The 113161-nt window shown below is 44.3% G+C and overlaps 6 protein-coding genes and 1 long non-coding RNA gene across 12 annotated transcripts in view; 2 read left to right on the top strand and 5 right to left on the bottom strand.

Annotated features, from left to right (window-relative positions):
* Window positions 1-31406: 31406 nt before the first annotated feature.
* MAG (myelin associated glycoprotein) lies at window positions 31407-44510 on the bottom strand. 3 transcript variants are annotated; one of them, XM_045846801.1, is made up of 12 exons: window positions 44453-44488; window positions 42624-42683; window positions 42067-42135; window positions 41525-41893; window positions 40022-40318; window positions 39650-39907; window positions 38009-38269; window positions 34127-34414; window positions 33692-33788; window positions 32878-32977; window positions 32590-32628; window positions 31809-31912 (listed from the first exon to the last, which is right to left on the bottom strand). In XM_045846801.1, the coding sequence occupies exons 3-11, from the start codon at window positions 42110-42112 to the stop codon at window positions 32602-32604; spliced, it is 1743 nt and encodes a 580-aa protein (XP_045702757.1). In that variant the 5' UTR covers window positions 42113-42135; window positions 42624-42683; window positions 44453-44488; the 3' UTR covers window positions 31809-31912; window positions 32590-32601. The 3 variants fall into 3 exon arrangements, with proteins under 3 accessions (XP_045702755.1, XP_045702756.1, XP_045702757.1); XM_045846799.1 differs by lacking the exon at window positions 32590-32628 and having other exon boundaries at window positions 31407-31912; window positions 44453-44510; XM_045846800.1 differs by lacking the exon at window positions 32590-32628 and having other exon boundaries at window positions 31407-31912; window positions 42067-42163; window positions 44453-44498.
* A 4386-nt stretch (window positions 44511-48896) lies between these two features.
* On the bottom strand, window positions 48897-50397 carry LOC123823723 (hepcidin antimicrobial peptide). Its single transcript, XM_045846677.1, has 3 exons — window positions 50243-50397; window positions 49189-49248; window positions 48897-49106 (listed from the first exon to the last, which is right to left on the bottom strand). The coding sequence occupies exons 1-3, from the start codon at window positions 50324-50326 to the stop codon at window positions 49002-49004; spliced, it is 249 nt and encodes an 82-aa protein (XP_045702633.1). The 5' UTR covers window positions 50327-50397; the 3' UTR covers window positions 48897-49001.
* A 2199-nt stretch (window positions 50398-52596) lies between these two features.
* Window positions 52597-63004, bottom strand: USF2 (upstream transcription factor 2, c-fos interacting). The gene is made up of 10 exons (XM_045846676.1): window positions 62936-63004; window positions 62624-62670; window positions 62396-62514; window positions 62048-62248; window positions 61476-61626; window positions 61266-61353; window positions 60922-60980; window positions 53603-53697; window positions 53340-53468; window positions 52597-53246 (listed from the first exon to the last, which is right to left on the bottom strand). The coding sequence occupies exons 1-10, from the start codon at window positions 62995-62997 to the stop codon at window positions 53157-53159; spliced, it is 1041 nt and encodes a 346-aa protein (XP_045702632.1). The 5' UTR covers window positions 62998-63004; the 3' UTR covers window positions 52597-53156.
* Window positions 63005-64153: 1149 nt separating this feature from the next.
* LSR (lipolysis stimulated lipoprotein receptor) lies at window positions 64154-78212 on the bottom strand. Of its 4 annotated transcripts, none has more exons than XM_045846911.1 (10): window positions 77820-78208; window positions 76310-76654; window positions 71039-71158; window positions 69126-69182; window positions 68433-68579; window positions 65735-65896; window positions 65517-65573; window positions 65293-65424; window positions 64380-65005; window positions 64154-64287 (listed from the first exon to the last, which is right to left on the bottom strand). In XM_045846911.1, the coding sequence occupies exons 1-10, from the start codon at window positions 77926-77928 to the stop codon at window positions 64252-64254; spliced, it is 1791 nt and encodes a 596-aa protein (XP_045702867.1). In that variant the 5' UTR covers window positions 77929-78208; the 3' UTR covers window positions 64154-64251. The 4 variants fall into 4 exon arrangements, with proteins under 4 accessions (XP_045702867.1, XP_045702866.1, XP_045702868.1 ...); XM_045846910.1 differs by having other exon boundaries at window positions 65517-65576; window positions 77820-78207; XM_045846912.1 differs by lacking the exon at window positions 69126-69182 and having other exon boundaries at window positions 65517-65576; window positions 77820-78196.
* A 194-nt stretch (window positions 78213-78406) lies between these two features.
* Window positions 78407-86348, top strand: LOC123823868. The gene is made up of 3 exons (XR_006786606.1): window positions 78407-78977; window positions 79612-79806; window positions 85965-86348. It is a non-coding gene; the product is annotated as an uncharacterized LOC123823868 (long non-coding RNA).
* Window positions 86349-101015: 14667 nt separating this feature from the next.
* On the bottom strand, window positions 101016-109698 carry LOC123823703 (ubiquitin-40S ribosomal protein S27a-like). Its single transcript, XM_045846651.1, has 4 exons — window positions 109631-109698; window positions 108361-108538; window positions 107269-107591; window positions 101016-101040 (listed from the first exon to the last, which is right to left on the bottom strand). The coding sequence occupies exons 1-4, from the start codon at window positions 109696-109698 to the stop codon at window positions 101016-101018; spliced, it is 594 nt and encodes a 197-aa protein (XP_045702607.1).
* A 1825-nt stretch (window positions 109699-111523) lies between these two features.
* Window positions 111524-113161, top strand: part of FAM187B (family with sequence similarity 187 member B) — a 4173-nt gene continuing 2535 nt past the window's right edge. The window contains exon 1 of the mRNA XM_045846915.1: window positions 111524-112233. Coding sequence (XP_045702871.1) covers window positions 111524-112233 — 710 coding nt within the window. The remainder of the gene's footprint in view (window positions 112234-113161) is intronic.

Raw genomic sequence — 113161 nt, 5'->3', positions numbered from 1 at the left:
TCTAACACAGATTTAAGGAAGATCCAGTCCTATCACATGAGGCCCCAATTTCTAGGTTTCCATTGAAAAATCCCTTGTCATACTAAGAACTGGAAAGTTCTCAAACTGAATAAAAAAAAGATAACAAACAGACACAAATGCTAAAATGACACAGATATCAAAATTATCTGCCAAAGATTTTTAAGCAGCCATCATAAAGTGATTTCATGAGCAATTACAAACATACTTGAAACAAATGAAAAAATAGAAAGTCTCAGCAAAGAAATAGAAAATATAAAGAGAACCAAAACCATTTTAGAATTAAAAAAAATGCTAACTGAAATAAATAAAAGCCTTAATGACTGAACTCAACAGCAGAATGGAGATTACAGAAGAAAGAATCAGTGAAGTGGAATATAGAACAATAAAAATTGTTCTATATACCCAAACTGAACAAAAAAGAAAAAAGAGATTGAAAAAAAATGATTATTTGTGACTATGAGATCTAACATTTATGTCACTTGAGTCCCATAAGGAGAGGAGAAACAGAGCAGAGCTGAGAAAGTATTCAAAGAAATAATGGCTAAAATTATTCATAACTTGACAAAACAAAAAACATGTATCTAAAAATTCAAGAAGCTAAGCAAAGCTGGAATAATATAATCCCCCAAAAATCCATGCCAAGACACATAATAGACAAAGAAACTTGAAAACAAACATGAAGAAATGACACATCACCTATGGAGAGAGAATAAATGAAAATGACAGTAGTTTTCACATCAAAAGCCATGGAGGCCACAAGGAAAGGAAACAGCATTTTTTTTGGATACTGAAAGAAATTAACTATAAACCCAGAAACCTATATTTAGTGAAAATATTTTTCAGGAAGGAGAGAAAATCAAGACATTCTCAGATAAAGGATAACTAACAGAATTGTTAACCAACAGAGACCTGTCCTTTAAAAATGACTAAGAGGAATCCTTTTTTAAAAAGAATCTTGAAACATTAGGAAGGAAGCAATAACATGGAAAGAAAAAATCTATGGGTAAATACAAAAGAATTTTCTCCTTGAGTTTTCTTCTTTTTATTTTATTTTAATCATTGTTCAAGTACAGTTTTCTCCCTTTTACTCCCAATCCAGCCCCCCTCCCAAACCTCCCCACTTCCCTCCCATTACCACCCTCCCCCTAGTTTTTGTCCATGTGTCCTTTAAATTTGTCCCGGTGAACCCTTCCCATTGTCCCCTGAAATTCCCTCTTCTCTCCCCTGTGGTCACTGTCAGCCTGCCCTCTATTTCAGTGTCTTTGGTTATATTTTGCTTTTTTCTTTGTTTTGTTGTTTAGGTTCCTGTTAAAGGTGAGATCATATGGTATTTGTCTTTCACTGCCTGACTTGTTTCGCTTAGCATAATGTTTTCTAGCTCCATCCAAGCTGTTGCTAAGGGTAGGAGCTCCTTCTTTCTTTCTGCTGCATAGAATTCCATTGTATAAATGTACCATAGTTTTTTGATCCATTCATTTACTGATGGGCATCTTGGTTGCTTCCAGCATCTAGCTATTGTAAATTGTGCTGCTATGAACATTGGGGTGCATAGGTTCTTTTGGATTGGTGTTTTAGTATTCTTAGGATAGAGTCCCAGCAGTGAAATTGCTGGGTCAAAAGGCAGATCCATTTTTAGTTTTATGAGGAGGTTCCATACTGCTTTCCATAGTGGTTGTACCGGTCTGCAGTCTCACCAACAGTGCACTAGGGACTCCTTTTCTCCACAACCTCTCCAACACTTGTTGTTTGTTGCTTTGTTTATGATGACCATTCTCACTGGTGTGAAGTGATATCTCATTGTGGTTTTAATTTGCATCTCTCTGATAGCTAGCGATATTGAACATCGTTTCATGTGTCTTTGGATCTTCTGTATGTCCTCCTTGGAGAAGTGTCTGTTCAAGTCCTTTGCCCATTTCTTAATTGGGTTGCTTGTCTTCTTAGAGTGGAGTCATGTAAGTTCTTTATATATTTTGGAGATTAAACCCTTGTCTGAGGTATCATTGGCAAATATGTTTTCCCATACACTTGGTTCTCTTTTTATTTTGATACTGTTTTCTTTAGCTGTGCAGAAGCTTTTTATTTTGATGAGGTCCCATTTGTTTATTCTTTGCTTTATGTCCCTTGCTCTAGGGGACATGTCAGTAAAAAAGTTTCTGTGTGAAATATCTGAGACTTTCCTACCTATGTTCTCCTCTAGGACTTTAATGGTGTCACGTTTTATATTTAAGTCTTTTATCCACCTTGAATTTATTTTTGTATAAGGTGTAAGTTGGTGCTCAAGTTTCATTTTTTAGCACATAGCTGTCCAGTTCTCCCAACATCATTTGTTGAAGAGGCTATTTTTACTCCATTTTATGTTGCTGCCTCCTTTGTCAAATATTAATTGACCAGAGAGACTTGGGTTTATTTCTGGGCTCTCTGTTCTGTTCCATTGGTCCATGTGCCTGTTTTTATGCCAGTACCAGGCTGTTTTGATTACAGTGGCCTTGTAGTATAGGTTAGTGTCGGGTATTGTGATCCTTCCTACTTTACTCTTCTTTCTCAAAATTGCAGCAGCTATTCGGGGTCGTTTATGATTCCATATAAATTTTTGAAGTGTTTGTTCTATGTCTGTGAAATAAGCCATTGGTACTTTAATAGGTATTGCATTGAATGTGTAAATTGCTTTGGGTAGTACGGACATTTTGATGATATTAATTCTCCCAATCCATGAACACGGTATATGTTTCCATTTGTTTGTGTCTTCCTTGATTTCTTTCCTCAGTGTTATGTAGTTTTCTGAATACAGGTCTTTTACCTCTTCGGTTAGGTTTATTCCTAGATATTTTATTTTTCTTTTTGCTATTTCAAATAAGATTTTTTCCTTGATCTCTGCTTCTGCTGTTTCATTGTTGGTGTATAGAAATGCCTTTGATTTCTGGATATTGACTTTGTATCCTGCTGTTTTGACAAATTTATTTATTAGGTCAAGCAGTTTTTTGGTGGAGTCTAGGATTTTCTATGTACACTATCATGTCATCTGCAAACAGTGACAGTTTTGTTTCCTCCTTTCCAATTTGGATGCCTTTTATTTCTTTTTCCTGTCTAATCGCTGTGGCTAAAATTTCCAATACTATATTGAATAGAAGTGGTGAAAGTGGACAGCCTTGTCTTGTTCCTGATCTTAGTGGAAAAGATTTTAATTTTTGCCCACTGAGTATGATGTTGGCTGTAGGTCTCTCATATATGGCCTTTATTATGTTGAGGAATGCTCCCTCTATTCCCACTTTGCTGAGTGTTTTTATCATAAATGGGTGCTGTACCTTATCAAATGCTTTTTCTGCATCTATTGATATGATCATGTGGTTTTTGTCTTTGCTTTTGTTTATGTGACGTATTACATTTACTGATTTGTGAATATTGTACCATCCTTGCATCCCTGGAATGAATCCCACTTGGTTATGGTGTATGATCTTTGTAATGTATTGTTGGATGCGGTTTGCCAGTATTTTGTTGAGGATTTTAGCGTCAATGTTCATTAGTGATATTGGCCTGACGTTTTCTTTCTTTGTTGTGTCTTTATCTGGTTTTGGAATTAGGATGATGTTGGCCTCATGTAAAGAGTTTGGGAGTCTCCCATCTTTTTGGATTTTTTGAAATAGTCTGTGAAGGATAGGGGTTAGCTCTTCCTTAAGTGCTTTGTAGAATTCTCCTGTGAAACCATCTGGCCCAGGGCTTTTGTGTGTTGGGAGTTTTTTGATTACTGCTTCAATTTCTTTTGTTGTTATTGGTCTGTTCAGGCTTTCTGCTTCTTTTTCATTGAGTTTTGGAAGATTATATTTTTCTAGAAATTTTTCCATTTCACCTAGGTTTTCAAATTTCTTGGCATACAGTTCTTTGTAATTTCTTACAATCCTTTGTATTTCTGTGGTATCTGTTGTAATCTCTCCTCTTTCATTTCTGATTGTGTTTATTTGGGTCTTCTCTCTTTTTTTCTTGATGAGTCTGCTTAAAGGCTTGTCGATTTTGTTTATCTTTTCAAAGAACCAGCTCTTTGGATTCATTGATCCTTCGAATTGTGCTTTTAGTCTCTATGTCATTTAATTCTGCTCTGATCTTGGTTATTTCCTTCCTTCTGCTTGCTCTGGGCTGTCTTTGTTGTTGTTCCTCGAGTTCTTGTAGACATAGTGTTAGGTTGTTTGTTTGGAATGTTTCTAACTTTTTTAGATGGGCCTGTATTGCTATGAACTTCCCTCTCAGGACTGCCTTGGTTGTGTCCCATAAGTTTTGGGTTGTTGTGAGTTCATTTTCATTTGTTTCCAGACACCTTTTGATTTCTTCCCTAATATCATTTTTGACCCATTCATTGTTTAATAGCATGCTATTTAATCTCCATGATTTTGAGTGTTTTGGTTTTTTTTTTTCCTTCAGGTTGGTTTCTAGCTTCAGTCCCTTGTGGTCCGAGAAAATGCTTGGTATGATTTCAATTTTCTTGGAATTGTTGAGGCTTGTTTTGTGTCCTATCATGTGGTCTATCTTTGAAAATGTTCCGTGTACATTTGAAAAGAATGTGTATTTAGCTTCTTTTGGATGGAGGCTTCTGTATATATCAGTAAAGTCCATTTCATCAAGGGTATTGTTCAATGCCACAGTATCTTTGTTGATATTTTGTTTGGAAGATCTGTCCATTTTTGATAGTCGGGTGTTAAAATCCCCCACTATAATTGTATTGCTGTCCATATCTTTCTTGAAGTCCTCTAAGATTTTCTTTATGTATTTGGGTGCTCCTATGTTGGGTGCATATATATTTACAATATTTATGTCTTCTTGGTGGATTCTTCTCTTGAGTATTATGAAGTGACCTTCTAGGTCTCTCTTTATGGACCTTTTTTGGAAGTCTGTTTTGTCTGATATGAGTATTGCTAACCCGGCTTTTTTTTTCTTGTCCATTTGTTTGGAAGATTTGTTTCCAGCCCTTCACTTTCAGCCTGTGCAGGTCTTTTATCCTAAGGTGGGTCTCTTGTAGGCAGCATATGTGTGGGTCATTTTTTCTTATCCATTCAGCTATTCTATGTCTTTTGATTGGAACATTTAATCCATTTATGTTTAAGGTTATTATTGATAGGTACTTATTCATTGTCTTTTATGTACAAGTGTTCCTCTCTCTGTCTCTCTCTCTCTCTTTTCCTTCCCTTCCTTAAAGCAGTCCCTTTAGAATCTCTTGCAGAGCTGGGTTGGTGGAGGTGTATTCTTTTAGACTTTTTTTCTGGGAAGCTTCTTATTTGGCCTTCTATCTTGATTGAGAGCCTTGCTGGATAAAGTAGCCTTGGTTGCAGACCTCTGGTTCTCATTATTTGGAGTATTTCTTGCCATTCTCTTCTGGCTTGAAGTGCTTCCATTGAGAAGTCAGCTGTTAGCCTTATTGGGGCTCCCTTGTATGTTACTTCCTGTTCCTCCCTTGCTGCCTTTAAGATTCTCCCTTTGCCTTGAAATTTTGCCATTTTAATGATGATGTGTCTTGAGGTGGGCCTCTCTGGGTTCCTCTTGATTGGGACTCTGTGTTTCCTAGATTTGTGTGACTTTTTCTCTCATCACATTAGGGAAGTTTTCCATCATCACTTTTTCAAATAGGTTTTCTATCCCTTGCTCTTCTTCTTCTCCTTCTGGTATCCCTATTATACAGATATTATGTTTCATATTGTCTTGCATTTCTCTTAATTCCTCTTCATTCTTTCTGAGCCTCTTTTCCTTTTCTTGCTCTTTCTGGGTGTTGTTTTCTACTTTGTCCTCTAGCTCGCTAATCTGATCTTCTGCTCCATTGATCCTGCTTTTCATTCCTTCTACTGTGTTCCTCAGTTCATAAATGGCATTCTTCACTTCCTCTTGGCCTTTGTTGAGAGTTTCTATTTCCCTTTTCATGTTTATATAGTTTGCAGTGAGATTGTTGTAGCTCCCCTCTAGTTTCTGATAGGTCATTGTGAGTTCATTGAACTTCCTGATAATCATTGTTTTGAACTCACTATCTGATAGTTGAGTTGCCTCTATTTCATTTAGCATTTTTTCCTGAGGCTTCCTCCTTTCCCTTCAATTGGGGATTGTTTCTTTGTTTTCTCATTGTTTGTGGGTTTCTTCTTGTTAGCCTCTGTTTCTTAAATTGATCTGTTCTGGTTCCCTGTAATTATGGTGTGAACTTCTGTGGTAGAATACTTGTGAGATTCAGTGGTGCAGTCTCCTTCATGTATCCTGGTGTTCACAACTTCCCCCTATTCTTTTTTGTGATCAGTTGGAAGAGTAAGGCAAAATGGTTTAAGACAGCAAGACAGTATACTATGATATTTACATTAGCATCCAGTAGAGAAGAGATGGGTTATCCTTTGGCTCCTTATAGTGTTAACCGTGATCTTCCACCCCACTATCCACGTTTTAGAAAGGATGGAAAGAAGGTAAGACTCTTATTGGGAATGAAAGGATTGTTAGTTGGAACTAGCAAGCTGTGAGGCTGTGGGAGATCAGATTCTAAGGTAGGGTTGGAATAAAGATTAGTAAACAGGAGTAGTGTGATAAAGAATAGAGATATCCCCCACAATAGTATAGTTCAGGAAATTGCAAAGTGGGCTGAGATCAGGTAGGGGTGTTGAGTAGTATTTATAATTGTATGAATTAGGTCTTATTAACAGTAATACTAAAGCAACAGTCTTCTGGCAAAATCAATGAGATCTAGATAACAAGAACAAGGAGTATAGAACCTTGAGAGGTGTATTAATGGAGCACAGATGAAGGATAGTAAATTATCAACACACTGTGACTGAGATACCAGAGGGAACCTATCAAATGACAGTATAACCAGCCAAGCAAAGAAGATTATACAGAAAGAAAAAGAATACCAAAATACTATTAAAATAAAATATGTTGGAAAAGTGAGAAAAAGATAATACAAATTTACAGTAACTTGCAAGATCAAAAAAAAAAAGGAAAAAAAAAGCAGAAGATGGAGTGCAGGAGAGAGAAATTTGGAGTGGAAGGAATAATACTAGGATGAATGAAAGAGAAACATAAGGGACTGAGAGATATAAAAATAATAAGAATTGAAAAATAAAATGTCACTTAAAACACAAGATAAAATCAATCAACCAACAACAGCCACAAAAACAAAACAAAACAAAACAAAACAAAACAAAACAAAACAAAACAAAACACAACAAAAAAACCTCTCATTGGTTTCTACCTGGCCAGACCAGTTTTTCTGATCTTGCTGGCTTCAGCTGGCTGAGGGACATTTGAAATGCTTATCACTCTTCCCAGCCAAATCTCAGTAAGTGTCTCAGGTACTGTCTCCAGAGCCAATCTGACTTTCCCCTACAGGACCCTGGGTGCTCCCGAGTACGCTCGCTCTCCGGAGCTCACTGCCGCAGTCTCCCAGGCTCCGGGACCCTGCAGGGCTCCTGTGACTTTTCGGTTTCAGGATGCTCGCTCCCAGGATTGCAAGGAGACTTGCCTGTCCCCCAAATTACACCACGGCGAGCTCTATAATCTCAGGAAGTACCCGCGACGTTTTGCGATTCATGGTGCCATCTCTGGGGATCATAAAAGGGCACACCCATCCACCAAATTTTTGAGTTTTGGGCTCTAGGAATGCACTAAGCGCCGCGTCCCTTCCGGGTTGACAGTGCAAGAGTCAGGATTCCCCATGGGGCGTGCGCACTTCCACAGTTCAGCACCAAAGACTCCAAAAACCTGAGAATGTCCACACTCTTTCCTGGATCGGGGCTGCGAGGTCTGGGTTTTCTACCAATCCACACTCCCACCAGGCTAGGGGTGCGGGCGCACTTCCAGGCCACCCCTGGTTGTGCTGGCTGGAGGCACTTCCTTCTCCCTGGGCTCTGGGTGGGTGTTCACAGTCCCTGGGTGATTTTTTCCTCAGTCCAACTGGCCTGTCTGTGCCTTCAAGCAACAAGGTCTCCCCTAGTGTTGCTCAACCCCCGTATTCCAGGGAGGGAGCAGTGACTCTGCTCTCCCGGTGCCCTGAGGCAGACCCGGGAGCACCAGGCCTAGGGACTGCAACCCCCCTGGTCCCCGCGCTGATCCCTGGGTCCCTTTTGTCCTGAAGCAGTCTCCTTACCATCTGGTTTTTCAATGATGGCAATAATTTTTGATGCCCTGCTTTCAAAAATGTTTCGGTAACCCAGGCCACTTGCTCTATTTCTCCACCGATCCGAGAATTTCCCTCTTCTTCACAGAAGCATAGAAACACGTTGCCTAGAGTAAAGCCGCCATCTTTCCCCCCGAGTTTTCTAAATGATCTTTGACAGTCAAAGCAAAACCTATGTAAACTGTGTAATGCTGTTCTCAGTGTACATAGAGCAAATATTTGAGACAATTATATTAGAAATAATAAAGGATAAAAGAATGCAAAAGGAGGAAAGGTTTCTAACACTTCATTTGAAATAGTAAATGTTGAAACTAGTAGACTGATAAGTTATATATAATGTAATAGAGCAACCTCTAAAAAACTATACAATGTGACATACTAAAAACACGAAAGATGAATAAAAAACTGGAAGTTTAAAAATTGTTCAAGGAACCCACAGGAAAGTAGGAAAAAGGAAAACAGAGAAATTAAAAACAGAGAGAACAAAGAGAAAATAAAAAGCAAAATGGCAGATTTAAGCCTTAGCATTAAGTAATCACATTAAATGTAAATGATCCAAATACATAAATGAAAAGATAGAAGTTGACAGAATGAATTAAAAACATGACCCAACTATATGCTGTCTATAAGAAAATAACTATAAATAAAATTATATAGGTAAGTGTGTGTGGGGGGGCGCTCTGCCTGCAGGCCCCCCACCCTCACCCCACCCCTGGCTTCCATGGATGAGAATAAGTCTACCAAGACATGATCTGCTTGGGGAGGAAAGGTGGCTGATTTCTCAAAGGAGAAGGGCCAGGAACCTGGTCCTCAATGGGCTTTTATTGGGTTTATTTTGCACAGGAATACACGTAAAGCTCATTAATCATGATCAGGCAGTAAGGATCAAACAATAGATAGCATACAAAGAACTCTGAGGGCCTATTCTGAGTCAGGGTCTGTTAGCTAAAGGGCTACAAAACTTTGGGAGACAAACTTATTTCCTGCTTGGATCTTTATCATTTAATTGAGAGCACTCTTAGGAAAGTGGGTTTCACAGGAGTTTATGTATTCTTTCTTAGGCCTGATCACTCAGGGGACCCACCCTTTCTAGCACAAGGCTGCACCACCCTCTGTCATTGTTTCAGGATTCAGTCAGTCAGGGGAAGTAAGACAGCCACGAGATTAAGAGACCTCTAGCAGACAGAATGACCACTCAGGTTTTGTCAAAGTCGAGGGGTGAGGGTCCATCACCCCCTTTCTCCATAGCCTCCCAAGTCCTTCCCTGAGGGCCTCCATGTGATTATGCCTGTCTTAGGTCATTCCCCCCATGGGGAATCTTACCATCATTGGCTAATCAATCAAGCATTGGGGGCCAGGCAGGGTGAAGAAAAAGGAGCAGAAGTGGTGCCCCTGCCAGGGAGATAAGCTTTGTCTCCTTAGAGGCTTATGCTCTGAAGGTTGCTCACTCAGCCTTAGCCATGGGGGGTTTACAGCTTCTGAAACCAGGCAGGGTGATTTCCAACAGGTAAGATGAAAATGGGATAATGTACAAGGGTATACAATGCAAATATTAACCAAAAGAAAGTAGGAGTGGTTATATTAATAACAGATAAAGCAAACTGCAGAACAAGAAAAATTACCAAAGCCAGAGTGGGTTATTATATAATAAGGAAAGAGTCAATCCACCAAGAAGACATAGCAATTCTAAACGTGTATGCACCAAACAACAGGATTGTAAAATATGTGAATAAATACCAATAAGAATGAATGGAGAAATAAACAAGTTCGCAATTATAGTTGGAAATTTTAACACTCCTCCCTCAACAATTATTAGACCACTAGACAGAAAATCAACAAGGATACATAAGAACTCAACAACACCATCAACCAACAGGATCAATTGACATTTGATACATAACCATGGAACATATACCAAGATAAACCACATTTAGGTCTATAAAACCAGCCCCAAAAAGTTTGAAATAACTTAAGTCATACTGAGTATATTTTTTGACCACAATGAAATTGAATGAAAAATCAAAAACAGGAAATCTCCAAATACTTGGAAACTAAACAATACACTTCTTAGTAATTTATGGGTCAAAGAGGGATTCTCAAGGGAAATAAAAACATATTGAACTAAAAGAAACTGAAAATGGAACTTTGTGGGACAGGCCAAAGCACTTGAGGGAAATAGATAGTGGTAAATGCTTACAGTCAAAGAAGAAAAGTCTCTAATCTATAATATAAGATTCCGTCTCCAGAAACTAGAAAAATAAGAGAAAAAACCAAAGCAGGCATAAGAAAGGGAATCATAAATATAAAAGCAGAAATCAATGAAATTGAAAACAAAAATAGAGAAAATAAAATATCTGGTTCACTGAAAAGATCAATAAAATTGACCTACCTCTAGTAAGACTGACAAATAAAAAAGAGAGAAGACAAATTGCTAATTTCAAGAATGAAATGGAATATCACTATAGACACTGTAAACATCAAAAAGATAATAAGGGAATACTATGAACAATTCTACCCACATAAATTTGACAATTTAGATTACATAAATCAATTTCTCAAAAAGTACAAACTACCACAATTCACCTAAAATGAATTAGATAACTTGAATAACCCTATAACTACTAAGGTAATTTAAAACTTGAAAAAGAAAACTCCAAGCCCATATGCTTTTCCTGGAGAATTCTATTCAACATTTAAAAAAAGAATTAGCACCAATTCTATGTAATCTCTTCCAGAGAATAGTAGACAGAATGTTTTCCAGCTCATTTATGAAGCCAGTATTACCATGAAGCCAAATTTAAAACAAACAACAAAAAAGAAAACAAAGAGTACAAAAAAGAACATGACAGTTATATACTCTTCATAAATGTAGATGCAAAATTCTTTTTCTAAGGTTTTATATTTTTATTTTAGAGAGAGGGGGAGGTAGGGAGAAAGAGAGGGAGAGAAACATCAATGTGTGAGAGAAACATTAATCAGTTGCCTCTTGCATGCACCCCAAGCAGGGACCAGGCCTGCAACCCAGGCATGTGCCCTGACTGGGAACTCAACAAGCATCCTTTCACTTTGTGGGATGACACTCAATCAACTAAGCCATGCCAGTCAGGGGTACATGTAAAAATTCTTAATAAAATATTAGCAAATACCCCTAGATGGGTGACTCAGTGATTGGAGTATCATCCTGTACACCCAGATTGCAGGTTTGATCCCTGGTCAGAGCACATACCTAGGCTGTAGGTTTGATTTCCAGTGGGGGCACATGCAGGAAGCAATGAATGAATGTTTCTCTCTCACATCAGTCTCTCTCTCTCTCTCTCTCTCCCCCTACTCCCCACCTTCTCTCCCTCCTCAGAAGAGGAGAGATAGAGACAGAGATGGAGATAGATAGATAGATAGATAGATAGATATGGATATAGATAGATATAGATATGGATATGGATATAGATAGGTAGATAGATAGATAGATAGATCTAGCTATACATATTATACACGATGACCAAGTGTATTATTCCAGGGATGCAGAACTGGCTCAATATTTAAATATCACTAATGTAATGTCATATTAATAAGATAAAGAAGAAAATTCACATGATTAGATACATTTTGTTACAGAAAATTAATTTGGCAATATTCAACACCCATTCATTAAAAAACTCAATGAAAACTAGAAATAGAAAGGACATTCCTTATTCTAATAGCCTATGACTAACCTACAAAAACTGTAGCATTAAAAGACTGAATACTTTCTCCCCTAAGATTGAGAACAAGGCAAGGATGTTCACTCTTACTGCTCCTATTCAAGATAGTACTGGAACTTCTAGACAGCACTATTAGGTAAAGAAAGGCAATAAAAAGCATAAAGATCTGAAAGGAAGAAATAAAACCATCCCTATCTGCAGATAACACAATGGTCTATGTAGAAAATCCCAAGGAATTTACAAAAAAATTCTCAAACTAATGTGTGTTCAGCAAGGTTGCAGAATGCAAAGTCAACACAAAAGTTAGTCACATCGTACTAACAATGAATATATGGAAACTGAAATTTAAAATACAAGTCCATTTACAATGACTTAACAAAAGAAATACTTAGGTATAGTAAATCTAACAAAACATATATAAGATTCATATACTGAAACCTACAGAGCACTGCTGAAAAAATCAAAGAACTAAATAAATACCATGTTAATGAATTAGAAGACTAACCATAGTAAAGATATAATTGTCCCCCAAATTTATATACATATTTAATCCAATTACTATCAGAATCCCAACAAGATTTTTTGAGTTGTGGACAATGTTATTCTAAAGTTATACAGAAAGATGAAAGAACTAGAATAGAAAATATTTCTGAAAAAGAAAACTAAGGGGGAAGAAATCACTTTGTCTGGTTTCTTGGGTTATTATAAACTAATATACAGTAATCAAAACTGTGTGGTATTGGTGAGGATATAAACATAGATCAGTTGAACATACTAGAGAATATAGAAATAACCTCACACAAGTATGATCAACAGATTTTTGATAAAGAATCAAAAGCAACTCAATGGATGAAAGATAGTCTTTTCAACAAATGGTGGCAGAGTAATTAGATATCCATAGGTAAAAGATGAACCTCAACCTAAACCTCACACTTTATATCAATATTAACCCAAAGTGGATCATAGATTTACATGTGAAACATTAAATTATAAACTTTAGAGGGTAACATGAGGGAAAATTTGGGGGATGTCTTTCTTAGACATGAAACCAAAGCATGACCTCTAAAATTCAATAAATTGGACTTCATCAAAGTTGATCTTTTTTTTTAATCTGTGAAAAATCTGGTCTAAAGAATGAAAAGAAAAACTATAGACTGGGAGAAAAATTTGTGTACCATATATCTGCTAAAGGATTCAAGATGACCTACTATATAAAGACCTCTCAAAACTCAACACTAAAGTAAAAAAAAAAAAATCAAACAATCCAATTAGAAGATTGGCAAAGAGATGAAGAAGCATTTCATGGGAGAGGGTATACAGATGGCAAATAAGCACACATAAAGGTGTTTAACATCACTAGTTATTAGTGAAATACAAATCAAGACCATGATAATATATCACTACATACCTATTAGAACAGCTGAAATAAAAAATGACGATATCATCCAGTCAAGAAGGCAGTGTAGGCAGACATGGCTCATCCGATCACACAACCACATCAAAATTACAACTAACACGTAGAACAACCATCAATCAGAACCATTAGAAATCAGGTTGAATGAAAATCTGCCAACTACAAAACTGAGTTGAAAGGAAGTCTCTTTGGAATGAAAGAAACCACATCCATCCAGACCGGTAGGAGAGGCACAGATACAGAACAGGCTGGTCCCAAACTCACATGTGGTAGATGAAAATTCAGGAGGGATATCTTGGGAGTGAGAAGTCCCAACACAACACCATGCCCCCCAGCCCAGGGTTCCAGTGCTAGGAAGATAAGTCCCCACAATTTCTAGCTGCAAAAATCAGCAGGGACTGAGCTGGTGGAAGAAACTTCCGGATCCCAAGCAGTTCCTCTTAAAGAACTTACACACAGACTCACCTATTCAGACTCATGCCCTCAGAGCTCCATCACTGGGGTGCCAACTCTAAAAGCACCCCTAGTATACAAGGAGAAATTGAAGTGTCTGGCATTAAGGTGAGCAGAGGTCATTGTCTCTTTGCTGAACTCTCCCCCCACAGAGCCATTCATATGAAAAAGCAGCTTAGGTGGGCCCATAAGTTGGGTGGGGCAGAGTTTCTGGGGATCTCCAAGGTAGGTCAGATAGTGTTAGCCAGGTTGATGGAGTCTCAGATATGGGGCTCCATATCTGAGTCCCTTTGCTAAACATCTGCTAAACATAAGCACTGTCCCTTTGCTAAATCCTCTGCCCACAGAGCCAGCAAGCTAGTGCCATATCTGAGACTCCATCAACCTGGCTAACACTGTTTGACCTACCTTGGAGATCCCCAGAGACTCTGCCTCACCCAACTTACGGCCCACACAAGCTACTTTTCCATATGAATGGCTGATCTTGGCACATGCTGCACAATTTTCTAAATCCTATCAAATAAGCAACAGCTGGCTTCAGTGAGCCCCAGGCCTGGCAGTAGCAGTAGCCAGCTTGGACACACAGCTTTGGTTCACCAAGGAATCTCCACACCCAGCACAAGTAGCAGCCATCTCAGATTGCTTTATAGCTCAGGCAGGGTACCCTGGGCAAAATACAGGTGAGGGCTGACCTTGGTCTGCACCATCCAGGAAACCCCAGGGTCAGTGTACCCAGTATTGCTGCAAAGTTTCATATTTAAAATGTCAATAGTTAAAGATAAAGAATCTTAAAAGCATCAAGAAAAAAGCAGTTACTAACCTACAAGGGAGTTCCCATAAGACTGTCAGCTGATTTCTCAAAAGAAACTTTGCAGTTTAAAAGGGATTGGCAAGAAATCTTCAAAATATCTGACAGACCATGTCGGAGCACCACCACCCTGCCCCTGCATAGCTGATCCTTCACAGAGGGAGAAGCTTGGTAATCAGTGGTCAAAGCCAGTCCTTGCAGCTACTGGGCTGGGTATATCCCTCCAGTTGATCTGCCAACAGCAAGCAAGCCTCAAATATAAGAGGAGAGTGTACTTAGCCCACATGAATGGCACACCTCAAATACCCAGCTTGGGTGATAGGGATGCTGTGCCAGTAGATCCTATAGGACACCTACTACATTAGGCCATACTACCCAGATATGGAATCAAAGCAGCTCTTACCTACCTAATACATAGAAACAAACACAGGGAGGTTGCCAAAATGGGACAAAGAAACATGGCCCAAATGAAAGAACAGATCAAAACTTCAGAAAAAGAGCTAAAAGAAATGGAAATAAGCAATCTATCAGATGCAGAGTTCAAAACACTGGTTATAAGGATGCTCAAGGAACTTAAGATCTCAATAGCATAAAAAAGACCCAGTTTGAAACGAAGGATATAGTAACTGAAAAAACAACAATTTGCAGGGAAACAACAGTAGAGTGGATGGAGCCGAGAATCAAAACAATGATTTGGAACATAAGGAAGCAAAAAACAACCAATGGGAACAATAAGAAGGAAAACAGAAACCAAAAAAAATGAGGATAGTATAAGCAGTCTCTGGAACAACTTCAAGAGGTCCAACATTTGCCTCATAGGGGTGCTAGAAGGCGAAGAGAAAGAGCAAGAAATTGGAAATCTATTTGAAATACTAATGAAAGAAAACTTCCCTAATTTTCTGAAAGAAACAGACATGCAAGTCCAGGAAGCACAGAGAGTCCCAAACAAGATGGATGCAAAGAGGCCTACTTCAAGATACTCCAATAATTTAAAAAAATGCCAAAGGTTAACGTTAAAGAGAGAATCTTAAAAGCAGCAGGAGAAAAGCAGTTAGCTACCTACAGGGGAGTTCCCATAAGACTGTCAGCTGATTTCTCAAAAGAAACTTTGAAGACTAGATGGGATTGACAAGGAATATTCAAAGTCATGAAAAGCAGAGGCCTACAGCCAAGACTGCTCTACTCAGCAAAGATATAACTTAGAATTGAAGGGCAGATAAAGAGCTTCCCAAACAAGAAAAACTAAAGAAGTTCATCATCACCAAACCATTGTTATACAAAATGTTAAACAGACTTATTTAAGAAAAAGAAGATCAAAACTATGAACAATAAAATGGCAAAAAATACATATGTATCAACAACTGAATCTAAAAAAACAAACTAAGCAAACAAGAAGAACAGAGACAGAATCATGGATACGAGAACATTTTGATGGTTGCAATATGGGAGGAGAGTGAGGGAGAATAGGTGAAGAGGTGAGGGGATTGAAGTACAAATAGGTAGTTACAGAATAACCATGGAGATGTAAAAAATACAATATAGGAAATGGAGTAGCCCAATAACTGATACACATAACCCATGGACACGAACAATGATGTGGGGACTGCCTGAGGGAGTGGGAGGTTCTGGGTGAAGGGAGTAAAGGGGGAAAAATCAGGACAACTGTAATAGCATAATCAATAAAATATAATTTTAAAAATAATGACAATATGAAGTGCTGGTAAGGAGGCAGTAAAACTGAATCATTTATACATTACTGGTAGAAATGTAAATACAGTATAGCCACTCTGGAAAACAATTTGTGAGTTTCTTAAAAAACTAACAAAATACACCTACCATATGATATAACTATTGCACTCCTAGGCATTTATCCCCTCCCAAATGAAAACTTATGTTCACCCAAAACCTGTACTTGATTGTTCATAGCAGCTTTATGTGTTATTGCCCCAAACTAGAAACAACCAACATGTCCCTCACTAGGCTAAACCAATAGTGATACATCTATTTATGGAGTGCTACAGAACCACAACAAGGAACAGAGTGCTGATACATGCAACAACATGGACAATTCTGAAGGGCATTATACTGAGTTAAAAAAAAAAAAGCCAGTCTCAAAGGGTCACATTCTGAATGATTCATTTTATGTAACATTCTTGAAATGAAAAAATGATAGAAATGGAGGACAGATTACTAGTTGCCAGGGGTCAGGGATAGTGGGAAAGGGAAATGGGATGGGACTACAGGGAGATCTTTTGTAGTAACAAAAGAGTTCTTTATCTTGATTGTGGCAGTGGTTAAAAGGACCTCGAACTATACACACACATTTGAACCAACCTCAAATTCTTGGTTTTGATTTTTCACTACAATTATGTGAGAAGTAACCATGGGGGAAACTGAGTAAAGGACACACGAGATCTGTTTTCTTTCCAATTTCTTGTGACTCTATAAGTATTTCAAAATAGAAGTTAAAAAATAAGATAGTGATCTGACTGGTGGCTTCCAGTCAGGGGACAGGGTCCCAGAGTCTTCAGCAGAGGACCCACTGAGGAATTAAATTTCTACTCATGACCTAGAAGGAGTGTCTGGAGACCTCAGCTGGCACAGCTCCAGGCACTGCTCACGGTCCTGTAACAGGAGAAAATTGGGCCATAGGCTCATGGATGTGCCTTGATTTCTGGAGGCCAAGGGCTGCGAGATGAAGGTAAGGGTCAGGGAGCAGAACTCCTGAGAATGGTAGCTTTGATGCCTTCACTCTTCCTTCCAAAGAGGGAGATGGTCTCCATTTTGGGTGACCTGTCACCACTCCACTCCTACCAGAGAAGAAATGGAGCCAGGCAACCTGGTGCCCCTGAAAGGCCTGGACTGTCACTCCTCTCCTGGCTGTGTGGCCCCCTGAATCCCCTGTCCAAGACTGTAGGATGGAGATAATGGTAATGCCTTCCTCAAAGGGTTAGTGAGGTCGCACACGTGACACACACAGTCACATGCACAGCCTATGACAAGCATGTGGTAAACAGACCTGGGTTCAAATTCCAGTTGTGCCATTTGTCAAGTGTGAGCTCCCTCAGATTCCTTCCTCAGAGTGATGCTAATATTGGCAGTACTGATTTTTTGGTGCACTGCAAGAAATTACAAGCCCCCACAGCACTTTTATGGGGACTGTCACAGCATGAGCATTCTGTAAAAGTGAGCTGTCACTTATTGTCAACTATGCACATTGTCACTTACTCTGCTTGACCAACACTCCATGGTGACTTTGAGTCACACACCTGTGGCTACTCAGCCCTAGCCTGAGCTTGACAGAAACCAAAATGTTGTTCCCCTCCCACTCCCCAGGGAAGTTGGAATTTCAGGCAGACCAAGCTCTGGGGGTGGGAGGGGGTGTTCTGCTTGGATGTTGCCCAGCCTGTGAGCTGTCTAGAGTTGAGAGTAAGGTGTGTAGGGAAGAAGGAGCCTTGGAATTTTGCTACAGCAGGGCTGTAGGAACCTTACCCTGGCCCAGGGGAGGAGACAGGAGCAGCCAGCGCAGACCTGGAGCCCTTTCATCACTGAGATTGAATGATGGAGATGCTGCCTCAGGCTAGATGCTGCCTCAGGCATAGGACAGGGTTACCTCCACCAGCTTCAACCTGGGAGGCTGGTGTGAGGGAAGGGACAAAGAGGTCTGTGTTGTCCTGATCCTGGCCTGGTGCCTAAATGTCCTTCCTCCTGCACCCAGTGGCTTATCCCTCTCAACAGATGGAACATGAGACCTGCTCACCTCTACTCAGCCCAGCTAGACCTCATCTGTGCATCTGTTACGGAATTAACCCATTTGGGGGCCAAGATACTGTTACCAAAATAAGCCTCCTCCCCTGGGGTCTTTCTGTTTTAGGTTCATCTTGCCTGCTGCCAAGTAGGAATTGTGGCTCTCAATGCCAGAGTTGGTAAAAAGGAAAGGAACTATTTATTCAAAAGTTATACAGGTTTAGAGTAATGGCAGAATGTGACCATTGAACTTCAAAGTCCCTATAAAACACCCAAAAACACACACAGTCCTTCCTCCCCTTGCCAAACCAGGCCAGTCAGGGGTACTGTATCTCAGGAAAAGCAAACAGAAGTCTATAGCTTGGCTATAGATTTATTCCAAAACCACATCCTCATGGCGGGCCCATAGGAGTCCTCCTGCAATCTTTCAAACCACTAAGAGAGAGCTCCACTTCATTGCTATATCTTGCTTTCCTGCTTCTTAAGCTGCGTGGTCAAAGGAACACCGTCTCTGCTCCCAAAACTGCATTGTTAAGTTCCAGAATGGCTGCTGCACCTGGGTTTAAATCCTGGCTCAGATCTTTCTCTGTAACCCCATTTCCAATTCCTCCCACAATCAGCTACATCTGTTAGCACTCCGTATTCTCTGCCTTTCTTGGCTGGCCTAGTTAGTGGGCAAGTGTGATCCTGTGGCGTGGAGTGAACCATCTCCAAGCTCTTTCACAGGTGCTGTAACCAGGGGAGCTGCCTCCCAGTTATATCATGGGTCAAAGTCATGTCCATCTCCCTAGCTAGCCTGCTGTTGCTATGCAAAATAACTTCCAATGGCCCTGCTCCCTGTCTCCTATCCCCCAGCCAGGCTTGTTGAGGCTGGGCTCTCATCCTACACCCTGTTACACATCTGTCCTCATCACTCTGAGTTACTGTGTCATGGGTTCTGACTCTTTTTCAGCTAGACATTCCCAAGATAGGGGTGCCATCAGCATTTTCTGACCTTGAATTTGGCCAAAGTAGAACACACCTATGTTCACTGAACATGTTCCTTCTGCTTTTTTTTTTTGACGTCAAGGAGGTGGCCAGTCATCTTGGACTCCTCTCTTTCCCTCCCTTCCAGCATTAGCAAGCCCCATCAGTTCCTCTTCCAAAATAGGTCCTGGCCCCGTTGCCTCTCACCATCCCTACTTCCTTTCTCTTAGACAACTGCCATGATCTCCTAAGGCCCCTCTCTGCCCATTGCCCACACAGCTCTCCTCCATAACACCCCTCTGTATATAATTCTCCAGCAGCTCCCCAGTTCTCATGGAGTAAAAGCCTGGTTCCAGATGGTGGCCTACAATGCCCTCTGTTATCAGGTTCCCTTGGATAACCACCCTGGCTCCATCACTGCACTCCAGGCATGGTTCTTTCCTTCTTCATTCATGAACATTATAAGTACATTCCCACCACAGGCCTTTGCGCCTGATCTCGCCTTTCCCTGGACTCATTCCCCATAAATGGGTGGAACTCACTCCCTCACTTCCTTGCCGTCTCTGCTCAAATGACCTCTTTCTAAAATGGCTGCCTTGCACAGAACACTCTGTCCTATCTGACCAGCATTTGTTTATCTGATCATCCCTTCCACAGAATGTCCCTTCCTGAGGTTAGAGAGTGTTCCTTCTTGGGCACTGCAGTGTCTCTAGAGACCAGCATAGGCCTGGCACACAGTAGGTGCTCAGTAAACAGGTTGATAGAAACAGGTGGAGAAACTCTGGGGAAGGGGGGCGGTGGAGGGTCCAGGAGCTTGGTGCTGTGTGACGCCTGAGTTTTGGTCCTGCTTGTGTGTTATCAGTGACTATTAGTCTTTGTGTCAGAGCACTTCATTGTTTCCCAAAGTTTTGATTCATTTTTTTTAAAGTTAGCCTCTTCCTAAGCTTTTATAGAAAAAAATCACCAGTTTGGTATGCTAGGGGTTTTCTTTTTGGTTCTGACACACACTAAATAAATATGAATATTAATAGAAAAATTATTGCCAACCCCTTCTCAGATCTAGGTGTGGGGGTGGGACTTTGGGCAGCCAGGGTTACCTAGAGTCCCTCATTATTGACACTGCTCTGCTCCTCAGGGCAAAGTCCTTAGGGACATTCCTATCAGGCCAGACCTGCTGGAGCCAGGATCTGTTGTCAGGGGACAGGTGTGTCAGGGTAGGGCCCCTGCCTGTGCAAGAGATCTGGTCAAAATTTCCACTGTTGCTGTCATGAAACCCTTACTATTCTTTGTCTCATTTTACACCACCTGGCCTGGTTCAGCTCCTGGAGGTTTATTTTTATTTTTATTTTTTAAAGATATTTTATTTTATTTTATTTTATTTTATTTTATTTTATTTTATTTTATTTTATTTTATTTTATTTTATTTTTTATTTTATTTTATTTTATTTTATTTTACTTTATTTTATTTTATTTTATTTTATTTTATTTTATTTTATTTTATTTTATTTTATTTTATTTTATTTTATTTTATTTATTGTTGTTCAAGTACAGTTTTCTGCTCCTGGAGTTTTTTGAAATGTTTCCACTTGAGACCTTCACTCAGGGTATTTCCAAGTGACTTTGCTTCCACAGGGACCCCTGACAGCTGAGGCCCTAAGGCACACTTCCATTTTGTGTTCTAAAAGTCCATTTTGCAGCCCTGGCTGGTGTAGCTCAGTGAATTGAGCACGGGCTGCGAACCAAAGTGTCGCAGGTTCGATTCCCAGTAAGGGCACATGCCTGGGTTGCAGGCCACGGCCCCCAGCAACCGCACATTGATGTTTCTCTCTCTCTCTCCCTCTCTCCCTTCCCTCTCTAAAAATAAATAAAATCTTTTTTTTAAAAAAAGTCCATTTTGCACTGGCCTTGGGAGCAGATGTCACAATAGGAAGTTAGGCATTATGGGTGAGGTTACCTGTCTGTGTCCTCCTGCCTGCAAGACTGCCAGTTCTGTGAGAAGAGGACCTGGGCAGGACTCAGGGCAGGGACCCCACCCCTCTGCTCACAGCCTGCTACCATAGGGACACGGCAGCCTCTGTCTATCACCTTCCCTCCCAACTTGCTTTGGTTATTCTTACTGCTAGAACTTGACTTTGGCTTCTGTTGTATCCTCTGCCTTCTTGCAAAACCAGGGAGAGCTGCCTTCCTCAGGAACCACACAAATTGCCCGCAGCCCTGCAGATCTGTTTTTACTTCTCCCTTAGCACTTTTGGCCCCTGGGACTCCTGTGGCTTCTCACCAAAATGGCAGTAGAGCAAAGTGCTAAGGGCATGGACTGCAGAGCCAGGGCTCTGGGTCCAAATCAGAACTGCACAGTTACCAGCTGGGAGGCCCCAAAGACGTTAAATACCTTCTCTGTGCCTCCGCTCCTCCGGGTTCTCAAACAGTGCAATTGGAAGCACCTGGAAGCCTCATAAAAACAGAGTGCTGAGCCCTACCCCAGAGTTTTTCATTCCTGCAGAATTTGCCTTCCTAACAAGTGCCCAGGTGATGCTATTGCTGCTGCTGCAGGGACCTCATTTTGAGATCCATTGTGATAGTTGTTAGGAAAGGTAAATGGAGACGAATTAATATGTACTAGGTAGAATCATAAGGCATGAAGCAAGTGCTCAACAACTGTTAGCTGTTAATACCACTTATACCAGAGGGTCTGTCTTTGTTTACTCTTTTTGTTTATTTTTTTATTTTTTTTAAAGATTTTATTTATTTATTTTTAGAGAGGGAAGGGAAGGAGAGAGAGAGAGAGAGACATCAATGTGTGGTTGCTGGGGGTTCTGGCCTGCAACCCAGGAATGTACCCTGGCTGAGAATCGAACCTGGGACACTTTGGTTCCCAGCCCACGCTCAATCCACTGAGCTATGCCAGCCAGGGCTCTTTTTGTTTATTTTTTTTAAAGAACTTTATATTTTTCGATCAAAGTTTACATTCAATATTATTTTGTATTAGTTTCAGGTGTACAGCACAGTGATTAAACAACCATGTAAGTTACAAAGTGTTCCCATAGTTATTACAATATTTTTTACCCTATTCCCTGTGATGTACTTTATATCCCATGGCTATTTTATAACTATCAATTTATATTTCTTAATTCCTTCACCATTTTCACCCAGCTCCCCCTGACTCCTCCCCTCTGGCAACCATCAGTTTTTTTTCTATATTTGTGAGTCTGTTTCTGTTTTGTTTGTTCATTTATATTGTTATTTAGATTCCACATATAAGTGAAATCATATGGTATTTGTGTTTCTCTGACTGATTTATTTCATTTAGCATAATACCACCTAGGTCTCTCCATGCTCTTGTTGCAAATGATAAGATTTTGTTCTTTCCATGATGTAAGATAAACAGAGGCAGTCTAGCTTCCTCACCTAGATGTCTGGGCTATGAAGGGAAGCAGTTTCCCACAACCTTGAGAGTGGCCCTGATAAGAAGTGTTCTCATAGCCTTGAGTCTGGGTCCAATAAACTGTTCCCAAAACCTTGAGTGGGCTGGCACGCACAGTATGAAGCTCTGTTGCATAATACCTGTTGGCATCCTGCCAGCATTGTTTGTATCCAGTATTTAAGGGGGCAGGAGCTCCCTGCTAGGTGCCACACTGGGGGATGGGTGAGATTCAGTGACATACATAGGGACATGCAGCTTGCAGCATGTGTGGATAGCCCATCCCTGAAGAAAGGCATGTCAAACATCCCAATGGCTCTGTGAATATTCTTCCATCTGCCTGAATCCCATGAACTTATTTGGCCTTGAACGGCCTTGTTTGTGTTGAGTGGTATACAACACACATGGTATGTATGTACCACGACTTTTTTATCCACTCCTCTATTGATGAGCACTTGGCTTGCTTCCAAAAAAAATGCTACAGTGAATTTAGGGGTACATATATCATTTTATATTAGTGTTTTGGGTTTCTTTGAATATATACCCAGGAGTAGAATCGCTGGGTTATACATAAGGCAGTTCCATTTATAATTTTTTGAAGATACTCCATACTGTTTTCCACAGTGGCTGCACTAATTTGCATTCCCACCAACAGTGCATGAGGGTTCCCTTTTCTCTGCATCTTCACCAGCACTTGTTTGTGGATTTGCTGATGACAGCCATTCTGACAGGTGTAAGGTGATTATCCCACTGTGGTTTTAATTTGTATTTTTCTGACAATTGGTGACATTGAGCATCTTTTCATATATTTATTGGCTGCTTGTATGTCCTGTTTGGACAAGTGCCTTTTTGGTCCTCTGCCCCTTTTTAAAATGGATTGTTTGTTTTTTTGTGTGTTGAGTTGTGCGAGTTCTTTATAACCTTTGGGTATTTACCCCTTATCCAATGTATCACTGCTGAATAAGTTCTCACATTCAATAGGTTGTCTATTCATTTTATTGATGGTTTCTTTGCTATGCAAAAACTTTTTAGTTTGATGTAGTTCCATTTGTTTATTTTTCTATTTTCTTTTCCTTGCCAGAGGAGATACATTAGAAAAAATACTGCTAAGAAAAATGTCAGAGATTTTACTGCCTATATTTTGTTCTGGGAATTTTATGGTTTCAAGTCTTACATTTAGGTCTTTAATACATTTGAGTTTACTCTTGTATACGGTGTAAGAAGGTGACCCAGTTTAATTTTTTTGCATGTATGTGTCCAATTTTCCCAACATTTATTGAATAGACTGTCTTTACTCGATTTTATGTTCTTGCTTCCTTTGTCAAATATTAATTGACCATATAGGTATAGGTGTTGGGGACTGCCCTGCCTGGTCTCAGGAAGCTGTAACCCCCTGTGACTTAGGCTGAGTGAGAGACCTCCGGACCAGGAGGCGCTAAGGAGACAAAACTTATTTCCCTGGCATGAACGCTGCCTGTTCTGTGCCTGACCTCCTAAGCTTGATCAGTTAGCCAATGACAGGTAAGATTTCCCATGGAGGGAATAGCCTAAGATAGGCATGATCATGAGGAGGCCTCTGGGAAGAGACTCAGGGCTGTGGAAATGAAGGGGTGATGGACATCAACCCCTGCACCCTTGGCTTTGTCAAAGCCTGAGTCCTTGTTCTTAGAAGTGAGAAATCCAAGTCTCCTGGCTGCCTTTTCTCCTCTGTTGACTCAGGCCTGCGGAAATAGTAGCAGCAGTGTAGCCCAGACCAGAAACAGTGGAACCCCGGGGTAATCAGGCCTGGGACATAGAATATGCAAGATCCTGTGAGATCTGTTTGCTGGAGGATGTTATTAAATTAGAATATGAAGGCACAAGCAGGAAACGAAACTAGCCCTTTGAGCCATATGTTAAAAATCCAAGCTCTGCTCAGAATCACAGCGGGGATTCTGTCTACACCTTTGTAAGTCACCCACTTCTTCTGATCTTTTTTGCCAGACTGTGAATCCACAAACTAAGTCTGCATTCTCAATAAAAATCTGCTTGGGAATGGAAATGGGACGCTCCCCACTAGAGAGAGTGGCCGTTCTATTCCTACTTCCCCACAGGACCTGGTTGTCTCTGTGTATGTTTTTCTCGTGTGTCAACGAGCATCCACAGCATTCTGTGCTTACTGCAAGCTGGTCAGCTCGTGTCATGTAGGTTTATTTCTGAGTCTCTATTTTGTTCCAATGATCTATACATCTGTTTTTATGCAAATGCCATGTTGTTTTTATTACTATACCCTTTTACTATAGTTTGATATCAGGTGGTGTGATACCTCCAACTTTGTTTTCCTGTCTCAAGATTGTTATGGCTATTTGGGGTCTTTTGTGGCTTCATATAAATTTTTGGATTATTTGTCCCAGTTCTGTGAAATATACCATTGGTATTTTGATAAAAATTACATTGAATCTGTATATAGATTGCTTTCAGTAGTACCATGAACAGGGTACTATTTCTGGGAGCACATAACTACTATAGGGAAGCATATAACTATATGCTTCCATTTAGTTATATCTTCTTAAATTTTTTCTTCAGTGTCTTATACTTTTCTGAGTACAGGTCTTACCTTCATGGCTAAATGTATTTCTAAGTATTCTCTGATACAGTTGTATATAGGATTATTTTCTTAGTTTTCCTTTCTGATAATTCATTATTGATATATAAAAATGCAATTGATTTCTGGATATTTATTTTGTATCCTGCTACTTTACTGAATTCCTTTATCAGTTCTAGTAGCTTTGGGTAGAATCTTTAGGGTTCTCTATGTACATTATCATGCCATCTACAAATATAATGACAGTTTTACTTCCTTTCTAATTTGGATGCCTTTTATTTCTACTTCTTGTCTGGTTGCTGTGGTTAGGAGTTCCAATACTATGTTGACATAGTACTATGTGGACATCCCTGTCTTGTTCCGGATCTTAAGAGAAACGCTTTTAATTTTTCCCCTTTGAGTATGATGTTAGCTGTGGGTTTGTCATATATGGCCTTTATTATGTTGATGTACGACGCCTCTATTTCCACTATTGCTGAGAGTTTTTATCATAAATGCGTGCTGGATTTTGTCAAATGCTTTTTCTGTGTCTATTGATATGATCTTGTGGTTTTTATCCTTCATTGTGTTTATGTGGTATGTCACATAATTGATTTGTGAATATTACACCAGCCTTGCATCCCAGCAATAAATCCCACTTGATCATGGTCTATGATCTTTTTAATGTATTGCTGAATTCATTTTTCTAATGTTTTGTTCAGGATTTTTGCATCTGTGTTTACCAGAAATGCCTATAATTTACTTTCTTCATAGTGTCTTTATATGATTTTGGAATTAGGATAAGATTGACCTTGTAAAATGAGCTTGGAAGCCTTTCCTCCTCTTGATTTTTTGGAATAGTTTAAGAAGGATAGGTGTTATCCTTCTCTGAATGCTTAGTAAAATTTAGCTGTGAAGCCATCCACTCCAGGATTTTTGCTTGTTGGGAGTTTTTTGACTACTGCTTTGATATCGTTAGTTGTGTTTGGTTTGTTCAGATTTTCTGTTTCTTCTTGATTCAGTTTTGGAAAATTGTGTTTCCAAGAATTTACCCATTTCCTCCATATTCTTCAATTTGTTGTCATATAGTTGTTCATAATATTTTTACACTACTTTTAATATTTTAATATTCATAATATTTTCTTAAAATACTTTGTGGTATTAGTTGTTATTTTTCCTTTTTATCTGATTTTATTTATTTGGCTCCTCTTCTTTTTTTCTTGTTGAGTCTGCTTAAAGGTTTATCAATCTTATTTACGTTTTCAAAGGACCAGCTCTTGGTTTCATTGATCTTTTGTATTGTTTTTGCTAGACAATTTTATTTATTTCCACTCTGGTTTTTATTATTATTTTATTATTATTTTACTTATTTCCACTCTAATCTTTATTATTTTCTTCCTTCTGCTCACTTTGATCTTTGCTTGTTATTTTTTTCTACTTCCTTTAGGTATAAATTTAGATTTTATTTTAGTTTTGCTTATTTCTTGAGTTAAGCCTATGATGTTATGAATTTAGACTGCTCTTAAGACTGCTTTTGCTCTATCCCATAGATTTGGGTTTATTGTGTTTTCATATTCATTTGTCTCAAGGTGTCTTTTGACTGATTCCTTGATCTTATTGTTAGTCCATTCATTGTTTAGTGACATGTTATTTAGCCTTCATGTGTTCATGTTTTTTAGTCTCTTTTTCTTGTAATTGATTTCGTTTCATACTTTTGTGGTTGAAGAAGATGCTTGATATGATTTTAATCTTCAATTTACTGAGACTTGTTTTGTGCCTGCACATGTGGTCTACTCTAGAAAATATTTTCATGCACACCTAAAAATAATGTATATTCTGTTGCTTTAGGAAGAAATGCTCTGAAAATATCAATTAAATTTATCTAGTCTGATGTGTCACTTAAGACTGTTGTTTCCTAGTTGATTTTTCTGTCCAGATTTATCCATTGATGTCAAGGAAGTGTTAAAATCCCTTACTATGATTGCATCATTGTCAGTCTCTCCCTTTATGTCTATCAAGATTGATCCACCTTGAGTTTATTTTTATGTATGGTGTAAGCTGGTGCTCAAGTTTCATTTTTTCACATGTAGCTGTCCAAATCTCTCAACACCATTTGTTGAAGAGGCTAGTTTCACTCCATTTTATGCTTCTTCACCCTTTGTCAAATATTAATTGACCATAGAGACTTGACTTTATTTCTGGGTTCTCTATTCTGTTCCATTGCTCTACGTGTCTATTCTTATGCCAGCACCAGAATGTTTTGATTACAGTGGCCTTGTAATACAGTTTGATATCAAGTATTGTGATCTCTCCTACTTTGTTCTTCTTTGTGTTCTCCTACTTTGTTTTGAGCAATTTCTCAAAATTGCTGCAGCCATGGAATGGATCAAAAAACTATAGTATGTTTACATGATGGAATACTATGCAGCAGAAAGAAAGAAGGAGCTTCTACACTTTGCAACAGCTTGGATGGATATGGACAGCATTATGCTAAGTGAAATAAGCCAGGTGGTAAAAGACAAATACCATATGATCTCACCTATAAGTGGAACCTAATCAACAAAACAAACAAGCAAGCAAAATATAACCAAAGGCACTAAAATTAAAAACAAGCTGATAGTAACCAGAGGGGAGGTGGGATGGGATAATGGGGGTAGGGGGGAGAGTTGTCAGGAACACATATAAAGGACACATGGACAAAGCCAAAGCAGGGTAGGATCAAGAATGGAAAGTGGGGATGGCTAGGGTGGGAGTGGTGGGGGGGAAATGGAGACAACTGTACTTGAACAACAATTAAAAAAGTGAAAATAATAAATAAAATAAAAATATATTTTATTGGCAAAATGATTTACTTTATATATTTAAGTGTTCTCATGTTGGGTGCATAAATGTTTGTAAGGGTTCTGTCCTCTTGCTGGATTGATCCCTTAATTGTTATGTAATGTCCTTCTTTACCTCTTACTTTAGCCTTTGTTTTAAAGTCTATTTTGTCTGATAAAAGTATAAATACCCTGGCTTATTTTTTGCTCTCATTTGTGTGAGATATCTTTTTCCATCCCTTTACTTTCAGTCTGTGTGTATTTTTTGTTTTGAAGTGGGTTTCTTGTAGACAGCATATGTTAAAGGTCTTAGTTCCTTATCCATCCAGTTACCCTATGTCTTTTGGTTGGAGCATATAATACATTTACATTTAAGGTGATTATTGATAGTTATGTATTTATTGCCATTTTATTCTTTATTACTGTGTTCTTCTTTTTTTCTTCTTCTTCGTAAAGAAGTGACTTTAACATTTCTTGTAATACTGGTTTGGTGGTAATGAACTCTTTTATGTTCTTTTTGTTTTGGAAGCTGTTTATTTCATCTTTAATTTTAAATGATATCCTTGCTTGGTAGAGTAGTCTTGGCTATAGGACCTTGCTTTTCATCACTTTGAATATTTTTGTGCCAATCCTTTCTTGCCTGGAATGTTTCTGTTGAGAAATCAGCTGATAGTCTTATGGGAGCTCCCTTGTAGGTAACTGTCTTTCTCATGCAGCTTTTAAGATTTTCTCTTTGTCTTTAACCTTTGCCATTTTAATTATGATATGTCTTTGTGTGGGCCTCTTTAGGTTCATCTTTTTTCTGACTCTGCATTTCCTAGACTTGTGTGATTTTTCCCTTTACCAGGTTAAGAAAGTATTTAGTCATTATTTCTTCAGATAGGTTTTCAGTCCTTTGCTGTCTCTCTTCTTCTCCTTCTGGACACCTATGATATGAATGTTGTTACACTTGATATTCTCCCATAGACCCCCTAAAATATTCTCATTTAAAGTTTTTCTGCTTTGAGTGGGTGTTTTATGTTATCTTGTCTTCTAAATCACTGATTTGATTTTATGGTTCATCTTACCTGCCATTGATTCCTTCTAGCATATTCTTCATTTCAGATATTATGTTCTTCATTTCTGACTGTTTTTTTATGGTTTCTATGTCCTCTTTTATGCTTACTATCTCTTTAAGTTCTCACTGAGTTTATCCATTCTTCCCTTAAGTTACTTGAGCACTCTTATAACGATTGTTTTGAAACATGTACCTGGTATATTGTTTGCTTCCATTTCATTTAGTTCTTTCCTGGGGAATCCCCTGTTCTTTCATTTGGGGCATATTTCTTTGTCTCTCCATCTTGTCTGCCTTTCTTTAATTGTTTCTGTGTATCAGGTAGGTCTGCTATAGATTCTAGTCTTGGCATGGTGGTTTTATGTAGTAGGTGTCTTCTGGGCTTGGTGGTGGAGTCTCCCTGGTCACCTGCTCTAGGTGCTCTAGGAATGTTCTCCTGTTGTGGTTGAGCCTTGATTTCTGTTGACCCATCATGGGTGAAGTTGACCATCAGCCTGGCTATGAGGATGGACCCCAACCATACTGTGTAAGCTGCTGTGGAGGGACTGACCCCATGCAGCATAAAGGTACCTTTATGTGCACAGGCACCTTCACCCCTGTGGGGTGTGGTGCCTGTCAAGATCTATCTCCCTTTGCATGTGCTGATTGTGAAGCTAATTGGGTTATGTTCTGATGTGATCGGAAGCCCACTAGGTGTGTTGTTTCTGAGGCTCCTTGGGAGGGATTCTGGTGCAGGTGAATGTCAGTTGCTTCCTGTGACTGACCCTGGGCTATCTGTTTAGAGCTACAAACAATCCACAGTTTGTGGCTGCTTCTGCTTGACCTGGGTGCACATGGAGGGTGTGTGCAAGCTGCATGCTAAGACCAGCTCCCATTAGCATCAAGCTTGTCAGCAAAGGACCCAAGATATCAGAGGTCCAAGATCTGCCTCTGCCTGCTGGCTGCTTGTTAAGCTCAGTCATTGAAAGAGCCTCTGGCAACACATGAGTTGCATAAAGTAGGTTCTCAGTGAGTCACCAGGTAGGGGCTAGTGGTGTTCACAAGGGAGCTCACCAGGTTCATACAGATTCAAACTCAGCACCAAATCAGGGTCTGAGGCCACTCAGCAAAAGTCTCAGGATACACCAAGGCCAACCACCACCTGCCAGGGGCCTGTGGACCTTTGTGGTTAGGTAGGGTCTAGGGAGTCATCAAAATGAGATCAGCAGAGTTCATCAAGCCCCCAAAACCCAAGATTTAGCCATGTGAAAGAAAGTCTCTGCACAGGGAAGTGGTACCATTTAGGTGTATGAGGGGAAAATGGACCCCATCCTAGAGCCACACAATTCAGTCTTCTCCATGGATCCATTCATACCTTCTTGAGAGCCTTCCAAGACTGTCTTAACCATGGGCCCAGGCAGGCCAGAATCAGCTGACAATTTTGCAAAGTGCAAATTGGACAAGGAAGGGCCACCTTTAAGTTGGGAGAGAAGGCATCTTTATAACCATGAGGCTAGTAAAACTCCTGTGAGGGCATGGCACTATTCTGGTGCACAGGGTCTGGCCCTCCTTAAATTCCTGACAGGTATTACAGAAAAAGAAGAACTGGGTCCAGAGCCTGGCCACACCATTTCCTAACTCTGAGACCCTGGAAAAATCACCTAGCTTCTCTTAGCCCCAGTGTTATCATCTTCAAAGGGTTGCCCTGGTGGGTCTCTTCCCAGGATAGCCTGAGTCTCCTGAAGGGGTTCAACATACAGCTAGTACCTAAGTAATGCTGTTTGAACCAAAATGGAGTAAAGTTTGAAGACAAAAGTTGCAAAGTACAGCATGAATGTGAGGGATAGTAGGCAAACGAACACAGGCTCATGAAACATTGAGACCTGGGATCTCACTGACCTACAGGGCATAGGAAGACATGTCAGTGCATGAGTGAAGCCAGCCAGATGTGGGACAACAAGGAATGGTGGGGACTGTGGCACTTAGGGACAAATAGGGAGCCCGTGCCACTTCGGAAGCGGCAGCTATCTTCTCTTTCAGTGAGTCACAGCTGTGGCCAAGTGTGAGCTCCATACTGTCAGTCACTCTGTGATGAAGGCAGGAATGACTGTTGTTATGTGAAATCAACCACAAGTCAAATAAGACATTCTGTGGGCCAGATCCTGCCCACAGCTCAGAGTAGGAACAACTTATTGGCAGTTGGCCTGGGCTCAGGGCTGGAATCCCTGGGCCTTGCCTCTGAACAGGTCCCAACAGAGGGCAAGGAGGGAGATGAAAGGCTTCCCCAAGGAAAGGTCAGAAATCATCAGGATCTAGACAGGTATTTGGCTTTGGGGCATTTATTTCATGTCCCTTCAGTACAGACCCTGGGGCCAGGTGTGGTGGAGAAGACCAGGTGGGAGATAGCAATAAATAACACAAACAGACGAAACTCCCCTCCAGACAGATGAGGTTAAAGGAGGTTAGAGGGGAGCCACACAGTGAAGGTGAGGTGCTGGCAGGGTGTGGGGTAGCTGGGAAGGAGGGGGAGGCCAGGCCCCCAGCACCTCACTGTCACCTGCCCCATCCTTTTCCTGCCCCAGCGCTCACTACTTTTGGAAGGAAGGGAGCCTGCAGCCAGTGGGGGCCAGCGAGGGTCCTGAAGGGGTGGTTGCCAACAGGCTGCCCCCAGCTCCCTCACTTGACACGGATTTCAGCATACTCGGCCAACTCCTCTGTCAGGGTATAGCTGTCCTTCGTTGGTCGTTTTCCCATGTCTGAGTGAGGAAAGCTCAGATCCAGCTCTGGGCGCTCCCCACGAAGGCCCAGAAGCCTCCTCTCCGATCCCAGGCGCTTCTCACTCTTCTAATGAAGGGAAACAATCCATTAGAAGAGTCCTGTTCTGCCTTTTCCAGATATAAGGCTGGAGTTGCTTTCACCATCACAACCCTGGAGTTATGTCTCAAAGCCCTGTGTGAACATTTTTTCTCAAGGACCCCCAGCCCAGCCAGCCCCACAGTCCCTACCCAGGACCCACTCTGGGGCCTTTGCCCACACTGACCCTCCTTCGCAACAGCCTCCTCATTGCTGACCCTGATAATGGCCTACGAATTCAGCAAGTTCAGGAAGACTTCTTCAACATGGGAATTTGGGGGGCACACAATTTAATCCATTAATACCTTCCCAGAGTAAAACCACCTGGTTGGATCCCACCTTTCCAAATGTTTGTACACGCTTGGCTCCATAAGTCCTTACCCTACGTTTGGGTCTGGTGTGGTCCCCGCTTAATCTTGACAATCCTGAAGGTGTGACTTTGGTTTCCCTTTCATGCTTTCCACCCCCCATACACAAACACATGTGAGCCTTTGGACAGACACATAGAACAGTGGCCACAGGCAGACAGAAGGGAGCAGCAATGGGACAGGAGTACTGGGCAGGGCAGACTTAACAGGAGACCATCCTGGACTCCTGGCAGTGACGTACACACATGGATGACAGCCTCAAGGCCTAGAGGCAGGCACACTGAGGTCCCCCAAACCTACCTCCTGGGCTGCTCATTCCAGGGTAGAGACCTCTCTGGACTATTGGAGAAGGAAATGCGGTCATAGACCCAGATGAGGGCTTCCCTTGGGCCTGAGCCCCATAGCCCCCTTCACAGTCTCAGCCTAAGCATCCCTCCTAGCCCCTGTCCAAGCCAGCCCTCCGCCCTTCCTCCTTTTCCTCCCTAAGGAGCCTGGCCTCCCCTCTGGCACTTGGCCTCCCAGGCCCCCAGTGTCTTCTGACATCCAGGTTCTCCAACTAGCGTGGAGTCACAGGCCTCTGGCCCTTACCTCATACTTCTCCGGTGCCCCAGAGATGCGGAAGTCACTGCTGAACAGGACTGGGGGGTTGTTCCCTGCTGAGAAGCTGGGGCTCTCTGTCACGTTCTTTCTGCAGGGCAGGACATGGCAGCCCAAGTGGGACTCCAAAGCTTCCCATTCCCCTCTATTTCTGTACCCCCATCTACCTTAGGAGTTTGGTCCAAGGGACCCCAGAGTTGTTCCCACCCATCTCTCTAGGACAAGGCAGATGGCTCTTCAAATGACCTCCTCCTGTCCACCACTGCCCATCCCTCCCCTGCTTTGTGGCTGAGGATGAGCCACCTAGCTCCTGGTCTCTGATGCTTTTCAAGACCCCAGCCTAGCTTCTCTGGGTTCTCTTCAGATGCTCTGGGTCTGTCTGTCCCTCTTGCTGCCAAGATGTGGAGCAGGGAGATTAATTTATTTTCCGGAGAGCCACAAGGAAGAATAATAACAGCACAATTGTGGCAGATGGGTGTGATTTGGGGCTAGGGATGGTTTTTGTTGCCACATGTGTGTAGTCATTGGTACTTGCTGTAGCTGCAAGCCAGGGGAAGTTGGCTTTCCCCATCATACCTCTTGGAGGGCAGGAGATCATAGCAGAGAAGGTGGGGAAACAGGAAATGGTTGGTGGAAAGTGCTTGGCTCAGACACTGGCACATGCATAGGGCCCCTTTCTCCTCCATACAGCTGAACATTCATTCTCAGCAGAATACACCCTCCCCCACCGACACAGGGCTGCCCTCCCTTGCCCATCCCTTGGCCCCTCTCCCCACTCCCAGGTCAGCCCTGATGGGGCACTCACTTTCTGCGTGTCTGGGTAATGTAGCAGACGATGGCAATTAGGATGGCAAAGGCAACAACAGCTCCCACAGGCCCAATCTTGGCCCACATCAGGCGGTCTGAGAATACAGAAAACCCAGGTGCCCTCAGGGCTGCTGATGGGAGTGAAGACACCTAGGTTCCTAGGAGATGGGCAGGGACATTAGTGATAGTGAAAAATAGCTGGCACATCCTTGCACTGACTGACTAGTCTGGAGGGTCTGGGGAGGGTCTAGTGTAGGTAAACTTGCGGCAGCCTCTCCTTACCAACCAGAAGGGCCTCTTTATCACTTGATCAACCTGCATAACCTGACCCATGCTCAGTGGCCAATGATCAGCCAGCTTTGGGGAGAGGAGTCTGGATCCAAAAGGAGCCCCTCTGTTCCTGTGGCTCCCAGCCCCAGGCCACACCACTCACGGGCTCCCTGGAAGGGCAGCTCCAGGCTCTTGGTGCCATAAAGGTTGCGGGAGGTACAGATGACCCGTGGTGGGGCCTGGGCCTGTCCCCGAAGTGTGAGAATGCTGGTGAGCAGGAGGCCACTGCGCTCAGAGTACACGAATTCCCGCTCTGTCTCGTTCACCGTCACGTTGCGTGAGGGCAGCTCAAAGGCCACAGAAGGTTCCGGGTTGGATTTCACCACACACAGGCATTGCACTGTGTCTCGGGCTGCTGCACAGTGAGACTCCAGAAGGATCACAGGGGCAACTGTGGGACAAAATCAAGATTTGAGTGGGCTGTGGACAACTAGAAGCCAGGACTCCTTGGCTGAGGGCCAAGAGCAGGGTGGTAAGCTGTCAGAGAAATGATCTGCATTTTCTCTTTTGCACTATCCCTGTGTACCCTTTCTAACCTAGTTCACCTTGTAAAACGCAAATCACATCATGACACTCTCTGCTCAAACCTGTCCTCTAATTGCTCTGTGTCACAGAATAAAATCCAGTTTCATTTTTTTAAAGATTTTATTTATTTATTTTTAGAGAGAAGGGAAGGGAGAGGGAAAGAGAGAGAAACATCTATGTACAAGAGATACATCAATTGGTTGCCCCTTGCACTCCCCCAACTGGGGAACTGGTCTGCAAGCCAGGCATGTGCCCTGACTGGAAATCGAACAAGCAGCCTTTGGGTTGCTTGTTCGACTCAGTCCACTGAACCACACTAGCCAAGGCTAAAATCCAACTTCATTGTCTTTATCCACAAGGCCCTGTGGGAACAAGCCACTCTCTGATCTCCTTTTCTTACCCTGAAAGGGTATTCCTTTCCAATCACACTGGCCTCCCTGCTGTTTCTCACGTTTATGGAGTTTTTTTTCCCACCCAGTTATTTGTATTTCTCTCTCAGCCTGGAGGACTCCCTGAAGGTACCTTCCCTTCTCACTCCCTCACTCCATGAATATTCTACCCAGATACTCCAACACTCTTTTGCTTCACTAACTTGACTCCCTGTTCCACTAGGTTTTCTCTCCAGCACTCATTTCTACCTGTGTTATATATTGGTATGGCTTGTCTCTCTTTTACATGAAGACAGGCTCTCTTTCTGTCTCCACTCTGTTGCCCACGCTTAAAATATGCCTTTCAAGTAGCAGAGCTCTACAAAGACTTGTGGGGTGGGCTATTGAATTCTGCTGGCGCCCCCTTCAGGCCATCCTGCAGATGGCCCTGCTGACTCCCTAGAGACCGTCACGCACTCTGACCCTCACGCCCTCACAGTATTGCCCAGTGCCACTAGCACTAAGCACCACCCTCCACCCAAGACCATTCGGTTTGGCTTTGCTTTGCTGCCATTTATATTTTTTAAATGGTACAGGTATGATCATTTTCTTTAATTTTCCAAAATATGAAATTACAATAGAACTTTGAATGTTGTTTTCAAAACTATATTCTTGCCCTGGCCAGTGTGACTCAGTGAATTGAGTACCAGCCTGCGAAACAAAAAGTCACTGGTTTGATTCCCAGTCAGGGCACATGCTCGGGTTGTGGGCCAGGTCCCCAGTAGGGGGCATGTAAGAGGTAGCCAATCAATGTTTCTCTCCCTCTTTCTCTGTCCCTTCCCCTCTCTCTAAAACTAAATAAATAAAATCTTAAAAAAAAAAAAAAACCTCTATATTCTCTTTCTTTCCTGGAGAGGCCAGCACTTCCCTCTGCTCACTCTAGCCTGAATTCTGGTTCTCAGTTCTAACCAAAACCCACTTATACACAGGCAAAAGTTGGTGACCCTTGGCTCACCAACCCCACTTATTCTCAATTTCAAACAAAAAAGAATATGCAAGTGAGAGTGAGGGGCCAAGAGTCACATGATCAGATGTATTCGCAAGAGAGATGATTCTAATTGGAACCTCAATGCATACATGTATCTAAGTCTAATAAATTAAAAAATATATACCCCAATTCTGTTTAGGCACACATGCACCATGCTTGCTGTAGTGTTACTGAATTAACGCAATGCAGAGCAAATCAATAACAACAAATCTGAACTCACAGCAATGAAAATTTTAAAAAACCCTTTTATTCAAGATTGCACTGCTGATGCTCCTGTGACAGTGTCTGCCCTAGATACTGCTGGAACACTGGCATTCTGCCTGCACATGCTTAGCCTCTTCGAAGCTTCAAAAGCAACCTGTGAGACCTATGAAGCCCTAATTGACACTAGATGTGTCACCCCAAGTGACCTTCATTTCTCCTTAGTTAAGGATTAATGATAATACATACCTGACTCACAGGGCCATCAGAACGGCTTAGCAAAATAACATCTGTAGAGGATGTAATCATGAGGACCTTAATCATTAAGGACCAGAGGAGGTCCTTAATGCCCATTTGCTGCCACCACTTTTATTATGTGGGGGAGAGGGGGTTGGGTCTGTGGCGACAATGTACATGAGATGGTTTATGCGTATGTTCAGTGGCTGCCATCAGGTTCTCAGAGGGTTCTGAGTCTTAAACTTAAGGACCACTGGCTTGAGGTATGATAGGGAAAAGGGTAGAGCAGAAGAGGGAAGCAGGGCCCAGAAGGGTGCATATGGAGAAGACAGAGTATGGCACAACCCACATGAAGTGATCACACTGGATGCTGTGAGTGACCAAAGACCGGAAGGAATGTGGCCAAAGATTGAAAGGTTACCAAAGGAGTAGACAACCATGGCATTGCCCTGGAAGATAGCACTCCAGGAATAATCTATAGCTACCATGTACTGGTTATCGCCATATATGCAGAATATTGAATACGGACTGTGCTCAGTATCTTCCGGCAAACTTGTGTGGTAGGGACCATTGTAAGTGGAGTAATTGAGACTGGGAGTAGTGAAGTTTGGAGACCAGTGCCAGAGGTCAGGTCAGAGCTGAAGAGGAAATAGGAGCAATGGAAATATGGAAGTGACATTCCAGAGGGAGTTGCTGGAGGAGGGGGAATCAAAACTGTGACTTGGGAGCTACAACCCAGAATGGTGGCCAGGGGCGGGGGCGGGGTGGTGTTGTCCATAGAGAGGAGGTCAGGAGAGGCACCAGCCGGCAATAGAATAATGAGTTTTATTTCCATAATAGTTAGCTTTTCATATTGCATCATCTCATCTCTCTGGCTATACTCTTAATAAGCTTGGTATCCCCTTGGTCCTGTCCTCCACCTCTCACTGAGCACACAGCCCTTTGGGCATATAACTGCTTGACCTCTGACTATATTTTGATGTAATAATGCAGGAAGAAGTCAATTTGGGGCAGTACAGAAGAGTGGGACCAGACTGCCTGGATGTTAATCTTCTGCTGTTTTCTAGCTGTGTGACCTTAGTCAAGTAGCATAACCTCTCAGGACCTCAACTTCCTTCTCTGGAAACTAAGGACAATGATAGAACCTCCCACGTATCAATGGTCATGAGGATGAAATAAGTGGGTCCCTATACAGAGTTTCCAACAGTGCCTGGTACAGGCAATGCTCCACAGGGGTTAGATGTCATGGTTATTATTTTAGTTAATGTAAAGGGACAGTCTCCATATCACACCAGCTCAAGATGGCTCAGGTAACCCCAGGCCTGGCTGTCCTGTTTACAAGGATCCAGAATCTCCCTGGTTAAAAGCACACTCTGGGATGTGGAGACATTGTTCTCAGATAGAACTTGTATTTTCTTGCTGTGGATTCTGCTTTCCGGCCTTCCCCATCCTTGTCTGCTGGTGCAAAGCTAACCCTTGGTTGGGATATGTGGGTACATCCAGTTATCCAAATGTCCCCCATTGAAACATCTACCTCAGGCTGGAGGGGAGACACAAGTGCTGCCAGCTCTCAGCAGGAGAAGGGGAAAGAAAGGGGAGTACTTACACTCTACAGATAGGTTGAAGGCAGTGGCTTTCTGGCCATACTGGTTCTCAGCTACACACCAGTACTCTCCATCATCCTCAGGTGTGACAGCAGGCAGCTCCAACTGCAGGTCACTCTCGTAGATGACTGTGGCCAGGATCTGCTTCTCTTTGAAGATGGTGAGAATAGGATCTGGGTTGCTTTGTGTGGAGCACAAGATGGAGACTGTCTCTCCCTCCACAGCCACCACTGTCCCATTCACTGTTGGCTTCCAGGGTGCATCTGGGGGCAGAACAAGGGACGGATAATCAGAAGCCCACAAGTACCTCTTCTGCCAGCCAACTCCCATCCCCTAAATGTGACCCCAGACACCCCAACCCAAGCACACCAGCTCAGGATGACTCAGGTAACCCCAGTCCTGGCTGTCCTGTTTACAAGAACAGGGACTCTGCAGCCAGAATGCTTGTGTTTGAAACTGGGCCCTGCCCTTTCCAGCTGTGTGTGGGCCCAGGTCTTAACTTCTCCGGGCCTCATTTTTTATGTAGGAAATGGGCTTACCAATGGTCCCAACTTGCTCTGGCCAGGTGGCTCAGTGGGTTGGAGCATCATCCCATACAACAAAATGTTGCGACTTTGATCCCTCATTGGGGCACATATGGGAGGCAACCAATCGATGTTTCTCTCACATTGAAGTTTCCCTTTTTCTCTCCCCCCCTTCCTCTCTCTCTAAAATCAATAAACGTTTCCTTGGGTGAGGATTTAAAAATGATAATAATAGTCCCGACTTCATAGGGGTCACTGTCACTAAGTGACAGCCACTGTTATAGCCTGAATGAGGTAAACAAAGATCCCTGCCAATGTGAGTGGATGTTGTGTAAGTAAATAAAATATATCATTGGCAAATTGGGCATAAGTGCTTTGGAGTAAAATGAAGGGAGGGATGGGAAATCAGGGTAGTTACAGTTTTAGCTAGGATAGTGAGGAAAGGTTTCAGTGAGAGTAGCAAGAGGTGGGAGGTGCCAACCTCTGGGATGCCTAGGGGAAGAACATTTGTGTAAAGCAGTCAGAAAGTGCTGAGCAAATGTTGGCTGTAGCTGTCATTATTATTATCCCCAGTCCTGGCATTTTGCCCCAATAAGCATTTGTGAATGAATAAATGAATGAATGACCTCTTCTGGGCTCCTAGCTAAGAATCCTGTCTGACTAGCCCTCTCCTCCAGGGCCCCATAACATACTGGTGTGCACAAGGGACTGGGTGAGGCCTGGGGTTCCTCCAAACCTCCCATTAAAACTGTATTTGGGCTCATTTTAAAATGCAGATTCCAGGGCCAGGGCCAGATCTACTACTAGGTCAGGCAGGGCTGCCCCAGGAAACTGAATATAACCATTTTTCTCAGGTGACAGACTTCATCTGTCTTCTACTCCTGTTCTGGGGATGAAAGTGGTGCAGAGTAGGTGTTCACTAGATATTTGTGCAAAGAATGAAGAAATGCCTTGACCCACAGCCCTCTTCTCCATCTTCACCTCCACCACCGTTCTGTTCCTGACCCCGCCCTGGGCCAGCCCCGCCCCACCCCGACCTGCCCAGCCCTGGGTGAGGCCCCTTCCCGCCTTAATGCAGCACCAGTGCCAGGCGAGTGTGAGCCCAGGGCAGCCACTCACACATGACGCTGAGCCCCACGGTGCGGTTGTCCTGGCCGTAGGCGTTCTCTGCTAGGCAGGCGTAGATGCCATCCTCCCCGGGGGTCACCTCTTCTAGCTCCAGGAACAGGCTCTCGGCCACTGCCTCCTGGAGCACCGTGCCATCCCGCATCCAGGTCAGCAGCGGCAGCGGATTGCTGTCAGCCCCACAGAGCAGGCTGACGTGGGAGCCCTCGATGGCCTCCACTGAGGAGTTCATCTCCACAATCACGGGCGGGTCTGAGGCCCACGACACAGCGGGGTGAGCCAGCATGTGCCAAACGCCCTGCCGATCCCCGCACCTCCCTCTCCCCCCCACCCCTCCCCCGCCACCAGGCCCGCACCCAAGCTCACACTTGACGTCCAGACTGGCGTAGCCCTCGAACTGCAAGGTGGTGTTGGGGAAGGAGGCTTGGCAGCCCAGCCGGTGGCCATTGGCCTCTCTAGTGGGCACGAAGTGCAGCAGGGACACCTGCACCCAGGTGCCCTCATCCTCGCGCAGCCGACCCAGAACTGTGGGCTCCCCCAGCCCATCGTGGCCCAGCCAGCTCAGCTCTGGGCGCAGCTCCGGGCAGTTGTCAGGCACCATGCAGCTGACCTCCACTTCCATGCCTGCCACCACCTCTGGGGGGACCACGATGTTGGGGGTGTCTACGTGAGGTGGGGAGAAGGAGGATTGAGGAAGCAGACACCCCCACTTTGCCCAAGTCCAATCCTGGTACCTGGTCCCCTCCCCTTGGAAACAGAAATCCCTAAAACCTTCACCCAGAAGCCCTGCACAGATCCAACCACAGATAATGAACAGTAATGAACATGTATGGGTCTGAGCACTTTACAAGTGCTGAGCTTGCCAGGCCTTCCAGCCATGCTGGCAGGACACTAAGGCCACAGATGGTAAAGCTGAGCTTCAGACCCTGTCGTCACTGTGTCTTCATTGTCTGTGTGTCTCACACTACAGCATAGTCCTTGTGAGCCCTGCCTCCTCCCCATTTTTGTTTTGGTTTACTTCCAACAGTGTCAGGAACATGCACGTGTGCGCATGTGTGTGGGGGGAGGAGTCTCTTTCTGCACCAGGATCAGGGTTGTAGCCTGGTTCCTTGTAGACTGGATGCTGATGGGCAGCCTAAATCTAAGACCTCCAGGTAGTAAGCTTCTCAGAAGCTAGGCAGTAGAAATGCCCGAAATCGAGCAGTTAGCCCTACTCTGATTATCAAATTTGGCCCAGACCTGCATTTTATTTGGCCTAAATTTAGGAATTAAAAAATATATATATCTGAATCAGCAGCTAATGTTTAGGAATTAGGAGATCACAGGGAAAGTCTAGTTTCTTTTGAAAATTCGGAAGAAATTGCCTAGTAGCAATGGCTCTGCATTCTCGCCGAGCACCAGTTGGCAGAGCTGGGTGCCATGTGCCAGGCTCTGCTCTGAGCACTTGATAACCATTCATTCACTGAGCTTTAAATGTTGCTCTTATCCCCATTTTACAGAAAAGGGAACCGAGGCTCAGAAAATTTAAGTAACTTGTGCACAGCTGCCCAGCAAACACAGGGATCAAGAAGTCTTACCCATAACCCCCTGGGCCCCACTGCCTTTTCCCCAGGTGTTTCTAGAAGAGTAAGAGCACTCCTCTCTCTCCGAGGGCAGCAAGACTGTTTGGGGCCCCACTTTGCTAGTTTTTGCCATCTGCCTGGTTCCTGTGGGCACTGGGCTTTGCACCCATCAGCCTAACAAACAAGTCCCTGGATCTTGGCTGGAGAGACCTCCCTGGAGGGGTGCTTGGGAGGACTTCCTGCTGCACCCCTGCCTGCCCCAGGGATACCCCTGCCCCGCTGCTTGGGCAGCCTCTGAGGGACTCACTGATGATGTCCAGGACGCTGTGCTCAGAGAAGGTGTACTGGTTGTAGCCCCCTAAGTCCCCGCGGAAGTAGTACTTGCCGCCGAGCTCAGGGCTGAGGTTGCTGAGCAGGAGGGTGCAGTTGCGCAGGCCCAGGTCCCCCAGGAGGCGGCTGCGGCCCTGGAAGCTTTCATGGACAACTTGGGTGCGGGACTTGAAGACCACTGGGGGGTAGTTTTTTGGGTAGGGGCTATTGAAGTACCAGACACCGTGCACAACGGCAGGCCGCAGTTCGTCAGGGAAGTCGAAGCGGCAGGGGATGGAGACGCATGTGCCCTCGAAGGCCGAGATGGACGATGGCATCCAGGCACCCCAGTGACCACCTCGAGAGGCTGCGGGTGAACAGGACCAATCAGGCCGAGGGCCACGTCCTGACTGAATCACCCCTTCCCGGCTCCCATCACCTTGTCACAGTCTGAGGGGTCCGGGGACCTACAGAAACAACCCCAGTCTGCTTAGGGCCAAGACCCCAGATCTCTAGCCACCCCCACCCCCCAGCCATTACCTGCAATCATAATCCAAAACAGGGGCAGTGTTGTGAGGAATATCATTTTGTACAGCAGGTGAGTGACAGCTGGAGAAGGAAGAGGAGCGGTTCAGGGCTAGGAGAAGGGAAAAGGGGTGCTTCTAATTAAGGCTTCAGGAGGAGGCTTGTTCAGATGGTAAGTGTTGCTGCTATTAATACTTATAATTACAAACATTTATGTGGCATTCACCATCCACCATTTCTCAGTGTTTTGCTCTGCTGTGTTAATTCATTTCATCTCCTTGAGGTAGGTACAATTATTATCCTTATTTTATGGCTGAGGCCCAGAGAGGTTAAGTAACTTGTCCATGGTCACACAGCTGGTGAATGACAACTAGGATTCAAGCTCTATCTACCTGGCTCCAGGTTTGCAGACTTAACCACCCAACTGTCCTGTCTCTGTGTGGTTGTAATATGCTGACAATGTTCTTCATCACCATTGTGCCCCTAGGGGTCCCCAGAAGTAAGGACAGAGCCAAAGCTGAACCAGCAGCAGGAAGAAGAGGGAGCCAGGAGGAAGAAACACTGCCCCTCACCTCAGTCTCCCTGAGTTGGGAACGTCTTCTGGTCCTACTTGAAGATGTCGGCCAGTGACCCTGGAACAAGAGTCAGGCAAGTACAAGAGGTTGGAGGCCTGAGCACCCACTGTCCCTCTCTTTCAGCATCTGCTATGAGTTATGGCCTGTTGTAAGGCCACATGGATGTTTGGGACCCTCCCACAGCCTGGGAGCTACTCTACATGGGATGAATGCCCCCCATACCTCCCCCTAAAACTGCCATGGACAACTGTGGGAAAGGAAAGGGGAATGACAGAGCACTTGGGAGGGGGTGAGGATGTGGTGAGTGGGGTGAGGCCTGGGGGTGGCAGGCAGGGACCCAGTGCCATCAATGACTGGGTTTCACAGCATCAACATTCCCAACATGCCGTGTGAATTCCTGCCGCCTGCTCCCACCCCACAGACAGCCCCTGCTGTCTCCACCCTCAGCAGAGGCCAGTACCCGGCACAAAAGAGCCCTGTTCCCTCAGGGGGAGGGTGCTGCCTCTTGGAGGACTCCTGGGGTAGTAGGTGGGGTGGGAGAAAAGTCGTCACTACTAGCTGGGCTCTACATGGGGCCAGGAAGGACCAGCGGTTGGGAGGTAGGGAGACCCTGGCTTCTGGCTGCTCTGTGGGCCCCCTCAGAGTGGGACCCAGGGTTTCCAAGTAGCCTTCAGCACCCTCTTCCCACAGACACAGATGCGTACACAGTCAGTCACATGCAAATGCTGCTATGAAGTATGATAGATCTAGACACAGCTGGAGGAGCAGACTTGTGCGATAGAGACTCATGCAGGTACCTGATCAGGACCCTGCACACACAAACAGGCACTGTAACCCCAGTGCCCACAGTCATAGAAGCACACACTCACTGCCTTCCTCCCGCCCGCCTCACACCTGCACTGACGTGGGCACAGCATTCAGGCATGCACGTGGCCCTGCCTCCATGCCATGCTCACAAAGACACTCCGACTTGTATACCCACACCAAAGAGTAGCTGAGGACAGACCCGCCCAGACACATGCTGATGGACACAGGGCTCACACCACCCTTGCACCTGTGATGGGAAGGTGCAGGAGACAGATGCAGGGCCTGAGCAGATATGTGAAATGATCACATAGACCAAGCATTCTTAATGGGGATGAACACTGGTTTTTGGGGTGGGGGCAAAAAAAGTCAATTTTGCCAGTGATTTGTGACTCTCTCCAGGGTCTCAGTACACAAACATACATACACACAGCCTATCTATAGTAGTGAGATTCATAGGGGGCGTGGGATTTAGGAAAAACAGGTCTAAATATTTCCTTAGTGGGGTGTAATGAAAAAAAGGTTGACAAACACTGATATAAATTAAGACCCACCCAGGAGAGGTGCGCACACACACACACACCTTGTTGTGATCCCAGTTGCTGCAACTTGCTCACTCACAACCCACTGCCCCACCCCCTCTCAGAGGGCAGGATGCTGGTATCTAATCACCTGAGCATCAGTCCATCTTCACCCCACTCCAGGCTGCTTTCACATCTGCCCCAAACTTGGAAACCCTAGAGCAGCTGTTTCCGAATAACCTCCACCACAAGGGGTGCTGAGGAGGGCCCTTGGTTCTCTCTCTGCAGTTTCTTCCCAAAAGACTGTCACTGTCCTGCCATGGTCTCAGCTCATTCCAAAGTCCTAAAGAACACCTCCACCCACCGCATCATCCTAAATTAGTGGCAGTTCACAGCAACCATCCTCACTTTGCACATGCTTCGAGTGCCCCTGCTCCACCCTCTCAGTCTTGTCCCTCGGTTCCCACCATTGCTGGCCCCTCTTGGCTGCTGTGTACTCACCAGGATGCTCCTGTGTCTGCACCCTCTGCTCCTCAGCCCAGCTCACAGTCCCCTGGCCTCCCAGGGTCTAGGCCCCTTCTTGCTGGCCCCTCCCCTCCCCCCCGGGTGCCAGGGGCCGCCTGCCTCCAGGGCCCAGCTCCTCCCTGTCCTCCAGGGGGAGGGGGGCACAAAGGGGCCCTTGTCATCACTGCTCAACTAAGCAGCCTGATGCCTGGGTTCTACTAGCTCCTTCCTGGAGGGTGGGGCACTGCCTCACTTGTTCCCCTCCATCCTCCATCGCTGTACACCCTGGTTCTGAGTCCTTGGGAGGGCATTCTAATCTCTGAACATCTCAGACTGAGAAACAGAAGTCATTGTCCTCAGCATTCAGGGAATCTCAGTGACAACGATAGGTATATAACCCTGGTCACGAGAGGCAACAGAGGCTGGTGTGGGTGGGAGGAGGAGGCTTCAGTGTCACCTCCACCCTCGCTTACAGTCACTTCCCTAGGTCATGTTTGGTTCTTGCATCTGGTCTATTTTCTTCTAGGCTCTTCTTGTCATTAGAAATGACCTTAGGTATTGACTGTCCATTTTCATGAGAGCATGACCTTCAGAAGGGTAAGGGTTTTGCCTGCTTATTGCCAATCTATCCTGCTGTAGAACAGCTCCTGGCACAGTTAAGTTTCATAAATGCAGAGCGGATGCATGAATGTGCCCATCTAATCCCCTGTGGCACCTTCTGACTGGAGGCCTTTGCACATGTTCCTTCCTCTGGGAAGCTCCCCTACCTCACCCCACCTGCACTCTGCCCAAAACAAAACTCCCTGAGTGAATGCCATTTCCTCCTGAAGCCTGCCTGCCTTCTCACCAAGCCAAAGCTGTTTTATGTATGTATGTATGTATGTATGTATGTATGTATTTATTATTTTTAATCCTCACCTGAGGATATGTAGAGAGAAAGGAAGGAAAGGAGAGAGAGAAAGAGAGAGAAATATTGATATGAGAGAGAAATATCAATTGGTTGCCCCTTGTAGACTTTGTGACCAGGGATCGAAACTGAAACCTAGATATGTGCCCTGTCCAGGGATCAAACTCAAACTTTTGGTGCATGGGATGATGCTCAAGCAACTGAGCCACCTAGCCAGGGCAAAGCCCTCCCGTTTAAATGTGACCCTGTCTGCCCACAGTCCTCAACATGTCTGCCCACCTGCACTGTCAATGAGCTCCTTCTCTACTAGCCAAGAGCACCCAGAGGCATTTCTGTGTCTGTCTTATTCATTGTGTCCCCTAGAGCAGAGCCTGTGCTCAGTGCTCAATGAGGGCTGTGCTGACTCCGAGCTGGGTGGGGACCCTCTGTGGGCAGAGTCCACAGTGATCCTCCTGCCACCACAGCCCCTCCTATTGGTCAAGATCTTTGCAAAGTGGTGGCCAGGAGCTGGCAGTGGTTTGATAAGTGTAGTAGTGGCTTGGCCATGAGCTGCTCAGCCATACTGGGGCATTTTCTGACTCCCTTTAGGCCAGAGCAGTGGGGAGGGAGGGAGGGAGGGAGGGAGGGAGTGTTCTTTCTCCCAAGAAAAAACCTGGGTGGGTGGGGTCGTGGTGAGGGGTGGGAAATCCCTCAACAGGGAATTGAGGAGTCAGAGAAGGCTGGGTGGAGGGGGAGAGAGTCCCATCCCCAACTCAGGCTTCATGATGTCAGACTCTGCCCGTGCCTTTCCCAGTCAGGAACAAAGGCCCATTGAGAGTGGGGTGGGGCTTGAACGCCTGGGTCCTGGAGAAGAGAGGGGCCTGGCGCCAGGGGTATAGGGGAGGACACCATGATCCTGGGGTACTCATATATTACAGCCTTCGGTGTCAGTACCAACCCCCTTGGGCTCATGTGTCTGTGCAGTTTTGGGGGTACAGCTCCTTTCTGGGTGTGAACTGAAGGCTGTCCCTGGGAGAAGCATGCACAGGAGAGTGAGTCCCACAGACAGCACTGGCTACTATCTCCGAAGTCTGAAAACTCCAATCCAGAGCACAGGTAGCCTCAGGGGCTGGAGAGCATGTGCCTGCCTACCTCGAGAGGGCCCACTCTCGTCCAGCTTCCACCACTGCCAGCTCAGCTGATCCTTCCAGACAGGACAGGGCTGTTAGTCTGCTAGGGTTACTATGACAAGGTACCACAAACCGAATGGCTCAAAAAACAGTTTATTATCTCACAGGGCTGGAGAATAGACGTCTGAGGTCAACACGTTGGCATTTGGTTCCTCCGAGGGCTGTGAGGAATGGGCCTATTCCTCTCCTGGGGGCCTCTCCTCTTGGCTCGTAGATGGCCGTCTTCACGTTGGTATGGTGTTCTCCCTGTGTGAGGGCCTCTGTGTCCAAATTTCCCCTTTTTAAAAGGACACCAGTCCTATTAGATTAGAACCCACCCTAAGGGCCTCATTTTAAATTGACTGTCTCTCTAAAGACCCTTTCTCCAAATAAGGTCACAATCTGAGGTACTGGGATTTAAAACTTCAACTTATAAATTTGGAGGAGGGGGGACACAGTTCAACCCATAACATCAGAAGTTCAGATTTTTATGTGAGATACCTTGCTTTTTAGGTATTAGCCTAATTTTATCTAAAATATTGTGCAGACCAAGCAAAACTCATTTTAGGGCAGAATCAAGCCCTGAGGCCCACTTGTTTAATGCTCTCGAGTGGGAGCTGGTGCTTGGTCCAACTCAGGGGCACTTGCTGCCCTCAGCCAGACTTGCCAGCTTTGTACCAGGAGTCCTCCAAGTGCAGCCCCCAGGCCAGCCTGGGAACGGGTTAGAAATGCAAGTTCTAGGGCCCCACCTGTACCCTCTGGAACTCCGGCAATCTGCACTTCACCAGGCCCTGCAGGAGGTTTGGGTGCACACCGGAGTTTGAGTACCTTTGGCTCTCATCTCTAGGACCACTTGGAGAACTTGGTAAAATGAGCCAGGAGTACTCAGTGTCATTCAATGTACTTAGTAATTTCAGGTTTCCCACCTCCCAGGTGCTTATTGAGGGGATCTGAGAGTCCCCCACCTTCCCATCAATACTGGTCCTTTACATCGATGAAGGATTTGACAAGTTTCCAAAACCCCTTTCACACTCATTCCTGGCAGAGCAGTTCAACAGCACCATCACCTAAGAACTAGAGAGGCACTTTGTCCTTCTCTACACGTGGAGGTGGTGTTTCAGAGCCAGGAGAGGATGCCTGTGGGGTTCCACAGCCAATGGAAGGCCAGGATCTCCAGCTTTCCTTCCTCTCCCTGCCCCTCAGTCTCAGTCTCAGTTCAGGCAACCTTCTCTCAGAGGATGAGCCTCTCATGGCTTCCAAGGCAGAGGGCAGAAGTTTGTGGGTTACCAGACTTAACCAGCTCCCAGTTGGGTTAAGTTTGGCTCACAGAGTGTTGACTTGAAAAAGTCAAATTACTTTTATCAGTTGCCAAAATTTTAAAAAATCAGGAAATTTCACATAAAAGTAAGGATTGCCACCTTCTCTTGTAAAGAAGCTGTAGCTGTGTTCCACCTGCCTTTGAGCATGGCGACCATCACTGGGAGCCCTCTTAGATGGGATCCAGGCCTCCCACTGCCCTTCCACAGACAACAGTGAGGCCAGATGGCCAAGGCCCTTTCTCATCACACTACTGCTGACGTTTTCTCATGAGCTAAGAAAATAGTGAATTGCATCTTTGTTTCTATCAAAAGTGGAAATCAGATAAATAGAGAGGAATGCAGTTTTTAAGAATGGGAGGGACCTTAATTCCTTATGGAGGTGAACAATATTCTCTTATGTGTTTCACTTGCAAAGTGTGTTCTTATTGGGAGATTACAACCTAAGATGCTCCTATGAATCAAATCCACACTTCACTCACTCATGCATCTGTGTGGAAGGCCAATGTTCTCAAACTTTTTGGTTTCAAGGACCATTTCTGCAAAATTATTGAGGATTCAAAAAGAATTTCATTTAAGTGGGTTATACATATAGTTGCTTAACATATTAGAAATTTAAGTTGGGAAATTTTTAAAGCACAAGCCAGTCCATTAGCCATCAGAGTGATAATGTCATCATGTGTCACAGGGCTTCTGGAAAACCCCATTGTACACTCGAGTGAGAGTGACAGTTAGAGAGGCAAGTAATATCTTAGTCGCATTCGCCTGTGGAGCCCTAGTGGGAGCCCCAGACCTAACTTTGAGAACCCCTGCTAGGCGTTTGAGTGTGTCACCCATTTCAAGACTTTAAGAAAAAGTTTGTCTAGTTTTTATTCCTTGCTATGGCAACAAAAATGCTAGGTCTTATGAAGTGTGGCTTAAAGAAGGGGAAGAACAGATAACAAATTTCCTTCACCAAGCTTCCTTGCAACCCCACACATCCCACCAAGTACTGGCCCTTACCAGACAGTGGCCAGAACAAGCCTCTGGCACAGGCCTTTGCCAGGGAGAAAGGGCAACAGACACTCTGGTTTGGAAAACAAAAGCTAGAACCAGCCATTTTATTCCGAGACCATTCACCAAGTGTTGGAGGGTGACAGGAATAAATAAGGGAGGGAGAGGAGGGCCAGGAGGCTCTATGTCTTGCAGCAGATCCCACACTTTGATTTACGGCAGCAACCACAACAGAAGATGCAGATGGGGAAGTGGGTGTCTCGCCTCCTCAGCCTCTGGAGCCCAGTCTGTGGGAAGAAAGGGAGAGTGAGTGGGTGTGGGTCCAGGGGAGGCTGTGGAGGCTCCAAAGGGAGGTCCAGGTGTTCTCACCGTCAAGCCAGCTGAGGCTCTAGCTGTGTCCTGAGTCTGGTGGGCTGCAAGCTCTTTTGTCTGTGAAAGCAGAAGTGGTATTGCAGATGGCAGGGAGCCCAGCAGAGTGCTCAGCTTTGGCCCCACCAACCAATTCCTTCCCTAGGGGCTGCGTCTGGTGCTCAGATGGAAGTCTTGCTTTCTGGCCTTTTCTCACCTTCCCACAATCTTCTTCGTATAAACCGCCCAAGTCTCCTGCTCTTTCCACAGCCACTGCTCTTCTTCGGGACATCACCCTCCCTGGCCTGGATGCCAGCCCTCACCTGTAACAAGTCTCCCTGCATCTTGTACCTCCAATCTGGGCCCCTTGCAGCATCAGTCAGATTGTGGCTTTACCCATTAGAAAAGCCTGCAGGGCTCTAAGATCCTGTACTTGGAGGAAAATAGTTTGTCTGATTGCCCAAAAGACTTGGTGTATCCATCCCTCAATCTCATCTCCAAGCACCATCACCTCCACTTCCTAAAGCCTCTGACCATCAAGCACACCATGCTTGCCCCCGTCTCGGGTCTTTGCTTGTCCTCCCTTCTTTTAACATCCAAGTCATAGGTCAAGTAACATTTTCTCACAAAACACTCCTGCTTCACTGCCAGCTCTTGATTCCACCTGAAGTCCCCCCACCAGGGACACTCTGTTACAATCTCTTATGTTGTTTGTGAATAGCATTTACTAAATACCATGACCTTATGTTTTGTTTTTTGACTGATTCCGACCAGATTGTAAGCACCATGATAAGAAATATCTCCCATCTACCTTGTTCACTGCTTGACCCTCACTGTCTAGCACAGGACTTTACACATAGTAGGTGCTCAATGAGTAACTGTGGAATTAGTTCAGGGCCCCAGTCCCTGCTACTGGTCCCTATTTCTGTACTTTAAGCAGCTGTCCATCCCCTTTGCCTGCCTTGTGCCCTGCCCAGTCCGGTGGGTCTCCAGCTGCCCTCAGCAGTCCCCTCCCAGGGCCTGACTCTCCAGTCCTAGCTGGCTGCTGGGCCCAAGCCCTGTGAGCTCTCCTCACCTGGTGCAGAACTGAGGCACTGGTAAGGCTGGCCAGGAGGAGGAGCAGGAGACAGGCAGCCTGGATCCGTGTGCTCAGTGCCATTGTGCTGTGTCTAGCCGTCCTGCTTGTAGGTCTAGGACTGCTCCGGTGTCTGGGCTGTCACAGTTGCTTTTATGGGGCCCACTGGGGGAGGCGGGGGTGCTAAGCCCCCTCCCCTTTGTCCTAACTCATTTCCCAGAAGGTAGTGGCGCCAAAAAGGCGGGAGATAAGCGGGAACAGAGTGACAGGGCACAGGGTTGTGTCACCCTCAGACAGCAGAGGTGTGTCCAGGGGGTGGGGTAGATGGGGCCACAGACAACACCTCTAGCCAGCCCCCTGGGAAAATACTTTCCCTAACACGACATCACCTTGTTGACCTCAGAAAAAATTCCCCCTTTTGCCTCACCTTGTTGACCTCAGAAAAAATTCCCCCTTTTGCCTCACCTTGTTGACCTCAGAAAAAATTCCCCCTTTTGCCCCAGAGGTTGAACAGGTCGATGAGCAGGAGCAAGGTGTCCTTGCTCCCCACCCTTCCCTGACGTCTACATTCACATGGGGAGTGGCTGTCTCTTACCAGGCCCCTCAGGGGTGCCTGGCACAACTGCCACAGCTTCAGTTCTGTTCTGTAGGGGACACTGCAATAGTCAGATGAAGGAGTTTGAGTTGGCACAGCATGTTGTGATCTTTTGTAAGTGTTAGAACCTTAAGATGTGGCCCTGATATCTGGAAAATGTTCCTGTGGACTTTTGACCATGAAAGATGCCAGTAGTAGTAGTGGTTGCACCTCATATGCCATAGCAGATGTACTGACTCACTCATGTGTTAACACAGCCAGTACTACCTGTCCTCAAAGCAGCACCTACCTACCCCATTCCAGACTTTGCACTGCATTGAGTCTCTAGCTGCCTCCTCAGCCCACCCCCAAGAACCTGGCTTCTCAGACACTGCTGCCTCTTAGGAGCCCACCATACCCACCCTTGTTTTCCTCACTTGACGGGAGAGGAACTGAAGGAGAAGACTGGGGCACTGCCAGAGCCAGAGGCACAGCTGGCATTCTGGACTAGGCAGCCTGACACTGATCATCAGGCTTTCCCGCCTCCCCAAAACAGGGGGGCACAGTGGGGTGTACTAGACCCAGCTCATGCTGGCTCAATGGAGCTACTGTGCACATCTCATCCCACCTACACATTGTGTTGGTACCTTGACCCCAGCAGTGGGGTATGCACACTAGACATCAGCCTACACAACAAACCAGGGTGCTTTTTGGGTGGTCCCCTAGAACACCACTGGATGGGGAGATGAACCAAGGATGCTTGACTGTCCTAGCCATTCCTGGCACCACGCGTAGTAGGTGCACATAGCCCAGAGGACCCACAAACTTGATTCCAGAGATGGGGCTTTGGCCATTTTGCAGGACTCATGATAGGATCATCCAGTGTCAAGCCTATCGTTAGAGCCTGGAGATGCTGTTGCCAAGGAAAGCTTCCCCCTGCCATGAACAGTAAGCCAAGCACACTCACAAGCACAAGAATGGGGCACCCCTGGGGAGGAAAAGTAGCTCCCTGCCACCTGCTTCCTTATTCACTCGATGTTAGGTTCTTCCTGCTGCATACACCCTCGCTCTCAAAGATGGCCTCATACAGAGGAATGGCCAGGAAAAGGAGACAGGGCTCTCAGAGGGAAGAAACCAGTTGGTGACACTTTGGGTACACACAGGGTGAACTCAGCGAGGTGATGACTGGCAGGCCTAGACCCTGGCAGTGGATGGAGCTGCACGCTCAACTGCAGGGAGACACAGAAGCAGCCCCCAGCACTGCCTGGTGTCACTGCATCTCCACGCAGGCCAGGTTTCATCATCAGCCAGGGGCAGGGGTCACAGCACAGGCGCCAGAGCTACAATGCAAGGCGACAGGCTGACGGGCCAAGCCTGGCTTCTTGGCCGTCTGCCTTCCTTGGGGGTGGGGGGCTCAAGGCCAGGCCCCACCATTGGCTGGTGCAGAGGGAAGGGCTTCAGCACAGAAGCGCAGGGCCAGGAGTCAGTCCTGTTTTCAGAAACTGGTGACACAGGAGACCCCAGCCTCGCCTCCAAAAACATGGGTCCTTGACCTAACCTCTCCCCACCCCCACACCACATATACACACCTGGGGCCTCAAAGAGAATATTCTTTGCTCAATTCCTCCATCCATCCATCCAACAAACTGAGGACCATGCAATACAGGGTGGCAGGGGCTGACACGCAGCCACCAACACAACGGTGGAAGCCCTGCCCTCACAGAGCTCTGCAGAGACCCCATGCCCCTCCCCACACCTGAGATGAACAGATACACAGACAGACAAGGCGGGGCCGCATGGGGCCAGTTTATTGCAGTTAAATACCTCTCTCTCTATTTTTTGTCCATTTCTCCATAAAGAAAATTAAAACACACACACACACACACACCCAAAGGGAAGCAGGAATCCAGAAAGAAGAGGTGGGGTGGGACATGGCCTCCCTGCTTAGGTCCAGGTCCCAGGGATGGCCCCCCAAGGGCTCCCGCTCCTTCCCATAAGCACCGTATCAGTACCTCTAGAGACCAAAGAGGCAGTGGGGTATGGCAAGGCCTCTGTCCTCCTCCCTTCTGCCTCCAGGCGAGACCACTAGAAGTGCTGGGGCTTAGTGGGGCCCAGGAGAAGGGACACAGATGGGGGAGGGAGGATATCACTTCCACATTGAGGAGAGTGGTGGGTGCTTATCCACAGAAATGCATTACTTCTCCCCATTTTTTTTTTTGTTAAAAATCTACTATAAAAAAACGCAGCTGGGGGAGGGGCATCTGTCCCTCTCTGTGCTAAGGGCTGGGGAAGAGGGCAGCAGAGGCCCAGAGGAGGCCCTGCTACATGACGGGGTGGGTGTCACTGCCGGTTGCTCTCGCCCACCATCTCCAAGTTGTGCTGCTGCAGCTGGGCACGAAGCACAGCGTTCTCATTCTTCAGCTCCTCAATCTGGCAGACATGACAGGGGACAAGGAACCAGGGATAGCTCCCTGTACCTTGAGGTCCAGGGTTCTCCACCCAGCTCCCAGCCCTGATACTCACCTGTTGCCTCAAGAGCTCATTGTCCATTTGCAGCCGCTCAGCCTCCTTGAAGGTTTCCTGCATGCGCTGGTTGGTCTGGCGTAGTTCCCGGATGTAGTCGCAGGCCTTCGACAGGATCCCTCCTTTACTCTGGGGGTAGGGTGAGGTGGGCAAGAGCATTAGAGCAAAGCCTACCTGCTGTCCTCTGCCCACTGGCTCACCCAAGGACAATGCCTGTGTCCAGTGGTCAGGCAGATTTTCTGGGAGGGGTGTAGGGCACTCACCGCTCCCGTCTTGCTGTTGTCTGCGTTACAATCTGGAATGATTTTTGAAAGTTGGACGATCCAGTTGTTGATCTTGTCCCTCCGCCTCCTCTCCACTGCAGGAAGAACAGCAGTAACGACACAGTGCTTCCTGTGCCCCTAGGTGCTTTGCCTCCTGAGGCAGGTGCCGGCAGAACCCAGGTTGCCAAGGCAGAGGGTGGACCCTGCGCAAGGTCACACTGCTAGCAAATACAGGGTCAAGATCTGAACACAGGTGGCAGGCTTCCTCGCCTGCGTCGCACTGCTCCTCAAGAGGAACAAAGGAAGTCTCACTCTTAAGTACCATATTTTGCCGTATATATTGAGAGCCTGTGTATGATGTGCACCCATGCTTTTGGCCCAAACGCTCAGGGAAAATTTTTTAAAATCATTTATTTGTATATAGAAACAAAACCAATTGTATTCCAGGGTATCATTTTGCTTTCTAGAGTTATACTTTTAACACATAAGCACAAATAACAGAATTAAAAACATTTACTAGATATGGAGTTAGTACTACCCACGTATAATGCATACCCTTATTTTTCCCTCAAAAATTTGGGCAAAGAAGTGCACATTATACACAGCAAATACTGTACCTTTAAAGGAGAATCAACAATGGAAGACTGTGGGTTCATTTTGTTTGCTTATTGTTAAAAATTTGAGCTAACGTTTAAAAATTAGGGAATTCCACATAATAATTAACATCTTTCGAGAAAAGGAGTTGCGGCTAGAATGGGCATGTATTCTTGAGAGGCAACAGGCAGAGTCTATTCACATGGAACCAAGTGCCCTCTCTGGTCCTCATAACCCCTGCGTTCGATTCACCAGGTCTCTCCAAAGCTCTGGGCCCCGTGATTCTCTCTTCATCTTTACAATCAGTCTCACCATGCCTCATCCTTGTTTAAAACCTTTCTCCAGAGAGCTGGCAGCAAGTCCCAGATACCCAGAATGGCACTTATGGCTCACAGGGGCCTGGCCCATCAGGGCCCTGGGTCACCTAGGAACTACACGAACACCATCTTGAAGCCAGGGATGGCAAACCAATAGAAGATTTCACTTGAAAAGAATCCAGATTTGTGATTTCCATAAAACGGCATAACCTCTTTTTGCCAGGAGAGTTCAGCGGCAGCCACCCCCTTCAGATAGGGCATGTCCTCCCTCTGGCTTCTCACCTGGCCAGCACATCCTGAGCTTATGATGACCGCCTGGGATCTGCCTTCATCGAAGCCCGAGACCCCTGGTTTGGGGCCTACTGAAGCAAACCTGTCCCAGCCCTTCCTCACCTTCCAGCCCCAGCCCTAGGCACTGGTGGGGACACCAAAGAAAGCCTAGTTATTCCCCCAACTCTCCTTCACAACTCTCAGTCCCCTGCCAGGATGGCCCATGGATAAATGCAGGCATGTCTGTGGAGAGAAGACTGGGCCTATAGGTAGGATTTAGAAAGAAGGGCAAGAAGATATTTTCTCAGGGTTGGTTAATGCTGATGAAAGACTTCGGAGGGGCCGAGGGTGAGAAAGGAGGGGTGGGCCAGGAGAATGCCCCTCAATCCTCACCTCCTGAGGCCAGGGCCGCCCCGGCCCTGGTGTTCCCTCAAAGAACACACCTGGCCACTAACAGACAAATCCCACTGTCTTCTCTCGCCACTTGTTTTTTTCCACTCATTGCTGACCCGTCCTTCCCACCTCCAAGTGATGCCCCACTCTTGCCTGGGTGACAACACCTGTTTATGTGGAGGACCCTCCCCCTCCCTGGCCCTTCTTCCTCCCTCACTCTCCTCTTTCCTCAGAAACCTCCCCAATATCATGACAAGAACAGTGCCCAGTAGAGAGCTTCGTCTGACCCCAGCCCTGGGCCACACTGCTGTTAGGATGAGAACTTTCTCTTCAAGGGCAGCCACGTCTGTCTTTGTCTCTGGCAACTCTGTGGCCAAAAGCTACAGCACAGCCAAGAGTGCAGCCAGGCCCGGTAGCACAGCCCAGCACTTCCCTCAGCAGCATGCACGCTCCGTTCTGGAGGTTTCGGCTGAGGAACTCAGTAGCAGGTGGCTTCTTGTCCCACCCTCATGCAGTCCAGCATTCATGAGCCTGGGCACCCAAGCTGCAGCTGTATCTCCCATGTACTCCTTATTTCAAGCCACCAGGGGGCAAGCACAGGGATGTGGCACATCTCTATTTGGCATGTACTTCTTTAAAATGTATTGCCTGCCCTGTTGTGGGCACAGCACTCTGAGAGGCTGGAGTCCAGGGTAAACTCAATCTCTGTCCTGCTGGCATTCACTGTGAAGTACAGGTGAACAGGTGACAGTGACACTAACACTAAAGGAAATGTGTCATAACTGAAGGTTGTGCCTAGGGAACTCCAGGGTAGAGGAATGATTTCCACATGGGATGGGGTGGAGTGTAGCTTCAAAGACTTAGAGAGAACACATCTGGGCTAGTTTCTGAAGGAAACGGCATCAGGCAGACAGGTGTCAAGATCCCAGAAGCAGTAACATGGGAATATTGGGGGGTAGGGGGTGGGCATGGAACAGGATGGTAGGAAGACATAAAACCAGGCTGTGAAGGCTTTGAATGCCCTGCTAATTGGTCTGGACCCCATCTCTTACTCTAGGGGTCCAGGCCCTTGAGTCTGGGACCTTTCATTATGCAGGTGGTGATGTGGTTAGACCTGTGGCTTTGGAAGACCATTCTGACACATCTGAAATGGAGGAAAACCATTAAGAAGACCAATGTCATGTGTATTCCACAGAAGTGCTTCAGTTATACCCATACAATATTTAAAACTCAGTTTACAAGTGAAATCTGCCAGGACTGAAGGGAGAAATGAACAAATTCACATATACACTTGGAGACGGCAACACTCTTCTCAGAAAGTTATGGAACAAGTAGACCAAAAAATCCAGGATAGGAAACCTGAACACTGTCAACCAACTTGATGCAGCTGACACCAAGGGAACACTGTAGCCACACTGGATACCTCTTCTTCCAAGTGCACAGACACACGGACACTTTCACTCAGACAGACCGTATCTGCGGCCATACAATAAGCCTTAATAAATTTCAGAGAACTAAAATTATATAGAGTATAATAAAATGAAATTAAAAACCAAGCCATGGCTGGCGTGGCTCAGTGGACTGGGTGCTGGCCTAAAAACCAAAAAGTCACCAGTTCAATTCCCAGTCAGGGCACATGCCTGGGTTTCAGGCCAGGTTCCCAGTGGGGGGTACATAACAGGCAACCACGCATTGATGTTTCTCTCCCTCTCTTTTTCCTTTCCCTTCCCCTCTCTAAAAATAAGTAAAGAAAATCTAAAATATCAATAACAAAAAAATACCTAAAAACCCCAAAATATCTGGACATTAAGCAACACACTTCTAAGTAACCCAGGAGTCAAAGAAAAAATCACAAGGAAAACTGGAAAGTATTTTGAATTGAATGATAATGAAAACACAACATATCCAAATGGGGTGTAGCTAAAGTGAGTATTAGAATGAAATCTGTAACTAGGAAGGTTTGCATTAGGAAAAAAGAAAAGTTTAATTCTTTAAAAAGTAGGGGACCCCCGACCCCGCCAGCAAATTAAGCCCAAAGTAAGTAGAAGGAATGAATTAGTAACATTAAGAGTGGAAACTAAAGAAAAAGAAAAAGAAAAAGCAATCCCATCCCAAATTTAAAAATCAGATTTCCCATAAAGATCTGGATTTCTGGCTTCTCAAGAGGTTCTCCCAACAGTGGACCCAAATGCTGTGATGGCAGCAATGGGCTGGGGCTGCAAAGGTCACCCTTTAGGCAGGAAGGATACACATGCCCCAGTTCACTGAGGGGCTCAGAGATGGGTTCCCAAAGTACTAAGAAGTGGTGGGAAAGATGCAAAAAGAAAGAGAAGTTGATTTACAGTCCACTTCAGCACAGAACCTCAGGTTTTGGAGATGTGAGGGAAGAAGGGGGCAGAGCTGAAGGTGGCCAGGCTTTAGGTTATGGCTTGGATAGTTGTGCCAGGGGTGTCTTTTGCTCCACCGGAATAAGAAATGTTGCATGGGAGCCTTTGGGGAGGGGAGGTAGCAGGTTCTGTTTTGGACACATTGAGTTTGAGATGTCTCAAGGACATCCAGAAACAGAAGTTCTAAATGAGTAACTCAAAATGAGTCTGGAGTTCAAGAAAGCCCCGGAGGGACACCAAGGAGTGGGTCTCACCTTTCTGAAGTCACACAGGAGTAATCCAGCAGAACCTCCTCCTAGAGAAAGAATGAATCCCTAACAACTGAGGATGGAGCTTTGGGGATAATGACAATCCCTGGGCCTAACGTTTCACTCTCCTGAGGCTGACATGAGAGGGGACCAGACCTTAAGAAACACCAAGAGCCAAAGCAGTTTCTGAGACTTGGCTAATGGAAATCACTTGGGAAAACTTGACAAAATACAGACTCCAGGGCCTCCCTCTGATCTACTCATTGAGAACCTGTGAGGACAGCCCTGGAGACCTTGATTATTAATGAGCTTCCTGGAGCGTTTTGGAAGCCCTGGGAGAGGGAAAGAAAGGTAAAGAGTGTAGGAGATTCAGAGCAGGTGGGGAAAAAGGGATCATTACCAAAAGGAGGGGAATAGGCAAGGTCAGTTGCTGGGAGTGCATATAGCAAAGGAAGCCAGTGGATTTGGCAATGAGGTCATCATGAATGACCTTAAATGGACCCATTTCAGTAGAGGAAAGAGCCAGTCTGCCAAGCGTACAGGATGGGTAGAAGGTGGCATAAATACTCTGTGGGTTAGGAGAGGCCAGATGAAGTTGGACAGTAAGGGCAAGATTATGAAAAGACTGCTTGTTGTAGGAAAAAGATTCCAGACTGTTTTCAGTTGGATTAATCCAGTGAGAAGCAGAGAGTGAGAGAGTGAGGTAGAGGGTGACTGGATGGCATCCCAAACGTGGTTTGCTGCCGTCTCACTGGGGGGTACACCACACTGCCAGGGAGACCAACACATCTCAGCTCGCTGTATCTTCACTATGAGCCTCTGCAGGAATGGGGTTAACATCGCCTTCCAGACAACTAAATAGGCACAGAGATTAAAAACCAGTCTGAAAGCTGGAATCAAAAAACTATAGTACATTTACACGATGGAATACTATGCAGCAAAAAGAAAGAAGGATCTCCTACCCTTTGCAACAGCTTGGATGGATCTGGAGAACATTATGCTAAGTGAAGTAAGCCAGGTGGTGAAAGACAAATACCATATGACCTCACCTAGAAGTGGAACCTAACCAACAAAACAAACAAGCAAGCAAAATATAACCAGAGACATTGAAATTAAGAACAAACTGACAGAGACCAGAGGGGAGGTGGGAGGGGATAATGGGGGGGAAAGGAGGAAGGGTTTTCAGGAACAACCATAAAGGACACATGGACAAAACCAAAGGGGAAGATCGAGGGTGGGGAATGGGGATGGTTGGGGTGGGGGGAAAATGGAGACCACTGTACTTGAACAATAAAAAATAAATGCTTATATAAAATGAACCAGTCCCAGATCACATGACGTAAACAGCAGAGATGAAACTGCTGGGTAGCCTACAGGAGGCCCCTCAAACTTGCCACACCCAAAAGCCAAGCTTAGACTCATCCCCTCCCTTTTCCAACCAACCTGACCCCATCACGAAAACCTGCTTCTTCAACCTTGGAATCTTCTCCCTTGGAATCTTCTCCCATGGAGGGCCCCGCTCCCTCCATGCCCTGTCCTGTCTCTGACAAGATGTCTGCAGTCACCTCCTATTTTCCTAGGCTCTGGTAACCCTTACTATCTTGTGCCATACGCAAACCTCTCTGTTGGTTTCCCCTCAAACTACAATAAAAATCCAAGAGCAGGAACACTGGAGGGCCTCATACAAGGCCCCACGTGACCTGGCCTTGACCAATCCTCCCACAACCCTGCCAACTTCCTCTTTCCTTTCCTGAATTCTGCTGTTCTTTAAACATGACGAGTCTATTCTGGCTCAGGCCTGGGTGTTTACACTTGCTCATCCCTCTGCCTGGGACTCTTCCCCAGTACTTGGCTGGCCCATTCCTTAAGATCCATTCAGGCCTTCGCTCAAATGTCACCTCTCAGAGGCCTACACTGCCACCATTACCCTCCATCTCCTTGCCCAGCTTTATCTTCCTTCACAAACTCTGATATCTTATTGTAGCTTTGTGTAATTTCTGTTTTTCCCACCTCAATAAACACTACAAGAGCCAAGACCTCATCTGTCTGATTATCCACTGTACCTAAGAACTTGAAACGGGGGCTGGCACATAGTACATAAGTGCTGAATGAATGCTTCAATTTAGTGATCTGCTTAGCTCATAGCTGCACAAGCCCATCCCCAGTCGAGTACCTTTAGGATTCTGGGACCTCACCCTGGTATGCAGGGCCTTCCTCGACTCTCCTGGCTTCTCTCCCAAGGACTCCACATGGAACCTCTATAACCAAACCAGCATCCTCCAAAGAAACTTGACTCCTCTCTGCCTTCCCTCTTCCAGCCTGTACTCTCATCTGACTGATAGGCCCTCCCAAAGACCATTTCCCTGGGGAAATACCACCTGATCCCCCAGTGTTCAGTCAGACAACAGCCTGAACTCCTAAGCCTCCCTGACACTCCATACCAAGCCCCATCCTTGGCCCAGAGCACATGTTGCTCAGCTTGGAATCCACCTTCAGGAAATATTTTCTGAAGGATGGTTGTTGGGTGTAAGTATTCCCCTTGACCTGAATGCTGCTATGTCCACCACAATGGCTACTGATTGGGGGTAGCGGTTGGGGTGGGAAACTAGGGGAGAGCAAGGAGGGCGAAAATGACCTCAGACTGGATTTGGTGTTTATGGGAAGGGCAGGATGCTCCAATGTTGGCAAGCCAGAGATACAGCTTCCAATGTACTCCCTATCAGACCAGAGTTACTTCCTGAAGCCAGGTGGGCAGGAAAATGGCACACAACAGCCAGCAATGGAAAGGTAGGTCCAAGAAAGCCAGAATCAATCCAAAAGGAGCAGGAAATCCTTATGCAAATGTGCAATCTGCCATTTTAGATGCTGGCCATTAATTCAAAATCAGTAGCCAGGATGACAAAACACATTCCAGTGTTTTATCATCCATAACTCCTGCCTGTACATTCCAGACAATGAACTTCCTCCATCTGTTTCTACTTTTCTGGCATTCAACAAATGCCTCTCTCGCACTCGTAGTGTGTCAGGTGACCTCTGACTGCACATACCAGGCTTGGCTGTGCCTGTGAAGCTGAGGCCTGGGCTGGCCCCAGGCTCCACCTTGACCTTACCTTCATTGTGCTGAGCTCGCCTTCTCTCATCCCGTGGTGTTCTAGTTCCATCAATTTTTCTACAAGGAGAAAAAATGGGCACATGTTATCTCAGGCCGCATTTGTCTGAGAATTTATTAAGGAGTTAAACCTGAAAATGACCTTGTAAGACATGTCCACATATAGAAAGAGGAAATGATACTTTCTTTATACTAAAAAAAACAGAAACAGACCAAAAAACAAACTAAGCGCCTGCTGTGTGTTCAACTGCCCAGCTTGTATTCCACAAAACCTTCCCTTTCTTCAGCTCTACACCAGGCCCTCCCAGCGTCCCCTGCTCCTGGGCCCAGGTCTCCTGCACATACGGGGAGTAAGGGTGTGTCCGGGGTGCAATTGTCCTTTGTGTTCCTGTCTGAAGCACGTCCTGGGGCGTCATCATGACATAGAACTGGCCTGTAGGGAAATCAGGGGTTAGTGCTAGAGTCAAGGGCAGAGTCAGAAATAGCTGGGGGCTCCCTCCCTGCTAAGCCTGTTGCCTCCCCTGCCTTCCACCTCGGCCCCCTTCCTCCTTTTACCTCCAGCCTGCAAGCTCTGGTCTGTGGTCTGTACTGACACAGCCGTGGTATCTCCCACACTGGACGCTGGGAAATAGGCAAATCGTGCCTCCCCACTAACAGCCTCAGCTGCTGGGCTGCCGCCATTGCTGAAGGGATTTTGGATTACAGCCTGGGGAGTAGGAGGACACAGAGGCCACCCTTAGCCATCTTGTTCCCCAACTCATCCCCTTGTTGTCCTGTTTGATAGAAACTGCATCCACTGTAGAGGATGAGCAGCCCCTCTACATGTGCCACTCTGCCTACATCTCAGATAACACTGGATCTCACAGACACTCAATAATCATTTAGTAAACACAACTAATTTTTACTTTTAAGAGGCTTTTCTATTACCATCATTTCTAACTTAGAAATGACAAGACCAAAAAAACAAAAACAAAAAACAAAACGATGTTCCAAAAATCTTGCCCAAGGTTTCACTACACAGAACAGGAATTTAACGCACACAGCCAGACAGCCTGAAGACAGTATCTATGTCGGACACACCCCACCCACTGGAGCTTCCCAAGATCATAGTGTTGCTGACCACCTACCAGTGGAAAGGGTGCTGCGGGACCTGGGGGCACAGAGGCAGCAGCGGGACCGGGGCGTTGGGCTGCCCCATCCACACCCACCTGGGTCACAGCTTGCTGCCCCCCCGCAAAGGCAGCCGTAGACACGACGCTGACGGCACCTGCTGTGTCGCCCTGGCCATCCAGCTGACCATCAGTCACCTGGACTACGCGGTATGTCACCTGCAGGGGGCGGCAGAGCAGCGAGACCAGCGCTAGAACCCAGTCAGGGCTCAGGTTGGAGTCCTTCCCAATCCTCCAGTTCGACGCTCCGCTCGCCCCTCCACTTGCCACCCCACCCCCGCACCGGGGCTCACGGCCCTGTCTCACCTGTCCTCCATTATTCTCTGTGCGGAACTGGTACTGAATGTTGTGGTCGCCGAACGCCGCCTGCTGGACGCTGGCGATGGCTACCGCCGTCTGCTCCTCCGCCCCAGGGCCGTCCCCGCCTACGGTCGAAGGAGGGTAGGGGGATGGTCAGCGGTCGAGTGGGCCCGGGCTCCCCCAGTGCCCTCCCCGGGCGCGGGCATCAGCCCGCTGGGCCCTGCGAGCACTCACCCTCCTGCAGCTCGACGCCCTCCTCGGCCTCGGGTCCCTTGTCGTGACTGCGGGGAAAGCGGGAAGAGGAGGTCAGGGCCGCCCGCACCCCCGCCCCTTTGCTCAAGTGCAAGCCCCCGACCCTGCCCGGCGCTTTCTAGGGCTGGCACCACTAGGATCCGGGGCCGGGGGCATTAGCACGTTCCCCCCTCCCTCGCGGCCTCCATTTTGAGCTGGGCCCGGCGGTCGCTCAGGATCATGGCGGCCCGGCGGCCCAGTCGAAGGGCCCGGAGTCAGGGCGCGCGGGGGCACGGACCAGCCAGGTGCCCTTACCTGGCGGCGGCAGCAGCGGTGGCCGAGGCAGCAGGATCCAGACCCGGGTCCAGCATGTCCATGGGGGGGGTGGGGGGCGGGGGGCGCGGGGCCCGGGGGGAGGGGAGGGGAGGGGAGGGATGGGATGGGATGGGATGGGGTGGGGTGGGGGTGGGGGTGGGGTGGGGGTGGGGAGGGGGAGGGAGGGAGGGAGGGGGGCGGGCGGGCGGCCGGGGGGGCCCCCGAGCCCGGCGCTCACGCCGCGCGGCAGGAGGGGACGGAGGAGACACGGGAGCCGCTCGCGCTGATCACGGGGACAAACAGTGGGGTCATGTGAGGAGGAGATGCCGCCGCCGCCGCTGCCGCTTTTCCTGCAGCCGCTGCCGCCTCCGCCCGCCCTCCTGCCGGCTCGCAGCGGCTCTAGGCTCCGGGACCCAGCGCGGTCGCCCCCCGTCCGCTGCACGCGGCACTCGGGCCTTCTTGCCCGAGCCGCCGCCGCGACTTTTTTTTTTTTTTTTAACCCGGCCCGCCCTGGACGGCCGCCGCCTCTCCCTTGGATCTGCGGCTCTACCGTCAGCCGCCCGGCCTGGCCCAGTCCGGTGGCGAATCGCTGCTGCAGCGGCCGCCGCTTTCTATTTTTTCCTCCTTTTTTTTCTTCCTTTACTTGTGCTGCGCGCGCGCGCGGCGGCGGCGGCGGCGGCGCGAGCCCCGGGCCGATGCGCGCGCGCGGGGGGGGCAAGCCCCGGGGGACGCGCACGCTGTTTGTCTCGGATGCTGGGCGGGCGCGCGCCGGCCTGGGTGCCTGCGGGGCACGGGGTCGCTGCCACTCCTCGGGGCCGCCCGGGTGGAATGCGGCCCCGGATGGAACGCCAGGGGCAGAGGCTGACTGTGGGGTTTGGGAACTATATAGTCAGGAGCTGGGTAAAGTGAATGAAGTGGAACGGGAGAGGAGCGCGCATGCGCGTTCCCGGCATTCATGTTAAAGTACGCGAAAGTGGAAGCTCGGGGGCGCATGCGCACGTCGGGGCGGGGCTGGAGCGCGCACGCAGAGTCGGGCGGAGCGAGTGTGGGGCACGTACTCCCTTCCTAGGGGAAAGCGAGAAGGCCGAGTTGGTCCTTTCCTGCTGGCCCAGAACAAAAAGTCCCGGGAAAGAAGGGCATACGCGGTCTTGTGCAAACACAAACGGTAGCTCTCGGGGCTCCGCACTTTAGGCAGCAAAACAAATGCTTCCCTCCGGATTTAGGCCTTGTGATCACATATTTTATTATACTTTTGAGTATCATCAACAGTTCCTCAAATTGAAAAAAAAAGTACAAAAACTACATACAAAACGAGATCAGACGACTAAACTTTCCCGACTCAGGGCCAAGTTCTGCAAAAGAGAAAGAAAAGAATGTGAGCTCGGTAAGCCTGGATGAGAGCGGCCAAGAAAGGTCTTAAAGTCAGGGAAGGCTGTCCACTCACCTTCCTAAGCCTCCGCTCCCGTGAGGCCTGGGAATCAGTCTCAGAGTAAGGGGGAGGGGCAGGTGGATAGTAGGCCTCCTCTTTCTCTTCCTCCCTGTAAGGTCTCCTTTCTCCTGGCCCCTTTTTCCTCAAGGCCTCTTCCAAAAGCCTCCCATCATATTGGGGGTCCCCGGACCTAGAGCTATCATTCCGAGGGTCCCGGGAGCGGTGGTAGCGAGACTTAGGGTCAGTGTAAGGGCGGTCACTGGGCCTGAAGTCATTGAAGTGGGGTTCCTGGGAGTGTGGAAAGCCCCTTGGGTCTTCCTGGTCGTAGAGGTCATCACGGCTGCGGCTTCGTGGGGGTGCGTAAGCTCGGCCTCTCCTCCCACTACTTGGGGGAGACCTCCTCCCCGATTCTGCAGAGCCTGGCCGTGTGAGGTCATCCAAAGCATCCACAGAGCGGGCCCGGGGCCGACCAGCCCCCCAACCACTCTTGGGCCGCTCTGTGAGGGGCTCTTGCTCCCACCTCCTGGGGCTCCGAGGGGACTGTCGACCCCATTCCTCATCCCGGATCGGGGTGAGGGCAGGGCCCCTGGAAGGCCGAGATCTCCAGTCGTCTTCATGGAGGGACGTGACTTCACTCATGGCTGTAGAGAAGGGAAGTGTCACTGACTGCTAGGTCAAGACTCAGTGCCAGGCACTCTGGGTCCAGGAGTGTCACCATTTGGCTAATACACTCTACAGAGCCCTAGGCTTTACATTTGCTAAGGGTGATATGCAGCATTCCATACATCCATATACTTCTCACTATGGCCTCAGTAGGGAAGGAGGCACTATGTCCAGGGTTTGCAGCAAGCATCCCTGGGACAGGTAATCAGGGAGACATGCTTCCCACCTCCCCTCTGGAACCCCTCAAACTCTTAAGGCTTCTCACCCCTCTCTACACGGCCATTTAAGGGGCCAGGTCGAGAAGGGTCAAAGTTGGCCAGTTCTTTCTCCATGTAGTACAGGACCCGCATGGAATCATCCTGCTGGCTGGCCTGAATTCTGTAGCCACTACGGACTTCTAGAGACAAGAGATGGAGGTGATCAGTTTAGGAGTTGACCCAGCCTCCCACCCCTACAGGTATGTCCAACTTTATAATGCTTGGGTCTTACCAGAAGTCACACTGCTATCTGTGTCACGAAGCAGGGGTACCTGGGAGCTACCGCCACCTACTGGAGTAGACTGGCTGTCAGTAGCTGCACCTCCTGGAGCAAAGCCCTGCACTCCCAGCACCCTCCCCCATCCCCGATTCCCTCTTTCTTCCCACCCCACACCCCTCAGTGCCCAAATACCTAGCCCACCCCTGCCCCAGCTGCTCACCAGAGCTCACCTGAGCTATTCTTGTCGAAGTCTCCAGAGTATCCATTGTAGACAGGGCCCATGGGAATCATGGTTGCTGGGGGTGGGGTCTTGGCAGGGGAGAGGTAAGCATAGGTGCTGGGGGCGTAGATACTCGGGACACCTGAGGTGGCTGCTTTGCCAGCTGCATACACTGGTAGGACACACACAGCATGAGACAGTGGCCAGGAGCCATACTGCCCTTCCATTATAAAAGGTCTGGAGGAGCATGTGCCTGTACCTTCCCCCCACCTTCCAGTTGTGGAGCTACCCTAGAGACTTTGTTTCTGCAAGTTCATTATCTTCCATGAGGCCAAACCTCTTATGTGAGTACTTACAGAGCTTTGAGGACAGTGTGATGGTTTGCCAACATTTGTTGAGATTTTACATAAAATCCCAACTCTGTAGCCACCTTATCAGAAGATGTGGCCACATGAGGCCTGCACTCTTTCAGAACAACAGGGGCAAAGATGCCTCTTTAGATAAAGCCTATGTGCTGGACCCATAGGCCAGCATATTCATGTCAGCAGCTAAACCCCAGCTTTAGAAAAGGAATCATCTTAGGAAAGGTCCCATACCTGCTCCCATCTCAAGCCTGCTAGGTGTTCCCCATAGGGTCTCCAGATCTAGCTGCCAAAGGGAGTATCTCTAGTGTTTCCAGCTCCTGGGCTGCACCCACTCTCGCTCTGTCTTTGTCCTCTCCTGGTCCTTGGCTTAACAGCTCAAGGGAAAATCCTTGCTGCCTTCCTCCCCAGACAACAAAAAGCTGGGTTTTGGTAGCTGCTCTTGCAGCAGTCACTACACCTAAGCAAACTGCTTCTTCCCTGGGCCTCCAACAGGAAAAGGTGGGGTGGGAGGAGATAGGCTCAGGAAGATAGGCTTCACTTCTGATTCAGTGGGGAAGCAGAAGACTCAGTTGGAGAAACCTCCAGCACCTCAGGTAATTGGCTGTTTTATAATTTGTGGTGGGAGCTGCTACTCTCAGATGGCCCAGGAGGGCTGTGGAGTAATACAGCCTCTGACAGGGAGTTAATGGGGCCTCGGTTTAGGGTAACAGGGACTCGGAAGGAGGGGATTTACAGTCCTGGCCCTAGCCCTAACTTAATTTGTGGGGTAATTGCAAATTTATAGCCCCTGGGGGTCCTTCCCAAGTATTGGACTAACATCCACCACCTTAGCCAAAAGCTCTCAACTAAAAATGACAAGAAAGGTAATGGCTAGCATAAGCCCCCAGAGAGCAGTGGATTTTTTTTTTTCAGAGGAGCGCTACTTTGGGAAAACACTCTGCCCACCAGTGACCATAAAATTAAACGGCATGGATTGAACAGAAACTCTGCTGAGTACTCAGTGTTCCCTTCATGCTCACGACACCCCATGAGGGAGGGACCTTGGACAGAAGGAAATAGGCTCAGAGAGGGAACACTGCTTGTCTGGGGTGCGAGCGGCAAGGCTCTGATTTGCTCTCTGGCCCTTGGTCATTACTGATGCTGTCAGCAGTGATGTCCAATGGCTAATAGGTGTGGAACAATTTACATAGGCTGAGCCCTGCACTAAATGCTGGACACCAGTTTCTCATATTCACCCTGTAAAGAGGGCTCTGCCATAGCCCCATTTTATAGAAGAGGAGACTGAGGGGAATTCACTGGGCTTCCAAGCAGATAAGGAGGTAAGTTAGGCCTCAAACGTCCACCTGCCCAAGCATGCAGACAATCACTTGTGATTTAACTGTTTACACTGCTTGGGCTGTGTTACACTGGAATTATGGCATGTAAGCTTTAAACATTAGTACACAAACATCCATCTGTCTGTAATACATGGGTCATCTTTCCATCACCCGTTTACTACTGGTCTAGAAATGAGCAGGTGCCATGAGAGGAGCTGGTCTCTCTCTCTTTGGCCTCATGTTCAAGGTGCTCCTCAGGTGTAAAGTTACTTGTTTCTAGCTGTCAAGATCAAACAAAGATATGATGAACTTGACCATGATAAAGAAAAGGTGAAAGTGTTGAACTTACAAAAGTATGATTTCATGGCCCATTTTCACTGCAAGAGACTAGATATCATATACATATGAAAGTGGCCAACATAAACATCCATGTCAAAGTTGATGAAAACAGTCACAAAAACTTCAAAAGAGCTGAGTGCAGAGGTGCTGGATTACCCCAACTGTGCCTGCAAATGGGCACTGGGGCCTCGGGGACGAGGGGAACTCCCTTTCCCCTCTCCAATTTCGTTTGCTTCTTACCCCCTCACCTCTGGTCCCACTTCCATTCCCACCCCTCCAAGTGCCACTCTGATGTGCTAGGTGTTTTTAAACATAGTATCTGTGTAAAATCCAAGTGCTTCTGTGGATGGGTTTTTTAAAATTTGTTTAAATTATGTGGTGCTATAATCCCAGTTTGGTATCTTACCTTTCACTTAAGATTTTATTTTTTAAAAGGAGATTTACTTTCTAGTGTCTGTTTTATACTATTTGAAATTTTTTACCATGCATATACATTATACTTTCAAAAAAAACCCTCAAAGATTCAAAATAAATGGAAAGTTGATGTGAATAAAAGTCTAAATCAGCTGGTCCTCCTTGGCCCACTTCCTCCAAAATCGCTCAACTCATAACCTCCAGACCAGTGTAACTCCTCCCCTTGGACCCAGGCACATTGTCAAGTGGGTGTGGTCACTCAAGGGGCACTTACAAGCCTCTGGGCAGCAGCACCTTTCTGGGCAGCAGGGGCACCTGACGTAACAGCAGCAGGTGTGTGGGCAGCACTGACACCAGCAGATGCCCAGGAGGAGGAAGACAAGGAAGACAGCCAGGCAGACCACAACCACGAACAGCCAATCTGCAGAGAGATGGGAACAAGCCCTGAGCCAGGAGGCCCGGGCAGGAATAGGGACACAGGCACAGCAGGGCAGTGCAGAGATGGAGTGAGTCGAAGCTATTTTCATAGTTCTCCAGGGAAGCTGCACCCTGCTGGCATCCCCACTGTCAGACTGCAGGGCACAGCAGAGGTGTGCCCACTCCTCTACAACCCAGGGCAATCCCAAAGTCAGGGAACTCACTCTGGGCTCATGAGGGCAAGGCAGAAAAGGAGAGGTGATCTGGCAAGAGCAAGACAGGCTGTAACCTCAGAAAAGGGATAGAGCACCAGCTGCCCAGATCCCAAACCCCAGAAAAGCACTACAGGCACCAGTCACAGGAGCCTCCTGCCTACCCCAGGCCCATCCTCAGCCATCCCTGCCCACCCCAAAGCTCAGAGCCAGGTCACTGGATGCCAGAGTTGAAGTCAGGCAAAGTTAGTGGGGGTCCCACACAGCGAGCAGTGTTTGGGGTGGGGGAGAATACTTAGAAGCAATGAGTGGTGTATAGGGGAACTCTATGCCCATACCTTCCATGGGCCCCGCCTGAAAACCAGGTAAGAGCTCAGCCACCCCTGAGGTCCTGCCTGGAGGGACAAAAGAGAGACAGATTATGCTGGCAAGGGCCAGCCCAGGCCGTCCCTCCCCAGAAGCCCAGCTCCGGGCTTATCAGGGTGAAGGTGTGCCCTGAAGCAGAGGACAGGTTAGTGACCTAGGAGGGTCACAGCACATGGTTCCTGCCCTCCACCCCCACCCCCACCCTTGTGGGTCTCATGCCACAGGGGATTCTGTTGTCCAAACACGTCCAAGTACATTCCCCATGGGTTCTGAATGCATGACCTCAGTTTGGGCACTTCCATCTTTTCCACATACACAGGTCCTACTGCCCCAAAGGGTTGCATGCCATGTGGTAAGGACAGTCCTGTTCCATCAGGCATAGTAGGCAGTGTCCTAAGCCCTTGAAAATGTTTTAATTTCATTTTAAGATCTGAAGAAAAAAATGTAGTAACAATAAATACATAATAACAAATTGTCTTTATAGCAAAGTAATCATAAAATATGTATTTGTTTTAATGCAGAGAAAGAAGCCCATGAAGTCAAAAGTACCTACAGCCTCTAAAAGTCAGTGTGGTCCTGGTTCTTTGACCCATGAGGGTCCTACCTGGCTCCATGCATTCCATCCCATCCACCTGTTTCATGGGCCAGCTAGTGCCTTCCCTCAGGTGCCATGGCTGCTCTGCACCCAGCAGCATATCACTGGGGCATGCACACACCCAGCTCTCTGCCAACAAAACTTCTATGCAGAGCTCACGCACTCCATGCCCCATGCCCCACTGAGGGGGTTTCCACCATCCAAACCAGCAGTTCTCAAAGTGTGGTCCTATCGCCAAAGCCAAAATAATTTTCCTAATAACACTAAGCTATTATTTGCCTTTTTCACTCTCGTTTTGTCAGGGTGTACAGTGGAGTTTTCCAGAGGCTCTGTAACATGGGATGACATACATTATTGCTTTGATGGTAAGGGACTGTGGCCTTGTGTATCTTGCTTTAAACATTTTCTGGTTTCAATGTCTAAGCCATTGAACAACTAAAGATATAACCCACAAAAACTCTTTTGAGATCCTCACAAATTTTTCAGAGTGTAAGTGGGACCTGAGATTGCATTTTGAGAACTGCTAATGCAGATTGTGTATCTTACTAGAGGACGCGCAGAGGTTCCCCAGGTCACTGGTGTGTGCATTCTGTGGGCTGGTCCGAGTGCCCTGCAGCACGCTCCCCCACCCTGTGTGCTCATTCACACATGCACTTCCTTGCAGCATGTGTATGATGATGGCAGTGTATGGCCTGGCAGCATCTCACAAATAGCATGTCACTCAAGGCTATGTGTTGGCTGAGAATAGAACATCTGGCTAATGGCAAATCCTTTCCACAAGTAGCAAGGGGGCTTTGTGGCCAGACAGGGGCTGCTATTGGCTACCCTGCCCTGCCCCTGGGCATCTGGAGGGGCCAGGCCTGAGGGAAGCACTCACTGTATCAGCCTCGAACGCCATCCCAGCAGGGTAGAGGACAAGGTTCCTGTGATTTGGCAAAGGCCTGTGGGATCAGATGTGGCCCTGGAGATGTGACAGGCCCAGCTTCTTTTCAGTTGTACACATCATCAACCCTCCTTGCTCACTACCAATCAACTCTGACCATTTCTGTATTTTTTAAAAAATGATCCCCAATTCCCTCCACTCTTAGTTCGGCTCTGGCTTACTTGAGATGTCTGCCTAGGGTGTGGGGCACAGATAAGCCCAAGTGACTGGTGGTGCTGTGAGGGGAGAGCAAAGCAGGCAACAGAGCCCGAAGAGCGAGCTGGAGAGCAGAGGGAGACATACAGAAGTGGGAGAAAAGGCCCCCTTTCCCCTTCCCTTCCCAGGCCCTCAGGGACCAGTCCACTCACCCAGGACGATGAGCTCTGCGTAGGCCTCGTTGTTCCCCTGGAGGTCCTGGGCTGAGACCACAGAGCAGTAATACACACCACTGTCCCCCCAAGCCGTCTGGTCAAAGGTCAGGTCAGCATCTGTATCAGGAGGAGAGTGTGAGGCCACTGTAGGGCAGGCTGGATCCTTCCCCCATGGGGCCAATGGGGAAGGGGTCAAGGGAATGGAGCTGCAGATGCACCAAGTAACAAAGAGATAATTCATACTAGGCACTGCTTCCTCTCAAGCTCTGTATTAAACACCTGACATGGGGTAGTTCAAGAAATCTGAAGTGGACAGTGTAACCCTTCCTTGTTTGTAGATGAGATGACTTGACCCACCCAAAGTTGTCCAGATCATCAGTTGTCTTGACTCCAGGGCCAGTGCTTCAGACTTATAACCACCCTCTTCCGTACCCTCTCAAAGCAAAAGTTTCCTCCCCCAACATGAACTACCAGGAGCCTGGTATAGGGCGGGATGTGAGTATAGGGTAAGGAGGCAGCTTTAAGGTCAGATTCCAGGGATCAGGATAAATGCAGGCATGAGAAAGAGTAGGGGGCAGGGTGTGAGTGAGGGAGAAAGACTTGGAATTTCTCAGTTCTTTAATCCATCCACCCACCAAAAGCCCCCACAGTCCAGGGTCAGACCCATGGCTTGGGGACGCTCAGGTCTGAAGCAGCCCGGGGCAGGGAGCCTGTTAATTACACCAGTAATGAAAGTCTTTCAGCATTTCCTGTTGCCTCTCTACTTCTCAGGCCCTAATTATTACATCTCTTCAGCCATCTACCAGTGTGAGATCCAGGGGACAACTTCTCCTGAGGCCCATGGAGCACAGCAAACAGGAATACCCCCACAGCCATCAGGCCAGTTTCTTCCCAGATGCTCAGGCACTCTGACCTGCTTACCACCTTGCCCCACATACCCACTGCCCTTCTCCATGACGGCTGAGGGTAGTAACTGTTATGTCCAAGTCGGCAGCACCTGGCACCCACTAGTGAGTGCCAGGAATGAAAGGACCACAGCTTTCTTCCTTTGGAAGACCTTATATCCATAGAAAATTCCTCCTTTCAATGTCTACCCCTACCACTCACAGGGCCCTTGGCATGATCTGGCTACTGGTTACACCAGCCTCATCCCACCCTTCTCCACTCACTAGACTCTGGACACCCTAGCCTCCTCACTGTGCGCCCAACATGCTGGGCCCACATCTGCCTTGGCTTGTACTCATGCTAGTACTTCTGCCTGGCGCTGTGTTCTCAGATCTTCACAGGCCTGGTTCCATCCTGCTCACACGGCTCCCCCACCCCACTGCTGAATTACATCAGCTGGGTTAGGGGCTGAGCACCCCTGATCCTACCCAGGAGAATGTGGGCTCCATGCAAGCAAAACCTGGTCTGTTAGTCACTGCTGAGTCCCCAAGTGCCCAGGACACAGGGCCTGGCCAGGAACCCAGAAATGAACCCCTTCCCTCCTCAAGCTGACCTCCCTTAGCTTTTGTTGTCTATTCCAGCATTCTAGGCACATGGTGATACTCAAATAAGCCCTTGATATATCCAGTATTCAGCACATACTTATCGAAACAATACTATGTTCTGGGGAGTATCTGAAGCACATGGTAAACTTGAGAGCATCAGTTCTGAGTGACTGGTGGGTCCTAAGGTTCCCCAACATCTTTTCAGAGGATCCCAGAGATCAAAGTTACTTGCATAATACCTTTTCCACTTAATCTCTGAATGTACTGTGGAGTCTTCCAGAGGCTACATGACATGTGCTATCACACCATATATTGAATGCAAAAGCAGTTTTGAGAATCCAGTTTCTATTCAGCCAGACTTCAAGGAGATGTGCAAGGAGATTACAGTGATGATACAATGTTCACTGAAGTTTTTTGTTTTCTTTTGGGAAATACAGTAGTATTTTCATTAAAAGTATGCTATGCATATTAACCTATAAGGAACTTATCATTATTTAAAATATTTTTTAAACTTCTCTTAGTTTGCTAGCTATAAAAATGAATTTCTTTGAGGGCCTCAGTAATTGAGAATGAGAGGCCAGCCTTGGCTGGGTGGCTCGGTTGGTTGCATTGGTTACAGGAGCATTGTCCTGTACACCAAAATGGTCGCAAGTTCGATTCCTGGTCAGGACACATACCTAGGTTGTGGTTTTGATTCCCAGCTGGGGTGTGTTTGAGAGGCAACCTATCGATGTTTTTCTAACATTGATGTCTCTCTCCCCCACTCTCTCTCTCTAAAATCAATAAACATAACCTTAGGCGAGGATTGGAAAAAAGAGTATAGAGGCCCTAAGACTAACACGTTGAGAACCCTTGCTATAGACAGCAGATGTAAACCTGCCCTTACAGAGCTCAGATCTTAACTGGGAAAGAGAAGTAAATTTAAATCTATAGCATATCAAATGGTGACAGGCAATACAGATAAAACTAATAGGGAAGGCAGACAAAAAGTGCCAGTGTGGAGGTGGGGGTGTGCAAGGTGAAGCAGGTGACCTCTGGAGCAGATGTGAAGGAGTAGAAGACATGGCTCCCCTCCATGGTCACATGTAGCACCAGTTACTGAGTTCTTACTATGTGCTGGTCTCTCTGCATGTACTTTCACTGAATCCTCATGAAACTCTTCACTATTGTGCATTCTCCCAAACTCTTTAGACTATCCAGAAAGCCATCATTTCCCCACCCTATCTTTAAACCAGACTCTGACCACACCTCCCCCAAACCAGAGCTCCAGGGCAGGTCCCCGCCCAACGCTGAAGAAGTAGACAGGAACCCCCCGCCCCGGCCCTCACTACAGTGAAAGTTTATAGGCTCCTGTGGCCTGGACCTGGGCCTCCATGTGTTTTGTTTGTCCTGCATGATATTTCCAAAGCCCATGAAAAACACGGATTTCCAACTTCTTTTGATCAATTCTAAGGCCTGGGCCCACCTCCTTCCTGCAAGGCGCACCCTGTTGCCAGTGTGTATTTCATCTGGTCCCAACACCCTGGGCTGGGCATTGCTGTTTTAGATGCAGGGAGAAGACACCAGGTCCCCAGTTTGGAACAGAAGCTGGTCCTCTGGTTCCTTATCTGCACACAGCAGGGGCAGCTCTCACAATCTTGGGGGTCCATGGGCAATCTGGTCCAGTGTAACTGAGTGGGGGGAGGGGTAGTGAGGCACAAGGACCCCATGCTGCCTGAAGAGATAGAAAAAGGACTCCTTTGCAGGCATCCCACGTCACCCAAAGCAGGGAAGAACGGAAGGGGGAGTGCCCATCCCTGACCTGAGAGACTCTGAGGCTGAACCACCATTATGGTTTGCTCAGAACTACTTTCACTAAAAATCTGATGGCTGGTGACCCTTGGAACACCACAAGAGAGTCCACTTTTCTCCATTCTCAAAGCTGAAATGGAGGAAGCTCCCATGGCTACTGGGTTTCCTGAGAGGATGTGCATACAATGGACACTCACAGCCTGTATCAAACAGGGGCCCACATCAAAGCAGCTTGAAAGAACCGGGTCTGTGAGGCCTCTGGAGCATGAAAAATCTGCCCTAGCTACAGCCTGAGGGTAACTCTGGAATTTTGGACTCAGCAGAGGTGCGATTCCAGCCAGCCTTCCAGGGCACCCTCAGTACTTGGGCTGTCCTGACAGGGCTGCTGGACAGTCAGTCACACCTGGTCCTGGCTGGTGGGAGAGGTAGTTGAGATATGGGGGAGGGAGCTAGGACAGGTTAAACCCCCAAGAAGCACTCTGTCCTCAAGAAGAGCAGGATGCTTTAGACTGAGCTGCCTATGGAATTCAGTGTAAGGAGGTTGAGTCCCTGGACCCTTGCCTTGTGTTCGCGATCTAGACAGAAAGAGGGGAGGGCTGTGCCCATGCCCTGGTCTCTTGGGGTCTACAGAGGGACGCTCCCTTTGCCCCTGTGCTCCCATACCCAAGATTAAAACTCCAATCTTGTTTAAGACAGTGAAAGATAAATCCATTAAGTGGGTGAGCTTTCACTCCTCACTCCCTCCTGCTCATCACCTTCCTTCCTGCCCTCTAGATTTATTAGGACCCAGTCCCAAACCCCTCTTCAAATCACATTCACAGAGGTCTTAAGGTATGCACCCGAGTCACTGCATAAAGGTCTGTTTTATCATAGCCCTTAGTACTCTCTAATATTCTCTTATTCTTTCTTTATCTGCTATTTACTGCCAACTTCACCCCACTACACTAGCACATCACCTCCTTGAGGGCAGGGATATCAGATGTCCTCATCACCACTGTATCCCCAGTGCCTATGACAGCACCTGGCACTTAGTAAATGCTCATTGAATACCAACTGAATGGATAAATGAATGAACAACTTCCCCACCACCCCTTAGTCCCAATAAGCACTTCCTATCATTAAGCAGCATTAAGGTATAGAAAAGGACTCTCTGGGCTGCCTGGGTTCAAATCCCAGCTCCAGCTCTTTGCTAGCTGTGCACCTAGATAAACTTCTTCACCTCTCAGTACCTCAAGTTTTCAAGTGTAAAATGTGGCCGTGAGGACTCAGTGATGTGCAAAGCAAATCATGGACTTTCTCCATTAAAATCTCTGACCCTTTGACTTCACTATGACCTCCTCTGTGAGCCCTTTGCAAAGGAGTTACCAGCTTAGACACTAGACCTAAAGTGACTGACTTAGAATCCTAGCTGTTACCAGCTGTGTGATCCTGTGCAAGTCATTTTGCCTCTCCTCTCTGAGCCTCTGTAAAATGACACTCACAGAATCTACTCACACAATTATAATGTGGTCTAAACGAGTTAATCCACATAAAACTGTATTAGAGCCTAGTGCATAGGGGGTACTTTATAAATTGTTATTTATGTAAATTTTACTTACTATTGTCAGTAGTATTAGTATTATAGAAGCCCTGCCTCTCTCTCCATTACCCAGTGTTCTTATTTCCAAGCACTGGACAATATGTGTTGTATTTATCTTGTCTCTCTCACTGCATTTCGAGCTCCACGAGGTAAATGATTTGATAATTTTCTTTACTCCAGTATTTCCAGAGCCTTGAACAACACCTATATATGTTAGGTGCTCAATACTTCTTTGCTGTTAAGGGGATGGATGGATGGATGGATGGATGGATAGAAGAAAGGATCCTCCCTTTATCAGTCATTTCAGACACTGGCACTAATGAGCCTCACTTGGGTGCACACAAGGGAGCTTGGTAAGCCCGTCCCCAACCCCATCCCCTGCCTTCTCCCTGGCCCTACCCAACATACTTCCTGTTATAGTGATCCTCCGGCCCTGGTAGTAGTCTCCCAGAGTCACGGCATTGCCCTGCTTGGTGGCCACAACCCTGACGGTGCGCACGCTGTCCTGGCACTCCACATAGGGGTTGTAGCCCGGGTTACCAGCTGCCAGCTGGGCATTGAGCTGGTTGTCAACACTGGCTGGAGAAAAGGCGTCAGCAATGCGGTCCCGGCAAAAAGACTTGTACTTCCAGATCACAATGGGTGCTGTGGGAGTCGTGGTCAACTGGTAGGTACAGGGCAGGGTCACAGGCTGGAAGAGGATCACCACGTGGTAGGGGTCTGACACAGTCACCTGGATGGCACTGATAGGGGCTGAGGGCAAGAGGAGAGTCAGTAGGGGTCACTATGAGCTCTGGAAAATGCTTCAGCAGAAATAAGTAACAACACTTGTCACCAACTTCACACTTACAGGTGTATGGTTTTATGGAGACTGGCACACATTATTTCTTAATCCCCAGGACCCGTGAGGAAGCTCCGATAATCCTGCCCATTTTACAGACCCATGGGACTGGTGTGGCACATGCAAAGACAGGTTTCCTGGAACCCTGTCCATCTCTCTTCCAAGAGTATGTCCTTTGAACCACCCCAGCCCCCTCTTCCCCTAACCATTCTCTCACAGAAAGGGCTCCTCTCTGTGGCCCATACAGGCAAGCCCAAATGACCACCACAAAGTGTTGGAGGCCTCACTTTAAAAACCACAATCAAGGTTCCCAGTTACCCCCACTTTGGTGGGTTGGGGGTTAAATTTTGGAGTTGTTTGAATAAACTGCTTTGCCATTGTAGTAGCTAAAACTCCACAATGTGTCCATTAGCTTCCCACCTTACCTTACACAAAGCCATCTCAAATAAACATGCCAAAAGTGCTTGGAAAAGATAAAATTCCCCCGATGCCTCCTCCCAAACATCTGATCCAGTGAAAGTTTGCCAGCATAAGATTATTTCAAACCAAGTCCAGAAGTTCATCTCACCAGACCCTTATGCACAAATACTGCGGAGCCCAGGGGACATGGGTGGGGAATTCCTAATCCCTCACTCAACCGAGGCTTGGGCACCGTTTCTCGATCTCTCCCTCAACGACGTATCTGATTCAGCTCTCAAGTGCCCGCTCCGCGCTACCCCAAGACTTAGAAATCTCCGCGTGCGCTCAAGTCTCCATCCTGGCCTTTCCCAGTGGTCCCATCACCGCTTCCCTACAAAGAGTTCCATTCTCCTTGCCACTCCAGGGTTGGCGGTCTCGTAGTTTCACTTCCTGCTATCTCTTAACAAGGACGGGGGAGAGCTTCCAACGCGAATGGCAGAATTCCCTGCACACTGGCACACATAGGATCTCCCGAGAACCCGGGGATCGAAAGGTCCTGGTCCTTCCGATCCCCCTCCCCCAGCTCTCCTGCCTCCTCCGCGGTGTGGAACTTTATTCATCCTCCTTCTATTATGCGCTCCCGCCCTTCCGTGGCACTAGGGGCCCCGCTCTCCGTACCTGTGCACAAAGTGCCTAGAAAGAGCCACACGAAGACGACCGCGCCCCAATCCGAGGTGCCCAGGTAGGAGCCCAGCAGCCCAGTCAGCCCGCGGGCCACTGGCGCCATCGCGGCAGTCCGGGCAAGTCCCGTCGGCTCGTCCCCTGCGGAGTACCAGGAGGGTAGGGGGCGCGGCGCACACCAAGGCTGGGAGGGGTGCGGGCTCCTCCCATTCCCAGTTCCGTTTTTCGTCCCTATTCCAAGTCCACACTTCCCAGTTCTAGGGCTTCAGTGAACGGAAACAACGTGGATAAAGAAGTCTTTCAGCTTTCGGGGAGATAATTGCCTGACTCACTGGTTCTCCAAGTCACTCTCCCCCCTGCGCACTCTGGAGAATGGATTGGCCCAGGTACACAGGGCGAGAACAGAGGGCTGGGCAAGGGGGTGGGCACCTTGCAGCGGAAGGGGCTCCTCCACTCCTTGCCCGGAAGTGGGCTGACCCAGGTGCGCTCCGGCCCCTAGGGTTGGAACCAAGTAACAAGGCTTCGGGGGGGGGCGGGGCGGGAACCGACAGACCGTCCAGCCCCCCTCCCCCCCGCGCCCCGGCCCCGTCCTGTTCGGGCCAAGCCCAGCGGAGTCTGACTCAGGAGAACCGAGATTCGACTGGGGTGATTCACCTGTTTAGGGGGCGGGGTCCCGGTGAGCACCTGTTCTCTCTCGCCCCTCTCGCGGCCGGCTATGGACCCGCCTAGATACACCGTGCAGGGCGGGGAGAGTCACAGCGAACTTGGGCCCGGGAGAGGCTTCTTGGTAGCGTCTGACTAGTGATTGTCTGACTAGTGATCGAACCCACAACTTGGTGTTTGGAGACGAGTCTCTAACCAACTGATCTACCCCCCCAGGGGCAGGGCTTTCTCTTGGACTACTTGAAGAACCAAGTGACGTTCCCGGAAGGGAAGCGTTTCTCCCTTTGTGGTGCCCAAGGGGAATCAGGCCCAGGAAAACTTGGAATTGTACTTCGGACGTTTTCTCTGCCTACGCCGCTTCTCTTCTCGTGTTTTGGCCTCTGGGCGTCTCTAGCCCTAGGTCAGGCCTCCGGAAACCCTTGCTCTTGAAGGGGCCGAGCGGAAGCGCAGGACTAAAGACAGGTTTTCGGGTTTTCAGCTAAGATTCCCAAGGTCTGGACTACCTGCGTGCTGAGGCGGGGCGGGGCGGAGCCACCGGAACGCTGCACGCTGGGCGAGGCTCTGCTGCCCCTTGTTGGCGGGTAGGGGAAGTGCGTCCTGGGGAACCGTGAGCGTTGGACTAGACTCTCGAGGTCGCCAACTGGCCACTCTGTCTGGCCTGTACCGTAACCAGGGATGTTTTATTTTGATCATGTTAAAATTCAAGTAGGATCACGTACCCCTGCTCAAAACCTTCCAGTGGCTCTCCCTCCCAGCAGAAACCAAAATACCTAACTGTGTGGCCTGCGCCCTCCCTGACCTCACCCCCTCCCATTCAGTCACTCTGGCCTCCCCTATTCCGGAATGTGGCTCTCACTGCCACTTTCAGGCCCATGGCCCTTAATAATCCCTCTGCTGGGACACCCTTACCGAAGGTGGCCACGTGATTCTCCGCCTCCTTTAGGGTTTTACTTAAAGGTGCACCTTTGCAGTAACATTTCCCCTGGTCACTTTCTACAAAATTTCAACATCCCTCCCTAACTTTCAGATCCATTTCTTTCTAACAAAATATCTTTATCGTGATAAAATGTACATACCAAAATGTGTATCGTTTTAACCATTTGAGATTTTATTTATTTATTTTTAGAGAGAAGGGAGGGAGAAAGGGAGAGAAACATGATGTGAGAAACAAGGATGGGTGGCCTCTCCTGCGCCTCTACCGGGGAGCAACCGCATCCAGGCTTGTGACCTGACTGATAATGGAACTGGTGACCTTTCAGTTTGCAGGATGGCACCCAATCGACTGAGCTACCCAAGTCAGGACTATTTTAACCATTTGTGTGTAAGGTTCAGCATTAATTACATTTATCATTGTAACCTTTTTATAATTCTGTACCAATTAAACAATAATTCCCCATTCCTACCTGTCCCCATCCCCTAGTTACCTCTACTTTCTTTCCCTGTCAAATTGCCTATTCTAGGTACCTCATATAAGCGGAATCATATAACATTTGTCCTTTGTCACGCTTATTCACTAAGCATAAAGTTTTCAAGTCCACCCATGTTGTCGTATAGATGACAATCAAAGCTTCATTTTTTATGGCTGGATAGTATTTCACTATGTTTATACCACATTTGTGGTATGTCCATTTAGGTTGTTTCCACCTTTTGGTTATTTATTGTAAATAACACTGCTATCAATGTTGTACAGGTACCTGTTTTAAATTTTTTTGAATATATACCTAGGAATGGAATTCCTAGATTATACTGTAGTTCTATTTTTAATCCTGTGGAACTGCTGAGCTGCTTTCCCCATTGCTGCATCTTTTACATTATATTACAGCAATGCAGGAGAGTTCTACACTCTCCATATCCTCACCAGCACTTGCCATTTCCCGTTTCCTTGAATGTAGCTATCCCAGTGGGTGTGAAGTACATCTCATCGTGGTTCATTTTCACTTCCCTAAAAATTAATGATGTTGATCATCTTTTTATGTACTTATTGGTACATAAATATATACAAAAATATATTTGTATATATTTTTTGGAAAAATGTCTTTTGAAATCTTTGCCCATTTTTTAATTGGGTGTTTGGGTTTTTTTTGTTGTTGAGTTGTAGTTCTTTTTATATTCTGAATATTAGTCCCTTATCTGATATGTAATCTGCAAATATTTTTCCAGTCTGCAGGTTATTGTTTCACTTTCTTGATAGTATCCTTTCATGTTCTTAATTTGATGAAGTTCAGTTTATCTATTTGTTGCCTGTGCTTGTGGCATTATATCTATGAAATCATTGCTAAATCTGTGGTTATGAAGATTTTGCCCAACATTTTCTTCTAAGGGTTTTATAGTTTTAACTCTTAGACCTATATTTTAACTCAAAGGCCTATTTTAGGTCTCTTTGATCAATTTTGAGTTAATTTTTGTATATGGTATAAGGTAAGGGTTCAACTTCATTCTTTTTTTTTTTTCCTATGTCTTTTTTTTTTAAATTCATCCATTTTTAGGGAGGGAAGGGGGGAAGAGAGAGAGAGAGAGAGAGAAACATCAATGTACGGTTGCTGGGGGTTATGGCCTGCAACCCAGGAATGTACCCTGGCTGGGAATCGAACCTGGGACACTTTAGTTCCCAGCCCGCACTCAATCCACTGAGCTATGCCAGCCAGGGCAACTTCATTCTTTTGCATGTGGTTATCCAGTTTTCCCATCACCGTTTGTTGAAAAGTCTGTACTTTACCCAGTAAATGATTTTGGCATCCTTGTCAAAAATCAATTGACCATATATGTGAGGGTTTATTTCTGGGTTTTCTATTCAATTCCATTGGTCCGTGGAACACCAATTGGTTCTGCAACACCATACTCTTGTAATTAATAAAGCTTTTAGTAAGCTTTGAAGTTTGAAAATGCATGTCCTCTAACTTTATTCTTCCTTTTTCAAGGTGGTTTTGGCTATTCAGGCTTCATTGCAATTTCATATGAATATGAAGATTTTCTTACATTTCTTTGAAAAAGGATGTTGGAATTTTGATTCCAACATCCTTTTTAGGCATTGTATTAACTCTGTATGTCAGTTTGGGTGGTGTTGACATCTTAACAATGTTAAGTCCTTCTATCCATGAAGATGGAATGTCTTTCCATTTATTTAGATATCCTTTAATTTCTTTCAGCAATCTTTTGTGGTTTCAGCATACAAGCCCTTTACCTTCTTCATTAGATTTATTCTAAGTGTTTAATTCTTTCAGATGCTATTATAAATGGAATTTGAAACATTTTTCTCTTCAGATTGTTCAGTACTATTGTATAGAAACACAACTAACTTTTGTGTGTTGATCTTATACGCTGCAAGTTTGCTGTATTCGTTAATTAGCTCTGGTGGCTTTCTTGTGGATTCTTTTGGACTTTTTTCTCTATACAGGATCCTGTTGTCTACAAATAGGGATAGTTTTACCTCTTCCTCTCCAATTTGGATGCCTTTTACTTTTTTTCTTGCCTGTGGGTAGGACTTCCAGTACAACGGTGAATAGCAGCAATGAAAACAGGCACCCTTGTCTTGTTCCTGACCTTCTGGGAGAGCCTTCACATTCAGGCTTTCACCATTACAGTTAGTGATGTCTTTTCTATAATACCCTTTAACAGGCTGAGGAGTTTTCCCTCTATTCTTAGTTTTCTGAGCATTTTTATCATGAAAAGATTGGATTTTCTCAAATGCCATTCGTCATCAATTGAGATAATCATGTAGGTTTATTCCTTTCATTCTACTAATGTAATGTATTACTTTGATTTTTTTAATGTTGAACCACCCTTATATTCTTGGATAAATTCCACTTGGTTATTGTGAATAGTCTTTTACATGCTATTGGATTTGCATTGCTAATATTTTGTTGTGGATATTTGTATCTGTATTCATAAAGGACATTGATTTGTAATTTTCTTTCCTTTTGATGTCTTTATCTGTCTTTGATATCAGGTTAATTCTGGCTGCATAGCATGAGTTAGGAAGTGTTTCTCCTTCTTCAGTTTTTTGGAAGAGTTTGAGAAAGGTCAGTGTTAATTTTTCTTTAAATGTTTGCTTTAACTAATCTGTGAACATCTGTCCCAGGACTTTCCTGGAAGGTTTTAAATTACTGATACAGTCTCTTTATTTATTACAGCCTGTTGAGAGTTTCTATTTCTTCTTGAGTCAGTTTAGGTAGATCTATGCATTTCAAGGAATATATCTGTTTCTCCTAGGTTATCTAGTTTGTTGTCATGCAGTTTTTCCTAGTATCCTCTTATGATCATATTTCTGTAAGGTTAATAGTGATGTCCCTACCTTCTTTTTTGCTTTAGGTTTGTAGGGGTTTTTTTTGTTTGTTTTTTTGTTCGGTCAGGTCTAGCTAAAGGGTTTGTCATTTTTGTTATTTTCAAGAAAACAATTTGTGGTTTCATTGATTTTCTCCATTTTCTGTTCTCTGTTTTATTTATCTCTTTGCTACTCTTCATTACTTTTTTACCTTCTGCTAGTTTTAAGTTTGATTTCCCTTTTTTCCTAGTTTCTTAAGGTATAAAGTTAGTTATTAATTTGAGATATCTCTTCCTTTTTAATGTAGATATTAAAAGCTGTACATTTCTCTCTGCATCCCACAATTTCAAAATACTGTATTTCCATTTTCATTTGTCATTAAGTATTTTAGATTTCTCATGTGATTTCTTCATTGACCTATTGATTGTTTAAGAGAGTGTTGTTTAGTTTCCACATAGATGTAAAATTTGCAGTTATTCTTCTGTTGCTGTTTTCTAATTTTACCCCACTGTGGTTGGAGAAGATAGTTGGTATGATATCTGTTTTTTAAAATCTACTGAGACTTTATTGGTGACCTAAGATACAGTATATACTGGAAAATGTTCAGTGTACACTTTCATTTTGTTGTTGAGTGTTCTGTATATGTCTGCTAGGTCTATTGATTTATCGTGTTGTTCAAGTCCCCTGTTTCCTTACTTATCATCTGTTAATTTGTTCTGTCCCTTATTGATAGTGGGATATTGAAGTCTCTATTATTGTAGAACTGTCTATTTCTCCCTACAATTCTGTCCACATTTGCTTTATATGTTGAGGGTCTGTTATTAGGTGTGTAAATGTTTATATTGATTGTAACTTCTTGTATCAAATCTTTTATTAATATACAAGATCTATCCAGAAGGTATCCAGCCATGTACTAGGAAAAATAGAGACACTTACTAAAGAAGATATAAGATACAAGAAACATTGTACATAGGACAGTGATGCCTCAGTCCCCTTCCAAGTAGGCACCATGGGACCTCACACATTTCTCCCAGTCACCATCAGCTGCCCCTTCATATTTTCCTGCAGCTCATCGATGGTCTGAAATCTCTTCCCTTTCAAAGGTGATTTTTAGTTTTGGGAAAAGCCAGAAGTTGCAGGGTGCCAAATCTGGTCTGTAGGGGGTTGAGTCACCCGGGTCATTTGATGTTTTACCAAAAAACTCTGCATGAAATATGATGTGTGAGCAGGTACATTGTTGTGATGAAGTTGCCAATCACCAGTTACCCATAGTTGTGGTCTTCTGAATCATCCAAATAGTTTCTGTGGAGGAATGTTCAGGCTTAATGCAAAATTTGATGCAGAGTCATTGCTTTGTTCGCTCAGTCATTTTGAATGCAATGGCTGCACAGTACACATGCTCACTCAATGGTGTCTACTGTCCCCACTGACTAGTATGGTGAAGTTGTCACTGTTCACACACTTGCATTCCAGTCCACTCTTCTTGGCTGCCAGGTTACAAGGATGTCATGCAAACCGATCTTGTTACATTAACAATGGTTTGACTTTTTCTGGACAGACCTCGTATAATATTCTTCTTTGTCTCTTAAAGCCTTTTTCAATATAGCGCCAATTTTATCTGATATGATTATAGCCACTCATATCTTCAAGTTACTGTTTGTATGAGATATTTTTTACCCTTTTTTTACCCTTTTTACCCTTTTTTACCCTTTTACTTTCAAACTATTGCGTTTTTGTACTTAAGGTAAGTCTCTTGTAGACAGCATATACTTGGATTGAGTAGTTTTTTAAAGTCCATTCTGCCAACCTCTGTCTTTTTATTTAAAGAAATCACTGAGAAAGACATTCTGACTTATGCCATTTTGCTGCTTGTTTTCCATATGCCTAAAGCTTTTTTGCTCCTTATTTACTCCATACTGCTTTCTGTTGTGTTTAATGTTTTTGTAGTGAAATGTTTTGCCTTCTGATTCCCATTCTGATTTTCCATTCTGATTTCCCATTGTGTATATTCTATGGCTATTTTCTTTGTGATTACCATGGGGATTACATATAATTCCCTAAAGTTATAACACTTCATTTTGAATTTATACGAGCTTAACTTTAATGGCATGTAAAAAGTCTGCTCCTGTACATCTTCATTGCCTCCTTTCTAACATTGACATTATAAAGTACATTTTCATACATTGTTTCCCCGATAATAAAGATTAATGCACTTTTAACTCATCTAGACAATTAAAAGTGGATTGTAGTACAATGAAACTAGTTTTTATAATTGCCCGTGTATTTATCTTTATTAGAGATCTTTATTTCTTCATCTGGCTTTGAGTTACTATCTAGCATCCTTTCATTTCATTTCAACTTAAAGGACTTCCTTTAGCATTTCTTGCAGGACAGATATAGTGGCAACAAACTCTCAGCTTTTGCTTATTTGCATATATTTTAATTTCTCCCTCATTGTTGAAGGACAGCTTTGCCAGTTATGGAATTCTTGGTTGAATGTTTTTTCTTTCAGCACTTTGAATATTTCCACCCATTGCCTTCTGGCCTCCAGGGTTTCTTGTGTCAAATCAGCTAGAACACTTATTGAGGATGCCTTTATGGGACACATTGCCTCTCTCTTTTTGTTTTCAAGATTGTCTCTTTGTCTTTCAACAGTTTCATTGTAACATGTCTTGTGCATCTTGTGGGGGTTTTCCTGTTGGAATTTGGCGAGCTTCTTGACTTCTAGATTCATGTCTTTAATCAAATTTGGGAGGTTTATAGGCATTATTTTTTTTTCAAATGTAGTTATATCTGTGACTTTCTCTCTCCTCCTGAGATTCCCACAATATGTATACTCTTCCACTTGGTAGTGTTACAGAGGTGCCTTAGACTCTCTTCACTATTTTTCAATACTTTTTCTTCTCTTCATCAGACTCTTTAATTTCACTTGTCTTATCTTCACATTCGTTGATTGTGTCTTCTGCTTGCTTACCTCTGCTTTTGAGCTTCTCTAGTGATTTTTTTAATTTCAGTAATTGTGTTTTTCACCTCCGGAATTTCTTTTTGATTCTTTTAAATATTTTCTACCTCTTTATTGATATTCTTATTTTGTTCAATCATTTTTCTGTCTTTGTTAACTCTTCGAGCATTCTGAGACAGTTTAAATCTCTATGTAGTATATCTGCTACCTGGGCTTCCTCACTGATGATTTATTTTTTTTTTCTTTCTTTTAATAGGACATACATCACATATGGCCTTTCTGTGACTGCGATGAACCAAGACAAAAACAGAATTACTGTATAATCATGTCTGAACACAGATGAAAACAGGAACATTGTCTAAGCCACAAAATACCAAATGACTCCTCCCCCAGATAATATGAGTGACAGCTGCTCTAACTTTACTGCATTCTTCTCATCTTCTAGATAATATAGAATTACTCCCACTTCCTGAGAGCTCTCAATCCAAAGGAAATCCCCCTTATTGGCACCTTCCCCTATATCACATAACATAAGCCCCAATTCTCTGAGTCTTTTCTAACACCTTTTTACTGAAACATTGCCCTATTCCCCATGTTGTCCATCTTCCCGAACTGCATTTGGTCATTAAAATCAACTTTGTTCAACCACAGGTACATTCCTCATGGTCTTTGGCTGAAGTGCATTGGCACATACCAAACATGTTCCCACCTTAAGGCCTTTGGTATGCTGTCTGCTTTGTCCACACCTTGCTTCCCCTAGAATCTGTGTGGCTCATATTATGTGGGTCTGCTCAAATGTTACTTCTTTAGAGAGGACTTCTCTCTTTACTCCCTTTAAAGTGGTCTTTATATTAGCTTGACAGGGTTCCTGTGACATACCACAGAATGGGTGGTTTAAACAACAGATATTTATTTATTCACAGTCTAGAGGCTAGGAGTACAAGATCAAGGTGTTGGCAGGGTTGGTTTCTTTCTGAAACCTGTCTGCTGGGCTTGCAAATGGCTGCCTTCTCTCTGTGTCCTCACATGGTTGTCCTCCTGTGTGTGTTGTCTGTGCCCTAATCTCTTCTTTTAATAAGGACACCAGATATATTAGATTGGGGCCCACCTTAACTACTTCATTTTAACTTATTTACCTTTTTAAAGGCTCTATCTCCAAATAAGTTGTATTCTAAGGTACTGGGATTAGGGCCTCAACGAATGAATTTGGGGGCACACAATTTAGCCCATAAAGTTGTTATCCCCATCTCTCTCTTACCTATCACGTTTTTCCTTTTCAAAGCACTTACTGTGACCTGATGTTTTATTAGTCACTTATTTGTTTACCATCTTTTTTTCCTCAAGGCAAAGACAGAATTGCTCAGCAAATATTCCATGTGCTGCCTTCCATTTCCAGTTAGGTGGGGATATGTGATTAATTTTAGTGAATGTCCTGCAATGAGAAGTAATGTAGATCTCTCTCAGGCCAAATCATTTCCTTGCCAGTGCATGACTCACTATCCTCCTTTCTCTTGCCATAGCAGCTAATGGAGTCACAGATGGCGCAGGCTTCATAATTCATCACGTTTGAAGGCACTGTATAGAATGGAGCTTTCCATCAACCCACTTTGGACATTTGCATGAGCAAACAGAAATCATGTTAAGCCACTGAACTATGAGAATTCTTTTGTTACACCATATAACCTAATGTATTCTGATTAATACATCTTCACTATAATATAAACTCCAAGAAGGCAGGAACTTAGCCTGGATCCTTAGTGTCTCATGGAAGTAAGTAAGCAATAATTATTTATGGAGTAAGTCAATGGGCCAGGCATAAGAAGGTGAAGTTGCTGTGCCCAAATTAATACAAGGTAGATCAAGAGATGAAACTGATCCCAGAGCCTGGGACTGAAACCTTGATCCCAGAGCCTGGGACTGAAACCTTGGCCATATTCCCTTTATCCTGACCACTGTCTTATTCCAAATCCAGACTATGCCAAGAATTTGACATGAATACTCTATTGAAAACTTTGTAATAATCATAGTTTGTGATGAGAGTGGAACTGAGGCTTAGCAAGTTTCAGCAACTTGCCTGAGGCCATGTAACTTACACAGTGCCTACCACAATCCCATCAGTGGATGCTGTGGCAGACATGGATGGTTACAGCAAATAAGCATTCCCTTCTACATCTCATGCATACAAAGTTCTGATTTTGTTTGGGTCTTCAGCGACTTCTGTGGTCACAGAAGAGTGTCCTTCCTCAGTATTAGAGAACAAATTCTGATTGGCTTAAGCCAAGCATGGACATTTTATTTCCTTTTAGGGATTGCTTTGGATCTGCACATGTGACCTAATCCAGGCAATGGAACTTGAGGAGAGATCTGATGGGAGGGTTTGGAAATGGTTTTAACTTTATGATATGAAAGAATGTTCCTTTTATTAGACATTAGTTGCGGTAATCATTACTGATTGCCATTTGTCAAATGTTTCAAGGACACGTAGAATTTCCGATGTTGGTCTGTTAAATTGGTGATCCTGTGTAACTGTTTCTGGCCAATGGTTTGTGAGCAAGAGACATATGTCATTTAAGTCCAGACCATTTAACTGTAGATATAATATACCATAGAGCTCTCTTTCTTTCTTCTCTAGCACGAAGTTGGAAATGTTAGAGATGGCAGTCTTTCTATCATCCTGGATCCCTGATGATTATAATGCCAACTCACAGTGGACATGAAGTATGAGTGAGAAATAATCTTGGATTTTGTTAGTCATTGAGATTTGGAGGAAGTTTATTACTGTATAGTAGCAAAGATAGTGACAGATAGTGACAGATAGCGAGGGAGAAAGAGAGCAGGAATGGGGAGGGAGGAGGGTGGGAGCATCTTGAACAGAATGTGGATGTGGTTTTTTTGGCACATGAAACTGACTAAGAATATTTGAGTCTCAAGTTTTGAGAGACAACAAGCAGGCTGAGAAAAATGTCCATTTGCCAAAGAGGGCACATCCTCCAGTGCCACCTCAGATGTAATGAAGGAGAATAATGGAAAAGGAGGTGTCTCCCTGGACGTTGAAGACATGACCACAGAGAAGAAAGGTTTGGGGAACTCCTTCTCCCAGTAGCTGATTTGTTGCTAATGAAATATTTCTCCCCATCTACAAGATAGGAGGCCCTTGCAGGTTCTTCTCACTGGATTTGAGAAATGGTACAGACCAGTGATTTTTGTGTGTCTCCCTTTCTTACCCTTCTTGATGAGCATGAAGCCATTTTGTCCCATTTCACATGGGTATATGGAGGATAAGTAATTTGGTTTTTTAGTTCACTTGTCCTGACTTAGGTTCACTCACTTTTGTTTCCTGCCCAGTTCTTGTGGACCTTTGACTTTTTGACCCTACAACCTACAATAAGCTATTTGATGACATAAACTGAATTGTACTCCTGGAAGTACAGTGGACCAGGGTCCATTTCACTGCCCAGGGCTGATGCCTGAGTTCCGAAGGTGACTTCACAGCGTCCTTCTGTAGCCTTGGCTACCATGCTGACTACCCTGCTGCTGCTTAGTCTTTCTCTCCCCACTTTGTGGACCCAAACATTAATCAGCTGCACCTACAAGACTCTATACTAGCAGGTTCTACTCTCAGGCATTGGTGTTGTCCTGCAGTGTGACCATCCCAAGGCACTCTGGTGCTTTTCTTCCACTCTAGGGGAGGATGCTGGTCTCAATGCCTACCATAAAGAAACCGCCTGGGGCCAGCCTCCACCTGACCAACCCTCAGCCCTCCCAGCCAAACCTCTGTCACTGCCAAGACAATACGAGTGCCCTTGTGGTAGACTATGAGCTGCATTTCTAGGATGTCACCACCCTGCATATTACACAGAAAGGTCTGGGCCAAACGCTCCTGCAGAATAAGACCCTAAAGCTGGATCTTTACCCACTGGGAGCCCTGTAACCATTGTGGGGAGTCAGGTGAGCACAAATACCTGGGACACTGCTATACTGAGGAGCCCCTGGAAAAACCCATGCCCTGTTGGCTCTATCTGAGGACAAAAAAGGAGCAATACAGCTGTGTGCATCCTGCGCTGCAGATGGAAACCTGCCTTATACCCTATCGCCACTTAAAGGAAACTAACCAGTCCTACTTCCTCTTTGACATTTATCAGTTGGGCAAGTTGACCAATAACATGTGGCTCACCTACCCCTTGGCCTCCATCTATAGGTGACTGAACTAGGACATTAGCCTGGGCTTTGACCCTCACCCAGGCTGTTCCCTGTGCCCACTGGGACTGGGGTTTACCTTCCAATGGAAAAGCAGTTTCTGAATCCCAGAATAGCCTTCATGGTCAATAGGTACAGGATGGGGTCCCTTCCCTGGTTTGTTCAGATGTTCATTCAGCAAGAATTCTCTGGTTTCCCTTCTGAGCCAGGTGTTGGGTGGGTCATGTTGCTACCACAGCGGCCACCAGCAAAGACCTAATCCCTGCCCTCACAGGCTGCTGTGATTCAGGGGGAGACCAAATGTAAAACCTAGAGACTAAGACATTCTGGCCCATGCACATGCCAACACAGACACTACTATGTTTTCTGTCTCCTAACTGATACTATTTGTCTAACCACCATTGCACCAATGCCACAATACAATAAGTCATGATATCTGGTAGTATAGATTTTCCAACTCTGGTTTTCAAGATTGTATTGGTTACTCTTTACCCTTTGTATGCAAATTTTGACATCAGCTTCCATTACTAAGGCTTTCTTTAATTTCTCCTAATAATGTGCAGTTATTAATGGAGAGATTTTTACCTATATTTAATTATATTTATTTTTAGGTATTTGATTTTTATTCTATCATAAACTGTGTCTTTTAAATTTCTTCTTCTAGCCCTGGCTGTTGTAGTTCAGTGGATTGAGCATGGGCTGCAAACCAAAGGGTCACCAGTTTGACTCCAGTCAGGGCACATGCCTGGGTTGCGGGCCAGGTCCCTGGGAGGTGGCCCATGAGAAGACAACCACACATTGATATTTCTCTTCCTTTCTTTGTCCCTCCCTTTCCCTCTCTCTGAAAGCAAATAAATAAAACCTTTTAAAAAATTGTCTTCTAATTGTTTGTTGTTGGTATACAGAAATATATTTGGTATTTGTATATTTTTTAAAAAATATATTTTATTGATTATGCTATTACAGCTGTCCCATATTTTTCTCCCCTTTATTCCCCTTTGCCCTGCACCGCCATCCCACCAGCATTCCCCTACTCTCCTGACACTTGGGTTGTACATATAAGTTCTTTGGCTTCTCCATTTCCCATACTATTCTTAACCTCCCCCTGTCTATTTTGTACCTGCTATTTATGCTGCTTATTCCCTGTACCTCTTCCCCCATTATCCCCCCTCCCTCCCCACTGATAACCCTCCATGAGACCTCCATTTCTGTGATTCTGTTCCTATTTCTAGTTTGCTTAGTTTTTTTCACTAGGTTCAGTTGTTGATAGTTGTGAGTTGGTTGTCATTTTACAGTTCATTATTTTAATCTTCTTTTTCTTAGATAAGTCTCTTTAACATTTCATATAATGAGGGCTTGGTGATGATGAACTCCTTTTTAACTTGACCTTATTTGGGAAGCACTGTATCTGCCCTTCCATTCTAAATGATAGCTTTTCTGGATAGAGCAATCTTGGATGGAGGTTCTTGCCTTTCATGACTTGGAATACTTCTTTCCAGCCCCTTCTTGCCTGTAAGGTTTCTTTTGAGAAATCAGCTGATAATCTATGGGAACTCCGATGTAGGTAACTGTCTCCTTTTCTCTTGCTACTTTTAAGATTCTCTCCTTATTTTTAATCTTGGATAATGTAATTATGATGTGCCTTAATGTGTGCTTCCTTGGGTCCAACTTCTGTGGGACTCTTTGAGCTTCCTGGACTTCCTGGAAGTCTATTTCCTGTGTCAGATTGGGGGAGTTCTCCTTCATTATTTTTTCAAATTAGTTTTCGATTTTTTGCTCTTCCCCTTCTTCTGGCACTCTTATGATTCAGTTGTTGGAACATTTAAAGTTGTCCCAGAGGTCCCTAAGCCTCTCCTCATTTTTCTGAATTCTTGTTTCTTAATTCTGTTCTGGTTGAATGTTTATTTCTTCCTTCTGTTCCAAATCGTTGATTTGAGTCCCAGTTTCCTTCCTGTCACTGTTGGTTCCCTGTACATTTTTCTTTATTTCACTTTGCATCATAGCCTTCACTTTTTCCTCTATTTCATGATGGTAGTCAACCATTTCTGTGAGCACTCTGATTACCAGTGTTTTGAACTCTGCACTGATATGTTTTCTATCTCCTTGTTGCTTAGTTCTTTTCCTGGAGATTTGGTCTGTTCTTTCATTTGGGCCACATTTCTTTGTCTTGGTGCACCTGTTATGTTGTAAAGGCAGAGCCTTAAGTATTTGCCAGGGAAGGGGAACCCATGTCACTGCATTGTGCCACTGTAAATTGGGGCGGGTCAAATGGGGAACAATGCTGTTTGCTTGGCTCTTGGCTTTCAGTCACTTCTCCCACTACCACAAGCAAAATGGGCCTTTCTGGTGTTGGTTCCCAGGTGGGCGGGTTCGTGTACATTCTAGGACCCTGTGGGTTTCTCCAATGAACTCTCCTGTAAGGCTGGGCATTTCTGCCACTGCTGCCTCAACCCTCACAGGTGTTTTCAGTAAGAGGTTTTGAGACTTTATTTCCCCACACTGTAACCCCAAGTTGTATGGTCTGTCTCACTTCCCAGTGGTTGCTCTCGGTTTTATCCACACACTAATAAGCCACCACCTTGCCATGTGTCCTCTCCACTGCAGATGCCCCTCTCTGCCTCTCTTACCAGTCTGGATGAATATTTCTTCTCTAACTCCTTGGTTGTCGGACTTCCATAGTTCGGCAATTCAGGCAGTTCAGGCAGTTCTGGTGGTTTTTCATTTTTAAATTTGTTGTTGTCCTTCTTTTGATTGTGTGAGGAGGCAAAGTGTATCTACCTATGCCTCTGTCTTGGCCAGAAGTCTCAGGTGCACAATTCTAAAATACATCATCTGTACACTGTATTGTGTGTTCACCACTCCAAGCCAAGTCTCTGTCCATCACCATTTATCCTTCCTATATCTTCCTGTACTTCCTTCCACGCCCCATTGCCCCAGCAGTCACCATACTGTTGTCCATGTCCATAATTGTTTTCTCTTTTGTTTTGCTCAGTCCCTCCACCCGCCCAGCACCCATTCCCCTCACCCCTGCCGACAGCTGTCAGCCTGCTCTTTATCTATGAGTCTGTTGTTATTTTGCTTGTTATTTCATTTTGTTCATTAGATTCCATATATGGATAAAATTATATGGTATTTGTCTTTCTCTGACTAGCTTATTTTACTTAGCATAATGCTTTCCAGGTCCATCCATGCTGTTGCAAATATAAGATTTTCTTATTTACAGCTGAGTAGTATTTTGTTGTGTAAATTCACCACAGCATTTTTTGTCTATTGATCTACTGATGGATACTTGGGCTGCTTTCAAATCTTGCCTACTGTGAGTAACACTGCAGTGAACACAGGGGTGCATACATTCTTTGGAATTAGCATTTCAGGTTTCTCTGGATAAATTCACAGAAGTGGAGTCACTGGTCATAAGGCAGTTTCATTTTTAATTTTTTGATGTATCTGTATACTGCTTTCTACCATGGCTGTACCAATCTGCATTCCCAACCACAGTGCAAAAGCATTCCCTTTTCTGCACATCCTCAACAACACTTGTTTGTTGATTTATTAATGATAGCCATTCCTACAGGTGTGAGTTGATGTAATGGTTATAATTTGCATTTCTCTGATGATTAGTGACACTGAGCATTTTTTCATATGCCTATTGGTCATCTGTATGTCCTCTTTGGAGAAGTGTCTATTCAGGTCCTTGCCCATTTTAAAATTGGATTGCTTGGGTGTTTTTTGGCATTGAGTGTTATACATTCTTTATATAATTTGAATATTAACACCTTATGAGATGTATCAGTGAAATATGTTCTCTCATTCAGTGACTTGCCTTTTCATTTTGTTGATGGTTTCCTTTGCTGTGCAAGAACTTTTGAGTTTGATTTAGTCCCAGTGTTTATTTTTCTTTTATTTCCCTTGTCCAAGGAGATAAATCAGAAAAAATATTGCTACCAGAAATGTCAGAGACTTTACTGCCTATATTTTCTTCTATGATTTTTATGGTTTTGAGTCTAACACTCAAGTCTTTAATCCATTTTGTGTTTATTCTTGTGTATGACATAAGAAGGTGGTCTAGTTTCATTTTTTTTACACATATCTGTCCAATATTCCTAACACTGTTTGATAGACTGTCTTTACCCCATCGTGTGTTTTTGTCTCTTTTGCCAAATTTTGATTGACCTTAAAGCCTTGAGTTTATTTCTCAGCTGTCTATTCTCTTCCATTGATCCCTGTGTCTGTTCTTATGTCAGCGCCATGCTGTTTTGATTACTATGGCGGCTTTGTAGTATAGTTTGATATCAGGTATCATTATTCCTCCAACTTTATTTTTTTTCCTAAAGATCACTGTTGCTATTTGGGGTATTTTATGGTTCTGTATGAATTTTTAGAATATTTGTTTTAGTTCTGTGAAATAAGCCATTGTGATCTTGGTAGGAATTGCATTGTATCTATGGATTGCTTTAGGTAGTGTGAAAATTTTAATGATGTTAATTCTTCCTATCCATAAACACTGTATATGCTTCCACTTATTTGTATCTTCTTCCATTTCTTTAGTGTCTTACCATTTTCTGAGTACAGGTCTTTTACATTTTGAGTTAAATTTCTTCCTAGGTATTTTATTCTTTTTGAAGCAGTTGTTAATGAGATTGTTTTCTTAGTTTCCCTTTCTGATAGTTAATTATTAATGTATAAAAATGCAACTGATTTCTGGAAACTAATTTTGTATCCTGGTACTTTACTGAATTCATTTATTCTAGCAGTTTTTGGTGGACTCTTCAAGGTTCTCTAGAGTATCATGTCATCTGCAAATAATGACAGTTTTACTTTTTCCCTTCAAATTTAGGTAGAAATTTATTTCTTCCTGTTGTCTCATTCCTGTGGCTAGATCTTTCATTATTATGTTGAATAAGAGAGGTGAAAGTGGACAACACTGTCTTGTTCCCAATCTTAAGGGAAATGCTTGTAGTTTTTGCCCATTGAATATGATGTTTGCTGCGGGTTTTGTCATATATGGCCTTTATTATGTTGAGGTATGCTCCCTCTACTCTCACTTTGTTGAGAGTTTTTATCATAAACAGATGCTGGATTTTACCAAATGCTTTTTCTGCATCTATTGATATGATCATGTGGTTTTTACCCTTCATTTTGTGTATGGGATATATCACATTTACTGAATTGTGGATATTGTACTAACCTTATATTCTTGGAATAAATCCTACTTGATCATGGTGTGTGAACTTTTAAATATATTGCTGGATTCAGTTTGCTAATATCTTGTTGAGGATTTTAGCATCTATGTTCATCAGGGATATTGGCCTATAATTTTTTTTGTAGTGTGTTTATCTGGTTTTGGAATTAGGTTAATGCTGGCCTCATAAAATGAGCTTAGTACTCTTCCCTCTTAAATTTTTTGAATAGTTTGAGGAGTATGGGTGTTAGTGTTTCTTTGAATGTTTGGTAAAATTCACCAGTGAAGTCATTCAGTCCAGGACTTTTGTTTGCTGGGAGGTTCTTTTTTTGTTGTTGTTGTTTTATTACTCCTTCAATTTCATTAGTTGTAATATGCCTGTTCAGATTCTCTGATTTTTCCTGATTCAGTTTTGGAAGATTGTATTTTTTTCTAGAAATTTATTCATTTCATTCATATTGTCCAGTCTGTTGGCATGTAGTTGTTCATAAAATTTTCTTACAATCCTTTGTACTCATATTTCTTTAGTGCCAGTTATTACTTCTCCTTTTTCATTTCTGATTTTATTTATTTGGGTCCTCTCTTATTTACCTTGATGGGTCCTATTAAAGGGTTGTCAGTCTTGTTTATCTCTTCAAAGAACCAGCTCTTTGTTCTCTAGATCTTTTGTATTATTTTTTAATTTTATTTTTTAGATTTTTATCTTTATTGTATTTTTTCCATTACTATTTAGTTCTCTTATGATCTCCTCCCCACAGCAATCCCCACACTGTTGTCCATTTTCCTGAGTCCTTTTCGTTTTTGCTCAGTCCCTCCACTCCTTAACCTTCCCCTCACCCAACAACTGTCATTATGTTCTGCATCTATGAGTCTGTCCCCATTTTCCTTGTTACGTAAGTTTGTTCATTAGATTCCACATGAGTGAAATCATATGGTATTTGTGTTTCTATGACTGGCTTATTTCACTTAGCATAATGTTCTTCAGGTCCACACATATTGTCACAAAGGGTAAAATTTTCTTTTTATGGCCAAGTAGTATTCCATTGTATAAATGCCCCATTGTTTTATTCACTCATCTACTGATGGACACTTGGGCTCCTTCTATATCTTGGTGATTGTAAATAATGCTACAATGAACATAGGGGCACTTATGTTCTTTCAAATTAGAGTTTTGGGCTCCTTTGAATATATTCCCAGAAGTGGGATTGCTGGATCAAAAGGCAGATCCATTTTTAATTTTTTGAGGTATCTCCAATTTGCTTTCCACAGTGGCTGCACCAATCTGCATTTCCACCCATAGTACAAAAGGGTTCCTCTTTCTCTGCCATCCCTGCCAGCACTTGTTGTTTATTGATTTATTGATGACAGACACTCTGATAGGTGTGAAATTATATCTTATTGTGGTTTTAATTTGCATTTCTCTGATGATTAGTGACATTGAGCATCTTTTCAAATGCCTGTTGACCATCTGTATGTCCTCTTTGGAGAAATATCTATTCAGGTCCTTTCTCCATTTTAAAATTGGATTTTTTGCTTATTTGGTATTGAGTTTTGTAAGTACTTTATAAATTTTGAATATTAACCCCTTATCAGATGTATAAACAAATATGTTCTCCCATTTTGTGGGCTGTCTTTTAATTCTGTTGATGGTTTCCTTTGCTGTGCAAAAACTTTTGGTTTGATGTAGTCCCATTTGTTTATTTTTTCTTTCGTTTCCCTTGCCTGGGGAGGTATATCAGATTAAAAAATTGCTATGAGAAATATCTGAGATTTTGCTGCCTATGTTTTCTTCTAGGATTTTTATGGTTTGGGGTCTAACATTTAAGTCTTTGATCCATTTGAATTTATTCTTGTGTGTGCTGTAAGAAGGTGGTCTAGTTCCATTTTTCTATACATATTTGTCCAATTTTCCCAACACCATTTATTGAATAAACTATCTTTAGTCCATTGTATGTGCTTGCTTCTTCTGTTGAGTGTGAATTGACTATAAAGGTGTGGGTTTATTTCTGGGATCTCTATTCTATACCATTGTCCTATCTGCCTGTTTTTATGCCACTGCCATGCTGTTTTGATGCCACTGCCATGCTGTTTTGATTACTATGGCCTTATAGTATAGTTTCACATTAGGTATCATGATTCCTCCAACTTTGTTCTTTTTTCTCAGTATTGTTATTGCTATGTGGGGCCTTTTGTGGTGCCATATAAGTTTTTGAAATATTTGTTCTAGTTCTGTGACATATGTCATTGGAATCTTGTTAGGAATTGCATTGAATCTATAGATTGCTTTGGGTAGTATGGGCATTTTAATGCTGTTAGTTCTTCCTGTTCATGGACATGGTATGTGCTTCCATTTATCTGTATCTTCTTCAATTTCTTTCTTCAATGTCTTATAATTTTCCAAGCACAGGTCTTTTATATCCTTGGTTAGGTGTATTCCTAAGTATTTTGTTCTTTTTGAAGCAATTGTAAATGAGATTATTTTCCTTTTCTTTTAGTTTGCTATTGGCATATAAAAAGGTAGAGCTGATCTCCTTTTAAAAAAATTTATGTTTTTAAAAGATTTTTAAAAAATTATTTTTAGGGGGTAAGGAAGGGAGAAAGGGAAAGAAACATCAGTGTGTGGTTGCCTCTTGCATGCCCCCTACTGGGGACCTGGCCTGCAACCCAGGCATGTGCCTTGACTGGGAATCAAACCAGAGATGCCTCAGTTCACAAGCCAGCACTCCATCCACTGAGGTACACCAGCCAGGGCATGATTTCTGGATATTCATTTTATATTTTGCTATTTTGCTGAATTCATTAATCAGTTTTAGTAGTTCTTGTTGGGATCTTTGGGGTTCTGTATAAACAGTATCATGTCATTTGCAAATAATGACAGTTTTACTACTTCCTTTGTAATTTGGATGCCTTTTATTTATTCTTCTTGTCCAGTTGCTGTGGCTAGGACTTCCCAGTATTATGTTGAATAAGAGAGGTGAAAGCAGACATCCCTGTATGTTACTAATCTTAAGGGGAATGCTTGTAGTTTTTGCCCATTGAGTATGATGCTGGCAGTGGATTTGTTATATATGGCCTTTATTATGTTGAGGTATGTTTCCTCTGTTCCCACTTTGCTGAGAGTTTTTATCATATAAATGGGTGCTGGATTTCATCAAATGCTTTCCCTCATATATTGATATGATCATGTGGTTCTTGTCTTTCATTTTGTTTATGTGATGAATCATATTTAATGACTTGCAAATGTTATGCCAACCTTGTATTCCTGGAATAAATCCCACTTGATCATGGTGTATACTCAATTTTTTGATGCATTGCTGTTTTTGGTTTACTAATATTTTGTTGAGGATTTTAGCATCTATGTTGACCAGAGATATTGTCTATTTTCTTTCTTTGTAGTGTCTTTATCCAGTTTTGGAATTAGGATAATGCTGTCTTCATAAAATGAGTTAGGGAGCCTTCCCTCCTCAGAATTTTATGAAATAGTTTGAGAAGAAGAAGTGTTAGTTCTTCTCAGAAGGTTTGATAAAATTCAACTGTGAAGCCATCTCGTCCAGGGCTTTCATTTGTTGGGAGTTTTTTTTTTATTACTGCCTCAATTTTACTAGGTGTAATGTTTCTATTCAGATTCTCTGATTCTTCGTGATTCAGTTTTGGAAGACTGTTTCTAGGAATTTATCCACTTTGTTCAAGTTGTCCAGTTTGTTAGAAAATAATTGTTCACAATATTTCCTTACAATCCTTTGTATTTCTTTAGTGTCAGTTGTTATTTTCCTCTTTCATTTCTGATTTTATTTATTTGGGTCCTTTTTCTTTTTTTATGGGTGAGTCTGGTTAAAGGTTTGTAAATCTTGCTTACCTTTTCAAACAACCAGCTCTTTGATTCATTGATCTTTTGTATCATTTTTTAGACTCTATTTTGTTTTATTTCTGCTCTGATCTTTACTATTTCCTTCCTTCATCTCACTTTGGGCTTTGTTTGTTGTTCTTTTTCAAGTTCCTTTAAGTGTGAAGTTAGATTGTTTATTTGAGCTTTTTATTGTTTTTGAGATAGGTCTGTAATGCTATGAATTTCCCTCTTAGGATGCTTTCCCAGTGTCCCTCAGATTTTGGATTGTTGTGTCTCCATTTACATTTGTTTCAAGGTCAGTGGGGCATTATAATTCCCAACTATGACTGTATTTCTATCAGTATGTCCTTTTATGTCCATCAACGTTTGCTTTACATATTTAGGTGCTCCTATGTTGGGTGTGTAAATGTTTACTAGGGTTATATCCTCTCTTGGATTGTTCCCTTTATCATTATTTAGTGTCCTTCATCTCTTACTATAGTTTTGGTTTTATAGTCTAGTTTGTCAGATATAAGAACTGCTGCCCAAACTTTTTTTTTCCATTTTCATGAAATATCTTTTTCCATCCCTTTACTTTTAATCTGTATGTATCTTTCAATCTGAGGTGGGTTTCTTGGAGGCAGCATATGTATGAGTCTTGTTTTCTTATCCATTCAGCTACCCTATGTCTCTTGGCTGGAGCATTTAAGCCATTTACATTTGCAGTGATTATTGATAGATATGTATGTATGGCCATATTATTATTTCCTTGACCTTGTTTATCTTTTCAAAGAACCATCTCTTGGTTTCCTTGATCTTTTGTGTTATTTTTTAGACACTCTCATTTATTTCTGCCTTGATGTTTATTATTTCCTTCCTTCTACTCACTTTGGACTTTGTTTGTTGTTCTTTTACACGTTCCTTTAAGTGTAAAGTTAGATTTTTTATTTGAGATTTTTCTTGTTTCTTGAGATAGCCTGTAATGCCATGAATTTTCCTCTTAAGACTGCTTTCACTATGTTCCATAGATTTTGGATTGTTCTCATTTTCGTTTGTTTCCAGGTATCTTTTTTTTTAATCTCTGCCTTGATCTCATTGTTAATTAGTTATTTTTTTTTAGTAAGACATTGTTTAGTTTCCATATCTTTCTGAGATTTTCAGTTTTCTTCATGCAACTGATTTCTAGTTTCATAGCAGTATGGTCAGGGAAGATGCTTGATTTCAGTCATCTTGAATTTATTGAGACTTGTTTTGTGTCCTAACATATGATCTATCCTAAAAAATGTTCCATGCGCACTTGAAAAGGATATATATTCTTAGGCTTTGAAACGCTCCAAAGATATTTAAATCCATCTGACCTAGTATGTCATTTTAGTCCACAATTTCCTTGTTGATTTTCTGGCTGGAAGATCTATCCACTGATGTCAATATAGTGTTTAAATCCCCTACTAAGAGCGTATTACTGTTGGTCTCTCCCTTTATGTCCATGAAGATTTGTGTTACATATTTAGGTGCTCCTGTTTGGGTGCATACCATATTTTGCTGTGTATAATGTGCACTTTTTTTGCCCAAATTTTTTAGGGAAATGTAAGGATGCACACTTTACATGGGTAGCACTAATTCCGTATCTATATAAATGTTAATTCTTTTATTTATGATTATGCATTAAAAGTGTATTTCCAGAAAGTAATAACGATATCCGTATGCAAAATAGTACCCTGGAATACAGTAATTGGTTTTGTTGAACTTATGATGAACTTGCAATGAAAGCAGTTTCAGTGAGCAATTCAACAAAATGAAACAAAGGGCAGCATATTATCCACAGAGTAAGATAGATGATACTGATTGTTATCCACTTGATAAGGTAGATTATGCTGACTTTATTACCATAGGGTGAACAGCACAACGTTCCTTTTCATACATTTTAGGCAGGAGAAAAATCCCTTCAAAATTGTTGAAATGGCTTTTGTACACTGCAAGCTTTAAGCTAAATATTATTAAATATGCTATAAAGCATGGCATCAGAGCTGCTGAGAGACACTTTGGACCTCCTCCCACAGAGAGTGTCATCAGACTGTGGAAGCAACAGGAGAAAAGCTTCTTCAGATGCCAAGGCAGAAGAAGGCACTGCGAGGGAAACCCCGAAAGTGGCCAGAGGTGGAGCTGGAGGTGAAGACCTGGATTCTGGAACAGCATCAACCTAGGATCTCCTTTTCAACCAAGGTGATATAAGAAGAAGGTAAAAGGACTGCACAAGAAAATAACATTGATGAGTTCTCAGAGAAACCTAAATGGTGCTTTAACTTTATGAAGAGAGAAAGTTTGAGTGTGAGGACATGAACGAAGCTTGCCCCAAAATTTCCAGCAGCCTATGAGAATCAAGTTTTGGAGTTTCATTCTTACCAGTCTTCAGAAGACTTACAACTTTGAGCTGTCCCAAATCACCAGTGGCATCCCATTCACATTTGATGTGCCATCCAACAGAACTGTGGACATCAAAGGAGCAAAGACTGTGGCTGTTAAAACTAGTGGTCATGAGAAATCACATTTCACTGTCATTCTAGCCTGTTGTGCCAATGGGACAAAGCTACCACCTATGATCATCTTTAAAAGAAAATCATTTCTGAAAGAAAAGTTTCTAAGCAGAGTTATTGTCCACGTGCATGAAAAAGGATAGATGAATGAAAAAGGCATGAAAATCTGGTTTAACAAAGTCTTGTCACAAAGGCCTGGAGGGTTACTTTAAAAACCAGCTTTGCTTATTTTTGATCACTTCAAAGTCCATGTTACATAAAGTGCAAAAACAATCACAGCAGACTTGAAAACTCAACTTGCTGTGATATCTGGTGGGCTAACCAAACAATTGCAACCTCTTGATGTGTCAGTAAACAAGCTGTTTAAGGCTATAATGAAGAGAGTGGATGTCATGGGTGCCATCACCTGGTAATGATTTAACACCTACAGGCAGAATCAAGAAAGCATCCATCACCCAGGTTTGTAATTGTATCCTAAGATTGTGGAACAATGTCAAGGAGGGAGTGGTTGTGAAATCATTTTAAAAAAATGTGGCATCAATAATGTTATGGATGGAACTGAAAATGAAGAAATGTACTGGGATGAGGAAAATGGCTCTTCACAAGACACCTGTAATGTAGAAACTGAAGAAGACAATGCTTCTGATAATGACAGTGACAAGGAGTTCTTGGCCTTCTATCTTATATAAGTATAGGTTTGTTACCGGTACATACAATTGTACCTTGTATCTGATCTTGTGTTTTGTAATTATTTGTCATACAAAATTTCTTATACCATAACATGTTAAAAAATAAAGGCTAAAATTTCTTTGTAATACAAAAAAACAAGTATCTAAATATAAATAAGTAAATAAATAAATAAATAAATAATTAAAACAAAAGATTTTTTTCCTGAAAGTTTGGGCCCAAAATGTGGGTGTGCATTGTACACTGCAAAATACAGTAAATGTTTACAAGGGTTATATCTTCTTGTTGGATTGCTCCCTTTATCATCATGTAGTATCTGTCTTTGTCTCTTACTATATATAGCCTTTGTTTTAAAGTCTACTTTGTCAGATACAAGTATTGCTACCCCAGCTTTTTTAAAATTTCCACTTGTGTGAAATATTTTGTCCATCCATTTACTTTTAGTCTGTGTGTATCTTTCCTTCTGAGGAAGGAAAATATGCTGTAGACAGCATATACTTGGGTCTTTTTATCTTATCCATTCAGTTACCCTCTGACTTTTGATTGGAGTTTTGCACCATTTACATTGAAAGTGGCTTTTGATAGGTATGCATTTGTTGCCATTGTATTCTTTTAATGATGTTCCTCTCCCTCTTCTCCTTCTTTGCTCCTCCTCCTTCTTTTTCTTTTTCTTCTTCCTCTTCCTCTCCTGGAAGACCCTTTAACATTTCTTTTAACACTGGTTTGGTGGTAACAAATTCCTTGAGCTTTTTTTTGTCTGTGAAACTCTTTATTTCCCCTTCAATTTTAAATGATAGCCTTGCTGGGTAAAGTAGTCTTGGTTGCAGGTCCTTGCTTTTCATCACTTTTAATATTTCATGCCAGTCCCTTCTGGCCTGAAATGTTTCTGTTGAGAAATCAGCTCATAGTCTTATGGGAGCTCCCTAGTATGTAACTGTTTTTTCTCTTGTAGTTTTTAACATTCTCTTTTTCTCTTTAATCTTTGCCATTTTAATTACGATGTATCTTAGTATGGGCCTTTTTGGGTCTATCTTGTCTGGGACTTTGTGAGCTTCCTGGATTTGTGTGTCTTTGTTTTTTCACCAGGTTAGGGAAGTTTTTGTTCATTATTTCTTCAAATAGGCTCTTGATCCCCTGTTCTCTCTCTTTCCCTTCTGGTGCCCCTGTGGTACAGATGTTGTTACATTCCACAGTGTCCCAAAAGTCCCTTAAACTATTCTCACCTTTGTGAAATTCTTTTTTTTCTTTTTTGCTGCTCTGATTGAGTGTTTTTTTTTCCCTCCCTTGTCTTCAAAATCACTGACTTGGCCCACTGCTTCATCCAATCTACTATTTATTCCTCCCAGGGTATTCTTCATTTGAGATATTATATTTTTTCTTTATGATTTGTCCTTTTTAATGGCTTTTATGCCTTTTTTTCTTGTGTTCAGCATCCTTATAACCATTACTTTAAACTCTATGTCTGATAAATTGCTTGCTTCCATTTCATTTAGCTCTATTTTTGGAGATTTCTCCTGTTCTTTTATTTGAGGCCTGTTATTTTGGCTGCCTCTTTGTGTTTGTTTCTACATATTAGATAGATATGCTATGCCTCCCAGTCTTTGTGGGGTTGCCTTATGCAGTAGGTATCCAGTGGGGTCCAGTGGTGCAGTCTTCTTTATCACCTGAGAGAGGTACTGCAGGAATGTCCCTTGGGTGGGGTTATGTGGGTTCTCCTGTTGTAACTGAGTCTTCATTGCTATTGGTCCATTTGTACATGGGACTGACCCTCAGCCTGGCTGATTCTGAGGCTCAATGCTGACCACAGAGTTCGACCTGCTGTACAGGTGCTAACCACATAAAACAGAATTTGCCTCAGCAGGGTTTGGTGCCTGCTGAGATCTCCTTTTGGATATGCTGCTTGTGAAGCTTATTGGATCCTGGTCTGATGTCTGAAGCTGGCCTCTGGATCTTTGGTTCCCTGGTTCTGGACCTCTTGGGAGAGACTCTGGTGCAGGCCAACGAAAGATACTGATTGTGGCTGGCCCTTGACAGCTTATTTGGAGCCACAAGTGATGTACAGTTTGTGACTGCCTCTGCTGGGCCTGGGGATGTACAAGATCAAGCTGCGCACCAAGGCTGGCTTTTACCAGCACCAGACTCAGAAGCAAATTCTCAAGGCACCCCCCCCATGAAATCCACCCTCACTTGCCTGCTCCTGCTGGCTGCCTATTAGGCTCAGTCACGTAAAAGAGCTTCTGGCTGTACTCCTCAGTAGGGCGTAAGCTCCACTGGGTGGGGTGAGAGGGAGTCCAGGGGGTGGGCTATACTGCACTGGGGAAATGCTCCACCCAAGAAAGATGGATGGTGTCTGGGGTATGGAAGAATGCCTCAACAGAGGTATTTTGATAGCTGTCCCTTTAGCTCCATCCCCAGATCCATAGACTCTCCTCAGGGGACTCTAGTCTTCTCTGCCTTCCCTCCTCCAGAGGCCAGGGTGAGTGACTGAACAAAATTTTGTGCATTGGCCCTTTAAGAAGGTGCCTGTGTCTCTAGTAGATTCTCTCTTCTCTGTGGTATACAGAAACCTTTGCACAGCCAAATATTATGTGGGAACCTCTTCCTGGCTCTGGGGCTTTAGGCTGGGGAGCCAAGCTTGGGATTTAGACCCCACACTTCTCAGGGGAGAACCCCTGCAGTTGAGATATTCCTCTGGAACCTCAGCTGTTGCCAGTAGGAGTGGGGCTATCCCCTTTTGTGTCTCTGCCCTTCCTACTAGTCTTCATGTGGCTTCTGTAAACTCTTGGCTATAAGGCTTCGCTTCAGCTAGACTTCAGTTGGTTATTTAGGATGATTATTTTGTAATTTAGTTGTAATTCCAGTTTTGTCCTGGGAGGAGGTGAGTGTAGCTTTCACCTACTCTGCCACCATCTTGGATCTCTATGTGTGCAGATTTTTAATTACAGATTTAATTTCTTCAACAATAAGTGTAGAACTGTTCAGATTATTTTTTGTGCCAATATTGAATGAGTTTTTAATGGATTTACCTATTTCATCTAAATTTTCAGAAGTTTTGGCCAATATTTGTTTGTAATATTGTCTATCAGTTTATGCATCTAAGATCTGTAGTAGTAGCTCACTTTTCATTGCTGATATTGGTTTTGCAGTTCCTTTCTCTATTTTCTTGACCAGTCATGGTAGGACTTTATCAACTTCATTCATATTTTTAAAGAACCAACCTTCAGTCTTTTGATTTTTTTATTGTACTTTTGTTTCTTATCCAATTGATTTCTGGTATTTGAAATGCTTGGTTAGAGCTCTAGTTTTTATCCTTTTTTCCCAAAATACATAATCAGGCTAAATTTCTCACTAAGCATAATATACCTCATCTCACAAGTTTTGATAAGTTATATTTTCATTTTCAGTCAATTAAAAATACTTTATATTTTCAATTATGATTTCTTTTTCACTCATTGGTTATTTAGACATTTCAGTGTACAATTTTCAAGTATGTAGGAGCATTCTTACTCTTTGTCATATGTGGCCAGCTTAATTTTAAAGATGAAAAATGTGATTCGATTCCTTTAACATTTGTGGCCTAGAATATGGCCAATTTTGACATATGAATGTAAAAAGAATATATGTTCTAAAGTTGAGTGCTGTGTTCCTTATGCAGGGTGGGGCAAAAGTATGTTTATAGTTGTTCATTTGGAAAATAATACAATGATTAACAAATAATAATATAGAAATAAACTCTGTGTTTTGTGTACTCACAACTATAAACCTTTTTTTGCCCCACCTTGTGTATGAGTTGGATCAAGTTTATATCACATAGTTCAAACCTTCTATATCACTACTAAATTTTCGTCTGCATGTTTCATTGTGGATTTGTCCACTTTAACACTTAATACTCTCAGGTGTTGCTTTATATATTTTTAGGTTTGTGTAAACTTAGGATTATTATATCTTCCTATTGAATTGACCATTTAATAAAATGTCTTTTTTAGTCTCCTTTAATACTGTTGACCCTATTTTACTTTCTATTATTAATATAGCTACTATGCCAGTTTTCTTTTGGTTATCATTTGCATGATATTTTTCCACATTTTTACTTTCAAGTTTTCTATATTCTTTTATTCGAAATGAGTATCTTTTAAGCACTATATATTTAGGTATTTCTTTTTCGTATTAAGCTTGAAAACCTTTGTCTTTTAATTGGAATATGTAGTTGATTTGCATTTAATGTAATTATTAATATAGCTGGGTCTAAAATATTTCTATTTTTTTTACTTGTTCTGTCTTTTCTTTGGTTCTTTTTTTCTTGCTTTAGGATTCACCAAATATTTAAAAAGTTATTTTTCCATTTCTCCCTCTAGTATCTTATTAGATATGCATTCTGTTGTTATTCTTTTATAATTTGCTTTAGAAATTACAACATTAATTCTCACTCATTAGGATACAATATAAATTTGTGCTTGTATCATTTCCTATGCAATGCAGCAAACTTAATAACCTTGTAGCTCCTTGTAGTTCTCTTCCATCTGTTGTGCTGTGGTTATCAGGGTTTTTTTTATTCCATGTATATTTTAAGCTCCATGAGACATTATTTTAAAACACTCTCAATATTAATTTAGTTTTACCCACATTTTACTTTTCTAGTGCCTTTTTTTTTTTTTACCTCCACTACATTCCTTCTATTTGGGATCATTTTCCTGCTGCCTGGAGAATTCTCTTCAGTATTACTTTTAGTGTGCTCTACTGTGGCGAATTCTGTTTTCATTGGAAAATATCTTTATTTTTGCCTCCATCTCTGAAGGATATTTTCATTGTACTATATAGAATTCTATATATATAGTTCTAGATTGGCAGTCATTTTCTGTTAGTGCTTTAATGATGGCCTTCCATTGTCTTCCAGCTTCCATTATTTTTATTAAGTTAATGTGGGTGCTTTGATTGTTGCTTTGAAAGTAATGTATCTTTTTCTTCCCTGGCCATTTTTAATATTTCCTCTTTGGTTTTTAGTAATGTTTTCTTGTGAAGTGCTTAGGTTTGGTTTTCTTTATATTTATCCTGTGTGGGGTTTGAAGATATTTTTGTTTGTTTTTGTCTTTTATTAACCCATATGTCTTTTAGTTTTTGTCTTTTATTAACCCACTTGTCTTTCATTTTATTGAAGCAACAGGTTAGACAACCTTTGCCACAATAATGTCTGTCAAAGTGGCTGGCCATAAAAACTCCAGCACCACATTCATCAGAAAGGCACTCCTGACAAAGGCAACTGATGTTGTTATTCTCATCCACTTTGTAGTGTTTCAGGAGAGCCAACTCAGCCTTCTTTCTCTTGTGCTTATTCTTCTTGGGAGCAGTGTAAGATAACTTCTTCCTTTTCTTAGCACCATCACAAAGTCTCAAGACAAGATGAAAAGTGGACTTCTTTTGAGTGTTATAGCCATGTAAAGTATTGTGTTGGCCAAAAAGCTCATTTGTTTTTTTCTGTAAGATGGCCATAGTAGCATTTAGTTGTCTTTAACTTCATTCAAAACAATTTTTAAAGATTGTATTGTGACAACTGTCATATCAGCATGCATTTCAAAAAACATCAAAATTCAGCCCTGGCTGGCATAGCTCAGTGGATTGAGCACGGGCTGTGAACCAAAGTGTTGCAGGTTTGATTCCCAGTCAGGGTACATGCCTGGGTTGCAGGCCATGACCCCCAGCAACCGCACATTGATGTTTCTCTCTCTTTCTCTTTCTCCCTGTCTTTCCTCTCTAAAAATAAATAAAATCTTTTAAAAAAAATAATCAGCTTCTTATGAAATAAATATTATAAAAAATCATCAAAATTGGTGAATTTTGTGTAGCCATTTTAACATTGGAGATGGAAGAAAATACACAACATCTTTGGTATATTATGTATTATTATTTCAAGAAAGGTAAACCCACAGCTGAAATGCAAAAACAAAGATTTGTGCAGTGTATGTAGAAGGTGCAGTGACTGATCAAATGTGTCAAAAATGGTTGTGGTATTTCATGCTGGAGATTTCTTGTTGGACATTGTTCCATGGTCGGGTAGAACAGTTGAAGTTGATAGCGATCAAATTGAGACATTAACTGAGGACAATTGATTTTATACCACATAGGAGATAGATGACATACTCAAATATCCAAATCAAAAAGTTATTGGTAAAAATGAAAAATTTGTCATTCATTTTACAGAAAAAAACCATCTGGACTTTTTGGCCAACACAATATGTCCATATTGCAGTTGCTTGCCAACAAAGATCAGTCTTTGCTGATCAGGAGGAATTCCTTCCTTATCCTGGATCTTGGCCTTTACATTTTCTCTTGTATCTGAGGGTTCAGCCTCAAGAGTGATTGTCTTCCCTGTAAGGGTTTCCACAAAAATCGGCGTGTTGGTGGCTGTTCTACCACAGATGGCTAATGACCTTCTTGAATTTGTTGCTTGATGTCTTTCATCAGTCTTGGAAAGTTTTCATTCAGTATTTCTTCAAATACAGCTTATGCTTCTGCCTCTTTTTTTTCTTTGGAATCTCCGTTTATATAAATGTTAGAATTTTTCACCATGTCTCATAAACCTCTTACACTCTTTTTTGTATTTTTCCTTTCTTTTTCCTTTGTATAGATATATTTCTGTGGACCCATCTTTCATTTTTTTAGTTCTCTCTTCTGTTGCGTCTAATAGATTATTACCCTTTCTAGTGAATTTTTAATTTCACAAATTTTATTTTTAATTGTAGTATTTTAATTTGATTCTTTTATATAGATTCAAAATCTTCATCTTGTCATCTCTTAGACATATTAATAATAAGTACAATTATTCTTATCAAGAGGGTTAATCTGATGTAAACTACTCAATTATAGCAGTAAGCAGAAATATCACCTACATTACTTACAGAATAGGAGGGAATCTGGATTATTGTATGAAATCTCTTGGATTTTACATGTTGCTTACTAATTTAAATATTCTCAAAACACCCTAAGAAGCCCATTAAGACATTTTTTCATCCAGTTTGTGACTTCTCACCTAGATAAAATGAAAGTTGGAAGTGAGCTTTCTCACAGTCTCTCCTCATAGACCTGACTACCTGTTTACCAGATTACCTGACTACTAGGGAAAAGATTCCCTGGGCTAAGGAGAAAGGCAGAGAGGTAGGGAGTTGGAGGGGAAGTAATAGTGGTCTAGATGTTAATGTGGCTTAGATAGAGGGGCTTTATAAGGTCCTGGGAAGCAGATAAAAAATCTAGATGGTTTTATAGCTCTGCAGACACAGAGAGAATGTGAGAGCAGAGGGGATGTACCGCTCTTTGGGTGGGATTAGTAGCAAGATACCATAAAAGCAAGTTTCAGAGTCTAAGCATACAGCTTATGCCACATACAGCCTGTAGAGGTCCCCACATGGGGCAAGGGCATAGCTAAGAGAGCCCTCAGCCTTGAAGAGCCAGGGAAAGAGGAAGGCAGGATGTCTTAGCAATGACTTGATGAACTCTGACCTCACCCACCATCACTCTTCCTTTGGCTACTCCTCAGTTCCTCTGCCTCCCCACTCTTTAAGCAGACAGCCATGTCAGGGTCTAGCCCTCTCCTGGGAATATTCTTCCTTCAAATGTCAACGTGGCTCTTTATCTCAATTTATTCAGGTGTTCATGAAGCTTTACCTTCTCAGAGCATGCTCAGATGGGCCATCAGGATGATCACACCTTCCCTAAGGCAGCTCATAACCACATACAACCTTTCCTTTTCTATCCCCAATTCCCTGCTCTATTTTTCTCTTTAGCAATTATTGTGAAATCACCTACTCACTAAGATGTATTTGTAACCCCTAAATCAATACCCACAGTGCTTTTATAGTCATTTACAGACAAGCACAGAGTGATGAAAATATTGAGTCACCTAACAATGCACATTCCTAGCTGAGGCTGAACGAGGTGACATTCTGCCTTCCTGTTTCAGCTCTCATACTATTAAGTGTCCTTTTTACAGTGTTTTTGTGCCACTTTATTTTGCATGTTTTGCTTTTTGGGGTGATTTTGCTGTATAAAATAGCTCCCAAACTAAGTGCTGAAGTGCTGCTTAATGTTCCTAAGTGCAAGAAGTCTGATTTGCCACATAGGGAAAATACATGTTAGATAAACTTTATTCAGGCTAGAGTTATAGCTGTTGGCTACAAGTTCAATGTTAATGAACCAACAATATATATTAAAGTGGCTTTAAACAGAAACACACCTAAAACAAGGTTATATATTGGTCAGTTGACAAAAAGCTTATGACCAAGGGCTTGTAGGACACTAACCCTGTATTTCTCCTGGGAGCAGTGTTTCAGTATTTGCCAGTTCAGTGACTTAAAAAAAAAGTTTTCATTTTCTAAAAAAATAACTACTGTGAAAAATGAGAATCTACTGCATCTGACAATATGTATTATATGTTTAATTTTTATCTATCTCTTCCACTAGAAGGGAAGCTTAAAGAGGGCAGAGGCTTTGTGTGGCCTATTCACTGATTAGAATAACGGCCAGCACATGATAGGCATTCAGGAAACATTTGTGAAATGAGAGATGAAGGCAGATCAAACCTGCATAGCAATTACTTTTCATTTCAGGACTAAGGAATTAGGAAAGGGTTTGGGAAGGGGGGAGGTGATGAAAATATTTATATCTTTTATTTTTAAAGATTATATTTATTTATTTTTAAAGAGGGGAATGGAGGGAGAAAGAGAGGGAGAGAAACATCAGTGTGTGGTTGTATCTTGCACACCGCCTACTGGGGACCTGGCCCACCACCCAGGCATGTGCCCTGATGGGAATTGAACTGGTGACCCTTTGTTTCCAAGGCCAGCAATCAATCCACTGAGCCACATCAGCCAAGGCAGAAAAAATATTTATTGTTTAAAAATTAATTGAGTTATGCAGATTATCTGTGGGAAGAGCCAAGGTCCTGAGACAGGAGCACTTTGCTTTGTATTCAGGGAACAGGAAGAAGGCCAGCATGGCTGGAGGAGTTAGTGGGGAGGGATAGGAAGTCAGAATGGTAACCAGAGGATTTGTTCACCTCTTCATCCCTAGTACTAAGAAATGTGCCCAGAACATAATAGGTATTCAGGAAAAGTGTGTTGAATGTTTACATGTTACATTTTAATGCCAAAGCATGGGGGTGGTAGGGAAATCCTGAATAGACAAATTAAGTTTTCTCCTTTCCCAGCAAAGTGGAGGGCTTGCAAGAGAAATTAAATAGGGTTGTTAACTTGTCACAAAACAAGTGGGGATGATGACCTTACATACCCATGAGGTGTACTCCAGTTCATTCTGCTGCCCAGGGCTGCAGCATGAGTGTCATGGGTGACCTCACAATGTCCAGGGTGGTGCCCAGCCTACTGCCACAGTCCTAGTCCACCATGCTGTCCATCCTGTGGCTGCTGCTCAGCTTTGTGGTCTCTCTCCTGGGGTTCTATGTTTCCATCAGCTGTCCCCATGGCAAACAATGCCAGAGGGCCCTGCTTTCCAACAATGATATCTTTCTGCACTGCAACTCCCCTGGGGCACAGTGGTACTACTTCCTTCAAGACGGGACCAACTGGTCCAGCCCTATCCGCAGTGTTTCAAACATAGAAACAATGCCTGAAGGCGGCATTCTCATTAGAAGTCCATTGCCATCCCAGACGGGCGTGTACACCTGTATTGACAAGAAAGGCATCCAAGTGGTACAGTACGAGATTGACTTTCAGGACGTTGGCACCTTGCACATTACGCACAGAGGTCTGGGCCAAGCACCCTTGCAGAATGAGACACTGAGTCTTGGCCAAAAGGAGCTCATCTTCACCCAATGGGAGCCCTGGCAGGACTGTAACTACTGTGGGGAGCCAGGTGAACGCAAACGTCTGGGGTACTGCTACATCCAGGAGCCCCTGGAGAAACCCACCCCCTGCCAGCTCTACCTGGGAAGTGCTATTCTGTGGTCCAACCGCATGCGGCCTGAGATGCAGATAGAAGCCTGCCATGTCCAATGTAAAACATCAGATGTGAAGAATGTTTTTTTTGACAACTTCGAGCTCAGTGAAGAGTCAGGATCTGCATGGCTCACCTGCCCCTTCGGGTCCATCTATAGGTATGGAAGTGTGCACCAGCCCTGCCCTTGGTCCCTAGCCAAGCTCTCTCAGTCTGAGAGCCTTGATGGTTAACCCATGCAGACAAGAAGGGGATCTAGATGGGTCAGCCCCACAGTCTCTCTCCACTGGCTCCTTTGGCAAGAATCCCCTAGTGCCCACACACTGTTGCTTTACCAGGTAGAACAAGGACAGAAAATACTCAGGGAGGGCTCGGCTGACTGTGCCCATCCCTGTGCTGGGTGATGCTGTGGACATGGTGGTCATCAGACTTCCTGCCCTCAGGAAGCCACCAACTCAGAGGGAGGCAGCCCAGAGTGGTCAGGGCTGGGATGGGAGAAGCCCAGGCCAGTGGAGGGGCTGTGGGGCTCTGAGGCCTCTGACTCACTTGGGATGGTCAGTGGGCTCCAGGGGAGGGGAGGATGGTGCCTGAGGCATGCCCTCCAGGGCCTGCCTCCTGCAACTCACATTCATATTCTTCCTGCCTGGAGCCCCCAGGGAGTCTCACCATTGGCCTCCTCTACCCCAGTAGTAAGAACTAGAACCACTCATGGTTTCAATGGGGGCCAGCCCTGGGCAAACTCTCTTTCTGAACTGCATCCTCTCCCATCCCTTATCCCTGGCTCCAGGAGCTGTGGACTCCAAGGAAGTCCATCTATAGATGGGGAAACTGCAGCTTGGAGGAATGCACTCCTTGACCAAGGAGACTCGTGGTGAGAAGTGGCAGTGCAGACCCTTAATCTCACATACACCATGGAGTCCTCTTGCCCTTTTTCCCCATGCACCCCAGCAGTAGCCTCTTCCTTGCAAGAGGAGAGCCCTTGCAACCTCTTGGGGCCTCCGCAGCTATAGGTTCTGTGGGATCTGGTCTCACCAACTGCCTCTGGTTTTCTTTTCTTTATTTATGCCAGCTGTGATTCTTATTCCTCT

The sequence above is a fragment of the Phyllostomus hastatus genome, unplaced genomic scaffold (assembly GCF_019186645.2).
Source record: "Phyllostomus hastatus isolate PE091 unplaced genomic scaffold, TTU_PhHast_1.1 phas_contig_5, whole genome shotgun sequence".
Taxonomy (NCBI): Eukaryota; Metazoa; Chordata; class Mammalia; order Chiroptera; family Phyllostomidae; genus Phyllostomus; species Phyllostomus hastatus.
The sequence above is the reverse complement of the archived record's forward strand: the minus strand, read 5'-3'. Positions and strand labels throughout refer to the sequence as shown.

Bases quoted from the DNA above. Each gene is read 5' to 3' on its own strand.
- MAG (XM_045846799.1), bottom strand. From the start codon at position 42,112: ATGATATTCCTCACAACACTGCCCCTGTTTTGGATTATGATTGCAG. The intron at 41,894-42,066 runs GTAATGGCTGGG...GTTCACCCGCAG, and splicing joins GTTTTGGATTATGATTGCAG to CCTCTCGAGGTGGTCACTGG. The intron at 34,415-38,008 runs GTAAGTACTCCC...TTTGTCCCACAG, and splicing joins CTTCAACCTATCTGTAGAGT to TTGCCCCTGTGATCCTTCTG.
- LOC123823723 (XM_045846677.1), bottom strand. From the start codon at position 50,326: ATGGCACTGAGCACACGGATCCAGGCTGCCTGTCTCCTGCTCCTCCTC. The intron at 49,249-50,242 runs GTGAGGAGAGCT...CTGCTTTCACAG, and splicing joins GTGCCTCAGTTCTGCACCAG to ACAAAAGAGCTTGCAGCCCA. The intron at 49,107-49,188 runs GTGAGAACACCT...TTCTTCCCACAG, and splicing joins GAGCCTCAGCTGGCTTGACG to ACTGGGCTCCAGAGGCTGAG.
- USF2 (XM_045846676.1), bottom strand. From the start codon at position 62,997: ATGGACATGCTGGACCCGGGTCTGGATCCTGCTGCCTCGGCCACCGCT. The intron at 62,515-62,623 runs GTGAGTGCTCGC...CTTCGACCGTAG, and splicing joins GGGCGTCGAGCTGCAGGAGG to GCGGGGACGGCCCTGGGGCG. The intron at 60,981-61,265 runs GTATGTGCAGGA...TTCTCCTTGTAG, and splicing joins CGGACACACCCTTACTCCCC to AAAAATTGATGGAACTAGAA.
- LSR (XM_045846910.1), bottom strand. From the start codon at position 77,928: ATGGCGCCAGTGGCCCGCGGGCTGACTGGGCTGCTGGGCTCCTACCTG. The intron at 65,897-68,432 runs GTAAGTGCCCCT...GTGTCCTACCAG, and splicing joins GTGCTGCTGCCCAGAGGCTT to TGTATGCAGCTGGCAAAGCA. The intron at 64,288-64,379 runs GTGAGTGGACAG...TCTCTTTTGCAG, and splicing joins GGGAGCGGAGGCTTAGGAAG to AACTTGGCCCTGAGTCGGGA.
- LOC123823703 (XM_045846651.1), bottom strand. From the start codon at position 109,698: ATGGCTGTCTGCTTAAAGAGTGGGGAGGCAGAGGAACTGAGGAGTAGC. The intron at 108,539-109,630 runs GTGAGGTCAGAG...CATCTGTGGTAG, and splicing joins CAAAGGAAGAGTGATGGTGG to AACAGCCACCAACACGCCGA. The intron at 107,592-108,360 runs GTGTTGGCCAAA...AAAACAAATGAG, and splicing joins AACTGCAATATGGACATATT to CTTTTTGGCCAACACAATAC.